This window comes from Triturus cristatus, chromosome 4_1 (genome assembly GCF_964204655.1).
Source record: "Triturus cristatus chromosome 4_1, aTriCri1.1, whole genome shotgun sequence".
In the NCBI taxonomy this organism is placed as follows: Eukaryota; Metazoa; Chordata; class Amphibia; order Caudata; family Salamandridae; genus Triturus; species Triturus cristatus.
In genome coordinates, this window is record NC_140585.1 from 295,375,419 (window position 1) to 295,484,639 (window position 109,221).

The 109,221-nt window shown below is 44.6% G+C and overlaps 29 non-coding genes across 29 annotated transcripts; all 29 read left to right on the forward strand.

The window, feature by feature from the left end:
• The first annotated feature begins 3,130 nt into the window (after positions 1-3,130).
• LOC146854741 (signal recognition particle RNA) lies at positions 3,131-3,430 on the forward strand. The gene has a single exon (XR_014981683.1).
• A 3,409-nt stretch (positions 3,431-6,839) lies between these two features.
• On the forward strand, positions 6,840-7,139 carry LOC146854742 (signal recognition particle RNA). The gene has a single exon (XR_014959152.1).
• A 3,408-nt stretch (positions 7,140-10,547) lies between these two features.
• On the forward strand, positions 10,548-10,847 carry LOC146854743 (signal recognition particle RNA). The gene has a single exon (XR_014959330.1).
• Positions 10,848-14,256: 3,409 nt separating this feature from the next.
• LOC146854744 (signal recognition particle RNA) lies at positions 14,257-14,556 on the forward strand. Its single transcript, XR_014981737.1, has one exon.
• Positions 14,557-17,964: 3,408 nt separating this feature from the next.
• LOC146854745 (signal recognition particle RNA) lies at positions 17,965-18,264 on the forward strand. Its single transcript, XR_014959313.1, has one exon.
• A 3,409-nt stretch (positions 18,265-21,673) lies between these two features.
• Positions 21,674-21,973, forward strand: LOC146854746 (signal recognition particle RNA). The gene has a single exon (XR_014959135.1).
• A 3,410-nt stretch (positions 21,974-25,383) lies between these two features.
• LOC146854747 (signal recognition particle RNA) lies at positions 25,384-25,683 on the forward strand. The gene has a single exon (XR_014981730.1).
• Positions 25,684-29,092: 3,409 nt separating this feature from the next.
• Positions 29,093-29,392, forward strand: LOC146854748 (signal recognition particle RNA). Its single transcript, XR_014959211.1, has one exon.
• Positions 29,393-32,802: 3,410 nt separating this feature from the next.
• LOC146854749 (signal recognition particle RNA) lies at positions 32,803-33,102 on the forward strand. Its single transcript, XR_014981569.1, has one exon.
• A 3,409-nt stretch (positions 33,103-36,511) lies between these two features.
• On the forward strand, positions 36,512-36,811 carry LOC146854750 (signal recognition particle RNA). Its single transcript, XR_014981723.1, has one exon.
• Positions 36,812-40,219: 3,408 nt separating this feature from the next.
• LOC146854751 (signal recognition particle RNA) lies at positions 40,220-40,519 on the forward strand. Its single transcript, XR_014981615.1, has one exon.
• A 3,407-nt stretch (positions 40,520-43,926) lies between these two features.
• On the forward strand, positions 43,927-44,226 carry LOC146854752 (signal recognition particle RNA). Its single transcript, XR_014959189.1, has one exon.
• A 3,408-nt stretch (positions 44,227-47,634) lies between these two features.
• LOC146854753 (signal recognition particle RNA) lies at positions 47,635-47,934 on the forward strand. Its single transcript, XR_014981549.1, has one exon.
• Positions 47,935-51,341: 3,407 nt separating this feature from the next.
• On the forward strand, positions 51,342-51,641 carry LOC146854754 (signal recognition particle RNA). The gene has a single exon (XR_014959195.1).
• Positions 51,642-55,050: 3,409 nt separating this feature from the next.
• LOC146854755 (signal recognition particle RNA) lies at positions 55,051-55,350 on the forward strand. Its single transcript, XR_014959092.1, has one exon.
• Positions 55,351-58,758: 3,408 nt separating this feature from the next.
• LOC146854756 (signal recognition particle RNA) lies at positions 58,759-59,058 on the forward strand. Its single transcript, XR_014959101.1, has one exon.
• Positions 59,059-62,470: 3,412 nt separating this feature from the next.
• Positions 62,471-62,770, forward strand: LOC146854757 (signal recognition particle RNA). Its single transcript, XR_014959233.1, has one exon.
• A 3,407-nt stretch (positions 62,771-66,177) lies between these two features.
• Positions 66,178-66,477, forward strand: LOC146854758 (signal recognition particle RNA). The gene has a single exon (XR_014959234.1).
• A 3,407-nt stretch (positions 66,478-69,884) lies between these two features.
• On the forward strand, positions 69,885-70,184 carry LOC146854759 (signal recognition particle RNA). Its single transcript, XR_014959235.1, has one exon.
• A 3,407-nt stretch (positions 70,185-73,591) lies between these two features.
• Positions 73,592-73,891, forward strand: LOC146854760 (signal recognition particle RNA). Its single transcript, XR_014959147.1, has one exon.
• A 3,405-nt stretch (positions 73,892-77,296) lies between these two features.
• LOC146854761 (signal recognition particle RNA) lies at positions 77,297-77,596 on the forward strand. Its single transcript, XR_014959236.1, has one exon.
• A 3,407-nt stretch (positions 77,597-81,003) lies between these two features.
• LOC146854762 (signal recognition particle RNA) lies at positions 81,004-81,303 on the forward strand. The gene has a single exon (XR_014959237.1).
• A 3,407-nt stretch (positions 81,304-84,710) lies between these two features.
• Positions 84,711-85,010, forward strand: LOC146854763 (signal recognition particle RNA). Its single transcript, XR_014959148.1, has one exon.
• A 3,405-nt stretch (positions 85,011-88,415) lies between these two features.
• LOC146854764 (signal recognition particle RNA) lies at positions 88,416-88,715 on the forward strand. Its single transcript, XR_014959149.1, has one exon.
• Positions 88,716-92,122: 3,407 nt separating this feature from the next.
• On the forward strand, positions 92,123-92,422 carry LOC146854765 (signal recognition particle RNA). Its single transcript, XR_014959238.1, has one exon.
• Positions 92,423-95,823: 3,401 nt separating this feature from the next.
• Positions 95,824-96,123, forward strand: LOC146854766 (signal recognition particle RNA). The gene has a single exon (XR_014981735.1).
• A 3,407-nt stretch (positions 96,124-99,530) lies between these two features.
• LOC146854767 (signal recognition particle RNA) lies at positions 99,531-99,831 on the forward strand. The gene has a single exon (XR_014981700.1).
• A 3,413-nt stretch (positions 99,832-103,244) lies between these two features.
• Positions 103,245-103,545, forward strand: LOC146854768 (signal recognition particle RNA). Its single transcript, XR_014981690.1, has one exon.
• Positions 103,546-106,952: 3,407 nt separating this feature from the next.
• On the forward strand, positions 106,953-107,252 carry LOC146854769 (signal recognition particle RNA). Its single transcript, XR_014959095.1, has one exon.
• Positions 107,253-109,221: the final 1,969 nt, after the last annotated feature.

Consider the following 109,221-nt stretch of genomic DNA (forward strand, 5'->3'; position numbering starts at 1 on the left):
GCACCTGTAGGATTAAACTGATCTGTCAAGTACAAAAGCATCCTTCATAGAGCAACTTAGAAATGCGCTTGCTGGCCCTTCTGCTGCATTTCTACGTCCAGCTCTAATTCATTTTTTGATTAGCCTTCATTCTTTTCATATGTGAATGAGAAGGAGAAATTACAGGGCCCTTCACTCTTTGAGCGAAACATGAAAAGACTGAAGGCTGTGCAACTCCCAAACGTTGGAGCCTCTGGCCTGTCGACCCTCGAACCTGCTCCTGCTCCAACCCGGCATCTCTTGTGGCCAGCAACCTCACAAACCCTGGAGGACCTGGCTACCTTTTGACTCTAAACCCCTGGGACTCCCATGAGTAGAGGCTCTACTCAAATCTACTTCTAATCCCTGGCAGCAGCCCGGAACCGCGAACCCTTCACACTCTGCACCCACCAAGCCTGGCCTGTGCCAGAGTGAACAAAGACCACAAGGACGACCCCACGGCGACTGTGACCCCGAGTCCGGCACCCAAGGACCTCCCTCAACACTCCTGAAGAAGCCTGCAGCCTCAGAACCAGGTGCCCCCCCAACCGCGATCAACAGAGGGTAAGATTTCCCGACACCAAAAGGTACCCCTGCACCCGGCGCTCCGCGGCCCCCTGTGCCCAATCCCGGGGTACCTACCTATCCTCCAACTACCCAACTTACCTCTCGAAGTGGTGGTGGCACCTGAAGAATCTTCGTCCCCGAGCTTGCAGTCTTTTTCTAAACCAGAGATTTCCCATTCAAATCAATTGAGCGCCTGAATGCTCAAAAGCACCCTGCACCCAGCCGTCCGAGTGGCCCTGGCAGTGCAACCTCTACATCTATCTACTTCCCCACTTGCCCTGGATAAGTGACCAGGAGCCCAGCTCCCACAGCCACGTGGCCTGCTAGTCAGCAGCCACCAACCAAGGCCACCCTACCTCTCATAGGATAACATTGGGCCTAACTCTCTCTGCACCCGGCCGCCCTTGTGCCGCTGAGGGTGAACCAACTGTACCTACCTGACCCTGGGAGACGCCTGAGTCTATGCCCAGAACCTTAACTCTGCCAGTCGAGTACTTACCTTTAAACCGATAACTCAATCTTCTCCATAGGGTAACATTGACTGGTTTTTCCTGAAATTTCTTCCAAGTGTGGACTTTTTAAAACTTAAAATATTCACCAAAAATCAGCCGAGTAACGAAAACGAAAATACTCACCTGCTATTAGGTGAGCTCCCAGTGCTGGATCTTGGTGCCCAGCACTGACTCTGAAAAATACTTACAACTGTACTTACCAGTAACCCAATTTTCTCCCGTAGGAAATCATTGACTGTTTTTCTGTGAAATTTCTTCTGTGTCAATTTCTGCAAACTTTAAATATTCTTTAAAAATCGTATAATTTCTGAAAACGTAATTACTTACCTGTTTTGGATAAAGGTCCCAGTACTGAGTCTAGGCACCCAGTACTGGATTACAAAAGTAACGAGAACATACTATATCTGCAACTTGAATTTTCTGCCATAGGGAATCTTAGACTGTTTTCTATGAAATATTTTCTGTCAACTTTTAAAATAGCAAAATATTGTCTAAAAATCATCACAGTAATTAAGTCGACTTTTATCACTTGATTCCAAGTACTGACCCAGGACTGAATCTAGGATCCAGTCCTGGAAATCCAAAAGTAATCCTAAAAGTAATCTGTTGCAAATAACTTGAAACTTCCATTGAGCTCAATGCATTATTGTGTTTAAAATGTTGTTGCCTATTGCAACTACTTGTAACTTTCTTCAAAAGTCAATTGCATATTGCAAAAGTATTTATATAAAGCATCTCATTCTGAGAAAGTATATTTTAATACCTATTGTTGGTTCTAAAATAAAACAAGCATATATTTTTTTGTAGATAAACCATTGGCCTAGAGTTCAGTTATTGAGTGTGTGAGACCATTTGCTGACTGAGTGTGTGCAACAAATGCTTTACACTGTCCTCTGGTACTGCCTTACTGCTCGACCAAGCTACCACTTTAGAGAGTAAGGTTATATCTAACTTTAGCCTCTGCCAAACCTCTGGGGACTGTGGACTCTGTACACCCTGTACCTATTTGGGAACAGTATATACAGAGCCACTTTCTCACACTGCAGTTCTCCAATATAGGTCTGTCAAGATCATTACTCAATCTACCTTGATTTGGCACAGTATAAAATAAGTCAAGAAGTCTCCTATGAAAAGATATGCAAATATGTTCGAATCACTTTCCCTAGTCAGGGGACCCACTAGCTGGAAGGGGCAGGGAGGACCAAAATAGCTCATCGGTATAGAACACTGCATGAGCAGCTGATTTTGAGGTGGTAGAAGATAGAGTAATCCAACTGGACCTCAATAAACGGTTTCCTAATGTGCAATAGCCCCTGACCACCTCTGACGCAAAAGTGTAATCTCATACCTTTGCAGAATCAGGCATGCTTTCACCTGTTCAAGCTGAACTGACATTGGTCTTCTTGGCCAGCAGGAGTTCCTCTCTTGCAGCTGTTGAGGCTAGAGAACAGAATGACGTGTATTCATTCTTTATGGTAACTCTTCTAGCCCTCCCACTCCATACCACTTTAAAACTTCCGAAGTTGCAGACGAGTTCCATCATTGTGACCCATGCTATTTTTCTCAATATTGGCTGGCTCGGCATAACAAGGGATGCCTACAGGACAGCCTAAATTGTGCCAGCAAGCTTCTACAGGGAGTCACTGGCAGATAAAGAGAAACTCAGCCCTAACCTGGCTCTTCTCTCTCACTCTCACTCTCCTTTCCCTTCTGTCCCTCTACCTGTCTCTCACTCTCTAAATACTAGTATTTATGTTGTATTCACTTCCCCGTCACAATCTTTCCGACCCTACTTCTTCTCTCCCTTCAATCAGTTCAACCCTCTTTTTTACTTTAGGAAACTCCACATCTTTTTTAAAGGCCCTTCCCATATTCACACTGCTTCTTGATAAGACATTTTTTTCCTTTCTTTGAAGGATAGTGAAATTGATTTTCTTGAAACATGGTTGGTAAACCATCAATTCATTCCACCTTACTTTATCATTATCCTTACTTATGGAATGCATTTCATCATTAGGACAGCTGCAGTGTTTGCCGGGCAAGGTGGCGAGTGCATGTTGTCCTAGTTACTTGGGAGGCAGAGGCTTGTGGATTGCTTGAGCTCAGGGGTTCTGGGCTGCACTCAGCTGTGTTGATCAGGTGTCCATGCTGCATTGGGCATCAATATGGTGTTCTAGAAGGAGCTCTAGAATTTCAGGTTGTGTAACGAGAGGTGCACCGACCCAGGCTGGAAACAGAGCAGGCCAAAGCTTCCATGCCCATTGGTAGCAGGACAGCACCTGTGAGCAGTACGTGTAAAACAGCCTGAGCAAAATAGTGAGACCTAGCCTCTCTTTTTTGACTCAAATGTGAAAGTTTTGATTTTTACAAGCTACAATAAATTATTTTCCCAAAACCAAATCTTTGTTTTCCTTTTGATATTTTTCCAGGAAATATGATGAACATTTGAACTGGGCCACGCATTTCAGCATAGCAGACAATTCTCCAGAATTGAGACATATTGCAACAACAAGCTAGCAGGCGGAGAGGACTGAAAACTCAGTGCAACCTAGAATAAATGGCTGTGTGATTTTCAGCAAGGATGACTCAAATGCATTCTTCCTTTTAGAGCACCTGTAGGATTAAACTGATCTGTCAAGTACAAAAGCATCCTTCATAGAGCAACTTAGAAATGCGCTTTCTGGCCCTTCTGCTGCATTTCTACGTCCAGCTCTAATTCATTTTTTGATTAGCCCTCATTCTTTTCATATGTGAATGAGAAGGAGAAATTACAGGGCCCTTCACTCTTTGAGCGAAACATGAAAAGACTGAGGGCTGTGCAACTCCCAAACGTTGGAGCCTCTGGCCTGTCGACCCTCGAACCTGCTCCTGCTCCAACCCGGCATCTCTTGTGGCCAGCAACCTCACAAACCCTGGAGGACCTGGTTACCTTTTGACTCTAAACCCCTGGGACTCCCATGAGTAGAGGCTCTACTCAAATCTACTTCTAATCCCTGGCAGCAGCCCGGAACCGCGAACCCTTCACACTCTGCACCCACCAAGCCTGGCCTGTGCCAGAGTGAACAAAGACCCCAAGGACGACCCCACGGCGACTGTGACCCCGAGTCCGGCACCCAAGGACCTCCCTCGACACTCCTGAAGAAGCCCTCAGCCTCAGAACCAGGTGCCCCCCCAACCGCGATCAACAGAGGGTAAGATTTCCCGACACCAAAAGGTACCCCTGCACCCGGCGCTCCGCAGCCCCCTGTGCCCAATCCCGGGGTACCTACCTATCCTCCAACTACCCAACTTACCTCTCGAAGTGGTGGTGGCACCTGAAGAATCTTCGTCCCCGAGCTTGCAGTCTTTTTCTAAACCAGAGATTTCCCATTCAAATCAATTGAGCGCCCGAATGCTCAAAAGCACCCTGCACCCAGCCGTCCGAGTGGCCCTGGCAGTGCAACCTCTACATCTATCTACTTCCCCACTTGCCCTGGATAAGTGACCAGGAGCCCAGCTCCCACAGCCACGTGGCCTGCTAGTCAGCAGCCACCAACCAAGGCCCCCCTACCTCTCATAGGATAACATTGGGCCTAACTCTCTCTGCACCCGGCCGCCCTTGTGCCGCTGAGGGTGAACCAACTGTACCTACCTGACCCTGGGAGACGCCTGAGTCTATGCCCAGAACCTTAACTCTGCCAGTCGAGTACTTACCTTTAAACCGATAACTCAATCTTCTCCATAGGGTAACATTGACTGGTTTTTCCTGAAATTTCTTCCAAGTGTGGACTTTTCAAAACTTAAAATATTCACCAAAAATCAGCCGAGTAACGAAAACGAAAATACTCACCTGCTATTAGGTGAGCTCCCAGTGCTGGATCTTGGTGCCCAGCACTGACTCTGAAAAATACTTACAACTGTACTTACCAGTAACCCAATTTTCTCCCGTAGGAAATCATTGACTGTTTTTCTGTGAAATTTCTTCTAAGTGTCAATTTTCTGCAAACTTTAAATATTCTTTAAAAATCGTATAATTTCTGAAAACGTAATTACTTACCTGTTTTGGATAAAGGTCCCAGTACTGAGTCTAGGCACCCAGTACTGGATTACAAAAGTAACGAGAACATACCATACCTGCAACTTGAATTTTCTGCCATAGGGAATCTTAGACTGTTTGCTATGAAATATTTTCTGTCAACTTTTAAAATAGCAAAATATTGTCTAAAAATCATCACAGTAATTAAGTCGACTTTTATCACTTGATTCCAAGTACTGACCCAGGACTGAATCTAGGATCCAGTCCTGGAAATCCAAAAGTAATCCTAAAAGTAATCTGTTGCAAATAACTTGAAACTTCCATTGAGCTCAATGCATTATTGTGTTTAAAATTTTGTTGCCTATTGCAACCACTTGTAACTTTCTACAAAAGTCAATTGCATATTGCAAACGCATTTATATAAAGCATCTCATTCTGAGAAAGTATATTTTAATACCTATTGTTGGTTCTAAAATAAAACAAGCCTATATTTTTTTGTAGATAAACCATTGGCCTAGAGGTAAGTTATTGAGTGTGTGAGACCATTTGCTGACTGAGTGTGTGCAACAAATGCTTTACACTGTCCTCTGATACTGCCTTACTGCTCGACCAAGCTACCACTTTAGAGAGTAAGGTTATATCTAACTTTAGCCTCTGCCAAACCTCTGGGGACTGTGGACTCTGTACACCCTGTACCTATTTAGGAACAATATATACAGAGCCACTTTCTCACACTGCAGTTCTCCAATATAGGTCTGTCAAGATCATTACTCAATCTACCTTGATTTGGCACAGTATAAAATAAGTCAAGAAGTCTCCTATGAAAAGATATGCAAATCTGTTCGAATCACTTTCCCTAGTCAGGGGACCCACTAGCTGGAAGGGGCAGGGAGGACCAAAATAGCTCATCGGTATAGAACACTGCATGAGCAGCTGATTTTGAGGTGGTAGAAGATAGAGTAATCCAACTGGACCTCAATAAACGGTTTCCTAATGTGCAATAGCCCCTGACCACCTCTGACGCAAAAGTGTAATCTCATACCTTTGCAGAATCAGGCATGCTTTCACCTGTTCAAGCTGAACTGACATAGGTCTTCTTGGCCAGCAGGAGTTCCCCTCTTGCAGCTGTTGAGGCTAGAGAACAGAATGACGTGTATTCATTCTTTATGGTAACTCTTCTAGCCCTCCCACTCCATACCACTTTAAAACTTCCGAAGTTGCAGACGAGTTCCATCATTGTGACCCATGCTATTTTTCTCAATATTGGCTGGCTCGGCATAACAAGGGATGCCTACAGGACAGCCTAAATTGTGCCAGCAAGCTTCTACAGGGAGTCACTGGCAGATAAAGAGAAACTCAGCCCTAACCTGGCTCTTCTCTCTCACTCTCACTCTTCTTTCCCTTCTGTCCCTCTACTTTTCTCTCACTCTCTAAATACTAGTATTTATGTTGTATTCACTTCCCCGTCACAATCTTTCCGACCCTACTTCCTCTCTCCCTTCAATCAGTTCAACCCTCTTTTTTACTTTAGGAAACTCCACATCTTTTTTAAAGGCCATTCCCATATTCACACTGCTTCTTGATAAGACATTTTTTTCCTTTCTTTGAAGGATATTGAAATTGATTTTCTTGAAACATGGTTGGTAAACCATCAATTCATTCCACCTTACTTTATCATTATCCTTACTTATGGAATGCATTTCATCATTAGGACAGCTGCAGTGTTTGCCGGGCAAGGTGGCGTGTGCCTGTTGTCCTAGTTACTTGGGAGGCAGAGGCTTGTGGATTACTTGAGCTCAGGGGTTCTGGGCTGCACTCAGCTGTGTTGATCAGGTGTCCATGCTGCATTGGGCATCAATATGGTGTTCTAGAGGGAGCTCTAGAATTTCAGGTTGTGTAACGAGAGGTGCACCGACCCAGGCTGGAAACAGAGCAGGCCAAAGCTTCCATGCCCATTGGTAGCAGGACAGCACCTGTGAGCAGTACGTGTTAAACAGCCTGAGCAAAATAGTGAGACCTAGCCTCTCTTTTTTGACTCAAATGTGAAAGTTTTGATTTTTACAAGGTGTAATAAATTATTTTCCCAAAACCAAATCTTTGTTTTCCTTTTGATATTTTTCCAGGAAATATGATGAACATTTGAACTGGGCCACGCATTTCAGCATAGCAGACAATTCTCCAGAATTGAGACATATTGCAACAACAAGCTAGCAGGCGGAGAGGACTGAAAACTCAGTGCAACCTAGAATAAATGGCTGTGTCATTTTCAGCAAGGATGACTCAAATGCATTCTTCCTTTTAGAGCACCTGTAGGATTAAACTGATCTGTCAAGTACAAAAGCATCCTTCATAGAGCAACTTAGAAATGCGCTTGCTGGCCCTTCTGCTGCATTTCTACGTCCAGCTCTAATTCATTTTTTGATTAGCCCTCATTCTTTTCATATGTGAATGAGAAGGAGAAATTACAGGGCCCTTCACTCTTTGAGCGAAACATGAAAAGACTGAGGGCTGTGCAACTCCCAAACGTTGGAGCCTCTGGCCTGTCGACCCTCGAACCTGCTCCTGCTCCAACCCGGCATCTCTTGTGGCCAGCAACCTCACAAACCCTGAAAGACCTGGCTACCTTTTGACTCTAAACCCCTGGGACTCCCATGAGTAGAGGCTCTACTCAAATCTACTTCTAATCCCTGGCAGCAGCCCGGAACCGCGAACCCTTCACACTCTGCACCCACCAAGCCTGGCCTGTGCCAGAGTGAACAAAGACCACAAGGACGACCCCACGGCGACTGTGACCCCGAGTCCGGCACCCAAGGACCTCCCTCGACACTCCTGAAGAAGCCTGCAGCCTCAGAACCAGGTGCCCCCCCAACCGCGATCAACAGAGGGCAAGATTTCCCGACACCAAAAGGTACCCCATGCACCCGGCGCTCCGCGGCCCCCTGTGCCCAATCCCGGGGTACCTACCTATCCTCCAACTACCCAACTTACCTCTCGAAGTGGTGGTGGCACCTGAAGAATCTTCGTCCCCGAGCTTGCAGTCTTTTTCTAAACCAGTGATTTCCCATTCAAATCAATTGAGCGCCCGAATGCTCAAAAGCACCCTGCACCCAGCCGTCCGAGTGGCCCTGGCAGTGCAACCTCTACATCTATCTACTTCCCCACTTGCCCTGGATAAGTGACCAGGAGCCCAGCTCCCACAGCCACGTGGCCTGCTAGTCAGCAGCCACCAACCAAGGCCCCCCTACCTCTCATAGGATAACATTGGGCCTAACTCTCTCTGCACCCGGCCGCCCTTGTGCCGCTGAGGGTGAACCAACTGTACCTACCTGACCCTGGGAGACGCCTGAGTCTATGCCCAGAACCTTAACTCTGCCAGTCGAGTACTTACCTTTAAACCGATAACTCAATCTTCTCCATAGGGTAACATTGACTGGTTTTTCCTGAAATTTCTTCCTAGTGTGGACTTTTCAAAACTTAAAATATTCACCAAAAATCAGCCGAGTAACGAAAACGAAAATACTCACCTGCTATTAGGTGAGCTCCCAGTGCTGGATCTTGGTGCCCAGCACTGACTCTGAAAAATGCTTACAACTGTACTTACCAGTAACCCAATTTTCTCCCGTAGGAAATCATTGACTGTTTTTCTGTGAAATTTCTTCTAAGTGTCAATTTTCTGCAAACTTTAAATATTCTTTAAAAATCGTATAATTTCTGAAAACGTAATTCCTTACCTGTTTTGGATAAAGGTCCCAGTACTGAGTCTAGGCGCCCAGTACTGGATTACAAAAGTAACGAGAACATACTATACCTGCAACTTGAATTTTCTGCCATAGGGAATCTTAGACTGTTTTCTAGGAAATATTTTCTGTCAACTTTTAAAATAGCAAAATATTGTCTAAAAATCATCACAGTAATTAAGTCGACTTTTATCACTTGATTCCAAATACTGACCCAGGACTGAATCTAGGATCCAGTCCTGGAAATCCAAAAGTAATCCTAAAAGTAATCTGTTGCAAATAACTTGAAACTTCCATTGAGCTCAATGCATTATTGTGTTTAAAATGTTGTTGCCTATTGCAACCACTTGTAACTTTCTACAAAAGTCAATTGCATATTGCAAAAGTATTTATATAAAGCATCTCATTCTGAGAAAGTATATTTTAATACCTATTGTTGGTTCTAAAATAAAACAAGCATATATTTTTTGTAGATAAACCATTGGCCTAGAGTTCAGTTATTGAGTGTGTGAGACCATTTGCTGACTGAGTGTGTGCAACAAATGCTTTACACTGTCCTCTGATACTGCCTTACTGCTCGACCAAGCTACCACTTTAGAGAGTAAGGTTATATCTAACTTTAGCCTCTGCCAAACCTCTGGGGACTGTGGACTCTGTACACCCTGTACCTATTTGGGAACAGTATATACAGAGCCACTTTCTCACACTGCAGTTCTCCAATATAGGTCTGTCAAGATCATTACTCAATCTACCTTGATTTGGCACAGTATAAAATAAGTCAAGAAGTCTCCTATGAAAAGATATGCAAATCTGTTCGAATCACTTTCCCTAGTCAGGGGACCCACTAGCTGGAAGGGGCAGGGAGGACCAAAATAGCTCAACGGTATAGAACACTGCATGAGGAGCTGATTTTGAGGTGGTAGAAGATAGAGTAATCCAACTGGACCTCAATAAACGGTTTCCTAATGTGCAATAGCCCCTGACCACCTCTGACGCAAAAGTGTAATCTCATACCTTTGCAGAATCAGGCATGCTTTCACCTGTTCAAGCTGAACTGACATAGGTCTTCTTGGCCAGCAGGAGTTCCCCACTTGCAGCTGTTGAGGCTAGAGAACAGAATGACGTGTATTCATTCTTTATGGTAACTCTTCTAGCCCTCCCACTCCATACCACTTTAAAACTTCCGAAGTTGCAGACGAGTTCCATCATTGTGACCCATGCTATTTTTCTCAATATTGGCTGGCTCGGCATAACAAGGGATGCCTACAGGACAGCCTAAATTGTGCCAGCAAGCTTCTACAGGGAGTCACTGGCAGATAAAGAGAAACTCAGCCCTAACCTGGCTCTTCTCTCTCACTCTCACTCTCCTTTCCCTTCTGTCCCTCTACCTGTCTCTCACTCTCTAAATACTAGTATTTATGTTGTATTCACTTTCCCGTCACAATCTTTCCGACCCTACTTCCTCTCTCCCTTCAATCAGTTCAACCCTCTTTTTTACTTTAGGAAACTCCACATCATTTTAAAGGCCATTCCCATATTCACACTGCTTCTTGATAAGACATTGTTTTCCTTTCTTTGAAGGATAGTGAAATTGATTTTCTTGAAACATGGTTGGTAAACCATCAATTCATTCCACCTTACTTTATCATTATCCTTACTTATGGAATGCATTTCATCATTAGGACATCTGCAGTGTTTGCCGGGCAAGGTGGCGTGTGCCTGTTGTCCTAGTTACTTGGGATGCAGAGGCTTGTGGATTGCTTGAGCTCAGGGGTTCTGGGCTGCACTCAGCTGTGTTGATCAGGTGTCCATGCTGCATTGGGCATCAATATGGTGTTCTAGAGGGAGCTCTAGAATTCCAGGTTGTGTAACGAGAGGTGCACCGACCCAGGCTGGAAACAGAGCAGGCCAAAGCTTCCATGCCCATTGGTAGCAGGACAGCACCTGTGAGCAGTACGTGTTAAACAGCCTGAGCAAAATAGTGAGACCTAGCCTCTCTTTTTTGACTCAAATGTGAAAGTTTTGATTTTTACAAGGTGTAATAAATTATTTTCCCAAAACCAAATCTTTGTTTTCCTTTTGATATTTTTCCAGGAAATATGATGAACATTTGAACTGGGCCACGCATTTCAGCATAGCAGACAATTCTCCAGAATTTAGACATATTGCAACAACAAGCTAGCAGGCGGAGAGGACTGAAAACTCAGTGCAACCTAGAATAAATGGCTGTGTGATTTTCAGCAATGATGACTCAAATGCATTCTTCCTTTTAGAGCACCTGTAGGATTAAACTGATCTGTCAAGTACAAAAGCATCCTTCATAGAGCAACTTAGAAATGCGCTTGCTGGCCCTTCTGCTGCATTTCTACGTCCAGCTCTAATTCATTTTTTGATTAGCCCTCATTCTTTTCATATGTGAATGAGAAGGAGAAATTACAGGGCCCTTCACTCTTTGAGCGAAACATGAAAAGACTGAGGGCTGTGCAACTCCCAAACGTTGGAGCCTCTGGCCTGTCGACCCTCGAACCTGTTCCTGCTCCAACCCGGCATCTCTTGTGGCCAGCAACTTCACAAACCCTGGAGGACCTGGCTACCTTTTGACTCTAAACCCCTGGGACTCCCATGAGTAGAGGCTCTACTCAAATCTACTTCTAATCCCTGGCAGCAGCCCGGAACCGCGAACCCTTCACACTCTGCACCCACCAAGCCTGGCCTGTGCCAGAGTGAACAAAGACCACAAGGACGACCCCACGGCGACTGTGACCCCGAGTCCGGCACCCAAGGACCTCCCTCGACACTCCTGAAGAAGCCTGCAGCCTCAGAACCAGGTGCCCCCCCAACCGCGATCAACAGAGGGTAAGATTTCCCGACACCAAAAGGTACCCCATGCACCCGGCGCTCCGCGGCCCCCTGTGCCCAATCCCGGGGTACCTACCTATCCTCCAACTACCCAACTTACCTCTCGAAGTGGTGGTGGCACCTGAAGAATCTTCATCCCCGAGCTTGCAGTCTTTTTCTAAACCAGTGATTTCCCATTCAAATCAATTGAGCGCCCGAATGCTCAAAAGCACCCTGCACCCAGCCGTCCGAGTGGCCCTGGCAGTGCAACCTCTACATCTATCTACTTCCCCACTTGCCCTGGATAAGTGACCAGGAGCCCAGCTCCCACAGCCACGTGGCCTGCTAGTCAGCAGCCACCAACCAAGGCCCCCCTACCTCTCATAGGATAACATTGGGCCTAACTCTCTCTGCACCCGGCCGCCCTTGTGCCGCTGAGGGTGAACCAACTGTACCTACCTGACCCTGGGAGACGCATGAGTCTATGCCCAGAACCTTAACTCTGCCAGTCGAGTACTTACCTTTAAACCGATAACTCAATCTTCTCCATAGGGTAACATTGACTGGTTTTTCCTGAAATTTCTTCCAAGTGTGGACTTTTCAAAACTTAAAGTATTCACCAAAAATCAGCCGAGTAACGAAAACGAAAATACTCACCTGCTATTAGGTGAGCTCCCAGTGCTGGATCTTGGTGCCCAGCACTGACTCTGAAAAATACTTACAACTGTACTTACCAGTAACCCAATTTTCTCCCGTAGGAAATCATTGACTGTTTTTCTGTGAAATTTCTTCTAAGTGTCAATTTTCTGAAAACTTTAAATATTCTTTAAAAATCGTATAATTTCTGAAAACGTAATTACTTACCTGTTTTGGGTAAAGGTCCCAGTACTGAGTCTAGGCACCCAGTACTGGATTACAAAAGTAACGAGAACATACTATACCTGCAACTTGAATTTTCTGCCATAGGGAATCTTAGACTGTTTTCTATGAAATATTTTCTGTCAACTTTTAAAATAGCAAAATATTGTCTAAAAATCATCACAGTAATTAAGTCGACTTTTATCACTTGATTCCAAGTACTGACCCAGGACTGAATCTAGGATCCAGTCCTGGAAATCCAAAAGTAATCCTAAAAGTAATCTGTTGCAAATAACTTGAAACTTCCATTGAGCTCAATGCATTATTGTGTTTAAAATTTTGTTGCCTATTGCAACCACTTGTAACTTTCTACAAAAGTCAATTGCATATTGCAAAAGTATTTATATAAAGCATCTCATTCTGAGAAAGTATATTTTAATACCTATTGTTGGTTCTAAAATAAAACAAGCATATATTTTTTGTAGATAAACCATTGGCCTAGAGTTCAGTTATTGAGTGTGTGAGACCATTTGCTGACTGAGTGTGTGCAACAAATGCTTTACACTGTCCTCTGATACTGCCTTACTGCTCGACCAAGCTACCACTTTAGAGAGTAAGGTTATATCTAACTTTAGCCTCTGCCAAACCTCTGGGGACTGTGGACTCTGTACACCCTGTACCTATTTGGGAACAGTATATACAGAGCCACTTTCTCACACTGCAGTTCTCCAATATAGGTCTGTCAAGATCATTACTCAATCTACCTTGATTTGGCACAGTATAAAATAAGTCAAGAAGTCTCCTATGAAAAGATATGCAAATCTGTTCGAATCACTTTCCCTAGTCAGGGGACCCACTAGCTGGAAGGGGCAGGGAGGACCAAAATAGCTCAATGGTATAGAACACTGCATGAGGAGCTGATTTTTAGGTGGTAGAAGATAGAGTAATCCAACTGGACCTCAATAAACGGTTTCCTAATGTGCAATAGCCCCTGACCACCTCTGACGCAAAAGTGTAATCTCATACCTTTGCAGAATCAGGCATGCTTTCACCTGTTCAAGCTGAACTGACATTGGTCTTCTTGGCCAGCAGGAGTTCCTCTCTTGCAGCTGTTGAGGCTAGAGAACAGAATGACGTGTATTCATTCTTTATGGTAACTCTTCTAGCCCTCCCACTCCATACCACTTTAAAACTTCCGAAGTTGCAGACGAGTTCCATCATTGTGACCCATGCTATTTTTCTCAATATTGGCTGGCTCGGCATAACAAGGGATTCCTACAGGACAGCCTAAATTGTGCCAGCAAGCTTCTACAGGGAGTCACTGGCAGATAAAGAGAAACTCAGCCCTAACCTGGCTCTTCTCTCTCACTCTCACTCTCCTTTCCCTTCTGTCCCTCTACCTGTCTCTCACTCTCTAAATACTAGTATTTATGTTGTATTCACTTCCCCGTCACAATCTTTCCGACCCTACTTCCTCTCTCCCTTCAATCAGTTCAACCCTCTTTTTTACTTTAGGAAACTCCACATCTTTTTTAAAGGCCCTTCCCATATTCACACTGCTTCTTGATAAGACATTTTTTTCCTTTCTTTGAAGGATAGTGAAATTGATTTTCTTGAAACATGGTTGGTAAACCATCAATTCATTCCACCTTACTTTATCATTATCCTTACTTATGGAATGCATTTCATCATTAGGACAGCTGCAGTGTTTGCTGGGCAAGGTGGCGTGTGCCTGTTGTCCTAGTTACTTGGGAGGCAGAAGCTTGTGGATTGCTTGTGCCCAGGGGTTCTGGGCTGCACTCAGCTGTGTTGATCAGGTGTCCATGCTGCATTGGGCATCAATATGGTGTTCTAGAGGGAGCTCTAGAATTTCAGGTTGTGTAACGATAGGTGCACCGACCCAGGCTGGAAACAGAGCAGGCCAAAGCTTCCATGCCCATTGGTAGCAGGACAGCACCTGTGAGCAGTACGTGTTAAACAGCCTGAGCAAAATAGTGAGACCTAGCCTCTCTTTTTTGACTCAAATGTGAAAGTTTTGATTTTTACAAGGTGTAATAAATTATTTTCCCAAAACCAAATCTTTGTTTTCCTTTTGATATTTTTCCAGGAAATATGATGAACATTTGAACTGGGCCACGCATTTCAGCATAGCAGACAATTCTCCAGAATTGAGACATATTGCAACAACAAGCTAGCAGGCGGAGAGGACTGAAAACTCAGTGCAACCTAGAATAAATGGCTGTGTGATTTTCAGCAAGGATGACTCAAATGCATTCTTCCTTTTAGAGCACCTGTAGGATTAAACTGATCTGTCAAGTACAAAAGCATCCTTCATAGAGCAACTTAGAAATGCGCTTGCTGGCCCTTCTGCTGCATTTCTACGTCCAGCTCTAATTCATTTTTTGATTAGCCCTCATTCTTTTCATATGTGAATGAGAAGGAGAAATTACAGGGCCCTTCACTCTTTGAGCGAAACATGAAAAGACTGAGGGCTGTGCAACTCCCAAACGTTGGAGCCTCTGGCCTGTCGACCCTCGAACCTGCTCCTGCTCCAACCCGGCATCTCTTGTGGCCAGCAACCTCACAAACCCTGGAGGACCTGGCTACCTTTTGACTCTAAACCCCTGGGACTCCCATGAGTAGAGGCTCTACTCAAATCTACTTCTAATCCCTGGCAGCAGCCCGGAACCGCGAACCCTTCACACTCTGCACCCACCAAGCCTGGCCTGTGCCAGAGTGAACAAAGACCACAAGGATGACCCCACGGCGACTGTGACCCCGAGTCCGGCACCCAAGGACCTCCCTCGACACTCCTGAAGAAGCCTGCAGCCTCAGAACCAGGTGCCCCCCCAACCGCGATCAACAGAGGGTAAGATTTCCCGACACCAAAAGGTACCCCTGCACCCGGCGCTCCGCGGCCCCCTGTGCCCAATCCCGGGGTACCTACCTATCTTCCAACTACCCAACTTACCTCTCAAAGTGGTGGTGGCACCTGAAGAATCTTCGTCCCCGAGCTTGCAGTCTTTTTCTAAACCAGAGATTTCCCATTCAAATCAATGGAGCGCCCGAATGCTCAAAAGCACCCTGCACCCAGCCGTCCGAGTGGCCCTGGCAGTGCAACCTCTACATCTATCTACTTCCCCACTTGCCCTGGATAAGTGACCAGGAGCCCAGCTCCCACAGCCACGTGGCCTGCTAGTCAGCAGCCACCAACCAAGGCCCCCCTACCTCTCATAGGATAACATTGGGCCTAACTCTCTCTTCACCCGGCCGCCCTTGTGCCGCTGAGGGTGAACCAACTGTACCTACCTGACCCTGGGAGACGCCTGAGTCTATGCCCAGAACTTTAACTCTGCCAGTCGAGTACTTACCTTTAAACCGATAACTCAATCTTTTCCATAGGGTAACATTGACTGGTTTTTCCTGAAATTTCTTCCAAGTGTGGACTTTTCAAAACTTAAAATATTCACCAAAAATCAGCCGAGTAACGAAAACGAAAATACTCACCTGCTATTAGGTGAGCTCCCAGTGCTGGATCTTGGTGCCCAGCACTGACTCTGAAAAATACTTACAACTGTACTTACCAGTAACCCAATTTTCTCCCGTAGGTAATCATTGACTGTTTTTCTGTAAAATTTCTTCTAAGTGTCAATTTCTGCAAACTTTAAATATTCTTTAAAAATCGTATAATTTCTGAAAACGTAATTACTTACCTGTTTTGGATAAAGGTCCCAGTACTGAGTCTAGGCACCCAGTACTGGATTACAAAAGTAACGAGAACATACTATACCTGCAACTTGAATTTTCTGCCATAGGGAATCTTAGACTGTTTTCTATGAAATATTTTCTGTCAGCTTTTAAAATAGCAAAATATTGTCTAAAAATCATCACAGTAATTAAGTCGACTTTTATCACTTGATTCCAAGTACTGACCCAGGACTGAATCTAGGATGCAGTCCTGGAAATCCAAAAGTAATCCTAAAAGTAATCTGTTGCAAATAACTTGAAACTTCCATTGAGCTCAATGCATTATTGTGTTTAAAATGTTGTTGCCTATTGCAACCACTTGTAACTTTCTACAAAACTCAATTGCATATTGCAAAAGTATTTATATAAAGCATCTCATTCTGAGAAAGTATATTTTAATACCTATTGTTGGTTCTAAAATAAAACAAGCATATATTTTTTTGTAGATAAACCATTGGCCTAGAGTTCAGTTATTGAGTGTGTGAGACCATTTGCTGACTGAGTGTGTGCAACAAATGCTTTACACTGTCCTCTGGTACTGCCTTACTGCTCGACCAAGCTACCACTTTAGAGAGTAAGGTTATATCTAACTTTAGCCTCTGCCAAACCTCTGGGGACTGTGGACTCTGTACACCCTGTACCTATTTGGGAACAGTATATACAGAGCCACTTTCTCACACTGCAGTTCTCCAATATAGGTCTGTCAAGATCATTACTCAATCTACCTTGATTTGGCACAGTATAAAATAAGTCAAGAAGTCTCCTATGAAAAGATATGCAAATCTGTTCGAATCACTTTCCCTAGTCAGGGGACCCACTAGCTGGAAGGGGCAGGGAGGACCAAAATAGCTCATCGGTATAGAACACTGCATGAGCAGCTGATTTTGAGGTGGTAGAAGATAGAGTAATCCAACTGGACCTCAATAAACGGTTTCCTAATGTGCAATAGCCCGTGACCACCTCTGACGCAAAAGTGTAATCTCATACCTTTGCAGAATCAGGCATGCTTTCACCTGTTCAAGCTGAACTGACATTGGTCTTCTTGGCCAGCAGGAGTTCCTCTCTTGCAGCTGTTGAGGCTAGAGAACAGAATGACGTGTATTCATTCTTTATGGTAACTCTTCTAGCCCTCCCACTCCATACTACTTTAAAACTTCCGATGTTGCAGACGAGTTCCATCATTGTGACCCATGCTATTTTTCTCAATATTGGCTGGCTCGGCATAACAAGGGATGCCTACAGGACAGCCTAAATTGTGCCGGCAAGCTTCTACAGGGAGTCACTGGCAGATAAAGAGAAACTCAGCCCTAACCTGGCTCTTCTCTCTCACTCTCACTCTCCTTTCCCTTCTGTCCCTCTACCTGTCTCTCACTCTCTAAATACTAGTATTTATGTTGTATTCACTTCCCCGTCACAATCTTTCCGACCCTACTTCCTCTCTCCCTTCAATCAGTTCAACCCTCTTTTTTACTTTAGGAAACTCCACATCTTTTTTAAAGGCCCTTCCCATATTCACACTGCTTCTTGATAAGACATTTTTTTCCTTTCTTTGAAGGATAGTGAAATTGATTTTCTTGAAACATGGTTGGTAAACCATCAATTCATTCCACCTTACTTTATCATTATCCTTACTTATGGAATGCATTTCATCATTAGGACAGCTGCAGTGTTTGCCGGGCAAGGTGGTGTGTGCCTGTTGTCCTAGTTACTTGGGAGGCAGAGGCTTGTGGATTGCTTGAGCTCAGGGGTTCTGGGCTGCACTCAGCTGTGTTGATCAGGTGTCCATGCTGCATTGGGCATCAATATGGTGTTCTAGAGGGAGCTCTAGAATTTCAGGTTGTGTAACGAGAGGTGCACCGACCCAGGCTGGAAACAGAGCAGGCCAAAGCTTCCATGCCCATTGGTAGCAGAACAGCACCTGTGAGCAGTACGTGTAAAACAGCCTGAGCAAAATAGTGAGACCTAGCCTCTCTTTTTTGACTCAAATGTGAAAGTTTTGATTTTTACAAGGTGTAATAAATTATTTTCCCAAAACCAAATCTTTGTTTTCCTTTTGATATTTTTCCAGGAAATATGATGAACATTTGAACTGGGCCACGCATTTCAGCATAGCAGACAATTCTCCAGAATTGAGACATATTGCAACAACAAGCTAGCAGGCGGAGAGGACTGAAAACTCAGTGCAACATAGAATAAATGGCTGTGTGATTTTCAGCAAGGATGACTCAAATGCATTCTTCCTTTTAGAGCACCTGTAGGATTAAACTGATCTGTCAAGTACAAAAGCATCCTTCATAGAGCAACTTAGAAATGCGCTTGCTGGCCCTTCTGCTGCATTTCTACGTCCAGCTCTAATTCATTTTTTGATTAGCCTTCATTCTTTTCATATGTGAATGAGAAGGAGAAATTACAGGGCCCTTCACTCTTTGAGCGAAACATGAAAAGACTGAAGGCTGTGCAACTCCCAAACGTTGGAGCCTCTGGCCTGTCGACCCTCGAACCTGCTCCTGCTCCAACCCGGCATCTCTTGTGGCCAGCAACCTCACAAACCCTGGAGGACCTGGCTACCTTTTGACTCTAAACCCCTGGGACTCCCATGAGTAGAGGCTCTACTCAAATCTACTTCTAATCCCTGGCAGCAGCCCGGAACCGCGAACCCTTCACACTCTGCACCCACCAAGCCTGGCCTGTGCCAGAGTGAACAAAGACCACAAGGACGACCCCACGGCGACTGTGACCCCGAGTCCGGCACCCAAGGACCTCCCTCGACACTCCTGAAGAAGCCTGCAGCCTCAGAACCAGGTGCCCCCCCAACCGCGATCAACAGAGGGTAAGATTTCCCGACACCAAAAGGTACCCCTGCACCCGGCGCTCCGCGGCCCCCTGTGCCCAATCCCGGGGTACCTACCTATCCTCCAACTACCCAACTTACCTCTCGAAGTGGTGGTGGCACCTGAAGAATCTTCGTCCCCGAGCTTGCAGTCTTTTTCTAAACCAGAGATTTCCCATTCAAATCAATTGAGCGCCCGAATGCTCAAAAGCACCCTGCACCCAGCCGTCCGAGTGGCCCTGGCAGTGCAACCTCTACATCTATCTACTTCCCCACTTGCCCTGGATAAGTGACCAGGAGCCCAGCTCCCACAGCCACGTGGCCTGCTAGTCAGCAGCCACCAACCAAGGCCCCCCTACCTCTCATAGGATAACATTGGGCCTAACTCTCTCTGCACCCGGCCGCCCTTGTGCCGCTGAGGGTGAACCAACTGTACCTACCTGACCCTGGGAGACGCCTGAGTCTATGCCCAGAACCTTAACTCTGCCAGTCGAGTACTTACCTTTAAACCGATAACTCAATCTTCTCCATAGGGTAACATTGACTGGTTTTTCCTGAAATTTCTTCCAAGTGTGGACTTTTCAAAACTTAAAATATTCACCAAAAATCAGCCGAGTAACGAAAACGAAAATACTCACCTGCTATTAGGTGAGCTCCCAGTGCTGGATCTTGGTGCCCAGCACTGACTCTGAAAAATACTTACAACTGTACTTACCAGTAACCCAATTTTCTCCCGTAGGAAATCATTGACTGTTTTTCTGTGAAATTTCTTCTAAGTGTCAATTTTCTGCAAACTTTAAATATTCTTTAAAAATCGTATAATTTCTGAAAACGTAATTACTTACCTGTTTTGGATAAAGGTCCCAGTACTGAGTCTAGGCACCCAGTACTGGATTACAAAAGTAACGAGAACATACTATACCTGCAACTTGAATTTTCTGCCATAGGGAATCTTAGACTGTTTGCTATGAAATATTTTCTGTCAACTTTTAAAATAGCAAAATATTGTCTAAAAATCATCACAGTAATTAAGTCGACTTTTATCACTTGATTCCAAGTACTGACCCAGGACTGAATCTAGGATCCAGTCCTGGAAATCCAAAAGTAATCCTAAAAGTAATCTGTTGCAAATAACTTGAAACTTCCATTGAGCTCAATGCATTATTGTGTTTAAAATTTTGTTGCCTATTGCAACCACTTGTAACTTTCTACAAAAGTCAATTGCATATTGCAAACGTATTTATATAAAGCATCTCATTCTGAGAAAGTATATTTTAATACCTATTGTTGGTTCTAAAATAAAACAAGCCTATATTTTTTTGTAGATAAACCATTGGCCTAGAGTTCAGTTATTGAGTGTGTGAGACCATTTGCTGACTGAGTGTGTGCAACAAATGCTTTACACTGTCCTCTGATACTGCCTTACTGCTCGACCAAGCTACCACTTTAGAGAGTAAGGTTATATCTAACTTTAGCCTCTGCCAAACCTCTGGGGACTGTGGACTCTGTACACCCTGTACCTATTTAGGAACAATATATACAGAGCCACTTTCTCACACTGCAGTTCTCCAATATAGGTCTGTCAAGATCATTACTCAATCTACCTTGATTTGGCACAGTATAAAATAAGTCAAGAAGTCTCCTATGAAAAGATATGCAAATCTGTTCGAATCACTTTCCCTAGTCAGGGGACCCACTAGCTGGAAGGGGCAGGGAGGACCAAAATAGCTCATCGGTATAGAACACTGCATGAGCAGCTGATTTTGAGGTGGTAGAAGATAGAGTAATCCAACTGGACCTCAATAAACGGTTTCCTAATGTGCAATAGCCCCTGACCACCTCTGACGCAAAAGTGTAATCTCATACCTTTGCAGAATCAGGCATGCTTTCACCTGTTCAAGCTGAACTGACATAGGTCTTCTTGGCCAGCAGGAGTTCCCCTCTTGCAGCTGTTGAGGCTAGAGAACAGAATGACGTGTATTCATTCTTTATGGTAACTCTTCTAGCCCTCCCACTCCATACCACTTTAAAACTTCCGAAGTTGCAGACGAGTTCCATCATTGTGACCCATGCTATTTTTCTCAATATTGGCTGGCTCGGCATAACAAGGGATGCCTACAGGACAGCCTAAATTGTGCCAGCAAGCTTCTACAGGGAGTCACTGGCAGATAAAGAGAAACTCAGCCCTAACCTGGCTCTTCTCTCTCACTCTCACTCTCCTTTCCCTTCTGTCCCTCTACTTTTCTCTCACTCTCTAAATACTAGTATTTATGTTGTATTCACTTCCCCGTCACAATCTTTCCGACCCTACTTCCTCTCTCCCTTCAATCAGTTCAACCCTCTTTTTTACTTTAGGAAACTCCACATCTTTTTTAAAGGCCATTCCCATATTCACACTGCTTCTTGATAAGACATTTTTTTCCTTTCTTTGAAGGATATTGAAATTGATTTTCTTGAAACATGGTTGGTAAACCATCAATTCATTCCACCTTACTTTATCATTATCCTTACTTATGGAATGCATTTCATCATTAGGACAGCTGCAGTGTTTGCCGGGCAAGGTGGCGTGTGCCTGTTGTCCTAGTTACTTGGGAGGCAGAGGCTTGTGGATTACTTGAGCTCAGGGGTTCTGGGCTGCACTCAGCTGTGTTGATCAGGTGTCCATGCTGCATTGGGCATCAATATGGTGTTCTAGAGGGAGCTCTAGAATTTCAGGTTGTGTAACAAGAGGTGCACCGACCCAGGCTGGAAACAGAGCAGGCCAAAGCTTCCATGCCCATTGGTAGCAGGACAGCACCTGTGAGCAGTACGTGTTAAACAGCCTGAGCAAAATAGTGAGACCTAGCCTCTCTTTTTTGACTCAAATGTGAAAGTTTTGATTTTTACAAGGTGTAATAAATTATTTTCCCAAAACCAAATCTTTGTTTTCCTTTTGATATTTTTCCAGGAAATATGATGAACATTTGAACTGGGCCACGCATTTCAGCATAGCAGACAATTCTCCAGAATTGAGACATATTGCAACAACAAGCTAGCAGGCGGAGAGGACTGAAAACTCAGTGCAACCTAGAATAAATGGCTGTGTGATTTTCAGCAAGGATGACTCAAATGCATTCTTCCTTTTAGAGCACCTGTAGGATTAAACTGATCTGTCAAGTACAAAAGCATCCTTCATAGAGCAACTTAGAAATGCGCTTGCTGGCCCTTCTGCTGCATTTCTACGTCCAGCTCTAATTCATTTTTTGATTAGCCCTCATTCTTTTCATATGTGAATGAGAAGGAGAAATTACAGGGCCCTTCACTCTTTGAGCGAAACATGAAAAGACTGAGGGCTGTGCAACTCCCAAACGTTGGAGCCTCTGGCCTGTCGACCCTCGAACCTGCTCCTGCTCCAACCCGGCATCTCTTGTGGCCAGCAACCTCACAAACCCTGAAAGACCTGGCTACCTTTTGACTCTAAACCCCTGGGACTCCCATGAGTAGAGGCTCTACTCAAATCTACTTCTAATCCCTGGCAGCAGCCCGGAACCGCGAACCCTTCACACTCTGCACCCACCAAGCCTGGCCTGTGCCAGAGTGAACAAAGACCACAAGGACGACCCCACGGCGACTGTGACCCCGAGTCCGGCACCCAAGGACCTCCCTCGACACTCCTGAAGAAGCCTGCAGCCTCAGAACCAGGTGCCCCCCCAACCGCGATCAACAGAGGGCAAGATTTCCCGACACCAAAAGGTACCCCATGCACCCGGCGCTCCGCGGCCCCCTGTGCCCAATCCCGGGGTACCTACCTATCCTCCAACTACCCAACTTACCTCTCGAAGTGGTGGTGGCACCTGAAGAATCTTCGTCCCCGAGCTTGCAGTCTTTTTCTAAACCAGTGATTTCCCATTCAAATCAATTGAGCGCCCGAATGCTCAAAAGCACCCTGCACCCAGCCGTCCGAGTGGTCCTGGCAGTGCAACCTCTACATCTATCTACTTCCCCACTTGCCCTGGATAAGTGACCAGGAGCCCAGCTCCCACAGCCACGTGGCCTGCTAGTCAGCAGCCACCAACCAAGGCCCCCCTACCTCTCATAGGATAACATTGGGCCTAACTCTCTCTGCACCCGGCCGCCCTTGTGCCTCTGAGGGTGAACCAACTGTACCTACCTGACCCTGGGAGACGCCTGAGTCTATGCCCAGAACCTTAACTCTGCCAGTCGAGTACTTACCTTTAAACCGATAACTCAATCTTCTCCATAGGGTAACATTGACTGGTTTTTCCTGAAATTTCTTCCAAGTGTGGACTTTTCAAAACTTAAAATATTCACCAAAAATCAGCCGAGTAACGAAAACGAAAATACTCACCTGCTATTAGGTGAGCTCCCAGTGCTGGATCTTGGTGCCCAGCACTGACTCTGAAAAATGCTTACAACTGTACTTACCAGTAACCCAATTTTCTCCCGTAGGAAATCATTGACTGTTTTTCTGTGAAATTTCTTCTAAGTGTCAATTTTCTGCAAACTTTAGATATTCTTTAAAAATCGTATAATTTCTGAAAACGTAATTACTTACCTGTTTTGGATAAAGGTCCCAGTACTGAGTCTAGGCACCCAGTACTGGATTACAAAAGTAACGAGAACATACTATACCTGCAACTTGAATTTTCTGCCATAGGGAATCTTAGACTGTTTGCTATGAAATATTTTCTGTCAACTTTTAAAATAGCAAAATATTGTCTAAAAATCATCACAGTAATTAAGTCGACTTTTATCACTTGATTCCAAGTACTGACCCAGGACTGAATCTAGGATCCAGTCCTGGAAACCCAAAAGTAATCCTAAAAGTAATCTGTTGCAAATAACTTGAAACTTCCATTGAGCTCAATGCATTATTGTGTTTAAAATTTTGTTGCCTATTGCAACCACTTGTAACTTTCTACAAAAGTCAATTGCATATTGCAAACGTATTTATATAAAGCATCTCATTCTGAGAAAGTATATTTTAATACCTATTGTTGGTTCTAAAATAAAACAAGCCTATATTTTTTTGTAGATAAACCATTGGCCTAGAGTTCAGTTATTGAGTGTGTGAGACCATTTGCTGACTGAGTGTGTGCAACAAATGCTTTACACTGTCCTCTGATACTGCCTTACTGCTCGACCAAGCTGCCACTTTAGAGAGTAAGGTTATATCTAACTTTAGCCTCTGCCAAACCTCTGGGGACTGTGGACTCTGTACACCCTGTACCTATTTAGGAACAATATATACAGAGCCACTTTCTCACACTGCAGTTCTCCAATATAGGTCTGTCAAGATCATTACTCAATCTACCTTGATTTGGCACAGTATAAAATAAGTCAAGAAGTCTCCTATGAAAAGATATGCAAATCTGTTCGAATCACTTTCCCTAGTCAGGGGACCCACTAGCTGGAAGGGGCAGGGAGGACCAAAATAGCTCATCGGTATAGAACACTGCATGAGCAGCTGATTTTGAGGTGGTAGAAGATAGAGTAATCCAACTGGACCTCAATAAACGGTTTCCTAATGTGCAATAGCCCCTGACCACCTCTGACGCAAAAGTGTAATCTCATACCTTTGCAGAATCAGGCATGCTTTCAACTGTTCAAGCTGAACTGACATTGGTCTTCTTGGCCAGCAGGAGTTCCTCTCTTGCAGCTGTTGAGGCTAGAGAACAGAATGACGTGTATTCATTCTTTATGGTAACTCTTCTAGCCCTCCCACTCCATACTACTTTAAAACTTCCGATGTTGCAGACGAGTTCCATCATTGTGACCCATGCTATTTTTCTCAATATTGGCTGGCTCGGCATAACAAGGGATGCCTACAGGACAGCCTAAATTGTGCCGGCAAGCTTCTACAGGGAGTCACTGGCAGATAAAGAGAAACTCAGCCCTAACCTGGCTCTTCTCTCTCACTCTCACTCTCCTTTCCCTTCTGTCCCTCTACCTGTCTCTCACTCTCTAAATACTAGTATTTATGTTGTATTCACTTCCCCGTCACAATCTTTCCGACCCTACTTCCTCTCTCCCTTCAATCAGTTCAACCCTCTTTTTTACTTTAGGAAACTCCACATCTTTTTTAAAGGCCCTTCCCATATTCACACTGCTTCTTGATAAGACATTTTTTTCCTTTCTTTGAAGGATAGTGAAATTGATTTTCTTGAAACATGGTTGGTAAACCATCAATTCATTCCACCTTACTTTATCATTATCCTTACTTATGGAATGCATTTCATCATTAGGACAGCTGCAGTGTTTGCCGGGCAAGGTGGCGAGTGCATGTTGTCCTAGTTACTTGGGAGGCAGAGACTTGTGGATTGCTTGAGCTCAGGGGTTCTGGGCTGCACTCAGCTGTGTTGATCAGGTGTCCATGCTGCATTGGGCATCAATATGGTGTTCTAGAAGGAGCTCTAGAATTTCAGGTTGTGTAACAAGAGGTGCACCGACCCAGGCTGGAAACAGAGCAGGCCAAAGCTTCCATGCCCATTGGTAGCAGGACAGCACCTGTGAGCAGTACGTGTAAAACAGCCTGAGCAAAATAGTGAGACCTAGCCTCTCTTTTTTGACTCAAATGTGAAAGTTTTGATTTTTACAAGCTGTAATAAATTATTTTCCCAAAACCAAATCTTTGTTTTCCTTTTGATATTTTTCCAGGAAATATGATGAACATTTGAACTGGGCCACGCATTTCAGCATAGCAGACAATTCTCCAGAATTGAGACATATTGCAACAACAAGCTAGCAGGCGGAGAGGACTGAAAACTCAGTGCAACCTAGAATAAATGGCTGTGTGATTTTCAGCAAGGATGACTCAAATGCATTCTTCCTTTTAGAGCACCTGTAGGATTAAACTGATCTGTCAAGTACAAAAGCATCCTTCATAGAGCAACTTAGAAATGCGCTTTCTGGCCCTTCTGCTGCATTTCTACGTCCAGCTCTAATTCATTTTTTGATTAGCCCTCATTCTTTTCATATGTGAATGAGAAGGAGAAATTACAGGGCCCTTCACTCTTTGAGCGAAACATGAAAAGACTGAGGGCTGTGCAACTCCCAAACGTTGGAGCCTCTGGCCTGTAGACCCTCGAACCTGCTCCTGCTCCAACCCGGCATCTCTTGTGGCCAGCAACCTCACAAACCCTGGAGGACCTGGCTACCTTTTGACTCTAAACCCCTGGGACTCCCATGAGTAGAGGCTCTACTCAAATCTACTTCTAATCCCTGGCAGCAGCCCGGAACCGCGAACCCTTCACACTCTGCACCCACCAAGCCTGGCCTGTGCCAGAGTGAACAAAGACCACAAGGACGACCCCACGGCGACTGTGACCCCGAGTCCGGCACCCAAGGACCTCCCTCGACACTCCTGAAGAAGCCCTCAGCCTCAGAACCAGGTGCCCCCCCAACCGCGATCAACAGAGGGTAAGATTTCCCGACACCAAAAGGTACCCCTGCACCCGGCGCTCCGCAGCCCCCTGTGCCCAATCCCGGGGTACCTACCTATCCTCCAACTACCCAACTTACCTCTCGAAGTGGTGGTGGCACCTGAAGAATCTTCGTCCCCGAGCTTGCAGTCTTTTTCTAAACCAGAGATTTCCCATTCAAATCAATTGAGCGCCCGAATGCTCAAAAGCACCCTGCACCCAGCCGTCCGAGTGGCCCTGGCAGTGCAACCTCTACATCTATCTACTTCCCCACTTGCCCTGGATAAGTGACCAGGAGCCCAGCTCCCACAGCCACGTGGCCTGCTAGTCAGCAGCCACCAACCAAGGCCCCCCTACCTCTCATAGGATAACATTGGGCCTAACTCTCTCTGCACCCGGCCGCCCTTGTGCCGCTGAGGGTGAACCAACTGTACCTACCTGACCCTGGGAGACGCCTGAGTCTATGCCCAGAACCTTAACTCTGCCAGTCGAGTACTTACCTTTAAACCGATAACTCAATCTTCTCCATAGGGTAACATTGACTGGTTTTTCCTGAAATTTCTTCCAAGTGTGGACTTTTCAAAACTTAAAATATTCACCAAAAATCAGCCGAGTAACGAAAACGAAAATACTCACCTGCTATTAGGTGAGCTCCCAGTGCTGGATCTTGGTGCCCAGCACTGACTCTGAAAAATACTTACAACTGTACTTACCAGTAACCCAATTTTCTCCCGTAGGAAATCATTGACTGTTTTTCTGTGAAATTTCTTCTAAGTGTCAATTTTCTGCAAACTTTAAATATTCTTTAAAAATCGTATAATTTCTGAAAACGTAATTACTTACCTGTTTTGGATAAAGGTCCCAGTACTGAGTCTAGGCACCCAGTACTGGATTTCAAAAGTAACGAGAACATACTATACCTGCAACTTGAATTTTCTGCCATAGGGAATCTTAGACTGTTTGCTATGAAATATTTTCTGTCAACTTTTAAAATAGCAAAATATTGTCTAAAAATCATCACAGTAATTAAGTCGACTTTTATCACTTGATTCCAAGTACTGACCCAGGACTGAATCTAGGATCCAGTCCTGGAAATCCAAAAGTAATCCTAAAAGTAATCTGTTGCAAATAACTTGAAACTTCCATTGAGCTCAATGCATTATTGTGTTTAAAATTTTGTTGCCTATTGCAACCACTTGTAACTTTCTACAAAAGTCAATTGCATATTGCAAACGTATTTATATAAAGCATCTCATTCTGAGAAAGTATATTTTAATACCTATTGTTGGTTCTAAAATAAAACAAGCCTATATTTTTTTGTAGATAAACCATTGGCCTAGAGTTCAGTTATTGAGTGTGTGAGACCATTTGCTGACTGAGTGTGTGCAACAAATGCTTTACACTGTCCTCTGATACTGCCTTACTGCTCGACCAAGCTACCACTTTAGAGAGTAAGGTTATATCTAACTTTAGCCTCTGCCAAACCTCTGGGGACTGTGGACTCTGTACACCCTGTACCTATTTAGGAACAATATATACAGAGCCACTTTCTCACACTGCAGTTCTCCAATATAGGTCTGTCAAGATCATTACTCAATCTACCTTGATTTGGCACAGTATAAAATAAGTCAAGAAGTCTCCTATGAAAAGATATGCAAATCTGTTCGAATCACTTTCCCTAGTCAGGGGACCCACTAGCTGGAAGGGGCAGGGAGGACCAAAATAGCTCATCGGTATAGAACACTGCATGAGCAGCTGATTTTGAGGTGGTAGAAGATAGAGTAATCCAACTGGACCTCAATAAACGGTTTCCTAATGTGCAATAGCCCCTGACCACCTCTGACGCAAAAGTGTAATCTCATACCTTTGCAGAATCAGGCATGCTTTCACCTGTTCAAGCTGAACTGACATAGGTCTTCTTGGCCAGCAGGAGTTCCCCTCTTGCAGCTGTTGAGGCTAGAGAACAGAATGACGTGTATTCATTCTTTATGGTAACTCTTCTAGCCCTCCCACTCCATACCACTTTAAAACTTCCGAAGTTGCAGACGAGTTCCATCATTGTGACCCATGCTATTTTTCTCAATATTGGCTGGCTCGGCATAACAAGGGATGCCTACAGGACAGCCTAAATTGTGCCAGCAAGCTTCTACAGGGAGTCACTGGCAGATAAAGAGAAACTCAGCCCTAACCTGGCTCTTCTCTCTCACTCTCACTCTCCTTTCCCTTCTGTCCCTCTACTTTTCTCTCACTCTCTAAATACTAGTATTTATGTTGTATTCACTTCCCCGTCACAATCTTTCCGACCCTACTTCCTCTCTCCCTTCAATCAGTTCAACCCTCTTTTTTACTTTAGGAAACTCCACATCTTTTTTAAAGGCCATTCCCATATTCACACTGCTTCTTGATAAGAAATTTTTTTCCTTTCTTTGAAGGATATTGAAATTGATTTTCTTGAAACATGGTTGGTAAACCATCAATTCATTCCACCTTACTTTATCATTATCCTTACTTATGGAATGCATTTCATCATTAGGACAGCTGCAGTGTTTGCTGGGCAAGGTGGCGTGTGCCTGTTGTCCTAGTTACTTGGGAGGCAGAGGCTTGTGGATTACTTGAGCTCAGGGGTTCTGGGCTGCACTCAGCTGTGTTGATCAGGTGTCCATGCTGCATTGGGCATCAATATGGTGTTCTAGAGGGAGCTCTAGAATTTCAGGTTGTGTAACGAGAGGTGCACCGACCCAGGCTGGAAACAGAGCAGGCCAAAGCTTCCATGCCCATTGGTAGCAGGACAGCACCTGTGAGCAGTACGTGTTAAACAGCCTGAGCAAAATAGTGAGACCTAGCCTCTCTTTTTTGACTCAAATGTGAAAGTTTTGATTTTTACAAGGTGTAATAAATTATTTTCCCAAAACCAAATCTTTGTTTTCCTTTTGATATTTTTCCAGGAAATATGATGAACATTTGAACTGGGCCACGCATTTCAGCATAGCAGACAATTCTCCAGAATTGAGACATATTGCAACAACAAGCTAGCAGGCGGAGAGGACTGAAAACTCAGTGCAACCTAGAATAAATGGCTGTGTGATTTTCAGCAAGGATGACTCAAATGCATTCTTCCTTTTAGAGCACCTGTAGGATTAAACTGATCTGTCAAGTACAAAAGCATCCTTCATAGAGCAACTTAGAAATGCGCTTGCTGGCCCTTCTGCTGCATTTCTACGTCCAGCTCTAATTCATTTTTTGATTAGCCCTCATTCTTTTCATATGTGAATGAGAAGGAGAAATTACAGGGCCCTTCACTCTTTGAGCGAAACATGAAAAGACTGAGGGCTGTGCAACTCCCAAACGTTGGAGCCTCTGGCCTGTCGACCCTCGAACCTGCTCCTGCTCCAACCCGGCATCTCTTGTGGCCAGCAACCTCACAAACCCTGAAAGACCTGGCTACCTTTTGACTCTAAACCCCTGGGACTCCCATGAGTAGAGGCTCTACTCAAATCTACTTCTAATCCCTGGCAGCAGCCCGGAACCGCGAACCCTTCACACTCTGCACCCACCAAGCCTGGCCTGTGCCAGAGTGAACAAAGACCACAAGGACGACCCCACGGCGACTGTGACCCCGAGTCCGGCACCCAAGGACCTCCCTCGACACTCCTGAAGAAGCCTGCAGCCTCAGAACCAGGTGCCCCCCCAACCGCGATCAACAGAGGGCAAGATTTCCCGACACCAAAAGGTACCCCATGCACCCGGCGCTCCGCGGCCCCCTGTGCCCAATCCCGGGGTACCTACCTATCCTCCAACTACCCAACTTACCTCTCGAAGTGGTGGTGGCACCTGAAGAATCTTCGTCCCCGAGCTTGCAGTCTTTTTCTAAACCAGTGATTTCCCATTCAAATCAATTGAGCGCCCGAATGCTCAAAAGCACCCTGCACCCAGCCGTCCGAGTGGTCCTGGCAGTGCAACCTCTACATCTATCTACTTCCCCACTTGCCCTGGATAAGTGACCAGGAGCCCAGCTCCCACAGCCACGTGGCCTGCTAGTCAGCAGCCACCAACCAAGGCCCCCCTACCTCTCATAGGATAACATTGGGCCTAACTCTCTCTGCACCCGGCCGCCCTTGTGCCTCTGAGGGTGAACCAACTGTACCTACCTGACCCTGGGAGACGCCTGAGTCTATGCCCAGAACCTTAACTCTGCCAGTCGAGTACTTACCTTTAAACCGATAACTCAATCTTCTCCATAGGGTAACATTGACTGGTTTTTCCTGAAATTTCTTCCAAGTGTGGACTTTTCAAAACTTAAAATATTCACCAAAAATCAGCCGAGTAACGAAAACGAAAATACTCACCTGCTATTAGGTGAGCTCCCAGTGCTGGATCTTGGTGCCCAGCACTGACTCTGAAAAATGCTTACAACTGTACTTACCAGTAACCCAATTTTCTCCCGTAGGAAATCATTGACTGTTTTTCTGTGAAATTTCTTCTAAGTGTCAATTTTCTGCAAACTTTAAATATTCTTTAAAAATCGTATAATTTCTGAAAACGTAATTACTTACCTGTTTTGGATAAAGGTCCCAGTACTGAGTCTAGGCACCCAGTACTGGATTACAAAAGTAACGAGAACATACTATACCTGCAACTTGAATTTTCTGCCATAGGGAATCTTAGACTGTTTGCTATGAAATATTTTCTGTCAACTTTTAAAATAGCAAAATATTGTCTAAAAATCATCACAGTAATTAAGTCGACTTTTATCACTTGATTCCAAGTACTGACCCAGGACTGAATCTAGGATCCAGTCCTGGAAATCCAAAAGTAATCCTAAAAGTAATCTGTTGCAAATAACTTGAAACTTCCATTGAGCTCAATGCATTATTGTGTTTAAAATTTTGTTGCCTATTGCAACCACTTGTAACTTTCTACAAAAGTCAATTGCATATTGCAAACGTATTTATATAAAGCATCTCATTCTGAGAAAGTATATTTTAATACCTATTGTTGGTTCTAAAATAAAACAAGCCTATATTTTTTTGTAGATAAACCATTGGCCTAGAGTTCAGTTATTGAGTGTGTGAGACCATTTGCTGACTGAGTGTGTGCAACAAATGCTTTACACTGTCCTCTGATACTGCCTTACTGCTCGACCAAGCTGCCACTTTAGAGAGTAAGGTTATATCTAACTTTAGCCTCTGCCAAACCTCTGGGGACTGTGGACTCTGTACACCCTGTACCTATTTAGGAACAATATATACAGAGCCACTTTCTCACACTGCAGTTCTCCAATATAGGTCTGTCAAGATCATTACTCAATCTACCTTGATTTGGCACAGTATAAAATAAGTCAAGAAGTCTCCTATGAAAAGATATGCAAATCTGTTCGAATCACTTTCCCTAGTCAGGGGACCCACTAGCTGGAAGGGGCAGGGAGGACCAAAATAGCTCATCGGTATAGAACACTGCATGAGCAGCTGATTTTGAGGTGGTAGAAGATAGAGTAATCCAACTGGACCTCAATAAACGGTTTCCTAATGTGCAATAGCCCCTGACCACCTCTGACGCAAAAGTGAAATCTCATACCTTTGCAGAATCAGGCATGCTTTCACCTGTTCAAGCTGAACTGACATAGGTCTTCTTGGCCAGCAGGAGTTCCCCTCTTGCAGCTGTTGAGGCTAGAGAACAGAATGACGTGTATTCATTCTTTATGGTAACTCTTCTAGCCCTCCCACTCCATACCACTTTAAAACTTCCGAAGTTGCAGACGAGTTCCATCATTGTGACCCATGCTATTTTTCTCAATATTGGCTGGCTCGGCATAACAAGGGATGCCTACAGGACAGCCTAAATTGTGCCAGCAAGCTTCTACAGGGAGTCACTGGCAGATAAAGAGAAACTCAGCCCTAACCTGGCTCTTCTCTCTCACTCTCACTCTCCTTTCCCTTCTGTCCCTCTACTTTTCTCTCACTCTCTAAATACTAGTATTTATGTTGTATTCACTTCCCCGTCACAATCTTTCCGACCCTACTTCCTCTCTCCCTTCAATCAGTTCAACCCTCTTTTTTACTTTAGGAAACTCCACATCTTTTTTAAAGGCCATTCCCATATTCACACTGCTTCTTGATAAGACATTTTTTTCCTTTCTTTGAAGGATATTGAAATTGATTTTCTTGAAACATGGTTGGTAAACCATCAATTCATTCCACCTTACTTTATCATTATCCTTACTTATGGAATGCATTTCATCATTAGGACAGCTGCAGTGTTTGCCGGGCAAGGTGGCGTGTGCCTGTTGTCCTAGTTACTTGGGAGGCAGAGGCTTGTGGATTACTTGAGCTCAGGGGTTCTGGGCTGCACTCAGCTGTGTTGATCAGGTGTCCATGCTGCATTGGGCATCAATATGGTGTTCTAGAGGGAGCTCTAGAATTTCAGGTTGTGTAACGAGAGGTGCACCGACCCAGGCTGGAAACAGAGCAGGCCAAAGCTTCCATGCCCATTGGTAGCAGGACAGCACCTGTGAGCAGTACGTGTTAAACAGCCTGAGCAAAATAGTGAGACCTAGCCTGTCTTTTTTGACTCAAATGTGAAAGTTTTGATTTTTACAAGGTGTAATAAATTATTTTCCCAAAACCAAATCTTTGTTTTCCTTTTGATATTTTTCCAGGAAATATGATGAACATTTGAACTGGGCCACGCATTTCAGCATAGCAGACAATTCTCCAGAATTGAGACATATTGCAACAACAAGCTAGCAGGCGGAGAGGACTGAAAACTCAGTGCAACCTAGAATAAATGGCTGTGTGATTTTCAGCAAGGATGACTCAAATGCATTCTTCCTTTTAGAGCACCTGTAGGATTAAACTGATCTGTCAAGTACAAAAGCATCCTTCATAGAGCAACTTAGAAATGCGCTTGCTGGCCCTTCTGCTGCATTTCTACGTCCAGCTCTAATTCATTTTTTGATTAGCCCTCATTCTTTTCATATGTGAATGAGAAGGAGAAATTACAGGGCCCTTCACTCTTTGAGCGAAACATGAAAAGACTGAGGGCTGTGCAACTCCCAAACGTTGGAGCCTCTGGCCTGTCGACCCTCGAACCTGCTCCTGCTCCAACCCGGCATCTCTTGTGGCCAGCAACCTCACAAACCCTGGAGGACCTGGCTACCTTTTGACTCTAAACCCCTGGGACTCCCATGAGTAGAGGCTCTACTCAAATCTACTTCTAATCCCTGGCAGCAGCCCGGAACCGCGAACCCTTCACACTCTGCACCCACCAAGCCTGGCCTGTGCCAGAGTGAACAAAGACCACAAGGACGACCCCACGGCGACTGTGACCCCGAGTCCGGCACCCAAGGACCTCCCTCGACACTCCTGAAGAAGCCTGCAGCCTCAGAACCAGGTGCCCCCCCAACCGCGATCAACAGAGGGTAAGATTTCCCGACACCAAAAGGTACCCCATGCACCCGGCGCTCCGCGGCCCCCTGTGCCCAATCCCGGGGTACCTACCTATCCTCCAACTACCCAACTTACCTCTCGAAGTGGTGGTGGCACCTGAAGAATCTTCATCCCCGAGCTTGCAGTCTTTTTCTAAACCAGTGATTTCCCATTCAAATCAATTGAGCGCCCGAATGCTCAAAAGCACCCTGCACCCAGCCGTCCGAGTGGCCCTGGCAGTGCAACCTCTACATCTATCTACTTCCCCACTTGCCCTGGATAAGTGACCAGGAGCCCAGCTCCCACAGCCACGTGGCCTGCTAGTCAGCAGCCACCAACCAAGGCCCCCCTACCTCTCATAGGATAACATTGGGCCTAACTCTCTCTGCACCCGGCCGCCCTTGTGCCGCTGAGGGTGAACCAACTGTACCTACCTGACCCTGGGAGACGCCTGAGTCTATGCCCAGAACCTTAACTCTGCCAGTCGAGTACTTACCTTTAAACCGATAACTCAATCTTCTCCATAGGGTAACATTGACTGGTTTTTCCTGAAATTTCTTCCAAGTGTGGACTTTTCAAAACTTAAAGTATTCACCAAAAATCAGCCGAGTAACGAAAACGAAAATACTCACCTGCTATTAGGTGAGCTCCCAGTGCTGGATCTTGGTGCCCAGCACTGACTCTGAAAAATACTTACAACTGTACTTACCAGTAACCCAATTTTCTCCCGTAGGAAATCATTGACTGTTTTTCTGTGAAATTTCTTCTAAGTGTCAATTTTCTGCAAACTTTAAATATTCTTTAAAAATCGTATAATTTCTGAAAACGTAATTACTTACCTGTTTTGGGTAAAGGTCCCAGTACTGAGTCTAGGCACCCAGTACTGGATTACAAAAGTAACGAGAACATACTATACCTGCAACTTGAATTTTCTGCCATAGGGAATCTTAGACTGTTTTCTATGAAATATTTTCTGTCAACTTTTAAAATAGCAAAATATTGTCTAAAAATCATCACAGTAATTAAGTCGACTTTTATCACTTGATTCCAAGTACTGACCCAGGACTGAATCTAGGATCCAGTCCTGGAAATCCAAAAGTAATCCTAAAAGTAATCTGTTGCAAATAACTTGAAACTTCCATTGAGCTCAATGCATTATTGTGTTTAAAATTTTGTTGCCTATTGCAACCACTTGTAACTTTCTACAAAAGTCAATTGCATATTGCAAAAGTATTTATATAAAGCATCTCATTCTGAGAAAGTATATTTTAATACCTATTGTTGGTTCTAAAATAAAACAAGCATATATTTTTTGTAGATAAACCATTGGCCTAGAGTTCAGTTATTGAGTGTGTGAGACCATTTGCTGACTGAGTGTGTGCAACAAATGCTTTACACTGTCCTCTGATACTGCCTTACTGCTCGACCAAGCTACCACTTTAGAGAGTAAGGTTATATCTAACTTTAGCCTCTGCCAAACCTCTGGGGACTGTGGACTCTGTACACCCTGTACCTATTTGGGAACAGTATATACAGAGCCACTTTCTCACACTGCAGTTCTCCAATATAGGTCTGTCAAGATCATTACTCAATCTACCTTGATTTGGCACAGTATAAAATAAGTCAAGAAGTCTCCTATGAAAAGATATGCAAATCTGTTCGAATCACTTTCCCTAGTCAGGGGACCCACTAGCTGGAAGGGGCAGGGAGGACCAAAATAGCTCAACGGTATAGAACACTGCATGAGGAGCTGATTTTTAGGTGGTAGAAGATAGAGTAATCCAACTGGACCTCAATAAACGGTTTCCTAATGTGCAATAGCCCCTGACCACCTCTGACGCAAAAGTGTAATCTCATACCTTTGCAGAATCAGGCATGCTTTCACCTGTTCAAGCTGAACTGACATTGGTCTTCTTGGCCAGCAGGAGTTCCTCTCTTGCAGCTGTTGAGGCTAGAGAACAGAATGACGTGTATTCATTCTTTATGGTAACTCTTCTAGCCCTCCCACTCCATACCACTTTAAAACTTCCGAAGTTGCAGACGAGTTCCATCATTGTGACCCATGCTATTTTTCTCAATATTGGCTGGCTCGGCATAACAAGGGATGCCTACAGGACAGCCTAAATTGTGCCAGCAAGCTTCTACAGGGAGTCACTGGCAGATAAAGAGAAACTCAGCCCTAACCTGGCTCTTCTCTCTCACTCTCACTCTCCTTTCCCTTCTGTCCCTCTACCTGTCTCTCACTCTGTAAATACTAGTATTTATGTTGTATTCACTTCCCCGTCACAATCTTTCCGACCCTACTTCCTCTCTCCCTTCAATCAGTTCAACCCTCTTTTTTACTTTAGGAAACTCCACATCTTTTTTAAAGGCCCTTCCCATATTCACACTGCTTCTTGATAAGACATTTTTTTCCTTTCTTTGAAGGATAGTGAAATTGATTTTCTTGAAACATGGTTGGTAAACCATCAATTCATTCCACCTTACTTTATCATTATCCTTACTTATGGAATGCATTTCATCATTAGGACAGCTGCAGTGTTTGCCGGGCAAGGTGGCGTGTGCCTGTTGTCCTAGTTACTTGAGAGGCAGAGGCTTGTGGATTGCTTGAGCTCAGGGGTACTGGGCTGCACTCAGCTGTGTTGATCAGGTGACCATGCTGCATTGGGCATCAATATGGTGTTCTAGAGGGAGCCCTAGAATTTCAGGTTGTGTAACGAGAGGTGCACCGACCCAGGCTGGAAACAGAGCAGGCCAAAGCTTCCATGCCCATTGGTAGCAGGACAGCACCTGTGAGCAGTACGTGTTAAACAGCCTGAGCAAAATAGTGAGACCTAGCCTCTCTTTTTTGACTCAAATGTGAAAGTTTTGATTTTTACAAGGTGTAATAAATTATTTTCCCAAAACCAAATCTTTGTTTTCCTTTTGATATTTTTCCAGGAAATATGATGAACATTTGAACTGGGCCACGCATTTCAGCATAGCAGACAATTCTCCAGAATTGAGACATATTGCAACAACAAGCTAGCAGGCGGAGAGGACTGAAAACTCAGTGCAACCTAGAATAAATGGCTGTGTGATTTTCAGCAAGGATGACTCAAATGCATTCTTCCTTTTAGAGCACCTGTAGGATTAAACTGATCTGTCAAGTACAAAAGCATCCTTCATAGAGCAACTTAGAAATGCGCTTGCTGGCCCTTCTGCTGCATTTCTACGTCCAGCTCTAATTCATTTTTTGATTAGCCCTCATTCTTTTCATATGTGAATGAGAAGGAGAAATTACAGGGCCCTTCACTCTTTGAGCGAAACATGAAAAGACTGAGGGCTGTGCAACTCCCAAACGTTGGAGCCTCTGGCCTGCCGACCCTCGAACCTGCTCCTGCTCCAACCCGGCATCTCTTGTGGCCAGCAACCTCACAAACCCTGGAGGACCTGGCTACCTTTTGACTCTAAACCCCTGGGACTCCCATGAGTAGAGGCTCTACTCAAATCTACTTCTAATCCCTGGCAGCAGCCCGGAACCGCGAACCCTTCACACTCTGCACCCACCAAGCCTGGCCTGTGCCAGAGTGAACAAAGACCACAAGGACGACCCCACGGCGACTGTGACCCCGAGTCCGGCACCCAAGGACCTCCTTCGACACTCCTGAAGAAGCCTGCAGCCTCAGAACCAGGTGCCCCCCCAACCGCGATCAACAGAGAGTAAGATTTCCCGACACTAAAAGGTACCCCTGCACCCGGCGCTCCGCGGCCCCCTGTGCCCAATCCCGGGGTACCTACCTATCCTCCAACTACCCAACTTACCTCTCGAAGTGGTGGTGGCACCTGAAGAATCTTCGTCCCCGAGCTTGCAGTCTTTTTCTAAACCAGTGATTTCCCATTCAAATCAATTGAGCGCCCGAATGCTCAAAAGCACCCTGCACCCAGCCGTCCGAGTGGCCCTGGCAGTGCAACCTCTACATCTATCTACTTCCCCACTTGCCCTGGATAAGTGACCAGGAGCCCAGCTCCCACAGCCACGTGGCCTGCTAGTCAGCAGCCACCAACCAAGGCCCCCCTACCTCTCATAGGATAACATTGGGCCTAACTCTCTCTGCACCCGGCCGCCCTTGTGCCGCTGAGGGTGAACCAACTGTACCTACCTAACCCTGGGAGACGCCTGAGTCTATGCCCAGAACCTTAACTCTGCCAGTCGAGTACTTACCTTTAAACCGATAACTCAATCTTCTCCATAGGGTAACATTGACTGGTTTTTCCTGAAATTTCTTCCAAGTGTGGACTTTTCAAAACTTAAAATATTCACCAAAAATCAGCCGAGTAACGAAAACGAAAATACTCACCTGCTATTAGGTGAGCTCCCAGTGCTGGATCTTGGTGCCCAGCACTGACTCTGAAAAATACTTACAACTGTACTTACCAGTAACCCAATTTTCTCCCGTAGGAAATCATTGACTGTTTTTCTGTGAAATTTCTTCTAAGTGTCAATTTTCTGCAAACTTTAAATATTCTTTAAAAATCGTATAATTTCTGAAAACGTAATTACTTACCTGTTTTGGGTAAAGGTCCCAGTACTGAGTCTAGGCACCCAGTACTGGATTACAAAAGTAACGAGAACATACTATACCTGCAACTTGAATTTTCTGCCATAGGGAATCTTAGACTGTTTTCTATGAAATATTTTCTGTCAACTTTTAAAATAGCAAAATATTGTCTAAAAATCATCACAGTAATTAAGTCGACTTTTATCACTTGATTCCAAGTACTGACCCAGGACTGAATCTAGGATCCAGTCCTGGAAATCCAAAAGTAATCCTAAAAGTAATCTGTTGCAAATAACTTGAAACTTCCATTGAGCTCAATGCATTATTGTGTTTAAAATTTTGTTGCCTATTGCAACCACTTGTAACTTTCTACAAAAGTCAATTGCATATTGCAAAAGTATTTATATAAAGCATCTCATTCTGAGAAAGTATATTTTAATACCTATTGTTGGTTCTAAAATAAAACAAGCATATATTTTTTGTAGATAAACCATTGGCCTAGAGTTCAGTTATTGAGTGTGTGAGACCATTTGCTGACTGAGTGTGTGCAACAAATGCTTTACACTGTCCTCTGATACTGCCTTACTGCTCGACCAAGCTACCACTTTAGAGAGTAAGGTTATATCTAACTTTAGCCTCTGCCAAACCTCTGGGGACTGTGGACTCTGTACACCCTGTACCTATTTGGGAACAGTATATACAGAGCCACTTTCTCACACTGCAGTTCTCCAATATAGGTCTGTCAAGATCATTACTCAATCTACCTTGATTTGGCACAGTATAAAATAAGTCAAGAAGTCTCCTATGAAAAGATATGCAAATCTGTTCGAATCACTTTCCCTAGTCAGGGGACCCACTAGCTGGAAGGGGCAGGGAGGACCAAAATAGCTCAACGGTATAGAACACTGCATGAGGAGCTGATTTTTAGGTGGTAGAAGATAGAGTAATCCAACTGGACCTCAATAAACGGTTTCCTAATGTGCAATAGCCCCTGACCACCTCTGACGCAAAAGTGTAATCTCATACCTTTGCAGAATCAGGCATGCTTTCACCTGTTCAAGCTGAACTGACATTGGTCTTCTTGGCCAGCAGGAGTTCCTCTCTTGCAGCTGTTGAGGCTAGAGAACAGAATGACGTGTATTCATTCTTTATGGTAACTCTTCTAGCCCTCCCACTCCATACCACTTTAAAACTTCCGAAGTTGCAGACGAGTTCCATCATTGTGACCCATGCTATTTTTCTCAATATTGGCTGGCTCGGCATAACAAGGGATGCCTACAGGACAGCCTAAATTGTGCCAGCAAGCTTCTACAGGGAGTCACTGGCAGATAAAGAGAAACTCAGCCCTAACCTGGCTCTTCTCTCTCACTCTCACTCTCCTTTCCCTTCTGTCCCTCTACCTGTCTCTCACTCTCTAAATACTAGTATTTATGTTGTATTCACTTCCCCGTCACAATCTTTCCGACCCTACTTCCTCTCTCCCTTCAATCAGTTCAACCCTCTTTTTTACTTTAGGAAACTCCACATCTTTTTTAAAGGCCCTTCCCATATTCACACTGCTTCTTGATAAGACATTTTTTTCCTTTCTTTGAAGGATAGTGAAATTGATTTTCTTGAAACATGGTTGGTAAACCATCAATTCATTCCACCTTACTTTATCATTATCCTTACTTATGGAATGCATTTCATCATTAGGACAGCTGCAGTGTTTGCCGGGCAAGGTGGCGTGTGCCTGTTGTCCTAGTTACTTGAGAGGCAGAGGCTTGTGGATTGCTTGAGCTCAGGGGTTCTGGGCTGCACTCAGCTGTGTTGATCAGGTGTCCATGCTGCATTGGGCATCAATATGGTGTTCTAGAGGGAGCCCTAGAATTTCAGGTTGTGTAACGAGAGGTGCACCGACCCAGGCTGGAAACAGAGCAGGCCAAAGCTTCCATGCCCATTGGTAGCAGGACAGCACCTGAGAGCAGTACGTGTTAAACAGCCTGAGCAAAATAGTGAGACCTAGCCTCTCTTTTTTGACTCAAATGTGAAAGTTTTGATTTTTACAAGGTGTAATAAATTATTTTCCCAAAACCAAATCTTTGTTTTCCTTTTGATATTTTTCCAGGAAATATGATGAACATTTGAACTGGGCCACGCATTTCAGCATAGCAGACAATTCTCCAGAATTGAGACATATTGCAACAACAAGCTAGCAGGCGGAGAGGACTGAAAACTCAGTGCAACCTAGAATAAATGGCTGTGTGATTTTCAGCAAGGATGACTCAAATGCATTCTTCCTTTTAGAGCACCTGTAGGATTAAACTGATCTGTCAAGTACAAAAGCATCCTTCATAGAGCAACTTAGAAATGCGCTTGCTGGCCCTTCTGCTGCATTTCTACGTCCAGCTCTAATTCATTTTTTGATTAGCCCTCATTCTTTTCATATGTGAATGAGAAGGAGAAATTACAGGGCCCTTCACTCTTTGAGCGAAACATGAAAAGACTGAGGGCTGTGCAACTCCCAAACGTTGGAGCCTCTGGCCTGCCGACCCTCGAACCTGCTCCTGCTCCAACCCGGCATCTCTTGTGGCCAGCAACCTCACAAACCCTGGAGGACCTGGCTACCTTTTGACTCTAAACCCCTGGGACTCCCATGAGTAGAGGCTCTACTCAAATCTACTTCTAATCCCTGGCAGCAGCCCGGAACCGCGAACCCTTCACACTCTGCACCCACCAAGCCTGGCCTGTGCCAGAGTGAACAAAGACCACAAGGACGACCCCACGGCAACTGTGACCCCGAGTCCGGCACCCAAGGACCTCCTTCGACACTCCTGAAGAAGCCTGCAGCCTCAGAACCAGGTGCCCCCCCAACCGCGATCAACAGAGAGTAAGATTTCCCGACACTAAAAGGTACCCCTGCACCCGGCGCTCCGCGGCCCCCTGTGCCCAATCCCGGGGTACCTACCTATCCTCCAACTACCCAACTTACCTCTCGAAGTGGTGGTGGCACCTGAAGAATCTTCGTCCCCGAGCTTGCAGTCTTTTTCTAAACCAGTGATTTCCCATTCAAATCAATTGAGCGCCCGAATGCTCAAAAGCACCCTGCACCCAGCCGTCCGAGTGGCCCTGGCAGTGCAACCTCTACATCTATCTACTTCCCCACTTGCCCTGGATAAGTGACCAGGAGCCCAGCTCCCACAGCCACGTGGCCTGCTAGTCAGCAGCCACCAACCAAGGCCCCCCTACCTCTCATAGGATAACATTGGGCCTAACTCTCTCTGCACCCGGCCGCCCTTGTGCCGCTGAGGGTGAACCAACTGTACCTACCTGACCCTGGGAGACGCCTGAGTCTATGCCCAGAACCTTAACTCTGCCAGTCGAGTACTTACCTTTAAACCGATAACTCAATCTTCTCCATAGGGTAACATTGACTGGTTTTTCCTGAAATTTCTTCCAAGTGTGGACTTTTCAAAACTTAAAATATTCACCAAAAATCAGCCGAGTAACGAAAACGAAAATACTCACCTGCTATTAGGTGAGCTCCCAGTGCTGGATCTTGGTGCCCAGCACTGACTCTGAAAAATACTTACAACTGTACTTACCAGTAACCCAATTTTCTCCCGTAGGAAATCATTGACTGTTTTTCTGTGAAATTTCTTCTAAGTGTCAATTTCTGCAAACTTTAAATATTCTTTAAAAATCGTATAATTTCTGAAAACGTAATTACTTACCTGTTTTGGATAAAGGTCCCAGTACTGAGTCTAGGCACCCAGTACTGGATTACAAAAGTAACGAGAACATACTATACCTGCAACTTGAATTTTCTGCCATAGGGAATCTTAGACTGTTTTCTATGAAATATTTTCTGTCAACTTTTAAAATAGCAAAATATTGTCTAAAAATCATCACAGTAATTAAGTCGACTTTTATCACTTGATTCCAAGTACTGACCCAGGACTGAATCTAGGATCCAGTCCTGGAAATCCAAAAGTAATCCTAAAAGTAATCTGTTGCAAATAACTTGAAACTTCCATTGAGCTCAATGCATTATTGTGTTTAAAATGTTGTTGCCTATTGCAACCACTTGTAACTTTCTACAAAAGTCAATTGCATATTGCAAAAGTATTTATATAAAGCATCTCATTCTGAGAAAGTATATTTTAATAACTATTGTTGGTTCTAAAATAAAACAAGCATATCTTTTTTGTAGATAAACCATTGGCCTAGAGTTCAGTTATTGAGTGTGTGAGACCATTTGCTGACTGAGTGTGTGCAACAAATGCTTTACACTGTCCTCTGATACTGCCTTACTGCTCGACCAAGCTACCACTTTAGAGAGTAAGGTTATATCTAACTTTAGCCTCTGCCAAACCTCTGGGGACTGTGGACTCTGTACACCCTGTACCTATTTAGGAACAGTATATACAGAGCCACTTTCTCACACTGCAGTTCTCCAATATAGGTCTGTCAAGATCATTACTCAATCTACCTTGATTTGGCACAGTATAAAATAAGTCAAGAAGTCTCCTATGAAAAGATATGCAAATCTGTTCGAATCACTTTCCCTAGTCAGGGGACCCACTAGCTGGAAGGGGCAGGGAGGACCAAAATAGCTCATCGGTATAGAACACTGCATGAGCAGCTGATTTTGAGGTGGTAGAAGATAGAGTAATCCAACTGGACCTCAATAAACGGTTTCCTAATGTGCAATAGCCCCTGACCACCTCTGAGGCAAAAGTGTAATCTCATACCTTTGCAGAATCAGGCATGCTTTCACCTGTTCAAGCTGAACTGACATAGGTCTTCTTGGCCAGCCGGAGTTCCCCTCTTGCAGCTGTTGAGGCTAGAGAACAGAATGACGTGTATTCATTCTTTATGGTAACTCTTCTAGCCCTCCCACTCCATACCACTTTAAAACTTCCGAAGTTGCAGACGAGTTCCATCATTGTGACCCATGCTATTTTTCTCAATATTGGCTGGCTCGGCATAACAAGGGATGCCTACAGGACAGCCTAAATTGTGCCAGCAAGCTTCTACAGGGAGTCACTGGCAGATAAAGAGAAACTCAGCCCTAACCTGGCTCTTCTCTCTCACTCTCACTCTCCTTTCCCTTCTGTTCCTCTACCTGTCTCTCACTCTCTAAATACTAGTATTTATGTTGTATTCACTTCCCCGTCACAATCTTTCCGACCCTACTTCCTCTCTCCCTTCAATCAGTTCAACCCTCTTTTTTACTTTAGGAAACTCCACATCTTTTTTAAAGGCCATTCCCATATTCACACTGCTTCTTGATAAGACATTTTTTTCCTTTCTTTGAAGGATAGTGAAATTGATTTTCTTGAAACATGGTTGGTAAACCATCAATTCATTCCACCTTACTTTATCATTATCCTTACTTATGGAATGCATTTCATCATTAGGACAGCTGCAGTGTTTGCCGGGCAAGGTGGCGTGTGCCTGTTGTCCTAGTTACTTGGGAGGCAGAGGCTTGTGGATTGCTTGAGCTCAGGGGTTCTGAGCTGCACTCAGCTGTGTTGATCAGGTGTCCATGCTGCATTGGGCATCAATATGGTGTTCTAGAGGGAGCTCTAGAATTTCAGGTTGTGTAACGAGAGGTGCACCGACCCAGGCTGGAAACAGAGCAGGCCAAAGCTTCCATGCCCATTGGTAGCAGGACAGCACCTGTGAGCAGTACGTGTTAAACAGCCTGAGCAAAATAGTGAGACCTAGCCTCTCTTTTTTGACTCAAATGTGAAAGTTTTGATTTTTACAAGGTGTAATAAATTATTTTCCCAAAACCAAATCTTTGTTTTCCTTTTGATATTTTTCCAGGAAATATGATGAACATTTGAACTGGGCCACGCATTTCAGCATAGCAGACAATTCTCCAGAATTGAGACATATTGCAACAACAAGCTAGCAGGCGGAGAGGACTGAAAACTCAGTGCAACCTAGAATAAATGGCTGTGTGATTTTCAGCAAGGATGACTCAAATGCATTCTTCCTTTTAGAGCACCTGTAGGATTAAACTGATCTGTCAAGTACAAAAGCATCCTTCATAGAGCAACTTAGAAATGCGCTTGCTGGCCCTTCTGCTGCATTTCTACGTCCAGCTCTAATTCATTTTTTGATTAGCCCTCATTCTTTTCATATGTGAATGAGAAGGAGAAATTACAGGGCCCTTCACTCTTTGAGCGAAACATGAAAAGACTGAGGGCTGTGCAACTCCCAAACGTTGGAGCCTCTGGCCTGTCGACCCTCGAACCTGCTCCTGCTCCAACCCGGCATCTCTTGTGGCCAGCAACCTCACAAACCCTGGAGGACCTGGCTACCTTTTGACTCTAAACCCCTGGGACTCCCATGAGTAGAGGCTCTACTCAAATCTACTTCTAATCCCTGGCAGCAGCCCGGAACCGCGAACCCTTCACACTCTGCACCCACCAAGCCTAGCCTGTGCCAGAGTGAACAAAGACCACAAGGACGACCCCACGGCGACTGTGACCCCGAGTCCGGCACCCAAGGACCTCCCTCGACACTCCTGAAGAAGCCTGCAGCCTCAGAACCAGGTGCCCCCCCAACCGCGATCAACAGAGGGTAAGATTTCCCGACACCAAAAGGTACCCCTGCACCCGGCGCTCCGCGGCCCCCTGTGCCCAATCCCGGGGTACCTACCTATCCTCCAACTACCCAACTTACCTCTCGAAGTGGTGGTGGCACCTGAAGAATCTTCGTCCCCGAGCTTGCAGTCTTTTTCTAAACCAGAGATTTCCCATTCAAATCAATTGAGCGCCCGAATGCTCAAAAGCACCCTGCACCCAGCCGTCCGAGTGGCCCTGGCAGTGCAACCTCTACATCTATCTACTTCCCCACTTGCCCTGGATAAGTGACCAGGAGCCCAGCTCCCACAGCCACGTGGCCTGCTAGTCAGCAGCCACCAACCAAGGCCCCCCTACCTCTCATAGGATAACATTGGGCCTAACTCTCTCTGCACCCGGCCGCCCTTGTGCCGCTGAGGGTGAACCAACTGTACCTACCTGACCCTGGGAGACGCCTGAGTCTATGCCCAGAACCTTAACTCTTCCAGTCGAGTACTTACCTTTAAACCGATAACTCAATCTTCTCCATAGGGTAACATTGACTGGTTTTTCCTGAAATTTCTTCCAAGTGTGGACTTTTCAAAACTTAAAATATTCACCAAAAATCAGCCGAGTAACGAAAACGAAAATACTCACCTGCTATTAGGTGAGCTCCCAGTGCTGGATCTTGGTGCCCAGCACTGACTCTGAAAAATACTTACAACTGTACTTACCAGTAACCCAATTTTCTCCCGTAGGAAATCATTGACTGTTTTTCTGTGAAATTTCTTCTAAGTGTCAATTTTCTGCAAACTTTAAATATTCTTTAAAAATCGTATAATTTCTGAAAACGTAATTACTTACCTGTTTTGGATAAAGGTCCCAGTACTGAGTCTAGGCACCCAGTACTGGATTACAAAAGTAACGAGAACATACTATACCTGCAACTTGAATTTTCTGCCATAGGGAATCTTAGACTGTTTTCTATGAAATATTTTCTGTCAACTTTTAAAATAGCAAAATATTGTCTAAAAATCATCACAGTAATTAAGTCGACTTTTATCACTTGATTCCAAGTACTGACCCAGGACTGAATCTAGGATCCAGTCCTGGAAATCCAAAAGTAATCCTAAAAGTAATCTGTTGCAAATAACTTGAAACTTCCATTGAGCTCAATGCATTATTGTGTTTAAAATTTTGTTGCCTATTGCAACCACTTGTAACTTTCTACAAAAGTCAATTGCATATTGCAAAAGTATTTATATAAAGCATCTCATTCTGAGAAAGTATATTTTAATACCTATTGTTGGTTCTAAAATAAAACAAGCATATATTTTTTGTAGATAAACCATTGGCCTAGAGTTCAGTTATTGAGTGTGTGAGACCATTTGCTGACTGAGTGTGTGCAACAAATGCTTTACACTGTCCTCTGATACTGCCTTACTGCTCGACCAAGCTACCACTTTAGAGAGTAAGGTTATATCTAACTTTAGCCCCTGCCAAACCTCTGGGGACTGTGGACTCTGTACACCCTGTACCTATTTGGGAACAGTATATACAGAGCCACTTTCTCACACTGCAGTTCTCCAATATAGGTCTGTCAAGATCATTACTCAATCTACATTGATTTGGCACAGTATAAAATAAGTCAAGAAGTCTCCTATGAAAAGATATGCAAATCTGTTCGAATCACTTTCCCTAGTCAGGGGACCCACTAGCTGGAAGGGGCAGGGAGGACCAAAATAGCTCAACGGTATAGAACACTGCATGAGGAGCTGATTTTGAGGTGGCAGAAGATAGAGTAATCCAACTGGACCTCAATAAACGGTTTCCTAATGTGCAATAGCCCCTGACCACCTCTGACGCAAAAGTGTAATCTCATACCTTTGCAGAATCAGGCATGCTTTCACCTGTTCAAGCTGAACTGACATTGGTCTTCTTGGCCAGCAGGAGTTCCTCTCTTGCAGCTGTTGAGGCTAGAGAACAGAATGACGTGTATTCATTCTTTATGGTAATTCTTCTAGCCCTCCCACTCCATACCACTTTAAAACCTCCGAAGTTGCAGACGAGTTCCATCATTGTGACCCATGCTATTTTTCTCAATATTGGCTGGCTCGGCATAACAAGGGATGCCTACAGGACAGCCTAAATTGTGCCAGCAAGCTTCTACAGGGAGTCACTAGCATATAAAGAGAAACTCAGCCCTAACCTGGCTCTTCTCTCTCACTCTCACTCTCCTTTCCCTTCTGTCCCTCTACCTGTCTCTCACTCTCTAAATACTAGTATTTATGTTGTATTCACTTCCCCGTCACAATCTTTCCGACCCTACTTCCTCTCTCCCTTCAATCAGTTCAACCCTCTTTTTTACTTTAGGAAACTCCACATCTTTTTTAAAGGCCCTTCCCATATTCACACTGCTTCTTGATAAGACATTTTTTTCCTTTCTTTGAAGGATAGTGAAATTGATTTTCTTGAAACATGGTTGGTAAACCATCAATTCATTCCACCTTACTTTATCATTATCCTTACTTATGGAATGCATTTCATCATTAGGACAGCTGCAGTGTTTGCCGGGCAAGGTGGCGTGTGCCTGTTGTCCTAGTTACTTGGGAGGCAGAGGCTTGTGGATTGCTTGAGCTCAGGGGTTCTGGGCTTCACTCAGCTGTGTTGATCAGGTGTCCATGCTGCATTGGGCATCAATATGGTGCTCTAGAGGGAGCTCTAGAATTTCAGGTTGTGTAACGAGAGGTGCACCGACCCAGGCTGGAAACAGAGCAGGCCAAAGCTTCCATGCCCATTGGTAGCAGGACAGCACCTGTGAGCAGTACGTGTTAAACAGCCTGAGCAAAATAGTGAGACCTAGCCTCTCTTTTTTGACTCAAATGTGAAAGTTTTGATTTTTACAAGGTGTAATAAATTATTTTCCCAAAACCAAATCTTTGTTTTCCTTTTGATATTTTTCCAGGAAATATGATGAACATTTGAACTGGGCCACGCATTTCAGCATAGCAGACAATTCTCCAGAATTGAGACATATTGCAACAACAAGCTAGCAGGCGGAGAGGACTGAAAACTCAGTGCAACCTAGAATAAATGGCTGTGTGATTTTCAGCAAGGATGACTCAAATGCATTCTTCCTTTTAGAGCACCTGTAGGATTAAACTGATCTGTCAAGTACAAAAGCATCCTTCATAGAGCAACTTAGAAATTCGCTTGCTGGCCCTTCTGCTGCATTTCTACGCCCAGCTCTAATTCATTTTTTGATTAGCCCTCATTCTTTTCATATGTGAATGAAAAGGAGAAATTACAGGGCCCTTCACTCTTTGAGCGAAACATGAAAAGACTGAGGGCTGTGCAACTCCCAAACGTTGGAGCCTCTGGCCTGTCGACCCTCGAACCTGCTCCTGCTCCAACCCGGCATCTCTTGTGGCCAGCAACCTCACAAACCCTGGAGGACCTGGCTACCTTTTGACTCTAAACCCCTGGGACTCCCATGAGTAGAGGCTCTACTCAAATCTACTTCTAATCCCTGGCAGCAGCCCGGAACCGCGAACCCTTCACACTCTGCACCCACCAAGCCTGGCCTGTGCCAGAGTGAACAAAGACCACAAGGACGACCCCACGGCGACTGTGACCCCGAGTCCGGCACCCAAGGACCTCCCTCGACACTCCTGAAGAAGCCTGCAGCCTCAGAACCAGGTGCCCCCCCAACCGCGATCAACAGAGGGTAAGATTTCCCGACACGAAAAGGTACCCCATGCACCCGGCGCTCCGCGGCCCCCTGTGCCCAATCCCGGGGTACCTACCTATCCTCCAACTACCCAACTTACCTCTCGAAGTGGTGGTGGCACCTGAAGAATCTTCGTCCCCGAGCTTGCAGTCTTTTTCTAAACCAGAGATTTCCCATTCAAATCAATTGAGCGCCCGAATGCTCAAAAGCACCCTGCACCCAGCCGTCCGAGTGGCCCTGGCAGTGCAACCTCTACATCTATCTACTTCCCCACTTGCCCTGGATAAGTGACCAGGAGCCCAGCTCCCACAGCCACGTGGCCTGCTAGTCAGCAGCCACCAACCAAGGCCCCCCTACCTCTCATAGGATAACATTGGGCCTAACTCTCTCTGCACCCGGCCGCCCTTGTGCCGCTGAGGGTGAACCAACTGTACCTACCTGACCCTGGGAGACGCCTGAGTCTATGCCCAGAACCTTAACTCTTCCAGTCGAGTACTTACCTTTAAACCGATAACTCAATCTTCTCCATAGGGTAACATTGACTGGTTTTTCCTGAAATTTCTTCCAAGTGTGGACTTTTCAAAACTTAAAATATTCACCAAAAATCAGCCGAGTAACGAAAACGAAAATACTCACCTGCTATTAGGTGAGCTCCCAGTGCTGGATCTTGGTGCCCAGCACTGACTCTGAAAAATACTTACAACTGTACTTACCAGTAACCCAATTTTCTCCCGTAGGAAATCATTGACTGTTTTTCTGTGAAATTTCTTCTAAGTGTCAATTTTCTGCAAACTTTAAATATTCTTTAAAAATCGTATAATTTCTGAAAACGTAATTACTTACCTGTTTTGGATAAAGGTCCCAGTACTGAGTCTAGGCACCCAGTACTGGATTACAAAAGTAACGAGAACATACTATACCTGCAACTTGAATTTTCTGCCATAGGGAATCTTAGACTGTTTTCTATGAAATATTTTCTGTCAACTTTTAAAATAGCAAAATATTGTCTAAAAATCATCACAGTAATTAAGTCGACTTTTATCACTTGATTCCAAGTACTGACCCAGGACTGAATCTAGGATCCAGTCCTGGAAATCCAAAAGTAATCCTAAAAGTAATCTGTTGCAAATAACTTGAAACTTCCATTGAGCTCAATGCATTATTGTGTTTAAAATTTTGTTGCCTATTGCAACCACTTGTAACTTTCTACAAAAGTCAATTGCATATTGCAAAAGTATTTATATAAAGCATCTCATTCTGAGAAAGTATATTTTAATACCTATTGTTGGTTCTAAAATAAAACAAGCATATATTTTTTGTAGATAAACCATTGGCCTAGAGTTCAGTTATTGAGTGTGTGAGACCATTTGCTGACTGAGTGTGTGCAACAAATGCTTTACACTGTCCTCTGATACTGCCTTACTGCTCGACCAAGCTACCACTTTAGAGAGTAAGGTTATATCTAACTTTAGCCCCTGCCAAACCTCTGGGGACTGTGGACTCTGTACACCCTGTACCTATTTGGGAACAGTATATACAGAGCCACTTTCTCACACTGCAGTTCTCCAATATAGGTCTGTCAAGATCATTACTCAATCTACATTGATTTGGCACAGTATAAAATAAGTCAAGAAGTCTCCTATGAAAAGATATGCAAATCTGTTCGAATCACTTTCCCTAGTCAGGGGACCCACTAGCTGGAAGGGGCAGGGAGGACCAAAATAGCTCAACGGTATCGAACACTGCATGAGGAGCTGATTTTGAGGTGGTAGAAGATAGAGTAATCCAACTGGACCTCAATAAACGGTTTCCTAATGTGCAATAGCCCTGACCACCTCTGACGCAAAAGTGTAATCTCATACCTTTGCAGAATCAGGCATGCTTTCACCTGTTCAAGCTGAACTGACATTGGTCTTCTTGGCCAGCAGGAGTTCCTCTCTTGCAGCTGTTGAGGCTAGAGAACAGAATGACGTGTATGCATTCTTTATGGTAACTCTTCTAGCCCTCCCACTCCATACCACTTTAAAACTTCCGAAGTTGCAGACGAGTTCCATCATTGTGACCCATGCTATTTTTCTCAATATTGGCTGGCTCGGCATAACAAGGGATGCCTACAGGACAGCCCAAATTGTGCCAGCAAGCTTCTACAGGGAGTCACTGGCAGATAAAGAGAAACTCAGCCCTAATCTGGCTCTCTCTCTCACTCTCACTCTCCTTTCCCTTCTGTCCCTCTACCTGTCTCTCACTCTCTAAATACTAGTATTTATTTTGTATTCACTTCCCCGTCACAATCTTTCCGACCCTACTTCCTCTCTCCCTTCAATCAGTTCAACCCTCTTTTTTACTTTAGGAAACTCCACATCTTTTTTAAAGGCCATTCCCATATTCACACTGCTTCTTGATAAGACATTTTTTTCTTTTCTTTGAAGGATAGTGAAATTGATTTTCTTGAAACATGGTTGGTAAACCATCAATTCATTCCACCTTACTTTATCATTATCCTTACTTATGGAATGCATTTCATCATTAGGACAGCTGCAGTGTTTGCCGGGCAAGGTGGCGTGTGCCTGTTGTCCTAGTTACTTGGGAGGCAGAGGCTTGTGGATTGCTTGAGCTCAGGGGTTCTGGGCTGCCCTCAGCTGTGTTGATCAGGTGTCCATGCTGCATTGGGCATCAATATGGTGTTCTAGAGGGAGCTCTAGAATTTCAGGTTGTGTAACGAGAGGTGCACCGACCCAGGCTGGAAACAGAGCAGGCCAAAGCTTCCATGCCCATTGGTAGCAGGACAGCACCTGTGAGCAGTACGTGTAAAACAGCCTGAGCAAAATAGTGAGACCTAGCCTCTCTTTTTTGACTCAAATGTGAAAGTTTTGATTTTTACAAGGTGTAATAAATTATTTTCCCAAAACCAAATCTTTGTTTTCCTTTTGATATTTTTCCAGGAAATATGATGAACATTTGAACTGGGCCACGCATTTCAGCATAGCAGACAATTCTCCAGAATTGAGACATATTGCAACAACAAGCTAGCAGGCGGAGAGGACTGAAAACTCAGTGCAACCTAGAATAAATGGCTGTGTGATTTTCAGCAAGGATGACTCAAATGCATTCTTCCTTTTAGAGCACCTGTAGGATTAAACTGATCTGTCAAGTACAAAAGCATCCTTCATAGAGCAACTTAGAAATGCGCTTGCTGGCCCTTCTGCTGCATTTCTACGTCCAGCTCTAATTCATTTTTTGATTAGCCCTCATTCTTTTCATATGTGAATGAGAAGGAGAAATTACAGGGCCCTTCACTCTTTGAGCGAAACATGAAAAGACTGAGGGCTGTGCAACTCCCAAACGTTGGAGCCTCTAGCCTGTCGACCCTCGAACCTGCTCCTGCTCCAACCCGGCATCTCTTGTGGCCAGCAACCTCACAAACCCTGGAGGACCTGGCTACCTTTTGACTCTAATTCCCTGGGACTCCCATGAGTAGAGGCTCAACTCAAATCTACTTCTAATCCCTGGCAGCAGCCCGGAACCGCGAACCCTTCACACTCTGCACCCACCAAGCCTGGCCTGTGCCAGAGTGAACAAAGACCACAAGGACGACCCCACGGCGACTGTGACCCCGAGTCCGGCACCCATGGACCTCCCTCGACACTCCTGAAGAAGCCTGCAGCCTCAGAACCAGGTGCCCCCCCCAACCGCGATCAACAGAGGGTAAGATTTCCCGACACCAAAAGGTACCCCTGCACCCGGCGCTCCGCGGCCCCCTGTGCCCAATCCCGGGGTACCTACCTATCCTCCAACTACCCAACTTACCTCTCGAAGTGGTGGTGGCACCTGAAGAATCTTCGTCCCCGAGCTTGCAGTCTTTTTCTAAACCAGAGATTTCCCATTCAAATCAATTGAGCGCCCGAATGCTCAAAAGCACCCTGCACCCAGCCGTCCGAGTGGCCCTGGCAGTGCAACCTCTACATCTATCTACTTCCCCACTTGCCCTGGATAAGTGACCAGGAGCCCAGCTCCCACAGCCACGTGGCCTGCTAGTCAGTAGCCACCAACCAAGGCCCCCCTACCTCTCATAGGATAACATTGGGCCTAACTCTCTCTGCACCCGGCCGCCCTTGTGCCGCTGAGGGTGAACCAACTGTACCTACCTGACCCTGGGAGACGCCTGAGTCTATGCCCAGAACCTTAACTCTGCCAGTCGAGTACTTACCTTTAAACCGATAACTCAATCTTCTCCATAGGGTAACATTGACTGGTTTTTCCTGAAATTTCTTCCAAGTGTGGACTTTTCAAAACTTAAAATATTCACCAAAAATCAGCCGAGTAACGAAAACGAAAATACTCACCTGCTATTAGGTGAGCTCCCAGTGCTGGATCTTGGTGCCCAGCACTGACTCTGAAAAATACTTACAACTGTACTTACCAGTAACCCAATTTTCTCCCATAGGAAATCATTGACTGTTTTTCTGTGAAATTTCTTCTAAGTGTCAATTTCTGCAAACTTTAAATATTCTTTAAAAATCGTATAATTTCTGAAAACGTAATTACTTACCTGTTTTGGATAAAGGTCCCAGTACTGAGTCTAGGCACCCAGTACTGGATTACAAAAGTAACGAGAACATACTATACCTGCAACTTGAATTTTCTGCCATAGGGAATCTTAGACTGTTTTCTATGAAATATTTTCTGTCAACTTTTAAAATAGCAAAATATTGTCTAAAAATCATCACAGTAATTAAGTCGACTTTTATCACTTGATTCCAAGTACTGACCCAGGACTGAATCTAGGATCCAGTCCTGGAAATCCAAAAGTAATCCTAAAAGTAATCTGTTGCAAATAACTTGAAACTTCCATTGAGCTCAATGCATTATTGTGTTTAAAATGTTGTTGCCTATTGCAACCACTTGTAACTTTCTACAAAACTCAATTGCATGTTGCAAAAGTATTTATATAAAGCATCTCATTCTGAGAAAGTATATTTTAATACCTATTGTTGGTTCTAAAATAAAACAAGCATATATTTTTTTGTAGATAAACCATTGGCCTAGAGTTCAGTTATTGAGTGTGTGAGACCATTTGCTGACTGAGTGTGTGCAACAAATGCTTTACACTGTCCTCTGATACTGCCTTACTGCTCGACCAAGCTACCACTTTAGAGAGTAAGGTTATATCTAACTTTAGCCTCTGCCAAACCTCTGGGGACTGTGGACTCTGTACACCCTGTACCTATTTGGGAACAGTATATACAGAGCCACTTTCTCACACTGCAGTTCTCCAATATAGGTCTGTCAAGATCATTACTCAATCTACCTTGATTTGGCACAGTATAAAATAAGTCAAGAAGTCTCCTATGAAAATATATGCAAATCTGTTCGAATCACTTTCCCTAGTCAGGGGACCCACTAGCTGGAAGGGGCAGGGAGGACCAAAATAGCTCATCGGTATAGAACACTGCATGAGCAGCTGATTTTGAGGTGGTAGAAGATAGAGTAATCCAACTGGACCTCAATAAACGGTTTCCTAATGTGCAATAGCCCCTGACCACCTCTGACGCAAAAGTGTAATATCATACCTTTACAGAATCAGGCATGCTTTCACCTGTTCAAGCTGAACTGACATTGGTCTTCTTGGCCAGCAGGAGTTCCTCTCTTGCAGCTGTTGAGGCTAGAGAACAGAATGACGTGTATTCATTCTTTATGGTAACTCTTCTAGCCCTCCCACTCCATACTACTTTAAAACTTCCGATGTTGCAGACGAGTTCCATCATTGTGACCCATGCTATTTTTCTCAATATTGGCTGGCTCGGCATAACAAGGGATGCCTACAGGACAGCCTAAATTGTGCCGGCAAGCTTCTACAGGGAGTCACTGGCAGATAAAGAGAAACTCAGCCCTAACCTGGCTCTTCTCTCTCACTCTCACTCTCCTTTCCCTTCTGTCCCTCTACCTGTCTCTCACTCTCTAAATACTAGTATTTATGTTGTATTCACTTCCCCGTCACAATCTTTCCGACCCTACTTCCTCTCTCCCTTCAATCAGTTCAACCCTCTTTTTTACTTTAGGAAACTCCACATCTTTTTTAAAGGCCCTTCCCATATTCACACTGCTTCTTGATAAGACATTTTTTTCCTTTCTTTGAAGGATAGTGAAATAGATTTTCTTGAAACATGGTTGGTAAACCATCAATTCATTCCACCTTACTTTATCATTATCCTTACTTATGGAATGCATTTCATCATTAGGACAGCTGCAGTGTTTGCCGGGCAAGGTGGCGTGTGCCTGTTGTCCTAGTTACTTGGGAGGCAGAGGCTTGTGGATTGCTTGAGCTCAGGGGTTCTGGGCTGCACTCAGCTGTGTTGATCAGGTGTCCATGCTGCATTGGGCATCAATATGGTGTTCTAGAGGGAGCTCTAGAATTTCAGGTTGTGTAACGAGAGGTGCACCGACCCAGGCTGGAAACAGAGCAGGCCAAAGCTTCCATGCCCATTGGTAGCAGGACAGCACCTGTGAGCAGTACGTGTAAAACAGCCTGAGCAAAATAGTGAGACCTAGCCTCTCTTTTTTGACTCAAATGTGAAAGTTTTGATTTTTACAAGGTGTAATAAATTATTTTCCCAAAACCAAATCTTTGTTTTCCTTTTGATATTTTTCCAGGAAATATGATGAACATTTGAACTGGGCCACGCATTTCAGCATAGCAGACAATTCTCCAGAATTGAGACATATTGCAACAACAAGCTAGCAGGCGGAGAGGACTGAAAACTCAGTGCAACCTAGAATAAATGGCTGTGTGATTTTCAGCAAGGATGACTCAAATGCATTCTTCCTTTTAGAGCACCTGTAGGATTAAACTGATCTGTCAAGTACAAAAGCATCCTTCATAGAGCAACTTAGAAATGCGCTTGCTGGCCCTTCTGCTGCATTTCTACGTCCAGCTCTAATTCATTTTTTGATTAGCCCTCATTCTTTTCATATGTGAATGAGAAGGAGAAATTACAGGGCCCTTCACTCTTTGAGCGAAACATGAAAAGACTGAGGGCTGTGCAACTCCCAAACGTTGGAGCCTCTGGCCTGTCGACCCTCGAACCTGCTCCTGCTCCAACCCGGCATCTCTTGTGGCCAGCAACCTCACAAACCCTGGAGGACCTGGCTACCTTTTGACTCTAAACCCCTGGGACTCCCATGAGTAGAGGCTCTACTCAAATCTACTTCTAATCCCTGGCAGCAGCCCGGAACCGCGAACCCTTCACACTCTGCACCCACCAAGCCTGGCCTGTGCCAGAGTGAACAAAGACCACAAGGACGACCCCACGGCGACTGTGACCCCGAGTCCGGCACCCAAGGACCTCCCTGGACACTCCTGAAGAAGCCTGCAGCCTCAGAACCAGGTGCCCCCCCAACCGCGATCAACAGAGGGTAAGATTTCCCGACACCAAAAGGTACCCCTGCACCCGGCGCTCCGCGGCCCCCTGTGCCCAATCCCGGGGTACCTACCTATCCTCCAACTACCCAACTTACCTCTCGAAGTGGTGGTGGCACCTGAAGAATCTTCGTCCCCGAGCTTGCAGTCTTTTTCTAAACCAGAGATTTCCCATTCAAATCAATTGAGCGCCCGAATGCTCAAAAGCACCCTGCACCCAGCCGTCCGAGTGGCCCTGGCAGAGCAACCTCTACATCTATCTACTTCCCCACTTGCCCTGGATAAGTGACCAGGAGCCCAGCTCCCACAGCCACGTGGCCTGCTAGTCAGCAGCCACCAACCAAGGCCCCCCTACCTCTCATAGGATAACATTGGGCCTAACTCTCTCTGCACCCGGCCGCCCTTGTGCCACTGAGGGTGAACCAACTGTACCTACCTGACCCTGGGAGACGCCTGAGTCTATGCCCAGAACCTTAACTCTGCCAGTCGAGTACTTACCTTTAAACCGATAACTCAATCTTCTCCATAGGGTAACATTGACTGGTTTTTCCTGAAATTTCTTCCAAGTGTGGACTTTTCAAAACTTAAAATAATCACCAAAAATCAGCTGAGTAACAAAAACGAAAATACTCACCTGCTATTAGGTGAGCTCCCAGTGCTGGATCTTGGTGTCCAGCACTGACTCTGAAAAATACTTACAACTGTACTTACCAGTAACCCAATTTTCTCCCATAGGAAATCATTGACTGTTTTTCTGTGAAATTTCTTCTAAGTGTCAATTTCTGCAAACTTTAAATATTCTTTAAAAATCGTATAATTTCTGAAAACGTAATTACTTACCTGTTTTGGATAAAGGTCCCAGTACTGAGTCTAGGCACCCAGTACTGGATTACAAAAGTAACGAGAACATACTATACCTGCAACTTGAATTTTCTGCCATAGGGAATCTTAGACTGTTTTCTATTAAATATTTTCTGTCAACTTTTAAAATAGCAAAATATTGTCTAAAAATCATCACAGTAATTAAGTCGACTTTTATCACTTGATTCCAAGTACTGACCCAGGACTGAATCTAGGATCCAGTCCTGGAAATCCAAAAGTAATCCTAAAAGTAATCTGTTGCAAATAACTTGAAACTTCCATTGAGCTCAATGCATTATTGTGTTTAAAATGTTGTTGCCTATTGCAACCACTTGTAACTTTCTACAAAACTCAATTGCATGTTGCAAAAGTATTTATATAAAGCATCTCATTCTGAGAAAGTATATTTTAATACCTATTGTTGGTTCTAAAATAAAACAAGCATATATTTTTTTGTAGATAAACCATTGGCCTAGAGTTCAGTTATTGAGTGTGTGAGACCATTTGCTGACTGAGTGTGTGCAACAAATGCTTTACACTGTCCTCTGATACTGCCTTACTGCTCGACCAAGCTACCACTTTAGAGAGTAAGGTTATATCTAACTTTAGCCTCTGCCAAACCTCTGGGGACTGTGGACTCTGTACACCCTGTACCTATTTGGGAACAGTATATACAGAGCCACTTTCTCACACTGCAGTTCTCCAATATAGGTCTGTCAAGATCATTACTCAATCTACCTTGATTTGGCACAGTATAAAATAAGTCAAGAAGTCTCCTATGAAAAGATATGCAAATCTGTTCGAATCACTTTCCCTAGTCAGGGGACCCACTAGCTGGAAGGGGCAGGGAGGACCAAAATAGCTCATCGGTATAGAACATTGCATGAGCAGCTGATTTTGAGGTGGTAGAAGATAGAGTAATCCAACTGGACCTCAATAAACGGTTTCCTAATGTGCAATAGCCCCTGACCACCTCTGACGCAAAAGTGTAATCTCATACCTTTACAGAATCAGGCATGCTTTCACCTGTTCAAGCTGAACTGACATTGGTCTTCTTGGCCAGCAGGAGTTCCTCTCTTGCAGCTGTTGAGGCTAGAGAACAGAATGACGTGTATTCATTCTTTATGGTAACTCTTCTAGCCCTCCCACTCCATACTACTTTAAAACTTCCGATGTTGCAGACGAGTTCCATCATTGTGACCCATGCTATTTTTCTCAATATTGGCTGGCTCGGCATAACAAGGGATGCCTACAGGACAGCCTAAATTGTGCCGGCAAGCTTCTACAGGGAGTCACTGGCAGATAAAGAGAAACTCAGCCCTAACCTGGCTCTTCTCTCTCACTCTCACTCTCCTTTCCCTTCTGTCCCTCTACCTGTCTCTCACTCTCTAAATACTAGTATTTATGTTGTATTCACTTCCCCGTCACAATCTTTCCGACCCTACTTCCTCTCTCCCTTCAATCAGTTCAACCCTCTTTTTTACTTTAGGAAACTCCACATCTTTTTTAAAGGCCCTTCCCATATTCACACTGCTTCTTGATAAGACATTTTTTTCCTTTCTTTGAAGGATAGTGAAATAGATTTTCTTGAAACATGGTTGGTAAACCATCAATTCATTCCACCTTACTTTATCATTATCCTTACTTATGGAATGCATTTCATCATTAGGACAGCTGCAGTGTTTGCCGGGCAAGGTGGCGTGTGCCTGTTGTCCTAGTTACTTGGGAGGCAGAGGCTTGTGGATTGCTTGAGCTCAGGGGGTCTGGGCTACACTCAGCTGTGTTGATCAGGTGTCCATGCTGCATTGGGCATCAATATGGTGTTCTAGAGGGAGCTCTAGAATTTCAGGTTGTGTAACGAGAGGTGCACCGACCCAGGCTGGAAACAGAGCAGGCCAAAGCTTCCATGCCCATTGGTAGCAGGACAGCACCTGTGAGCAGTACGTGTAAAACAGCCTGAGCAAAATAGTGAGACCTAGCCTCTCTTTTTTGACTCAAATGTGAAAGTTTTGATTTTTACAAGGTGTAATAAATTATTTTCCCAAAACCAAATCTTTGTTTTCCTTTTGATATTTTTCCAGGAAATATGATGAACATTTGAACTGGGCCACGCATTTCAGCATAGCAGACAATTCTCCAGAATTGAGACATATTGCAACAACAAGCTAGCAGGCGGAGAGGACTGAAAACTCAGTGCAACCTAGAATAAATGGCTGTGTGATTTTCAGCAAGGATGACTCAAATGCATTCTTCCTTTTAGAGCACCTGTAGGATTAAACTGATCTGTCAAGTACAAAAGCATCCTTCATAGAGCAACTTAGAAATGCGCTTGCTGGCCCTTCTGCTGCATTTCTACGTCCAGCTCTAATTCATTTTTTGATTAGCCCTCATTCTTTTCATATGTGAATGAGAAGGAGAAATTACAGGGCCCTTCACTCTTTGAGCGAAACATGAAAAGACTGAGGGCTGTGCAACTCCCAAACGTTGGAGCCTCTGGCCTGTCGACCCTCGAACCTGCTCCTGCTCCAACCCGGCATCTCTTGTGGCCAGCAACCTCACAAACCCTGGAGGACCTGGCTACCTTTTGACTCTAAACCCCTGGGACTCCCATGAGTAGAGGCTCTACTCAAATCTACTTCTAATCCCTGGCAGCAGCCCGGAACCGCGAACCCTTCACACTCTGCACCCACCAAGCCTGGCCTGTGCCAGAGTGAACAAAGACCACAAGGACGACCCCACGGCGACTGTGACCCCGAGTCCGGCACCCAAGGACCTCCCTCGACACTCCTGAAGAAGCCTGCAGCCTCAGAACCAGGTGCCCCCCCAACCGCGATCAACAGAGGGTAAGATTTCCCGACACCAAAAGGTACCCCTGCACCCGGCGCTCCGCGGCCCCCTGTGCCCAATCGCGGGGTACCTACCTATCCTCCAACTACCCAACTTACCTCTCGAAGTGGTGGTGGCACCTGAAGAATCTTCGTCCCCGAGCTTGCAGTCTTTTTCTAAACCAGAGATTTCCCATTCAAATCAATTGAGCGCCCGAATGCTCAAAAGCACCCTGCACCCAGCCGTCCGAGTGGCCCTGGCAGTGCAACCTCTACATCTATCTACTTCCCCACTTGCCCTGGATAAGTGACCAGGAGCCCAGCTCCCACAGCCACGTGGCCTGCTAGTCAGCAGCCACCAACCAAGGCCCCCCTACCTCTCATAGGATAACATTGGGCCTAACTCTCTCTGCACCCGGCCGCCCTTGTGCCGCTGAGGGTGAACCAACTGTACCTACCTGACCCTGGGAGACGCCTGAGTCTATGCCCAGAACCTTAACTCTGCCAGTCGAGTACTTACCTTTAAACCGATAACTCAATCTTCTCCATAGGGAAACATTGACTGGTTTTTCCTGAAATTTCTTCCAAGTGTGGACTTTTCAAAACTTAAAATATTCACCAAAAATCAGCCGAGTAACGAAAACGAAAACGAAAACGAAAATACTCACCTGCTGAGCTCCCAGTGCTGGATCTTGGTGCCCAGCACTGACTCTGAAAAATACTTACAACTGTACTTACCAGTAACCCAATTTTCTCCCATAGGAAATCATTGACTGTTTTTCTGTGAAATTTCTTCTAAGTGTCAATTTCTGCAAACTTTAAATATTCTTTAAAAATCGTATAATTTCTGAAAACGTAATTACTTACCTGTTTTGGATAAAGGTCCCAGTACTGAGTCTAGGCACCCAGTACTGGATTACAAAAGTAACGAGAACATACTATACCTGCAACTTGAATTTTCTGCCATAGGGAATCTTAGACTGTTTTCTATTAAATATTTTCTGTCAACTTTTAAAATAGCAAAATATTGTCTAAAAATCATCACAGTAATTAAGTCGACTTTTATCACTTGATTCCAAGTACTGACCCAGGACTGAATCTAGGATCCAGTCCTGGAAATCCAAAAGTAATCCTAAAAGTAATCTGTTGCAAATAACTTGAAACTTCCATTGAGCTCAATGCATTATTGTGTTTAAAATGTTGTTGCCTATTGCAACCACTTGTAACTTTCTACAAAAGTCAATTGCATATTGCAAAAGTATTTATATAAAGCATCTCATTCTGAGAAAGTATATTTTAATACCTATTGTTGGTTCTAAAATAAAACAAGCATATATTTTTAGTAGATAAACCATAGGCCTAGAGTTCAGTTATTGAGTGTGTGAGACCATTTGCTGACTGAGTGTGTGCAACAAATGCTTTACACTGTCCTCTGATACTGCCTTACTGCTCGACCAAGCTACCACTTTAGAGAGTAAGGTTATATCTAACTTTAGCCTCTGCCAAACCTCTGGGGACTGTGGACTCTGTACACCCTGTACCTATTTGGGAACAGTATATACAGAGCCACTTTCTCACACTGCAGTTCTCCAATATAGGTCTGTCAAGATCATTACTCAATCTACCTTGATTTGGCACAGTATAAAATAAGTCAAGAAGTCTCCTATGAAAAGATATGCAAATCTGTTCGAATCACTTTCCCTAGTCAGGGGACCCACTAGCTGGAAGGGGCAGGGAGGACCAAAATAGCTCATCGGTATAGAACACTGCATGAGCAGCTGATTTTGAGGTGGTAGAAGATAGAGTAATCCAACTGGACCTCAATAAACGGTTTCCTAATGTGCAATAGCCCCTGACCACCTCTGACGCAAAAGTGTAATCTCACACCTTTGCAGAATCAGGCATGCTTTCACCTGTTCAAGCTGAACTGACATTGGTCTTCTTGGCCAGCAGGAGTTCCTCTCTTGCAGCTGTTGAGGCTAGAGAACAGAATGACGTGTATTCATTCTTTATGGTAACTCTTCTAGCCCTCCCACTCCATACTACTTTAAAACTTCCGATGTTGCAGACGAGTTCTATCATTGTGACCCATGCTATTTTTCTCAATATTGGCTGGCTCGGCATAACAAGGGATGCCTACAGGACAGCCTAAATTGTGCCGGCAAGCTTCTACAGGGAGTCACTGGCAGATAAAGAGAAACTCAGCCCTAACCTGGCTCTTCTCTCTCACTCTCACTCTCCTTTCCCTTCTGTCCCTCTACCTGTCTCTCACTCTCTAAATACTAGTATTTATGTTGTATTCACTTCCCCGTCACAATCTTTCCGACCCTACTTCCTCTCTCCCTTCAATCAGTTCAACCCTCTTTTTTACTTTAGGAAACTCCACATCTTTTTTAAAGGCCCTTCCCATATTCACACTGCTTCTTGATAAGACATTTTTTTCCTTTCTTTGAAGGATAGTGAAATTGATTTTCTTGAAACATGGTTGGTAAACCATCAATTCATTCCACCTTACTTTATCATTATCCTTACTTATGGAATGCATTTCATCATTAGGACAGCTGCAGTGTTTGCCGGGCAAGGTGGCGTGTGCCTGTTGTCCTAGTTACTTGGGAGGCAGAGGCTTGTGGATTGCTTGAGCTCAGGGGTTCTGGGCTGCACTCAGCTGTGTTGATCAGGTGTCCATGCTGCATTGGGCATCAATATGGTGTTCTAGAGGGAGCTCTAGAATTTCAGGTTGTGTAACGAGAGGTGCACCGACCCAGGCTGGAAACAGAGCAGGCCAAAGCTTCCATGCCCATTGGTAGCAGGACAGCACCTGTGAGCAGTACATGTAAAACAGCCTGAGCAAAATAGTGAGACCTAGCCTCTCTTTTTTTACTCAAATGTGAAAGTTTTGATTTTTACAAGGTGTAATAAATTATTTTCCCAAAACCAAATCTTTGTTTTCCTTTTGATATTTTTCCAGGAAATATGATGAACATTTGAACTGGGCCACGCATTTCAGCATAGCAGACAATTCTCCAGAATTGAGACATATTGCAACAACAAGCTAGCAGGCGGAGAGGACTGAAAACTCAGTGCAACCTAGAATAAATGGCTGTGTGATTTTCAGCAAGGATGACTCAAATGCATTCTTCCTTTTAGAGCACCTGTAGGATTAAACTGATCTGTCAAGTACAAAAGCATCCTTCATAGAGCAACTTAGAAATGCGCTTGCTGGCCCTTCTGCTGCATTTCTACGTCCAGCTCTAATTCATTTTTTGATTAGCCCTCATTCTTTTCATATGTGAATGAGAAGGAGAAATTACAGGGCCCTTCACTCTTTGAGCGAAACATGAAAAGACTGAGGGCTGTGCAACTCCCAAACGTTGGAGCCTCTGGCCTGTCGACCCTCGAACCTGCTCCTGCTCCAACCCGGCATCTCTTGTGGCCAGCAACCTCACAAACCCTGGAGGACCTGGCTACCTTTTGACTCTAAACCCCTGGGACTCCCATGAGTAGAGGCTCTACTCAAATCTACTTCTAATCCCTGGCAGCAGCCCGGAACCGCGAACCCTTCACACTCTGCACCCACCAAGCCTGGCCTGTGCCAGAGTGAACAAAGACCACAAGGACGACCCCACGGCGACTGTGACCCCGAGTCCGGCACCCAAGGACCTCCCTCGACACTCCTGAAGAAGCCTGCAGCCTCAGAACCAGGTGCCCCCCCAACCGCGATCAACAGAGGGTAAGATTTCCCGACACCAAAAGATACCCCTGCACCCGGCGCTCCGCGGCCCCCTGTGCCCAATCCCGGGGTACCTACCTATCCTCCAACTACCCAACTTACCTCTCGAAGTGGTGGTGGCACCTGAAGAATCTTCGTCCCCGAGCTTGCAGTCTTTTTCTAAACCAGAGATTTCCCATTCAAATCAATTGAGCGCCCGAATGCTCAAAAGCACCCTGCACCCAGCCGTCCGAGTGGCCCTGGCAGTGCAACCTCTACATCTATCTACTTCCCCACTTGCCCTGGAAAAGTGACCAGGAGCCCAGCTCCCACAGCCACGTGGCCTGCTAGTCAGCAGCCACCAACCAAGGCCCCCCTACCTCTCATAGGATAACATTGGGCCTAACTCTCTTTGCACTCGGCCGCCCTTGTGCCGCTGAGGGTGAACCAACTGTACCTACCTGACCCTGGGAGACGCCTGAGTCTATGCCCAGAACCTTAACTCTGCCAGTCGAGTACTTACCTTTAAACCGATAACTCAATCTTCTCCATAGGGTAACATTGACTGGTTTTTCCTGAAATTTCTTCCAAGTGTGGACTTTTCAAAACTTAAAATATTCACCAAAAATCAGCCGAGTAACGAAAACGAAAATACTCACCTGCTATTAGGTGAGCTCCCAGTGCTGGATCTTGGTGCCCAGCACTGACTCTGAAAAATACTTACAACTGTACTTACCAGTAACCCAATTTTCTCCCATAGGAAATCATTGACTGTTTTTCTGTGAAATTTCTTCTAAGTGTCAATTTCTGCAAACTTTAAATATTCTTTAAAAATCGTATAATTTCTGAAAACGTAATTACTTACCTGTTTTGGATAAAGGTCCCAGTACTGAGTCTAGGCACCCAGTACTGGATTACAAAAGTAACGAGAACATACTATACCTGCAACTTGAATTTTCTGCCATAGGGAATCTTAGACTGTTTTCTATTAAATATTTTCTGTCAACTTTTAAAATAGCAAAATATTGTCTAAAAATCATCACAGTAATTAAGTCGACTTTTATCACTTGATTCCAAGTACTGACCCAGGACTGAATCTAGGATCCAGTCCTGGAAATCCAAAAGTAATCCTGAAAGTAATCTGTTGCAAATAACTTGAAACTTCCATTAAGCTCAATGCATTATTGTGTTTAAAATGTTGTTGCCTATTGCAACCACTTGTAACTTTCTACAAAAGTCAATTGCATATTGCAAAAGTATTTATATAAAGCATCTCATTCTGAGAAAGTATATTTTAATACCTATTGTTGGTTCTAAAATAAAACAAGCATATATTTTTTGTAGATAAACCATAGGCCTAGAGTTCAGTTATTGAGTGTGTGAGACCATTTGCTGACTGAGTGTGTGCAACAAATGCTTTACACTGTCCTCTGATACTGCCTTACTGCTCGACCAAGCTACCACTTTAGAGAGTAAGGTTATATCTAACTTTAGCCTCTGCCAAACCTCTGGGGACTGTGGACTCTGTACACCCTGTACCTATTTGGGAACAGTATATACAGAGCCACTTTCTCACACTGCAGTTCTCCAATATAGGTCTGTCAAGATCATTACTCAATCTACCTTGATTTGGCACAGTATAAAATAAGTCAAGAAGTCTCCTATGAAAAGATATGCAAATCTGTTCGAATCACTTTCCCTAGTCAGGGGACCCACTAGCTGGAAGGGGCAGGGAGGACCAAAATAGCTCATCGGTATAGAACACTGCATGAGCAGCTGATTTTGAGGTGGTAGAAGATAGAGTAATCCAACTGGACCTCAATAAACGGTTTCCTAATGTGCAATAGCCCCTGACCACCTCTGACGCAAAAGTGTAATCTCACACCTTTGCAGAATCAGGCATGCTTTCACCTGTTCAAGCTGAACTGACATTGGTCTTCTTGGCCAGCAGGAGTTCCTCTCTTGCAGCTGTTGAGGCTAGAGAACAGAATGACGTGTATTCATTCTTTATGGTAACTCTTCTAGCCCTCCCACTCCATACTACTTTAAAACTTCCGATGTTGCAGACGAGTTCTATCATTGTGACCCATGCTATTTTTCTCAATATTGGCTGGCTCGGCATAACAAGGGATGCCTACAGGACAGCCTAAATTGTGCCGGCAAGCTTCTACAGGGAGTCACTGGCAGATAAAGAGAAACTCAGCCCTAACCTGGCTCTTCTCTCTCACTCTCACTCTCCTTTCCCTTCTGTCCCTCTACCTGTCTCTCACTCTCTAAATACTAGTATTTATGTTGTATTCACTTCCCCGTCACAATCTTTCCGACCCTACTTCCTCTCTCCCTTCAATCAGTTCAACCCTCTTTTTTACTTTAGGAAACTCCACATCTTTTTTAAAGGCCCTTCCCATATTCACACTGCTTCTTGATAAGACATTTTTTTCCTTTCTTTGAAGGATAGTGAAATTGATTTTCTTGAAACATGGTTGGTAAACCATCAATTCATTCCACCTTACTTTATCATTATCCTTACTTATGGAATGCATTTCATCATTAGGACAGCTGCAGTGTTTGCCGGGCAAGGTGGCGTGTGCCTGTTGTCCTAGTTACTTGGGAGGCAGAGGCTTGTGGATTGCTTGAGCTCAGGGGTTCTGGGCTGCACTCAGCTGTGTTGATCAGGTGTCCATGCTGCATTGGGCATCAATATGGTGTTCTAGAGGGAGCTCTAGAATTTCAGGTTGTGTAACGAGAGGTGCACCGACCCAGGCTGGAAACAGAGCAGGCCAAAGCTTCCATGCCCATTGGTAGCAGGACAGCACCTGTGAGCAGTACATGTAAAACAGCCTGAGCAAAATAGTGAGACCTAGCCTCTCTTTTTTTACTCAAATGTGAAAGTTTTGATTTTTACAAGGTGTAATAAATTATTTTCCCAAAACCAAATCTTTGTTTTCCTTTTGATATTTTTCCAGGAAATATGATGAACATTTGAACTGGGCCACGCATTTCAGCATAGCAGACAATTCTCCAGAATTGAGACATATTGCAACAACAAGCTAGCAGGCGGAGAGGACTGAAAACTCAGTGCAACCTAGAATAAATGGCTGTGTGATTTTCAGCAAGGATGACTCAAATGCATTCTTCCTTTTAGAGCACCTGTAGGATTAAACTGATCTGTCAAGTACAAAAGCATCCTTCATAGAGCAACTTAGAAATGCGCTTGCTGGCCCTTCTGCTGCATTTCTACGTCCAGCTCTAATTCATTTTTTGATTAGCCCTCATTCTTTTCATATGTGAATGAGAAGGAGAAATTACAGGGCCCTTCACTCTTTGAGCGAAACATGAAAAGACTGAGGGCTGTGCAACTCCCAAACGTTGGAGCCTCTGGCCTGTCGACCCTCGAACCTGCTCCTGCTCCAACCCGGCATCTCTTGTGGCCAGCAACCTCACAAACCCTGGAGGACCTGGCTACCTTTTGACTCTAAACCCCTGGGACTCCCATGAGTAGAGGCTCTACTCAAATCTACTTCTAATCCCTGGCAGCAGCCCGGAACCGCGAACCCTTCACACTCTGCACCCACCAAGCCTGGCCTGTGCCAGAGTGAACAAAGACCACAAGGACGACCCCACGGCGACTGTGACCCCGAGTCCGGCACCCAAGGACCTCCCTCGACACTCCTGAAGAAGCCTGCAGCCTCAGAACCAGGTGCCCCCCCAACCGCGATCAACAGAGGGTAAGATTTCCCGACACCAAAAGATACCCCTGCACCCGGCGCTCCGCGGCCCCCTGTGCCCAATCCCGGGGTACCTACCTATCCTCCAACTACCCAACTTACCTCTCGAAGTGGTGGTGGCACCTGAAGAATCTTCGTCCCCGAGCTTGCAGTCTTTTTCTAAACCAGAGATTTCCCATTCAAATCAATTGAGCGCCCGAATGCTCAAAAGCACCCTGCACCCAGCCGTCCGAGTGGCCCTGGCAGTGCAACCTCTACATCTATCTACTTCCCCACTTGCCCTGGAAAAGTGACCAGGAGCCCAGCTCCCACAGCCACGTGGCCTGCTAGTCAGCAGCCACCAACCAAGGCCCCCCTACCTCTCATAGGATAACATTGGGCCTAACTCTCTTTGCACTCGGCCGCCCTTGTGCCGCTGAGGGTGAACCAACTGTACCTACCTGACCCTGGGAGACGCCTGAGTCTATGCCCAGAACCTTAACTCTGCCAGTCGAGTACTTACCTTTAAACCGATAACTCAATCTTCTCCATAGGGTAACATTGACTGGTTTTTCCTGAAATTTCTTCCAAGTGTGGACTTTTCAAAACTTAAAATATTCACCAAAAATCAGCCGAGTAACGAAAACGAAAATACTCACCTGCTATTAGGTGAGCTCCCAGTGCTGGATCTTGGTGCCCAGCACTGACTCTGAAAAATACTTACAACTGTACTTACCAGTAACCCAATTTTCTCCCATAGGAAATCATTGACTGTTTTTCTGTGAAATTTCTTCTAAGTGTCAATTTCTGCAAACTTTAAATATTCTTTAAAAATCGTATAATTTCTGAAAACGTAATTACTTACCTGTTTTGGATAAAGGTCCCAGTACTGAGTCTAGGCACCCAGTACTGGATTACAAAAGTAACGAGAACATACTATACCTGCAACTTGAATTTTCTGCCATAGGGAATCTTAGACTGTTTTCTATTAAATATTTTCTGTCAACTTTTAAAATAGCAAAATATTGTCTAAAAATCATCACAGTAATTAAGTCGACTTTTATCACTTGATTCCAAGTACTGACCCAGGACTGAATCTAGGATCCAGTCCTGGAAATCCAAAAGTAATCCTGAAAGTAATCTGTTGCAAATAACTTGAAACTTCCATTAAGCTCAATGCATTATTGTGTTTAAAATGTTGTTGCCTATTGCAACCACTTGTAACTTTCTACAAAAGTCAATTGCATATTGCAAAAGTATTTATATAAAGCATCTCATTCTGAGAAAGTATATTTTAATACCTATTGTTGGTTCTAAAATAAAACAAGCATATATTTTTTGTAGATAAACCATAGGCCTAGAGTTCAGTTATTGAGTGTGTGAGACCATTTGCTGACTGAGTGTGTGCAACAAATGCTTTACACTGTCCTCTGATACTGCCTTACTGCTCGACCAAGCTACCACTTTAGAGAGTAAGGTTATATCTAACTTTAGCCTCTGCCAAACCTCTGGGGACTGTGGACTCTGTACACCCTGTACCTATTTGGGAACAGTATATACAGAGCCACTTTCTCACACTGCAGTTCTCCAATATAGGTCTGTCAAGATCATTACTCAATCTACCTTGATTTGGCACAGTATAAAATAAGTCAAGAAGTCTCCTATGAAAAGATATGCAAATCTGTTCGAATCACTTTCCCTAGTCAGGGGACCCACTAGCTGGAAGGGGCAGGGAGGACCAAAATAGCTCATCGGTATAGAACACTGCATGAGCAGCTGATTTTGAGGTGGTAGAAGATAGAGTAATCCAACTGGACCTCAATAAACGGTTTCCTAATGTGCAATAGCCCCTGACCACCTCTGACGCAAAAGTGTAATCTCATACCTTTGCAGAATCAGGCATGCTTTCACCTGTTCAAGCTGAACTGACATTGGTTTTCTTGGCCAGCAGGAGTTCCTCTCTTGCAGCTGTTGAGGCTAGAGAACAGAATGACGTGTATTCATTCTTTATGGTAACTCTTCTAGCCCTCCCACTCCATACTACTTTAAAACTTCCGATGTTGCAGACGAGTTCTATCATTGTGACCCATGCTATTTTTCTCAATATTGGCTGGCTCGGCATAACAAGGGATGCCTACAGGACAGCCTAAATTGTGCCGGCAAGCTTCTACAGGGAGTCACTGGCAGATAAAGAGAAACTCAGCCCTAACCTGGCTCTTCTCTCTCACTCTCACTCTCCTTTCCCTTCTGTCCCTCTACCTGTCTCTCACTCTCTAAATACTAGTATTTATGTTGTATTCACTTCCCCGTCACAATCTTTCCGACCCTACTTCCTCTCTCCCTTCAATCAGTTCAACCCTCTTTTTTACTTTAGGAAACTCCACATCTTTTTTAAAGGCCCTTCCCATATTCACACTGCTTCTTGATAAGACATTTTTTTCCTTTCTTTGAAGGATAGTGAAATTGATTTTCTTGAAACATGGTTGGTAAACCATCAATTCATTCCACCTTACTTTATCATTATCCTTACTTATGGAATGCATTTCATCATTAGGACAGCTGCAGTGTTTGCCGGGCAAGGTGGCGTGTGCCTGTTGTCCTAGTTACTTGGGAGGCAGAGGCTTGTGGATTGCTTGAGCTCAGGGGTTCTGGGCTGCACTCAGCTGTGTTGATCAGGTGTCCATGCTGCATTGGGCATCAATATGGTGTTCTAGAGGGAGCTCTAGAATTTCAGGTTGTGTAACGAGAGGTGCACCGACCCAGGCTGGAAACAGAGCAGGCCAAAGCTTCCATGCCCATTGGTAGCAGGACAGCACCTGTGAGCAGTACATGTAAAACAGCCTGAGCAAAATAGTGAGACCTAGCCTCTCTTTTTTGACTCAAATGTGAAAGTTTTGATTTTTACAAGGTGTAATAAATTATTTTCCCAAAACCAAATCTTTGTTTTCCTTTTGATATTTTTCCAGGAAATATGATGAACATTTGAACTGGGCCACGCATTTCAGCATAGCAGACAATTCTCCAGAATTGAGACATATTGCAACAACAAGCTAGCAGGCGGAGAGGACTGAAAACTCAGTGCAACCTAGAATAAATGGCTGTGTGATTTTCAGCAAGGATGACTCAAATGCATTCTTCCTTTTAGAGCACCTGTAGGATTAAACTGATCTGTCAAGTACAAAAGCATCCTTCATAGAGCAACTTAGAAATGCGCTTGCTGGCCCTTCTGCTGCATTTCTACGTCCAGCTCTAATTCATTTTTTGATTAGCCCTCATTCTTTTCATATGTGAATGAGAAGGAGAAATTACAGGGCCCTTCACTCTTTGAGCGAAACATGAAAAGACTGAGGGCTGTGCAACTCCCAAACGTTGGAGCCTCTGGCCTGTCGACCCTCGAACCTGCTCCTGCTCCAACCCGGCATCTCTTGTGGCCAGCAACCTCACAAACCCTGGAGGACCTGGCTACCTTTTGACTCTAAACCCCTGGGACTCCCATGAGTAGAGGCTCTACTCAAATCTACTTCTAATCCCTGGCAGCAGCCCGGAACCGCGAACCCTTCACACTCTGCACCCACCAAGCCTGGCCTGTGCCAGAGTGAACAAAGACCACAAGGACGACCCCACGGCGACTGTGACCCCGAGTCCGGCACCCAAGGACCTCCCTCGACACTCCTGAAGAAGCCTGCAGCCTCAGAACCAGGTGCCCCCCCAACCGCGATCAACAGAGGGTAAGATTTCCCGACACCAAAAGGTACCCCTGCACCCGGCGCTCCGCGGCCCCCTGTGCCCAATCCCGGGGTACCTACCTATCCTCCAACTACCCAACTTACCTCTCGAAGTGGTGGTGGCACCTGAAGAATCTTCGTCCCCGAGCTTGCAGTCTTTTTCTAAACCAGAGATTTCCCATTCAAATCAATTGAGCGCCCGAATGCTCAAAAGCACCCTGCACCCAGCCGTCCGAGTGGCCCTGGCAGTGCAACCTCTACATCTATCTACTTCCCCACTTGCCCTGGAAAAGTGACCAGGAGCCCAGCTCCCACAGCCACGTGGCCTGCTAGTCAGCAGCCACCAACCAAGGCCCCCCTACCTCTCATAGGATAACATTGGGCCTAACTCTCTCTGCACCCGGCCGCCCTTGTGCCGCTGAGGGTGAACCAACTGTACCTACCTGACCCTGGGAGACGCCTGAGTCTATGCCCAGAACCTTAACTCTGCCAGTCGAGTACTTACCTTTAAACCGATAACTCAATCTTCTCCGTAGGGTAACATTGACTGGTTTTTCCTGAAATTTCTTCCAAGTGTGGACTTTTCAAAACTTAAAATATTCACCAAAAATCAGCTGAGTAACGAAAACGAAAATACTCACCTGCTATTAGGTGAGCTCCCAGTGCTGGATCTTGGTGCCCAGCACTGACTCTGAAAAATACTTACAACTGTACTTACCAGTAACCCAATTTTCTCCCATAGGAAATCATTGACTGTTTTTCTGTGAAATTTCTTCTAAGTGTCAATTTCTGCAAACTTTAAATATTCTTTAAAAATCGTATAATTTCTGAAAACGTAATTACTTACCTGTTTTGGATAAAGGTCCCAGTACTGAGTCTAGGCACCCAGTACTGGATTACAAAAGTAACGAGAACATACTATACCTGCAACTTGAATTTTCTGCCATAGGGAATCTTAGACTGTTTTCTATTAAATATTTTCTGTCAACTTTTAAAATAGCAAAATATTGTCTAAAAATCATCACAGTAATTAAGTCGACTGTTATCACTTGATTCCAAGTACTGACCCAGGACTGAATCTAGGATCCAGTCCTGGAAATCCAATAGTAATCCTAAAAGTAATCTGTTGCAAATAACTTGAAACTTCCATTGAGCTCAATGCATTATTGTGTTTAAAATGTTGTTGCCTATTGCAACCACTTGTAACTTTCTACAAAAGTCAATTGCATATTGCAAAAGTATTTATATAAAGCATCTCATTCTGAGAAAGTATATTTTAATACCTATTGTTGGTTCTAAAATAAAACAAGCATATATTTTTTGTAGATAAACCATAGGCCTAGAGTTCAGTTATTGAGTGTGTGAGACCATTTGCTGACTGAGTGTGTGCAACAAATGCTTTACACTGTCCTCTGATACTGCCTTACTGCTCGACCAAGCTACCACTTTAGAGAGTAAGGTTATATCTAACTTTAGCCTCTGCCAAACCTCTGGGGACTGTGGACTCTGTACACCCTGTACCTATTTGGGAACAGTATATACAGAGCCACTTTCTCACACTGCAGTTCTCCAATATAGGTCTGTCAAGATCATTACTCAATCTACCTTGATTTGGCACAGTATAAAATAAGTAAAGAAGTCTCCTATGAAAAGATATGCAAATCTGTTCGAATCACTTTCCCTAGTCAGGGGACCCACTAGCTGGAAGGGGCAGGGAGGACCAAAATAGCTCATCGGTATAGAACACTGCATGAGCAGCTGATTTTGAGGTGGTAGAAGATAGAGTAATCCAACTGGACCTCAATAAACGGTTTCCTAATGTGCAATAGCCCCTGACCACCTCTGACGCAAAAGTGTAATCTCATACCTTTGCAGAATCAGGCATGCTTTCACCTGTTCAAGCTCAACTGACATTGGTCTTCTTGGCCAGCAGGAGTTCCTCTCTTGCAGCTGTTGAGGCTAGAGAACAGAATGACGTGTATTCATTCTTTATGGTAACTCTTCTAGCCCTCCCACTCCATACTACTTTAAAACTTCCGATGTTGCAGACGAGTTCCATCATTGTGACCCATGCTATTTTTCTCAATATTGGCTGGCTCGGCATAACAAGGGATGCCTACAGGACAGCCTAAATTGTGCCGGCAAGCTTCTACAGGGAGTCACTGGCAGATAAAGAGAAACTCAGCCCTAACCTGGCTCTTCTCTCTCACTCTCACTCTCCTTTCCCTTCTGTCCCTCTACCTGTCTCTCACTCTCTAAATACTAGTATTTATGTTGTATTCACTTCCCCGTCACAATCTTTCCGACCCTACTTCCTCTCTCCCTTCAATCAGTTCAACCCTCTTTTTTACTTTAGGAAACTCCACATCTTTTTTAAAGGCCCTTCCCATATTCACACTGCTTCTTGATAAGACATTTTTTTCCTTTCTTTGAAGGATAGTGAAATTGATTTTCTTGAAACATGGTTGGTAAACCATCAATTCATTCCACCTTACTTTATCATTATCCTTACTTATGGAATGCATTTCATCATTAGGACAGCTGCAGTGTTTGCCGGGCAAGGTGGTGTGTGCCTGTTGTCCTAGTTACTTGGGAGGCAGAGGCTTGTGGATTGCTTGAGCTCAGGGGTTCTGGGCTGCACTCAGCTGTGTTGATCAGGTGTCCATGCTGCATTGGGCATCAATATGGTGTTCTAGAGGGAGCTCTAGAATTTCAGGTTGTGTAACGAGAGGTGCACCGACCCAGGCTGGAAACAGAGCAGGCCAAAGCTTCCATGCCCATTGGTAGCAGGACAGCACCTGTGAGCAGTACGTGTAAAACAGCCTGAGCAAAATAGTGAGACCTAGCCTCTCTTTTTTGACTCAAATGTGAAAGTTTTGATTTTTACAAGGTGTAATAAATTATTTTCCCAAAACCAAATCTTTGTTTTCCTTTTGATATTTTTCCAGGAAATATGATGAACATTTGAACTGGGCCACGCATTTCAGCATAGCAGACAATTCTCCAGAATTGAGACATATTGCAACAACAAGCTAGCAGGCGGAGAGGACTGAAAACTCAGTGCAACCTAGAATAAATGGCTGTGTGATTTTCAGCAAGGATGACTCAAATGCATTCTTCCTTTTAGAGCACCTGTAGGATTAAACTGATCTGTCAAGTACAAAAGCATCCTTCATAGAGCAACTTAGAAATGCGCTTGCTGGCCCTTCTGCTGCATTTCTACGTCCAGCTCTAATTCATTTTTTGATTAGCCCTCATTCTTTTCATATGTGAATGAGAAGGAGAAATTACAGGGCCCTTCACTCTTTGAGCGAAATATGAAAAGACTGAGGGCTGTGCAACTCCCAAACGTTGGAGCCTCTGGCCTGTCGACCCTCGAACCTGCTCCTGCTCCAACCCGGCATCTCTTGTGGCCAGCGACCTCACAAACCCTGGAGGACCTGGCTACCTTTTGACTCTAAACCCCTGGGACTCCCATGAGTAGAGGCTCTACTCAAATCTACTTCTAATCCCTGGCAGCAGCCCGGAACCGCGAACCCTTCACACTCTGCACCCACCAAGCCTGGCCTGTGCCAGAGTGAACAAAGACCACAAGGACGACCCCACGGCGACTGTGACCCCGAGTCCGGCACCCAAGGACCTCCCTCGACACTCCTGAAGAAGCCTGCAGCCTCAGAACCAGGTGCCCCCCCAACCGCGATCAACAGAGGGTAAGATTTCCCGACACCAAAAGGTACCCCTGCACCCGGCGCTTCGCGGCCCCCTGTGCCCAATCCCGGGGTACCTACCTATCCTCCAACTACCCAACTTACCTCTCGAAGTGGTGGTGGCACCTGAAGAATCTTCGTCCCCGAGCTTGCAGTCTTTTTCTAAACCAGAGATTTCCCATTCAAATCAATTGAGCGCCCGAATGCTCAAAAGCACCCTGCACCCAGCCGTCCGAGTGGCCCTGGCAGTGCAACCTCTACATCTATCTACTTCCCCACTTGCCCTGGATAAGTGACCAGGAGCCCAGCTCCCACAGCCACGTGGCCTGCTAGTCAGCAGCCACCAACCAAGACCCCCCTACCTCTCATAGGATAACATTGGGCCTAACTCTCTCTGCACCCGGCCGCCCTTGTGCCGCTGAGGGTGAACCAACTGTACCTACCTGACCCTGGGAGACGCCTGAGTTTATGCCCAGAACCTTAACTCTGCCAGTCGAGTACTTACCTTTAAACCGATAACTCAATCTTCTCCATAGGGTAACATTGACTGGTTTTTCCTGAAATTTCTTCCAAGTGTGGACTTTTCAAAACTTAAAATATTCACCAAAAATCAGCCGAGTAACGAAAACGAAAATACTCACCTGCTATTAGGTGAGCTCCCAGTGCTGGATCTTGGTGCCCAGCACTGACTCTGAAAAATACTTACAACTGTACTTACCAGTAACCCAATTTTCTCCCATAGGAAATCATTGACTGTTTTTCTGTGAAATTTCTTCTAAGTGTCAATTTCTGCAAACTTTAAATATTCTTTAAAAATCGTATAATTTCTGAAAACGTAATTACTTACCTGTTTTGGATAAAGGTCCCAGTACTGAGTCTAGGCACCCAGTACTGGATTACAAAAGTAACGAGAACATACTATACCTGCAACTTGAATTTTCTGCCATAGGGAATCTTAGACTGTTTTCTATTAAATATTTTCTGTCAACTTTTAAAATAGCAAAATATTGTCTAAAAATCATCACAGTAATTAAGTCGACTGTTATCACTTGATTCCAAGTACTGACCCAGGACTGAATCTAGGATCCAGTCCTGGAAATCCAAAAGTAATCCTAAAAGTAATCTGTTGCAAATAACTTGAAACTTCCATTGAGCTCAATGCATTATTGTGTTTAAAATGTTCTTGCCTATTGCAACCACTTGTAACTTTCTACAAAAGTCAATTGCATATTGCAAAAGTATTTATATAAAGCATCTCATTCTGAGAAAGTATATTTTAATACCTATTGTTGGTTCTAAAATAAAACAAGCATATATTTTTTGTAGATAAACCATTGGCCTAGAGTTCAGTTATTGAGTGTGTGAGACCATTGCTGACTGAGTGTGTGCAACAAATGCTTTACACTGTCCTCTGATACTGCCTTACTGCTCGACCAAGCTACCACTTTAGAGAGTAAGGTTATATCTAACTTTAGCCTCTGCCAAACCTCTGGGACTGTGGACTCTGTACACCCTGTACCTATTTGGGAACAGTATATACAGAGCCACTTTCTCACACTGCAGTTCTCCAATATAGGTCTGTCAAGATCATTACTCAATCTACCTTGATTTGGCACAGTATAAAATAAGTAAAGAAGTCTCCTATGAAAAGATATGCAAATCTGTTCGAATCACTTTCCCTAGTCAGGGGACCCACTAGCTGGAAGGGGCAGGGAGGACCAAAATAGCTCATCGGTATAGAACACTGCATGAGCAGCTGATTTTGAGGTGGTAGAAGATAGAGTAATCCAACTGGACCTCAATAAACGGTTTCCTAATGTGCAATAGCCCGTGACCACCTCTGACGCAAAAGTGTAATCTCATACCTTTGCAGAATCAGGCATGCTTTCACCTGTTCAAGCTGAACTGACATTGGTCTTCTTGGCCAGCAGGAGTTCCTCTCTTGCAGCTGTTGAGGCTAGAGAACAGAATGACGTGTATTCATTCTTTATGGTAACTCTTCTAGCCCTCCCACTCCATACTACTTTAAAACTTCCGATGTTGCAGACGAGTTCCATCATTGTGACCCATGCTATTTTTCTCAATATTGGCTGGCTCGGCATAACAAGGGATGCCTACAGGACAGCCTAAATTGTGCCGGCAAGCTTCTACAGGGAGTCACTGGCAGATAAAGAGAAACTCAGCCCTAACCTGGCTCTTCTCTCTCACTCTCACTCTCCTTTCCCTTCTGTCCCTCTACCTGTCTCTCACTCTCTAAATACTAGTATTTATGTTGTATTCACTTCCCCGTCACAATCTTTCCGACCCTACTTCCTCTCTCCCTTCAATCAGTTCAACCCTCTTTTTTACTTTAGGAAACTCCACATCTTTTTTAAAGGCCCTTCCCATATTCACACTGCTTCTTGATAAGACATTTTTTTCCTTTCTTTGAAGGATAGTGAAATTGATTTTCTTGAAACATGGTTGGTAAACCATCAATTCATTCCACCTTACTTTATCATTATCCTTACTTATGGAATGCATTTCATCATTAGGACAGCTGCAGTGTTTGCCGGGCAAGGTGGCGTGTGCCTGTTGTCCTAGTTACTTGGGAGGCAGAGGCTTGTGGATTGCTTGAGCTCAGGGGTTCTGGGCTGCACTCAGCTGTGTTGATCAGGTGTCCATGCTGCATTGGGCATCAATATGGTGTTCTAGAGGGAGCTCTAGAATTTCAGGTTGTGTAACGAGAGGTGCACCGACCCAGGCTGGAAACAGAGCAGGCCAAAGCTTCCATGCCCATTGGTAGCAGGACAGCACCTGTGAGCAGTACATGTAAAACAGCCTGAGCAAAATAGTGAGACCTAGCCTCTCTTTTTTTACTCAAATGTGAAAGTTTTGATTTTTACAAGGTGTAATAAATTATTTTCCCAAAACCAAATCTTTGTTTTCCTTTTGATATTTTTCCAGGAAATATGATGAACATTTGAACTGGGCCACGCATTTCAGCATAGCAGACAATTCTCCAGAATTGAGACATATTGCAACAACAAGCTAGCAGGCGGAGAGGACTGAAAACTCAGTGCAACCTAGAATAAATGGCTGTGTGATTTTCAGCAAGGATGACTCAAATGCATTCTTCCTTTTAGAGCACCTGTAGGATTAAACTGATCTGTCAAGTACAAAAGCATCCTTCATAGAGCAACTTAGAAATGCGCTTGCTGGCCCTTCTGCTGCATTTCTACGTCCAGCTCTAATTCATTTTTTGATTAGCCCTCATTCTTTTCATATGTGAATGAGAAGGAGAAATTACAGGGCCCTTCACTCTTTGAGCGAAACATGAAAAGACTGAGGGCTGTGCAACTCCCAAACGTTGGAGCCTCTGGCCTGTCGACCCTCGAACCTGCTCCTGCTCCAACCCGGCATCTCTTGTGGCCAGCAACCTCACAAACCCTGGAGGACCTGGCTACCTTTTGACTCTAAACCCCTGGGACTCCCATGAGTAGAGGCTCTACTCAAATCTACTTCTAATCCCTGGCAGCAGCCCGGAACCGCGAACCCTTCACACTCTGCACCCACCAAGCCTGGCCTGTGCCAGAGTGAACAAAGACCACAAGGACGACCCCACGGCGACTGTGACCCCGAGTCCGGCACCCAAGGACCTCCCTCGACACTCCTGAAGAAGCCTGCAGCCTCAGAACCAGGTGCCCCCCCAACCGCGATCAACAGAGGGTAAGATTTCCCGACACCAAAAGATACCCCTGCACCCGGCGCTCCGCGGCCCCCTGTGCCCAATCCCGGGGTACCTACCTATCCTCCAACTACCCAACTTACCTCTCGAAGTGGTGGTGGCACCTGAAGAATCTTCGTCCCCGAGCTTGCAGTCTTTTTCTAAACCAGAGATTTCCCATTCAAATCAATTGAGCGCCCGAATGCTCAAAAGCACCCTGCACCCAGCCGTCCGAGTGGCCCTGGCAGTGCAACCTCTACATCTATCTACTTCCCCACTTGCCCTGGAAAAGTGACCAGGAGCCCAGCTCCCACAGCCACGTGGCCTGCTAGTCAGCAGCCACCAACCAAGGCCCCCCTACCTCTCATAGGATAACATTGGGCCTAACTCTCTTTGCACTCGGCCGCCCTTGTGCCGCTGAGGGTGAACCAACTGTACCTACCTGACCCTGGGAGACGCCTGAGTCTATGCCCAGAACCTTAACTCTGCCAGTCGAGTACTTACCTTTAAACCGATAACTCAATCTTCTCCATAGGGTAACATTGACTGGTTTTTCCTGAAATTTCTTCCAAGTGTGGACTTTTCAAAACTTAAAATATTCACCAAAAATCAGCCGAGTAACGAAAACGAAAATACTCACCTGCTATTAGGTGAGCTCCCAGTGCTGGATCTTGGTGCCCAGCACTGACTCTGAAAAATACTTACAACTGTACTTACCAGTAACCCAATTTTCTCCCATAGGAAATCATTGACTGTTTTTCTGTGAAATTTCTTCTAAGTGTCAATTTCTGCAAACTTTAAATATTCTTTAAAAATCGTATAATTTCTGAAAACGTAATTACTTACCTGTTTTGGATAAAGGTCCCAGTACTGAGTCTAGGCACCCAGTACTGGATTACAAAAGTAACGAGAACATACTATACCTGCAACTTGAATTTTCTGCCATAGGGAATCTTAGACTGTTTTCTATTAAATATTTTCTGTCAACTTTTAAAATAGCAAAATATTGTCTAAAAATCATCACAGTAATTAAGTCGACTTTTATCACTTGATTCCAAGTACTGACCCAGGACTGAATCTAGGATCCAGTCCTGGAAATCCAAAAGTAATCCTGAAAGTAATCTGTTGCAAATAACTTGAAACTTCCATTAAGCTCAATGCATTATTGTGTTTAAAATGTTGTTGCCTATTGCAACCACTTGTAACTTTCTACAAAAGTCAATTGCATATTGCAAAAGTATTTATATAAAGCATCTCATTCTGAGAAAGTATATTTTAATACCTATTGTTGGTTCTAAAATAAAACAAGCATATATTTTTTGTAGATAAACCATAGGCCTAGAGTTCAGTTATTGAGTGTGTGAGACCATTTGCTGACTGAGTGTGTGCAACAAATGCTTTACACTGTCCTCTGATACTGCCTTACTGCTCGACCAAGCTACCACTTTAGAGAGTAAGGTTATATCTAACTTTAGCCTCTGCCAAACCTCTGGGGACTGTGGACTCTGTACACCCTGTACCTATTTGGGAACAGTATATACAGAGCCACTTTCTCACACTGCAGTTCTCCAATATAGGTCTGTCAAGATCATTACTCAATCTACCTTGATTTGGCACAGTATAAAATAAGTCAAGAAGTCTCCTATGAAAAGATATGCAAATCTGTTCGAATCACTTTCCCTAGTCAGGGGACCCACTAGCTGGAAGGGGCAGGGAGGACCAAAATAGCTCATCGGTATAGAACACTGCATGAGCAGCTGATTTTGAGGTGGTAGAAGATAGAGTAATCCAACTGGACCTCAATAAACGGTTTCCTAATGTGCAATAGCCCCTGACCACCTCTGACGCAAAAGTGTAATCTCATACCTTTGCAGAATCAGGCATGCTTTCACCTGTTCAAGCTGAACTGACATTGGTTTTCTTGGCCAGCAGGAGTTCCTCTCTTGCAGCTGTTGAGGCTAGAGAACAGAATGACGTGTATTCATTCTTTATGGTAACTCTTCTAGCCCTCCCACTCCATACTACTTTAAAACTTCCGATGTTGCAGACGAGTTCTATCATTGTGACCCATGCTATTTTTCTCAATATTGGCTGGCTCGGCATAACAAGGGATGCCTACAGGACAGCCTAAATTGTGCCGGCAAGCTTCTACAGGGAGTCACTGGCAGATAAAGAGAAACTCAGCCCTAACCTGGCTCTTCTCTCTCACTCTCACTCTCCTTTCCCTTCTGTCCCTCTACCTGTCTCTCACTCTCTAAATACTAGTATTTATGTTGTATTCACTTCCCCGTCACAATCTTTCCGACCCTACTTCCTCTCTCCCTTCAATCAGTTCAACCCTCTTTTTTACTTTAGGAAACTCCACATCTTTTTTAAAGGCCCTTCCCATATTCACACTGCTTCTTGATAAGACATTTTTTTCCTTTCTTTGAAGGATAGTGAAATTGATTTTCTTGAAACATGGTTGGTAAACCATCAATTCATTCCACCTTACTTTATCATTATCCTTACTTATGGAATGCATTTCATCATTAGGACAGCTGCAGTGTTTGCCGGGCAAGGTGGCGTGTGCCTGTTGTCCTAGTTACTTGGGAGGCAGAGGCTTGTGGATTGCTTGAGCTCAGGGGTTCTGGGCTGCACTCAGCTGTGTTGATCAGGTGTCCATGCTGCATTGGGCATCAATATGGTGTTCTAGAGGGAGCTCTAGAATTTCAGGTTGTGTAACGAGAGGTGCACCGACCCAGGCTGGAAACAGAGCAGGCCAAAGCTTCCATGCCCATTGGTAGCAGGACAGCACCTGTGAGCAGTACATGTAAAACAGCCTGAGCAAAATAGTGAGACCTAGCCTCTCTTTTTTGACTCAAATGTGAAAGTTTTGATTTTTACAAGGTGTAATAAATTATTTTCCCAAAACCAAATCTTTGTTTTCCTTTTGATATTTTTCCAGGAAATATGATGAACATTTGAACTGGGCCACGCATTTCAGCATAGCAGACAATTCTCCAGAATTGAGACATATTGCAACAACAAGCTAGCAGGCGGAGAGGACTGAAAACTCAGTGCAACCTAGAATAAATGGCTGTGTGATTTTCAGCAAGGATGACTCAAATGCATTCTTCCTTTTAGAGCACCTGTAGGATTAAACTGATCTGTCAAGTACAAAAGCATCCTTCATAGAGCAACTTAGAAATGCGCTTGCTGGCCCTTCTGCTGCATTTCTACGTCCAGCTCTAATTCATTTTTTGATTAGCCCTCATTCTTTTCATATGTGAATGAGAAGGAGAAATTACAGGGCCCTTCACTCTTTGAGCGAAACATGAAAAGACTGAGGGCTGTGCAACTCCCAAACGTTGGAGCCTCTGGCCTGTCGACCCTCGAACCTGCTCCTGCTCCAACCCGGCATCTCTTGTGGCCAGCAACCTCACAAACCCTGGAGGACCTGGCTACCTTTTGACTCTAAACCCCTGGGACTCCCATGAGTAGAGGCTCTACTCAAATCTACTTCTAATCCCTGGCAGCAGCCCGGAACCGCGAACCCTTCACACTCTGCACCCACCAAGCCTGGCCTGTGCCAGAGTGAACAAAGACCACAAGGACGACCCCACGGCGACTGTGACCCCGAGTCCGGCACCCAAGGACCTCCCTCGACACTCCTGAAGAAGCCTGCAGCCTCAGAACCAGGTGCCCCCCCAACCGCGATCAACAGAGGGTAAGATTTCCCGACACCAAAAGGTACCCCTGCACCCGGCGCTCCGCGGCCCCCTGTGCCCAATCCCGGGGTACCTACCTATCCTCCAACTACCCAACTTACCTCTCGAAGTGGTGGTGGCACCTGAAGAATCTTCGTCCCCGAGCTTGCAGTCTTTTTCTAAACCAGAGATTTCCCATTCAAATCAATTGAGCGCCCGAATGCTCAAAAGCACCCTGCACCCAGCCGTCCGAGTGGCCCTGGCAGTGCAACCTCTACATCTATCTACTTCCCCACTTGCCCTGGAAAAGTGACCAGGAGCCCAGCTCCCACAGCCACGTGGCCTGCTAGTCAGCAGCCACCAACCAAGGCCCCCCTACCTCTCATAGGATAACATTGGGCCTAACTCTCTCTGCACCCGGCCGCCCTTGTGCCGCTGAGGGTGAACCAACTGTACCTACCTGACCCTGGGAGACGCCTGAGTCTATGCCCAGAACCTTAACTCTGCCAGTCGAGTACTTACCTTTAAACCGATAACTCAATCTTCTCCGTAGGGTAACATTGACTGGTTTTTCCTGAAATTTCTTCCAAGTGTGGACTTTTCAAAACTTAAAATATTCACCAAAAATCAGCCGAGTAACGAAAACGAAAATACTCACCTGCTATTAGGTGAGCTCCCAGTGCTGGATCTTGGTGCCCAGCACTGACTCTGAAAAATACTTACAACTGTACTTACCAGTAACCCAATTTTCTCCCATAGGAAATCATTGACTGTTTTTCTGTGAAATTTCTTCTAAGTGTCAATTTCTGCAAACTTTAAATATTCTTTAAAAATCGTATAATTTCTGAAAACGTAATTACTTACCTGTTTTGGATAAAGGTCCCAGTACTGAGTCTAGGCACCCAGTACTGGATTACAAAAGTAACGAGAACATACTATACCTGCAACTTGAATTTTCTGCCATAGGGAATCTTAGACTGTTTTCTATTAAATATTTTCTGTCAACTTTTAAAATAGCAAAATATTGTCTAAAAATCATCACAGTAATTAAGTCGACTGTTATCACTTGATTCCAAGTACTGACCCAGGACTGAATCTAGGATCCAGTCCTGGAAATCCAATAGTAATCCTAAAAGTAATCTGTTGCAAATAACTTGAAACTTCCATTGAGCTCAATGCATTATTGTGTTTAAAATGTTGTTGCCTATTGCAACCACTTGTAACTTTCTACAAAAGTCAATTGCATATTGCAAAAGTATTTATATAAAGCATCTCATTCTGAGAAAGTATATTTTAATACCTATTGTTGGTTCTAAAATAAAACAAGCATATATTTTTTGTAGATAAACCATAGGCCTAGAGTTCAGTTATTGAGTGTGTGAGACCATTTGCTGACTGAGTGTGTGCAACAAATGCTTTACACTGTCCTCTGATACTGCCTTACTGCTCGACCAAGCTACCACTTTAGAGAGTAAGGTTATATCTAACTTTAGCCTCTGCCAAACCTCTGGGGACTGTGGACTCTGTACACCCTGTACCTATTTGGGAACAGTATATACAGAGCCACTTTCTCACACTGCAGTTCTCCAATATAGGTCTGTCAAGATCATTACTCAATCTACCTTGATTTGGCACAGTATAAAATAAGTAAAGAAGTCTCCTATGAAAAGATATGCAAATCTGTTCGAATCACTTTCCCTAGTCAGGGGACCCACTAGCTGGAAGGGGCAGGGAGGACCAAAATAGCTCATCGGTATAGAACACTGCATGAGCAGCTGATTTTGAGGTGGTAGAAGATAGAGTAATCCAACTGGACCTCAATAAACGGTTTCCTAATGTGCAATAGCCCCTGACCACCTCTGACGCAAAAGTGTAATCTCATACCTTTGCAGAATCAGGCATGCTTTCACCTGTTCAAGCTCAACTGACATTGGTCTTCTTGGCCAGCAGGAGTTCCTCTCTTGCAGCTGTTGAGGCTAGAGAACAGAATGACGTGTATTCATTCTTTATGGTAACTCTTCTAGCCCTCCCACTCCATACTACTTTAAAACTTCCGATGTTGCAGACGAGTTCCATCATTGTGACCCATGCTATTTTTCTCAATATTGGCTGGCTCGGCATAACAAGGGATGCCTACAGGACAGCCTAAATTGTGCCGGCAAGCTTCTACAGGGAGTCACTGGCAGATAAAGAGAAACTCAGCCCTAACCTGGCTCTTCTCTCTCACTCTCACTCTCCTTTCCCTTCTGTCCCTCTACCTGTCTCTCACTCTCTAAATACTAGTATTTATGTTGTATTCACTTCCCCGTCACAATCTTTCCGACCCTACTTCCTCTCTCCCTTCAATCAGTTCAACCCTCTTTTTTACTTTAGGAAACTCCACATCTTTTTTAAAGGCCCTTCCCATATTCACACTGCTTCTTGATAAGACATTTTTTTCCTTTCTTTGAAGGATAGTGAAATTGATTTTCTTGAAACATGGTTGGTAAACCATCAATTCATTCCACCTTACTTTATCATTATCCTTACTTATGGAATGCATTTCATCATTAGGACAGCTGCAGTGTTTGCCGGGCAAGGTGGTGTGTGCCTGTTGTCCTAGTTACTTGGGAGGCAGAGGCTTGTGGATTGCTTGAGCTCAGGGGTTCTGGGCTGCACTCAGCTGTGTTGATCAGGTGTCCATGCTGCATTGGGCATCAATATGGTGTTCTAGAGGGAGCTCTAGAATTTCAGGTTGTGTAACGAGAGGTGCACCGACCCAGGCTGGAAACAGAGCAGGCCAAAGCTTCCATGCCCATTGGTAGCAGGACAGCACCTGTGAGCAGTACGTGTAAAACAGCCTGAGCAAAATAGTGAGACCTAGCCTCTCTTTTTTGACTCAAATGTGAAAGTTTTGATTTTTACAAGGTGTAATAAATTATTTTCCCAAAACCAAATCTTTGTTTTCCTTTTGATATTTTTCCAGGAAATATGATGAACATTTGAACTGGGCCACGCATTTCAGCATAGCAGACAATTCTCCAGAATTGAGACATATTGCAACAACAAGCTAGCAGGCGGAGAGGACTGAAAACTCAGTGCAACCTAGAATAAATGGCTGTGTGATTTTCAGCAAGGATGACTCAAATGCATTCTTCCTTTTAGAGCACCTGTAGGATTAAACTGATCTGTCAAGTACAAAAGCATCCTTCATAGAGCAACTTAGAAATGCGCTTGCTGGCCCTTCTGCTGCATTTCTACGTCCAGCTCTAATTCATTTTTTGATTAGCCCTCATTCTTTTCATATGTGAATGAGAAGGAGAAATTACAGGGCCCTTCACTCTTTGAGCGAAATATGAAAAGACTGAGGGCTGTGCAACTCCCAAACGTTGGAGCCTCTGGCCTGTCGACCCTCGAACCTGCTCCTGCTCCAACCCGGCATCTCTTGTGGCCAGCGACCTCACAAACCCTGGAGGACCTGGCTACCTTTTGACTCTAAACCCCTGGGACTCCCATGAGTAGAGGCTCTACTCAAATCTACTTCTAATCCCTGGCAGCAGCCCGGAACCGCGAACCCTTCACACTCTGCACCCACCAAGCCTGGCCTGTGCCAGAGTGAACAAAGACCACAAGGACGACCCCACGGCGACTGTGACCCCGAGTCCGGCACCCAAGGACCTCCCTCGACACTCCTGAAGAAGCCTGCAGCCTCAGAACCAGGTGCCCCCCCAACCGCGATCAACAGAGGGTAAGATTTCCCGACACCAAAAGGTACCCCTGCACCCGGCGCTTCGCGGCCCCCTGTGCCCAATCCCGGGGTACCTACCTATCCTCCAACTACCCAACTTACCTCTCGAAGTGGTGGTGGCACCTGAAGAATCTTCGTCCCCGAGCTTGCAGTCTTTTTCTAAACCAGAGATTTCCCATTCAAATCAATTGAGCGCCCGAATGCTCAAAAGCACCCTGCACCCAGCCGTCCGAGTGGCCCTGGCAGTGCAACCTCTACATCTATCTACTTCCCCACTTGCCCTGGATAAGTGACCAGGAGCCCAGCTCCCACAGCCACGTGGCCTGCTAGTCAGCAGCCACCAACCAAGACCCCCCTACCTCTCATAGGATAACATTGGGCCTAACTCTCTCTGCACCCGGCCGCCCTTGTGCCGCTGAGGGTGAACCAACTGTACCTACCTGACCCTGGGAGACGCCTGAGTTTATGCCCAGAACCTTAACTCTGCCAGTCGAGTACTTACCTTTAAACCGATAACTCAATCTTCTCCATAGGGTAACATTGACTGGTTTTTCCTGAAATTTCTTCCAAGTGTGGACTTTTCAAAACTTAAAATATTCACCAAAAATCAGCCGAGTAACGAAAACGAAAATACTCACCTGCTATTAGGTGAGCTCCCAGTGCTGGATCTTGGTGCCCAGCACTGACTCTGAAAAATACTTACAACTGTACTTACCAGTAACCCAATTTTCTCCCATAGGAAATCATTGACTGTTTTTCTGTGAAATTTCTTCTAAGTGTCAATTTCTGCAAACTTTAAATATTCTTTAAAAATCGTATAATTTCTGAAAACGTAATTACTTACCTGTTTTGGATAAAGGTCCCAGTACTGAGTCTAGGCACCCAGTACTGGATTACAAAAGTAACGAGAACATACTATACCTGCAACTTGAATTTTCTGCCATAGGGAATCTTAGACTGTTTTCTATTAAATATTTTCTGTCAACTTTTAAAATAGCAAAATATTGTCTAAAAATCATCACAGTAATTAAGTCGACTGTTATCACTTGATTCCAAGTACTGACCCAGGACTGAATCTAGGATCCAGTCCTGGAAATCCAAAAGTAATCCTAAAAGTAATCTGTTGCAAATAACTTGAAACTTCCATTGAGCTCAATGCATTATTGTGTTTAAAATGTTCTTGCCTATTGCAACCACTTGTAACTTTCTACAAAAGTCAATTGCATATTGCAAAAGTATTTATATAAAGCATCTCATTCTGAGAAAGTATATTTTAATACCTATTGTTGGTTCTAAAATAAAACAAGCATATATTTTTTGTAGATAAACCATTGGCCTAGAGTTCAGTTATTGAGTGTGTGAGACCATTGCTGACTGAGTGTGTGCAACAAATGCTTTACACTGTCCTCTGATACTGCCTTACTGCTCGACCAAGCTACCACTTTAGAGAGTAAGGTTATATCTAACTTTAGCCTCTGCCAAACCTCTGGGACTGTGGACTCTGTACACCCTGTACCTATTTGGGAACAGTATATACAGAGCCACTTTCTCACACTGCAGTTCTCCAATATAGGTCTGTCAAGATCATTACTCAATCTACCTTGATTTGGCACAGTATAAAATAAGTAAAGAAGTCTCCTATGAAAAGATATGCAAATCTGTTCGAATCACTTTCCCTAGTCAGGGGACCCACTAGCTGGAAGGGGCAGGGAGGACCAAAATAGCTCATCGGTATAGAACACTGCATGAGCAGCTGATTTTGAGGTGGTAGAAGATAGAGTAATCCAACTGGACCTCAATAAACGGTTTCCTAATGTGCAATAGCCCGTGACCACCTCTGACGCAAAAGTGTAATCTCATACCTTTGCAGAATCAGGCATGCTTTCACCTGTTCAAGCTGAACTGACATTGGTCTTCTTGGCCAGCAGGAGTTCCTCTCTTGCAGCTGTTGAGGCTAGAGAACAGAATGACGTGTATTCATTCTTTATGGTAACTCTTCTAGCCCTCCCACTCCATACTACTTTAAAACTTCCGATGTTGCAGACGAGTTCCATCATTGTGACCCATGCTATTTTTCTCAATATTGGCTGGCTCGGCATAACAAGGGATGCCTACAGGACAGCCTAAATTGTGCCGGCAAGCTTCTACAGGGAGTCACTGGCAGATAAAGAGAAACTCAGCCCTAACCTGGCTCTTCTCTCTCACTCTCACTCTCCTTTCCCTTCTGTCCCTCTACCTGTCTCTCACTCTCTAAATACTAGTATTTATGTTGTATTCACTTCCCCGTCACAATCTTTCCGACCCTACTTCCTCTCTCCCTTCAATCAGTTCAACCCTCTTTTTTACTTTAGGAAACTCCACATCTTTTTTAAAGGCCCTTCCCATATTCACACTGCTTCTTGATAAGACATTTTTTTCCTTTCTTTGAAGGATAGTGAAATTGATTTTCTTGAAACATGGTTGGTAAACCATCAATTCATTCCACCTTACTTTATCATTATCCTTACTTATGGAATGCATTTCATCATTAGGACAGCTGCAGTGTTTGCCGGGCAAGGTGGTGTGTGCCTGTTGTCCTAGTTACTTGGGAGGCAGAGGCTTGTGGATTGCTTGAGCTCAGGGGTTCTGGGCTGCACTCAGCTGTGTTGATCAGGTGTCCATGCTGCATTGGGCATCAATATGGTGTTCTAGAGGGAGCTCTAGAATTTCAGGTTGTGTAACGAGAGGTGCACCGACCCAGGCTGGAAACAGAGCAGGCCAAAGCTTCCATGCCCATTGGTAGCAGGACAGCACCTGTGAGCAGTACGTGTAAAACAGCCTGAGCAAAATAGTGAGACCTAGCCTCTCCTTTTTGACTCAAATGTGAAAGTTTTGATTTTTACAAGGTGTAATAAATTATTTTCCCAAAACCAAATCTTTGTTTTCCTTTTGATATTTTTCCAGGAAATATGATGAACATTTGAACTGGGCCACGCATTTCAGCATAGCAGACAATTCTCCAGAATTGAGACATATTGCAACAACAAGCTAGCAGGCGGAGAGGACTGAAAACTCAGTGCAACCTAGAATAAATGGCTGTGTGATTTTCAGCAAGGATGACTCAAATGCATTCTTCCTTTTAGAGCACCTGTAGGATTAAACTGATCTGTCAAGTACAAAAGCATCCTTCATAGAGCAACTTAGAAATGCGCTTGCAGGCCCTTCTGCTGCATTTCTACGTCCAGCTCTAATTCATTTTTTGATTAGCCCTCATTCTTTTCATATGTGAATGAGAAGGAGAAATTACAGGGCCCTTCACTCTTTGAGCGAAACATGAAAAGACTGAGGGCTGTGCAACTCCCAAACGTTGGAGCCTCTGGCCTGTCGACCCTCGAACCTGCTCCTGCTCCAACCCGGCATCTCTTGTGGCCAGCAACCTCACAAACCCTGGAGGACCTGGCTACCTTTTGACTCTAAACCCCTGGGACTCCCATGAGTAGAGGCTCTACTCAAATCTACTTCTAATCCCTGGCAGCAGCCCTGAACCGCGAACCCTTCACACTCTGCACCCACCAAGCCTGGCCTGTGCCAGAGTGAACAAAGACCACAAGGACGACCCCACGGCGACTGTGACCCCGAGTCCGGCACCCAAGGACCTCCCTCGACACTCCTGAAGAAGCCTGCAGCCTCAGAACCAGGTGCCCCCCCAACCGCGATCAACAGAGGGTAAGATTTCCCGACACCAAAAGGTACCCCTGCACCCGGCGCTCCGCGGCCCCCTGTGCCCAATCCCGGGGTACCTACCTATCCTCCAACTACCCAACTTACCTCTCGAAGTGGTGGTGGCACCTGAAGAATCTTCGTCCCCGAGCTTGCAGTCTTTTTCTAAACCAGAGATTTCCCATTCAAATCAATTGAGCGCCCGAATGCTCAAAAGCACCCTGCACCCAGCCGTCCGAGTGGCCCTGGCAGTGCAACCTCTACATCTATCTACTTCCCCACTTGCCCTGGAAAAGTGACCAGGAGCCCAGCTCCCACAGCCACGTGGCCTGCTAGTCAGCAGCCACCAACCAAGGCCCCCCTACCTCTCATAGGATAACATTGGGCCTAACTCTCTCTGCACCCGGCCGCCCTTGTGCCGCTGAGGGTGAACCAACTGTACCTACCTGACCCTGGGAGACGCCTGAGTCTATGCCCAGAACCTTAACTCAGCCAGTCGAGTACTTACCTTTAAACCGATAACTCAATCTTCTCCATAGGGTAACATTGACTGGTTTTTCCTGAAATTTCTTCCAAGTGTGGACTTTTCAAAACTTAAAATATTCACCAAAAATCAGCCGAGTAACAAAAACGAAAATACTCACCTGCTATTAGGTGAGCTCCCAGTGCTGGATCTTGGTGCCCAGCACTGACTCTGAAAAATACTTACAACTGTACTTACCAGTAACCCAATTTTCTCCCATAGGAAATCATTGACTGTTTTTCTGTGAAATTTCTTCTAAGTGTCAATTTCTGCAAACTTTAAATATTCTTAAAAAATCGTATAATTTCTGAAAACGTAATTACTTACCTGTTTTGGATAAAGGTCCCAGTACTGAGTCTAGGCACCCAGTACTGGATTACAAAAGTGACGAGAACATACTATACCTGCAACTTGAATTTTCTGCCATAGGGAATCTTAGACTGTTTTCTATTAAATATTTTCTGTCAACTTTTAAAATAGCAAAATATTGTCTAAAAATCATCACAGTAATTAAGTCGACTTTTATCACTTGATTCCAAGTACTGACCCAGGACTGAATCTAGGATCCAGTCCTGGAAATCCAAAAGTAATCCTGAAAGTAATCTGTTGCAAATAACTTGAAACTTCCATTAAGCTCAATGCATTATTGTGTTTAAAATGTTGTTGCCTATTGCAACCACTTGTAACTTTCTACAAAAGTCAATTGCATATTGCAAAAGTATTTATATAAAGCATCTCATTCTGAGAAAGTATATTTTAATACCTATTGTTGGTTCTAAAATAAAACAAGCATATATTTTTTGTAGATAAACCATAGGCCTAGAGTTCAGTTATTGAGTGTGTGAGACCATTTGCTGACTGAGTGTGTGCAACAAATGCTTTACACTGTCCTCTGATACTGCCTTACTGCTCGACCAAGCTACCACTTTAGAGAGTAAGGTTATATCTAACTTTAGCCTCTGCCAAACCTCTGGGGACTGTGGACTCTGTACACCCTGTACCTATTTGGGAACAGTATATACAGAGCCACTTTCTCACACTGCAGTTCTCCAATATAGGTCTGTCAAGATCATTACTCAATCTACCTTGATTTGGCACAGTATAAAATAAGTCAAGAAGTCTCCTATGAAAAGATATGCAAATCTGTTCGAATCACTTTCCCTAGTCAGGGGACCCACTAGCTGGAAGGGGCAGGGAGGACCAAAATAGCTCATTGGTATAGAACACTGCATGAGCAGCTGATTTTGAGGTGGTAGAAGATAGAGTAATCCAACTGGACCTCAATAAACGGTTTCCTAATGTGCAATAGCCCCTGACCACCTCTGACGCAAAAGTGTAATCTCATACCTTTGCAGAATCAGGCATGCTTTCACCTGTTCAAGCTGAACTGACATTGGTCTTCTTGGCCAGCAGGAGTTCCTCTCTTGCAGCTGTTGAGGCTAGAGAACAGAATGACGTGTATTCATTCTTTATGGTAACTCTTCTAGCCCTCCCACTCCATACTACTTTAAAACTTCCGATGTTGCAGACGAGTTCTATCATTGTGACCCATGCTATTTTTCTCAATATTGGCTGGCTCGGCATAACAAGGGATGCCTACAGGACAGCCTAAATTGTGCCGGCAAGCTTCTACAGGGAGTCACTGGCAGATAAAGAGAAACTCAGCCCTAACCTGGCTCTTCTCTCTCACTCTCACTCTCCTTTCCCTTCTGTCCCTCTACCTGTCTCTCACTCTCTAAATACTAGTATTTATGTTGTATTCACTTCCCCGTCACAATCTTTCCGACCCTACTTCCTCTCTCCCTTCAATCAGTTCAACCCTCTTTTTTACTTTAGGAAACTCCACATCTTTTTTAAAGGCCCTTCCCATATTCACACTGCTTCTTGATAAGACATTTTTTTCCTTTCTTTGAAGGATAGTGAAATTGATTTTCTTGAAACATGGTTGGTAAACCATCAATTCATTCCACCTTACTTTATCATTATCCTTACTTATGGAATGCATTTCATCATTAGGACAGCTGCAGTGTTTGCCGGGCAAGGTGGCGTGTGCCTGTTGTCCTAGTTACTTGGGAGGCAGAGGCTTGTGGATTGCTTGAGCTCAGGGGTTCTGGGCTGCACTCAGCTGTGTTGATCAGGTGTCCATGCTGCATTGGGCATCAATATGGTGTTCTAGAGGGAGCTCTAGAATTTCAGGTTGTGTAACGAGAGGTGCACCGACCCAGGCTGGAAACAGAGCAGGCCAAAGCTTCCATGCCCATTGGTAGCAGGACAGCACCTGTGAGCAGTACATGTAAAACAGCCTGAGCAAAATAGTGAGACCTAGCCTCTCTTTTTTGACTCAAATGTGAAAGTTTTGATTTTTACAAGGTGTAATAAATTATTTTCCCAAAACCAAATCTTTGTTTTCCTTTTGATATTTTTCCAGGAAATATGATGAACATTTGAACTGGGCCACGCATTTCAGCATAGCAGACAATTCTCCAGAATTGAGACATATTGCAACAACAAGCTAGCAGGCGGAGAGGACTGAAAACTCAGTGCAACCTAGAATAAATGGCTGTGTGATTTTAAGCAAGGATGACTCAAATGCATTCTTCCTTTTAGAGCACCTGTAGGATTAAACTGATCTGTCAAGTACAAAAGCATCCTTCATAGAGCAACTTAGAAATGCGCTTGCTGGCCCTTCTGCTGCATTTCTACGTCCAGCTCTAATTCATTTTTTGATTAGCCCTCATTCTTTTCATATGTGAATGAGAAGGAGAAATTACAGGGCCCTTCACTCTTTGAGCGAAATATGAAAAGACTGAGGGCTGTGCAACTCCCAAACGTTGGAGCCTCTGGCCTGTCGACCCTCGAACCTGCTCCTGCTCCAACCCGGCATCTCTTGTGGCCAGCAACCTCACAAACCCTGGAGGACCTGGCTACCTTTTGACTCTAAACCCCTGGGACTCCCATGAGTAGAGGCTCTACTCAAATCTACTTCTAATCCCTGGCAGCAGCCCGGAACCGCGAACCCTTCACACTCTGCACCCACCAAGCCTGGCCTGTGCCAGAGTGAACAAAGACCACAAGGACGACCCCACGGCGACTGTGACCCCGAGTCCGGCACCCAAGGACCTCCCTCGACACTCCTGAAGAAGCCTGCAGCCTCAGAACCAGGTGCCCCCCCAACCGCGATCAACAGAGGGTAAGATTTCCCGACACCAAAAGGTACCCCTGCATCCGGCGCTCTGCGGCCCCCTGTGCCCAATCCCGGGGTACCTACCTATCCTCCAACTACCCAACTTACCTCTCGAAGTGGTGGTGGCACCTGAAGAATCTTCGTCCCCGAGCTTGCAGTCTTTTTCTAAACCAGAGATTTCCCATTCAAATCAATTGAGCGCCCGAATGCTCAAAAGCACCCTGCACCCAGCCGTCCGAGTGGCCCTGGCAGTGCAACCTCTACATCTATCTACTTCCCCACTTGCCCTGGATAAGTGACCAGGAGCCCAGCTCCCACAGCCACGTGGCCTGCTAGTCAGCAGCCACCAACCAAGGCCCCCCTACCTCTCATAGGATAACATTGGGCCTAACTCTCTCTGCACCCGGCCGCCCTTGTGCCGCTGAGGGTGAACCAACTGTACCTACCTGACCCTGGGAGACGCCTGAGTCTATGCCCAGAACCTTAACTCTGCCAGTCGAGTACTTACCTTTAAACCGATAACTCAATCTTCTCCATAGGGTAACATTGACTGGTTTTTCCTGAAATTTCTTCCAAGTGTGGACTTTTCAAAACTTAAAATATTCACCAAAAATCAGCCGAGTAACGAAAACGAAAATACTCACCTGCTATTAGGTGAGCTCCCAGTGCTGGATCTTGGTGCCCAGCACTGACTCTGAAAAATACTTACAACTGTACTTACCAGTAACCCAATTTTCTCCCATAGGAAATCATTGACTGTTTTTCTGTGAAATTTCTTCTGTCAATTTCTGCAAACTTTAAATATTCTTTAAAAATCGTATAATTTCTGAAAACGTAATTACTTACCTGTTTTGGATAAAGGTCCCAGTACTGAGTCTAGGCACCCAGTACTGGATTACAAAAGTAACGAGAACATACTATACCTGCAACTTGAATTTTCTGCCATAGGGAATCTTAGACTGTTTTCTATGAAATATTTTCTGTCAACTTTTAAAATAGCAAAATATTGTCTAAAAATCATCACAGTAATTAAGTCGACTTTTATCACTTGATTCCAAGTACTGACCCAGGACTGAATCTAGGATCCAGTCCTGGAAATCCAAAAGTAATCCTAAAAGTAATCTGTTGCAAATAACTTGAAACTTCCATTGAGCTCAATGCATTATTGTGTTTAAAATGTTCTTGCCTATTGCAACCACTTGTAACTTTCTACAAAAGTCAATTGCATATTGCAAAAGTATTTATATAAAGCATCTCATTCTGAGAAAGTATATTTTAATACCTATTGTTGGTTCTAAAATAAAACAAGCATATATTTTTTGTAGATAAACCATTGGCCTAGAGTTCAGTTATTGAGTGTGTGAGACCATTGCTGACTGAGTGTGTGCAACAAATGCTTTACACTGTCCTCTGATACTGCCTTACTGCTCGACCAAGCTACCACTTTAGAGAGTAAGGTTATATCTAACTTTAGCCTCTGCCAAACCTCTGGGACTGTGGACTCTGTACACCCTGTACCTATTTGGGAACAGTATATACAGAGCCACTTTCTCACACTGCAGTTCTCCAATATAGGTCTGTCAAGATCATTACTCAATCTACCTTGATTTGGCACAGTATAAAATAAGTAAAGAAGTCTCCTATGAAAAGATATGCAAATCTGTTCGAATCACTTTCCCTAGTCAGGGGACCCACTAGCTGGAAGGGGCAGGGAGGACCAAAATAGCTCATCGGTATAGAACACTGCATGAGCAGCTGATTTTGAGGTGGTAGAAGATAGAGTAATCCAACTGGACCTCAATAAACGGTTTCCTAATGTGCAATAGCCCCTGACCACCTCTGACGCAAAAGTGTAATCTCATACCTTTGCAGAATCAGGCATGCTTTCACCTGTTCAAGCTGAACTGACATTGGTCTTCTTGGCCAGCAGGAGTTCCTCTCTTGCAGCTGTTGAGGCTAGAGAACAGAATGACGTGTATTCATTCTTTATGGTAACTCTTCTAGCCCTCCCACTCCATACTACTTTAAAACTTCCGATGTTGCAGACGAGTTCCATCATTGTGACCCATGCTATTTTTCTCAATATTGGCTGGCTCGGCATAACAAGGGATGCCTACAGGACAGCCTAAATTGTGCCGGCAAGCTTCTACAGGGAGTCACTGGCAGATAAAGAGAAACTCAGCCCTAACCTGGCTCTTCTCTCTCACTCTCACTCTCCTTTCCCTTCTGTCCCTCTACCTGTCTCTCACTCTCTAAATACTAGTATTTATGTTGTATTCACTTCCCCGTCACAATCTTTCCGACCCTACTTCCTCTCTCCCTTCAATCAGTTCAGCCCTCTTTTTTACTTTAGGAAACTCCACATCTTTTTTAAAGGCCCTTCCCATATTCACACTGCTTCTTGATAAGACATTTTTTTCCTTTCTTTGAAGGATAGTGAAATTGATTTTCTTGAAACATGGTTGGTAAACCATCAATTCATTCCACCTTACTTTATCATTATCCTTACTTAAGGAATGCATTTCATCATTAGGACAACTGCAGTGTTTACCGGGCAAGGTGGCATGTGCCTGTTGTCCTAGTTACTTGGGAGGCAGAGGCTTGTGGATTGCTTGAGCTCAGGGGTTCTGGGCTGCACTCAGCTGTGTTGATCAGGTGTCCATGCTGCATTGGGCATCAATATGGTGTTCTAGAGGGAGCTCTAGAATTTCAGGTTGTGTAACGAGAGGTGCACCGACCCAGGCTGGAAACAGAGCAGGCCAAAGCTTCCATGCCCATTGGTAGCAGGACAGCACCTGTGAGCATTACGTGTAAAACAGCCTGAGCAAAATAGTGAGACCTAGCCTCTCTTTTTTGACTCAAATGTGAAAGTTTTGATTTTTACAAGGTGTAATAAATTATTTTCCCAAAACCAAATCTTTGTTTTCCTTTTGATATTTTTCCAGGAAATATGATGAACATTTGAACTGGGCCACGCATTTCAGCATAGCAGACAATTCTCCAGAATTGAGACATATTGCAACAACAAGCTAGCAGGCGGAGAGGACTGAAAACTCAGTGCAACCTAGAATAAATGGCTGTGTGATTTTCAGCAAGGATGACTCAAATGCATTCTTCCTTTTAGAGCACCTGTAGGATTAAACTGATCTGTCAAGTACAAAAGCATCCTTCATAGAGCAACTTAGAAATGCGCTTGCTGGCCCTTCTGCTGCATTTCTACGTCCAGCTCTAATTCATTTTTTGATTAGCCCTCATTCTTTTCATATGTGAATGAGAAGGAGAAATTACAGGGCCCTTCACTCTTTGAGCGAAACATGAAAAGACTGAGGGCTGTGCAACTCCCAAACGTTGGAGCCTCTGGCCTGTCGACCCTCGAACCTGCTCCTGCTCCAACCCGGCATCTCTTGTGGCCATTAACCTCACAAACCCTGGAGGACCTGGCTACCTTTTGACTCTAAACCCCTGGGACTCCCATGAGTAGAGGCTCTACTCAAATCTACTTCTAATCCCTGGCAGCAGCCCGGAACCGCGAACCCTTCACACTCTGCACCCACCAAGCCTGGCCTGTGCCAGAGTGAACAAAGACCACAAGGACGACCCCACGGCGACTGTGACCCCGAGTCCGGCACCCAAGGACCTCCCTCGACACTCCTGAAGAAGCCTGCAGCCTCAGAACCAGGTGCCCCCCCAACCGCGATCAACAGAGGGTAAGATTTCCCGACACCAAAAGGTACCCCTGCACCCGGCGCTCCGCGGCCCCCTGTGCCCAATCCCGGGGTACCTACCTATCCTCCAACTACCCAACTTACCTCTCGAAGTGGTGGTGGCACCTGAAGAATCTTCGTCCCCGAGCTTGCAGTCTTTTTCTAAACCAGAGATTTCCCATTCAAATCAATTGAGCGCCCGAATGCTCAAAAGCACCCTGCACCCAGCCGTCCGAGTGGCCCTGGCAGTGCAACCTCTACATCTATCTACTTCCCCACTTGCCCTGGATAAGTGACCAGGAGCCCAGCTCCCACAGCCACGTGGCCTGCTAGTCAGCAGCCACCAACCAAGACCCCCCTACCTCTCATAGGATAACATTGGGCCTAACTCTCTCTGCACCCGGCCGCCCTTGTGCCGCTGAGGGTGAACCAACTGTACCTACCTGACCCTGGGAGACGCCTGAGTCTATGCCCAGAACCTTAACTCTGCCAGTCGAGTACTTACCTTTAAACCGATAACTCAATCTTCTCCATAGGGTAACATTGACTGGTTTTTCCTGAAATTTCTTCCAAGTGTGGACTTTTCAAAACTTTAAATATTCACCAAAAATCAGCCGAGTAACGAAAACGAAAATACTCACCTGCTATTAGGTGAGCTCCCAGTGCTGGATCTTGGTGCCCAGCACTGACTCTGAAAAATACTTACAACTGTACTTACCAGTAACCCAATTCTCTCCCATAGGAAATCATTGACTGTTTTTCTGTGAAATTTCTTCTAAGTGTCAATTTCTGCAAACTTTAAATATTCTTTAAAAATCGTATAATTTCTGAAAACGTAATTACTTACCTGTTTTGGATAAAGGTCCCAGTACTGAGTCTAGGCACCCAGTACTGGATTACAAAAGTAACGAGAACATACTATACCTGCAACTTGAATTTTCTGCCATAGGGAATCTTAGACTGTTTTCTATGAAATATTTTCTGTCAACTTTTAAAATAGCAAAATATTGTCTAAAAATCATCACAGTAATTAAGTCGACTTTTATCACTTGATTCCAAGTACTGACCCAGGACTGAATCTAGGATCCAGTCCTGGAAATCCAAAAGTAATCCTAAAAGTAATCTGTTGCAAATAACTTGAAACTTCCATTGAGCTCAATGCATTATTGTGTTTAAAATGTTGTTGCCTATTGCAACCACTTGTAACTTTCTACAAAAGTCAATTGCATATTGCAAAAGTATTTATATAAAGCATCTCATTCTGAGAAAGTATATTTTAATACCTATTGTTGGTTCTAAAATAAAACAAGCATATATTTTTTGTAGATAAACCATTGGCCTAGAGTTCAGTTATTGAGTGTGTGAGACCATTTGCTGACTGAGTGTGTGCAACAAATGCTTTACACTGTCCTCTGATACTGCCTTACTGCTCGACCAAGCTACCACTTTAGAGAGTAAGGTTATATCTAACTTTAGCCTCTGCCAAACCTCTGGGGACTGTGGACTCTGTACACCCTGTACCTATTTGGGAACAGTATATACAGAGCCACTTTCTCACACTGCAGTTCTCCAATATAGGTCTGTCAAGATCATTACTCAATCTACCTTGATTTGGCACAGTATAAAATAAGTAAAGAAGTCTCCTATGAAAAGATATGCAAATCTGTTCGAATCACTTTCCCTAGTCAGGGGACCCACTAGCTGGAAGGGGCAGGGAGGACCAAAATAGCTCATCGGTATAGAACACTGCATGAGCAGCTGATTTTGAGGTGGTAGAAGATAGAGTAATCCAACTGGAGCTCAATAAACGGTTTCCTAATGTGCAATAGCCCCTGACCACCTCTGACGCAAAAGTGTAATCTCATACCTTTGCAGAATCAGGCATGCTTTCACCTGTTCAAGCTGAACTGACATTGGTCTTCTTGGCCAGCAGGAGTTCCTCTCTTGCAGCTGTTGAGGCTAGAGAACAGAATGACGTGTATTCATTCTTTATGGTAACTCTTCTAGCCCTCCCACTCCATACTACTTTAAAACTTCCGATGTTGCAGACGAGTTCCATCATTGTGACCCATGCTATTTTTCTCAATATTGGCTGGCTCGGCATAACAAGGGATGCCTACAGGACAGCCTAAATTGTGCCGGCAAGCTTCTACAGGGAGTCACTGGCAGATAAAGAGAAACTCAGCCCTAACCTGGCTCTTCTCTCTCACTCTCACTCTCCTTTCCCTTCTGTCCCTCTACCTGTCTCTCACTCTCTAAATACTAGTATTTATGTTGTATTCACTTCCCCGTCACAATCTTTCCGACCCTACTTCCTCTCTCCCTTCAATCAGTTCAACCCTCTTTTTTACTTTAGGAAACTCCACATCTTTTTTAAAGGCCCTTCCCAAATTCACACTGCTTCTTGATAAGACATTTTTTTCCTTTCTTTGAAGGATAGTGAAATTGATTTTCTTGAAACATGGTTGGTAAACCATCAATTCATTCCACCTTACTTCATCATTATCCTTACTTATGGAATGCATTTCATCATTAGGACAGCTGCAGTGTTTGCTGGGCAAGGTGGCGTGTGCCTGTTGCCCTAGTTACTTGGGAGGCAGAGGCTTGTGGATTGCTTGAGCTCAGGGGTTCTGGGCTGCACTCAGCTGTGTTGATCAGGTGTCCATGCTGCATTGGGCATCAATATGGTGTTCTAGAGGGAGCTCTAGAATTTCAGGTTGTGTAACGAGAGGTGCACCGACCCAGGCTGGAAACAGAGCAGGCCAAATGCTTCCATGCCCATTGGTAGCAGGACAGCACCTGTGAGCAGTACGTGTGAAACAGCCTGAGCAAAATAGTGAGACCTAGCCTCTCTTTTTTGACTCAAATGTGAAAGTTTTGATTTTTACAAGGTGTAATAAATTATTTTCCCAAAACCAAATCTTTGTTTTCCTTTTGATATTTTTCCAGGAAATATGATGAACATTTGAACTGGGCCACGCATTTCAGCATAGCAGACAATTCTCCAGAATTGAGACATATTGCAACAACAAGCTAGCAGGCGGAGAGGACTGAAAACTCAGTGCAACCTAGAATAAATGGCTGTGTGATTTTCAGCAAGGATGACTCAAATGCATTCTTCCTTTTAGAGCACCTGTAGGATTAAACTGATCTGTCAAGTACAAAAGCATCCTTCATAGAGCAACTTAGAAATGCGCTTGCTGGCCCTTCTGCTGCATTTCTACGTCCAGCTCTAATTCATTTTTTGATTAGCCCTCATTCTTTTCATATGTGAATGAGAAGGAGAAATTACAGGGCCCTTCACTCTTTGAGCGAAACATGAAAAGACTGAGGGCTGTGCAACTCCCAAACGTTGGAGCCTCTGGCCTGTCGACCCTCGAACCTGCTCCTGCTCCTGCTCCAACCCGGCATCTCTTGTGGCCAGCAACCTCACAAACCCTGGAGGACCTGGCTACCTTTTGACTCTAAACCCCTGGGACTCCCATGAGTAGAGGCTCTACTCAAATCTACTTCTAATCCCTGGCAGCAGCCCGGAACCGCGAACCCTTCACACTCTGCACCCACCAAGCCTGGCCTGTGCCAGAGTGAACAAAGACCATAAGGACGACCCCACGGCGACTGTGACCCCGAGTCCGGCACCCAAGGACCTCCCTCGACACTCCTGAAGAAGCCTGCAGCCTCAGAACCAGGTGTCCCCCCAACCGCGATCAACAGAGGGTAAGATTTCCCGACACCAAAAGGTACCCCTGCACCCGGCGCTCCGCGGCCCCCTGTGCCCAATCCCGGGGTACCTACCTATCCTCCAACTACCCAACTTACCTCTCGAAGTGGTGGTGGCACCTGAAGAATCTTCGTCCCCGAGCTTGCAGTCTTTTTCTAAACCAGAGATTTCCCATTCAAATCAATTGAGCGCCCGAATGCTCAAAAGCACCCTGCACCCAGCCGTCCGAGTGGCCCTGGCAGTGCAACCTCTACATCTATCTACTTCCCCACTTGCCCTGGATAAGTGACCAGGAGCCCAGCTCCCACAGCCACGTGGCCTGCTAGTCAGCAGCCACCAACCAAGGCCCCCCTACCTCTCATAGGATAACATTGGGCCTAACTCTCTCTGCACCCGGCCGCCCTTGTGCCGCTGAGGGTGAACCAACTGTACCTACCTGACCCTGGGAGACGCCTGAGTCTATGCCCAGAACCTTAACTCTGCCAGTCGAGTACTTACCTTTAAACCGATAACTCAATCTTCTCCATAGGGTAACATTGACTGGTTTTTCCTGAAATTTCTTCCAAGTGTGGACTTTTCAAAACTTAAAATATTCACCAAAAATCAGCCGAGTAACGAAAACGAAAATACTCACCTGCTATTAGGTGAGCTCCCAGTGCTGGATCTTGGTGCCCAGCACTAACTCTGAAAAATACTTACAACTGTACTTACCAGTAACCCAATTCTCTCCCATAGGAAATCATTGACTGTTTTTCTGTGAAATTTCTTCTAAGTGTCAATTTCTGCAAACTTTAAATATTCTTTAAAAATCGTATAATTTCTGAAAACGTAATTACTTACCGGTTTTGGATAAAGGTCCCAGTACTGAGTCTAGGCACCCAGTACTGGATTACAAAAGTAACGAGAACATACTATACCTGCAACTTGAATTTTCTGCCATAGGGAATCTTAGACTGTTTTCTATGAAATATTTTCTGTCAACTTTTAAAATAGCAAAATATTGTCTACAAATCATCACAGTAATTAAGTCGACTTTTATCACTTGATTCCAAGTACTGACCCAGGACTGAATCTAGGATCCAGTCCTGGAAATCCAAAAGTAATCCTAAAAGTAATCTGTTGCAAATAACTTGAAACTTCCATTGAGCTCAATGCATTATTGTGTTTAAAATGTTGTTGCCTATTGCAACCACTTGTAACTTTCTACAAAAGTCAATTGCATATTGCAAAAGTATTTATATAAAGCATCTCATTCTGAGAAAGTATATTTTAATACCTATTGTTGGTTCTAAAATAAAACAAGCATATATTTTTTGTAGATAAACCATAGGCCTAGAGTTCAGTTATTGAGTGTGTGAGACCATTTGCTGACTGAGTGTGTGCAACAAATGCTTTACACTGTCCTCTGATACTGCCTTACTGCTCGACCAAGCTACCACTTTAGAGAGTAAGGTTATATCTAACTTTAGCCTCTGCCAAACCTCTGGGGACTGTGGACTCTGTACACCCTGTACCTATTTGGGAACAGTATATACAGAGCCACTTTCTCACACTGCAGTTCTCCAATATAGGTCTGTCAAGATCATTACTCAATCTACCTTGATTTGGCACAGTATAAAATAAGTCAAGAAGTCTCCTATGAAAAGATATGCAAATCTGTTCGAATCACTTTCCCTAGTCAGGGGACCCACTAGCTGGAAGGGGCAGGGAGGACCAAAATAGCTCATCGGTATAGAACACTGCATGAGCAGCTGATTTTGAGGTGGTAGAAGATAGAGTAATCCAACTGGAGCTCAATAAACGGTTTCCTAATGTGCAATAGCCCCTGACCACCTCTGACGCAAAAGTGTAATCTCATACCTTTGCAGAATCAGGCATGCTTTCACCTGTTCAAGCTGAACTGACATTGGTCTTCTTGGCCAGCAGGAGTTCCTCTCTTGCAGCTGTTGAGGCTAGAGAACAGAATGACGTGTATTCATTCTTTATGGTAACTCTTCTAGCCCTCCCACTCCATACTACTTTAAAACTTCCGATGTTGCAGACGAGTTCCATCATTGTGACCCATGCTATTTTTCTCAATATTGGCTGGCTCGGCATAACAAGGGATGCCTACAGGACAGCCTAAATTGTGCCGGCAAGCTTCTACAGGGAGTCACTGGCAGATAAAGAGAAACTCAGCCCTAACCTGGCTCTTCTCTCTCACTCTCACTCTCCTTTCCCTTCTGTCCCTCTACCTGTCTCTCACTCTCTAAATACTAGTATTTATGTTGTATTCACTTCCCCGTCACAATCTTTCCGACCCTACTTCCTCTCTCCCTTCAATCAGTTCAACCCTCTTTTTTACTTTAGGAAACTCCACATCTTTTTTAAAGGCCCTTCCCATATTCACACTGCTTCTTGATAAGACATTTTTTTCCTTTCTTTGAAGGATAGTGAAATTGATTTTCTTGAAACATGGTTGGTAAACCATCAATTCATTCCACCTTACTTTATCATTATCCTTACTTATGGAATGCATTTCATCATTAGGACAGCTGCAGTGTTTGCCGGGCAAGGTGGCGTGTGCCTGTTGTCCTAGTTACTTGGGAGGCAGAGGCTTGTGGATTGCTTGAGCTCAGGGGTTCTGGGCTGCACTCAGCTGTGTTGATCAGGTGTCCATGCTGCATTGGGCATCAATATGGTGTTCTAGAGGGAGCTCTAGAATTTCAGGTTGTGTAACGAGAGGTGCACCGACCCAGGCTGGAAACAGAGCAGGCCAAATGCTTCCATGCCCATTGGTAGCAGGACAGCACCTATGAGCAGTACGTGTGAAACAGCCTGAGCAAAATAGTGAGACCTAGCCTCTCTTTTTTGACTCAAATGTGAAAGTTTTGATTTTTACAAGGTGTAATAAATTATTTTCCCAAAACCAAATCTTTGTTTTCCTTTTGATATTTTTCCAGGAAATATGATGAACATTTGAACTGGGCCACGCATTTCAGCATAGCAGACAATTCTCCAGAATTGAGACATATTGCAACAACAAGCTAGCAGGCGGAGAGGACTGAAAACTCAGTGCAACCTAGAATAAATGGCTGTGTGATTTTCAGCAAGGATGACTCAAATGCATTCTTCCTTTTAGAGCACCTGTAGGATTAAACTGATCTGTCAAATACAAAAGCATCCTTCATAGAGCAACTTAGAAATGCGCTTGCTGGCCCTTCTGCTGCATTTCTACGTCCAGCTCTAATTCATTTTTTGATTAGCCCTCATTCTTTTCATATGTGAATGAGAAGGAGAAATTACAGGGCCCTTCACTCTTTGAGCGAAACATGAAAAGACTGAGGGCTGTGCAACTCCCAAACGTTGGAGCCTCTGGCCTGTCGACCCTCGAACCTGCTCCTGCTCCAACCCGGCATCTCTTGTGGCCAGCAACCTCACAAACCCTGGAGGACCTGGCTACCTTTTGACTCTAAACCCCTGGGACTCCCATGAGTAGAGGCTCTACTCAAATCTACTTCTAATCCCTGGCAGCAGCCCGGAACCGCGAACCCTTCACACTCTGCACCCACCAAGCCTGGCCTGTGCCAGAGTGAACAAAGACCACAAGGACGACCCCACGGCGACTGTGACCCCGAGTCCGGCACCCAAGGACCTCCCTCGACACTCCTGAAGAAGCCTGCAGCCTCAGAACCAGGTGCCCCCCCAACCGCGATCAACAGAGGGTAAGATTTCCCGACACCAAAAGGTACCCTTGCACCCGGCGCTCCGCGGCCCCCTGTGCCCAATCCCGGGGTACCTACCTATCCTCCAACTACCCAACTTACCTCTCGAAGTGGTGGTGGCACCTGAAGAATCTTCGTCCCCGAGCTTGCAGTCTTTTTCTAAACCAGAGATTTCCCATTCAAATCAATTGAGCGCCCGAATGCTCAAAAGCACCCTGCACCCAGCCGTCCGAGTGGCCCTGGCAGTGCAACCTCTACATCTATCTACTTCCCCACTTGCCCTGGATAAGTGACCAGGAGCCCAGCTCCCACAGCCACGTGGCCTGCTAGTCAGCAGCCACCAACCAAGGCCCCCCTACCTCTCATAGGATAACATTGGGTCTAACTCTCTCTGCACCCGGCCGCCCTTGTGCCGCTGAGGGTGAACCAACTGTACCTACCTGACCCTGGGAGACGCCTGAGTCTATGCCCAGAACCTTAACTCTGCCAGTCGAGTACTTACCTTTAAACCGATAACTCAATCTTCTCCATAGGGTAACATTGACTGGTTTTTCCTGAAATTTCTTCCAAGTGTGGACTTTTCAAAACTTAAAATATTCACCAAAAATCAGCCGAGTAACGAAAACGAAAATACTCACCTGCTATTAGGTGAGCTCCCAGTGCTGGATCTTGGTGCCCAGCACTGACTCTGAAAAATACTTACAACTGTACTTACCAGTAACCCAATTTTCTCCCATAGGAAATCATTGACTGTTTTTCTGTGAAATTTCTTCTAAGTGTCAATTTCTGCAAACTTTAAATATTCTTTAAAAATCGTATAATTTCTGAAAACGTAATTACTTACCTGTTTTGGATAAAGGTCCCAGTACTGAGTCTAGGCACCCAGTACTGGATTACAAAAGTAACGAGAACATACTATACCTGCAACTTGAATTTTCTGCCATAGGGAATCTTAGACTGTTTTCTATGAAATATTTTCTGTCAACTTTTAAAATAGCAAAATATTGTCTAAAAATCATCACAGTAATTAAGTCGACTTTTATCACTTGATTCCAAGTACTGACCCAGGACTGAATCTAGGATCCAGTCCTGGAAATCCAAAAGTAATCCTAAAAGTAATCTGTTGCAAATAACTTGAAACTTCCATTGAGCTCAATGCATTATTGTGTTTAAAATGTTGTTGCCTATTGCAACCACTTGTAACTTTCTACAAAACTCAATTGCATGTTGCAAAAGTATTTATATAAAGCATCTCATTCTGAGAAAGTATATTTTAATACCTATTGTTGGTTCTAAAATAAAACAAGCATATATTTTTTGTAGATAAACCATTGGCCTAGAGTTCAGTTATTGAGTGTGTGAGACCATTTGCTGACTGAGTGTGTGCAACAAATGCTTTACACTGTCCTCTGATACTGCCTTACTGCTCGACCAAGCTACCACTTTAGAGAGTAGGGTTATATCTAACTTTAGCCTCTGCCAAACCTCTGGGGACTGTGGACTCTGTACACCCTGTACCTATTTGGGAACAGTATATACAGAGCCACTTTCTCACACTGCAGTTCTCCAATATAGGTCTGTCAAGATCATTACTCAATCTACCTTGATTTGGCACAGTATAAAATAGGTCAAGAAGTCTCCTATGAAAAGATATGCAAATCTGTTCGAATCACTTTCCCTAGTCAGGGGACCCACTAGCTGGAAGGGGCAGGGAGGACCAAAATAGCTCATCGGTATAGAACACTGCATGAGCAGCTGATTTTGAGGTGGTAGAAGATAGAGTAATCCAACTGGACCTCAATAAACGGTTTCCTAATGTGCAATAGCCCCTGACCACCTCTGACGCAAAAGTGTAATCTCATACCTTTCCAGAATCAGGCATGCTTTCACCTGTTCAAGCTGAACTGACATTGGTCTTCTTGGCCAGCAGGAGTTCCTCTCTTGCAGCTGTTGAGGCTAGAGAACAGAATGACGTGTATTCATTCTTTATGGTAACTCTTCTAGCCCTCCCACTCCATACTACTTTAAAACTTCCGATGTTGCAGACGAGTTCCATCATTGTGACCCATGCTATTTTACTCAATATTGGCTGGCTCGGCATAACAAAGGATGCTTACAGGACAGCCTAAATTGTGCCGGCAAGCTTCTACAGGGAGTCACTGGCAGATAAAGAGAAACTCAGCCCTAACCTGGCTCTTCTCTCTCACTCTCACTCTCCTTTCCCTTCTGTCCCTCTACCTGTCTCTCACTGTCTAAATACTAGTATTTATGTTGTATTCACTTCCCCGTCACAATCTTTCCGACCCTACTTCCTCTCTCCCTTCAATCAGTTCAACCCTCTTTTTTACTTTAGGAAACTCCACATCTTTTTTAAAGGCCCTTCCCATATTCACACTGCTTCTTGATAAGACATTTTTTTCCTTTCTTTGAAGGATAGTGAAATTGATTTTCTTGAAACATGGTTGGTAAACCATCAATTCATTCCACCTTACTTTATCATTATCCTTACTTATGGAATGTATTTCATCATTAGGACAGCTGCAGTGTTTGCCGGGCAAGGTGGCGTGTGCCTGTTGTCCTAGTTACTTGGGAGGCAGAGGCTTGTGGATTGCTTGAGCTCAGGGGTTCTGGGCTGCACTCAGCTGTGTTGATCAGGTGTCCATGCTGCATTGGGCATCAATATGGTGTTCTAGAGGGAGCTCTAGAATTTCAGGTTGTGTAACGAGAGGTGCACCGACCCAGGCTGGAAACAGAGCAGGCCAAAGCTTCCATGCCCATTGGTAGCAGGACAGCACCTGTGAGCAGTACGTGTAAAACAGCCTGAGCAAAATAGTGAGACCTAGCCTCTCTTTTTTGACTCAAATGTGAAAGTTTTGATTTTTACAAGGTGTAATAAATTATTTTCCCAAAACCAAATCTTTGTTTTCCTTTTGATATTTTTCCAGGAAATATGATGAACATTTGAACTGGGCCACGCATTTCAGCATAGCAGACAATTCTCCAGAATTGAGACATATTGCAACAACAAGCTAGCAGGCGGAGAGGACTGAAAACTCAGTGCAACCTAGAATAAATGGCTGTGTGATTTTCAGCAAGGATGACTCAAATGCATTCTTCCTTTTAGAGCACCTGTAGGATTAAACTGATCTGTCAAGTACAAAAGCATCCTTCATAGAGCAACTTAGAAATGCGCTTGCTGGCCCTTCTGCTGCATTTCTACGTCCAGCTCTAATTCATTTTTTGATTAGCCCTCATTCTTTTCATATGTGAATGAGAAGGAGAAATTACAGGGCCCTTCACTCTTTGAGCGAAACATGAAAAGACTGAGGGCTGTGCAACTCCCAAACGTTGGAGCCTCTGGCCTGTCGACCCTCGAACCTGCTCCTGCTCCAACCCGGCATCTCTTGTGGCCAGCAACCTCACAAACCCTGGAGGACCTGGCTACCTTTTGACTCTAAACCCCTGGGACTCCCATGAGTAGAGGCTCTACTCAAATCTACTTCTAATCCCTGGCAGTAGCCCGGAACCGCGAACCATTCACACTCTGCACCCACCAAGCCTGGCCTGTGCCAGAGTGAACAAAGACCACAAAGACGACCCCACGGCGACTGTGACCCCGAGTCCGGCACCCAAGGACCTCCCTCGACACTCCTGAAGAAGCCTGCAGCCTCAGAACCAGGTGCCCCCCCAACCGCGATCAACAGAGGGTAAGATTTCCCGACACCAAAAGGTACCCCTGCACCCGGCGCTCCGCGGCCCCCTGTGCCCAATCCCGGGGTACCTACCTATCCTCCAACTACCCAACTTACCTCTCGAAGTGGTGGTGGCACCTGAAGAATCTTCGTCCCCGAGCTTGCAGTCTTTTTCTAAACCAGAGATTTCCCATTCAAATCAATTGAGCGCCCGAATGCTCAAAAGCACCCTGCACCCAGCCGTCCGAGTGGCCCTGGCAGTGCAACCTCTACATCTATCTACTTCCCCACTTGCCCTGGATAAGTGACCAGGAGCCCAGCTCCCACAGCCACGTGGCCTGCTAGTCAGCAGCCACCAACCAAGACCCTCCTACCTCTCATAGGATAACATTGGGCCTAACTCTCTCTGCACCCGGCCGCCCTTGTGCCGCTGAGGGTGAACCAACTGTACCTACCTGACCCTGGGAGACGCCTGAGTCTATGCCCAGAACCTTAACTCTGCCAGTCGAATACTTACCTTTAAACCGATAACTCAATCTTCTCCATAGGGTAACATTGACTGGTTTTCCTGAAATTTCTTCCAAGTGTGGACTTTTCAAAACTTAAAATATTCACCAAAAATCAGCCGAGTAACGAAAACGAAAATACTCACCTGCTATTAGGTGAGCTCCCAGTGCTGGATCTTGGTGCCCAGCACTGACTCTGAAAAATACTTACAACTGTACTTACCAGTAACCCAATTTTCTCCCATAGGAAATCATTGACTGTTTTTCTGTGAAATTTCTTCTAAGTGTCAATTTCTGCAAACTTTAAATATTCTTTAAAAATCGTATAATTTCTGAAAACGTAATTACTTACCTGTTTTGGATAAAGGTCCCAGTACTGAGTCTAGGCACCCAGTACTGGATTACAAAAGTAACGAGAACATACTATACCTGCAACTTGAATTTTCTGCCATAGGGAATCTTAGACTGTTTTCTATGAAATATTTTCTGTCAACTTTTAAAATAGCAAAATATTGTCTAAAAATCATCACAGTAATTAAGTCGACTTTTATCACTTGATTCCAAGTACTGACCCAGGACTGAATCTAGGATCCAGTCCTGGAAATCCAAAAGTAATCCTA